This window comes from Pan paniscus, chromosome 1 (genome assembly GCF_029289425.2).
Source record: "Pan paniscus chromosome 1, NHGRI_mPanPan1-v2.0_pri, whole genome shotgun sequence".
In the NCBI taxonomy this organism is placed as follows: domain Eukaryota; kingdom Metazoa; phylum Chordata; class Mammalia; order Primates; family Hominidae; genus Pan; species Pan paniscus.
The window spans coordinates 18,185,900-18,306,892 of NC_073249.2; the positions used below are offsets into that span (position 1 = coordinate 18,185,900).

Genomic DNA, 120,993 nt, shown 5'->3' on the forward strand with positions numbered 1-120,993 from the left:
GCGTTCTCCGCAGATGCATGGTGGCAGTCTGCTTTGATGGCAGCAGTTTCTGCTTAGGTGACCTAGAGGTCCTCAGCAGTATCCTCCACACCTATTTATTGAGGTGCACCTGCTGGGGATTCATAATGAGAATATAACAAGAGGATCTCGGTGAAAGGCCTTAGTGGGTGTTTTGTGTGAGGTGGCTTGTAGCTAGCTACTTCCTTACAGATGGTAGAGTATTCCAATCCTCTTTGTGTTAGGGTTCTTGCTTCCAGTTTGGGATGTATTAAAACCACCATTTCACTGCTTCCCTTCCTCAATATGCTCTGCAGCTTTTCTTGCTGTTTAAACCTCTCGCCTCAGCTTTATTTATTTGTAAGCTGCATTACTAACTGCCCAGTGATTCGGTGAAAGCTTTTTACTGAAAAAGTTAACATTTCTAGTCATCCCAATCAACTGGCTTTTTTCAACCAAAATTTTATATCATTCTTTGTCTATCAGATACGAGAGGAAGGAAGATAATACGAAGACATGTTGAATAGTGAAAAAAAAAAAAGAACACAAAAACTGGGGCAAGCCAATGTGATGTATCACTCACTGTAAGATGGCAAATGTTTTCATTTTTAAGATTCCGAATGTAAACTAGTGTGCTAGAAAGCAAACCACCCGCCACTCAAACCAGTAATTACCTTAAGCCTTAATATATTTATTAAAATACTTTATGAGAACATTACACTTTGTAGGTTAAAAATGAGGATAAAATGCTAAACTATCTGTGTCGTGTGTTATTTTATTCTGAATTTGGAATCATCAACTTTCATGACTTGAATGCATTGAGTCCAGTCAAATAATGAAAGAAAATTAGTTTGTTTTTCTGCCACTAAATGCATTTGAAACAAGGTTGACTCTGTTGAGCTTAAGGAATCGTTTTAGCAAGAGTAGATCACCATTTACAGCTGGTTCTCAGTGCTCTTTTTTTTTCTTTGAGACGGAGTCTAGCTCTGTTGCCTAGGCTGGAGTGCAGTGGCACGATCTTGGCTCCCTGCAACCTCTGCCTCTCTGGGTTCAAGCAATTCTCCCACCTCAGCCTTCCGAGTAGCTGGGATTACAGGCGCCTGCCACCACGCCCAGCTGATTTTTGTATTTTTAATGGAGATGGGGTTTCACTGTGTTCTCCTAGCTGGTCTTGAACTCCTGACCTCGTGATCCACCCGCCTCGGCCTCCCAAAGTGCTGGGATTACAAGTGTGAGCCACCATGCCTGGCTGCTCTTCTGTCTTTGAATGCTGCAGTCTCCTTCATCTTTCTTTTGGTGTGATAATTGCTCACTAGAGCGTCCTTCAGGTTAGGGAGAGGAAGGCACCTCAACGTCATGCATCGCCAAGTGTTAACCTGTCAAGTACACCCTGGGTCAGGAACTGGGGTGAGATACAGAGAAGGAAGAATACGCCTGCTTATTTCCTCTGTTGAAAGGAGTTAAAATGAGAGGTGGCAATTAATTGCCTTCAGCACATAACTGGTCAGTGGGGACAAGAAAATTAAAAGCAGTTAAGACCAACAGAGTTAAGTCTGGATCACTTGCAGGAACCTGTTCCTTTGAGGCTGTTCCATGCTTACAGTGAGTTGAACCTTTAGATCAGCTGTTCTTGAACCTGGCCACTTTAAGAATCACCTGGGGAATGTTTAGAAAAATACTGATGCCTAGGGCTGGGCGCGGTGGCCCACGCCTGTAATTCCAGCACTTTGGGAGGTCAAGGCAGGCACATCACAAGGTCAAGGGATTGAGACCATCCTGGCCAACATTGTGAAACACCGTCTCTACTAAAAATACAAAAATTAGCCGGACATGGTGGTGCGTGCCTGTAGTTCCAGCTACTCGGGAGGCTGAGGCAGGAGAATCGCTTGAACCCAGGAGGCAGAAGTTGCAGTGAGCTGAGATTGTGCCACTGCACTCTAGCCTGGTGACAGAGCGAGACTCCATCTCAAAAAAAAAAAGAAAAAAAAGAAAAATACTGATGCCTGGGCTCAGAAAAATACTGATGCCTGGGCTCCAGCACCCTGCATGCCTAGTCTGTATTTAAGTAGGAGTGAGGCGTGGGCGCCTCTATGGATCGAGGAAGCCTCCCAGGTGATTCTAATGTGTAGAAATGTTGAGATACAGTCCTTCAGCTACATAGTGTTCAAAGCGTGGTGCGTAGATCAGACACGGAGAATCTCAAAGCACCCCAGCCTTGCTGAATCAGCCCCTGCCTCTTAAGATGCCTCTGATGATTCCTTTCACAAAGCTTGGGAAGCAGCTTTCTGTTGGCCCAGTGCCTAGCACTTGGAGACCACCTCTCCATAGAGGGCTACCAGGATCTCCTTCAGCACTGCGGAAGAGTGGGCCCCAGGGCATGATTAGGAGACCCCAGTCCTTTCAGAATGGGTCAACAATAGCAAGGGAGTGAAGCTCGAAGGACAAGTTCAGGCTTGGGGGAACTCATGGTTCAGAATGGCTCCCTTCCCTGGGTTGCTGCCTCTAGGCTGTTCTGGAACTGCAGTGATTCATTGTGCTTTTGAGTTTTGGGGCTTTCATCTCACTGTTGCTGGATAGTCTGTCAGAGTTAGAAGTGGAATGAGTCGAGGCAGGCCAGGGGCCTCTCCCTTGCTGCTGGGAAGGGCCAGCACATTCCTCATTCCTATGATGAAGATGCACGTGTATACAATAACCACCACATTTCTTGGTACTCCACTTAAAACATGTAAATAACCCGAAACTGTTACTCCAAGTATAATGTGAATACAGCTTGGCAAGGAATTTAATATTTACAAAACTATAAAATGTTTTGTAATATAATTTCTTTATAAAAGGTGTCCTTTATTGCCACCTGGTATAAATCATATTATTGCCACCTCAGAGTGGGACTTTCTCTGCTATTCTTGAGGTTATACTCAGTGCCCAACAGAGAGATGGTAAGGCAATCCCGCATTAACTGATGAAAGCTGAAAGAACCATGATTTATTCTGTAAGGCAAAGCACATAGTAGTCAAAGCAAAGAGTCGATAGCTTTCCACAGCATATGTGCAGTGAACCCAGAATTGTTAATAATTCAAGCCTTGCAATCCACAGATAAGGTGCAGTTCCACTGTGTCCCTAGTAGAATTCGTATTCAACTAATCGACTTGTCGCTTTCATTTGTCCCAACCTAGGCTGATATAATTTTTTCAACTAATATTTAATTTAGCACTTCTCCGGGTCACATTGGTCCAGGCACCAAGAATAACATGAAGAGCCTTGGGCAGATGTGACAGTTACACAAACAGCCCAACCCATATGGTTAAGTATTACCATAATAACATCTGAATCAGCTTTGAAGGATGGATAAGTTCTTTACGAGGAAGAGTGAGAAGGCTGACAGAGTGGCATAATCAAACTCCCACCCAGACTTTTATGTCTAGTGTTGTATTTCATTAAACATTTTCATTGCCTTTTTTTTTTTTTTTTTTTTTTTTAGACAGAGTCTCTGTTACCAGGCTGGAGTGCAGTGGCGTGATCTCGGCTCACTGCAGCCTCTGCCTCCTGGGTTCAAGTGGACATTTTCATTTCTATCATGAAAACACAGGTTAAATGATTTGCTGAAGGTCATGGCTAAATACAGGCAGAGCTGGAGTTCCTTCTCAGATGCAGTTTGTGCTCCGTCTGCGTTTAAGGCACAGGCAAGTGCTGCAATATAATCTAGAGAGATTGTCGAGTATAACCCTTTAATCTTATGTGACAGTGCTTTAACTATTTAATGATTTATTGTGTAATTTAAAAAAAAAATCAAATCTTGGTCTGACTTCCATGTGGACAGGCCTAGTTTTTTTCAGATCCTGTTGTTAGGAATATATGCCAAGTGTGTACATGATGGGAAGGCTCTACAGCATCTTAAGTCACTTCGCCGTAGGTGAGTTGGCCATTTCATGTCATCTTTCTGCCCAAAGAAAACTTCAAAAATCTAAACCTCCAAGCATGTACGGTCTTCTTGTCTTCATGATTGAGTATGTTTTCAGCTCAGAGAGATTTATTCTATTGGGAGGTAATAGAGGTTATGATAACCTCTGGAAGATAACATCTGGAAGTTGCACCTGATGAACAGCTGACCCCTGCTGGATGACGGTTTCATGAGAGTGAAAAAGCTATAGGAGTGTGGGCCTTCCCGCCACCTAGTATGGGCCTTGGAAACAGCTTCACCAAACAGCCTGGCTGATCCCTCTGTTCTAGCCAATTGTGATAGGAATGCATTACTTTTCCACCGTACCTCAGCCCTCCCAACTTCTCTGGCCACTGGTAAAGTAAGGACAAGTTCCTAAAGCCCAGCTTCCTACCTAGTTCTCCTGACTGATCCCCTGGAGAACTTACACAAACAAGCTCGGCATCTATAGAATGTTGAGCAAAGGTCGGGTGCGGTGGCTCGCACCTGTAATCCCAGCACTTTGGGAGGCCGAGGCGGGGGGATCACAAGGTCAGGAGTTCAAGACCAGCCTGGCCAATATGGTGAAACCCCGTCTCTACTAAAAATACAAAAATTAGCTGGGCGTGGTGGCAGACGCTTGCAGTCCCAGCTACTCAGGAGGCTGAGGCAGGAGAATCGCTTGAACCCAGGAGGTGGAAGTTGCAGTGAGCCGAGATAGCGCCACTGTACTCCAGCCTGGGCGACAGAGCGAGACTCCGTCTCAAAACAACAACAACAACAACAACAACAACAACAACAACAACAACAACAACAACATGTTGAGCAAGGCCAGCAAAGCAATCTTAGCAAAAATAAAAGCATGAAGCAATACTAAGGAAGATGTTATAGCCTAGGATGCAGATGCCCAAGTCAAGGAGAGGACAGTGGTAAATGCTAACTGGAAAATTTTGTGTCCTCAATTTCAGGGAGAAGCTCAATGGCCCCATCTTACTGTTTCCCATTCTATCTCCAAGATAGAGAAGCTCTAATAAGCTTAGTGAGGAATGGAGCCCCAGAAACCATTATATCAGGAAAGTAGATTTTGGTGGGAGGGGCACTTGCATTATAAATAGGCATGGTAAAAGGAACAGTCACCATACAGCCAGAGAGCTCTCCCCAGTTCCTCCAGGGCACAGCCTAAGAGATGGGAAATTAGGACTCAACAACTTTGATCAGTTTTGTTCTAGTTAAGGAAAAAGAGCACCTTATCTTTCATTTTATTTCTTTTCTTGCTCTTAGGATGATGAGATGTCAGAGTGGGGCTCAGGGAGAAAGGGTGAAAGAGGAGACCATTTAAGATGGTATCTAAGCCTGGGCAACGTGGTAAAACCCCTTCTCTACAAAATATACAAAAATTAGCCAGGGATGGTGGTGCATGCCTGTAGTCCCAACTACTCAGGAGGCTGCAGTGGGAGGATCTCTTGAGCCCCGGAAGGTGGAGGTGGCAGTGAGCCGACATTGTGCCACTGCACTCCAACGTGGGCGACAGAGCAAGATGCTGACTCAAAAAACAAATACATAAATTTTTTTTTTTTAAGACGGAATCTTGCTCTGCCACCCAGGCTGGAGTGCAGCAGCGTGATCTTGGCTCACTGCAACCTCCGCCTCCCGGGTTCACGCGATCCTCCTGCATCAGCCTCCTGAGTAGCTGGGATTACAGGCACGTGTCACCAGGACCGGCTAAGTTTTTTTGTATTTTTAGTAGAGATGGGGTTTCACCCTGTTGTCCAGTTTGGTCTTGAACTCCTGACCTGAAGTGATTCACCCGTCTTGGCCCCCCAAAGTGCTGGAATTACAGGCGTGAGCCACTGCGCCCAGCCTAAATAATTTTTTTTTTAAAAGATGGTATATGGAACATTGTGTTAAAGTGGAAAGAAAGCTCGTTTGAAATTCCTAAGTCCAGCACAATGGTAGGAAGGCCTCGGGGATCTGAGGTTGCAGGGCAAGCTAGCAACCCTGCCTGTTTGTTTGGTGTGTCCCTGTGCATACATGCTTCAGGAATCTAGATGGAGAGGTCTGGAGAATGAGGGTGGGTGCTCACTAACCAGGCTCAACTCACAGTTAACTGTGATTACAAGCATGTCATGACCAGCAACCTCTCAACTGGGTACTGGTCCTTTTTGGGACTGATCCCCAAAGTTCTTGCTCTGTTTGCCTTTTCTGGCAGAAACATGAGGAAAGGCAGGTTCAGCTCAATACCCCTCCAGTCATACACCATCATCAAGTGACTTCTCTTGACAAGCTTCTATCAGACACACCCTGAATGACTGTCTCATTGGTCAGAAACCTGTACAGGCTCAGCCACCCTTACCAACTCATTTTCATGTGCAGAAAGCTCAAATTGGAAGGAGCTCCAACATAAGACCTGGAAGTTGAACTTGTCTCCACTTGGTGCTGGAGAAAGAGTCCAAAATGCCCCATAGGGTAGGAGACATGTTCTAGACCAGAGCTATGTTTTATCATACATTTATTAAATTGATTGATATTATTTACGTACCCTTTGTTCCTAAAATTATTCCAAGATGCTTTATAAAATTCATATAACACCAAATGCAATTTTAAGAACTGTGGGTTTAGAATTAGGACAAAGGGAATACAAGGGCAGGACAGATAAGATGAAACCACGTATAAAATCAGCACAAGCAGCACTTGCTGTGAGAAGGACAAGTAGTCGTATTTGTTTGCAGAACGTAAATGAGTCAGGTACTGACCTTGAATGCAAATTAAGGACCATAGATAGATGGTAAATGCTCAGCTCTAGAGCAGGTGTTTGCTTGGTTTCTCTGTCAAAGGTGTCCAAGTAAGGTGACTTCTGGAAAACAGGGAAGCATTAGAGTGGCTTTCTTTGAATGTTGCAAGGGAATCTTTAGCATTGTATCAAATCCACCTCTTGACCAGTGTGGGGATCTCCATCGCAGACATCCGGCCATAGCTCTGAGGGCAAGTGGCTCACTGCATTTTGAGGTGCCTTTCAAAAAGCTTCCTGCAGTGCCCTGAAATCTGCCTTCTGTAACTTTGATGAAGCTGCAGATAAAGGGTTCTGCTCCCTTGCAGAGTCTTGCTCAAATTTGGGAGGGTGTGTGGATGGGTAGGTTGGCAGGGATACTACTGGCCAGATGATTTTGTAAGAGGCTGAAAAATGCCCCCCCCAAAGATCTCTGGGATTTGTAAGTGTGACCTTACTTGAAAAAAGGGTCTTTGCAGAGGTTATTAAGGATCTTGACTTAGGAAGATTATTCTGAATTATCCAGGTGGGTCCTAAATGCCATCACAAATGTCCTTATAAGAAAGAAGCAGAGGGAGGCTGGGTGTGGTGGCTCACACACCCAAAGTAATCTGAGCACTTTGAGAGGCCGAGTGGGGAGGATGCTTGAGCCCAGGAGTTCAAGACCAGCCTGGGCAACATGGTGAAACCCCATCTCTGTTAAAAAAAAAAAAGGATTAAGTGGACATGGTGGGTGCATGCTTGTAGTCCCAGCTACTCAGGAGGCTGAGGTGGGAGGATCACTTGAACCCGGGAGGTCGAAGCTGCCGCAGTAAGCCATGATCACACCACTGCACTCCAATCTGGGTGAGAGAGCAAGACCCTGTCTCAAGAGAAGGAGAGAGAGAAAGAGAAAGAGAAACAGAAAGAGAAAGAGGGATTTGACTCACACCGAGATGATGTGAAGATGGAAGAGAGATTAGAATGATGCGGCCACAGGCCAAGCAATGGCAGCAGCCACAGAAAGCTGGAAGAGGTAAGGAATGAATTCTCCCCTAGAGCCTCCAGTGGGGAGTATGGCCCCACCAACAACTTGATTTGGGCCCAGTGAAACTGATTTTTTACTTCTTGCCTCCATAATTGGTGAGAATGAATGTGCTGTTTTAAGCCACCCAGCATGAGGTCATTTGCTTCTGCAGCTGCAGGAATCTCATGCAGATTTCTGCGCACCTCTATGTTCTCTCCCCTCAGTCCTTCATCTGCCATGATGGCCATCCTCACTCAGTTTGCACCATAGTCACTCAATCTACATCATCATCTTTCAATCTGCACCATCCTCACTCAGTCTACACAATCATCACTCAGTCTATGCACTCATCACTCAGTCTACACAATCTTCACTCAGTCTATACACCATCGTCACTCAGTCTGCATCATCATCACTCAGTCTATGCAATCATCACTCAGTCTACACAATCATCACTCAGTCTATGCACTCATCACTCAGTCTACATCATCATCACTCAGTCTATGCAATCATCACTCAGTCTACACAATCATCACTCGGTCTATGCACTCATCACTCAGTCTACACAATCTTCACTCAGTCTGCATCATCATCACTCAGTCTACACATCATCACTCAGTCTACACAATCATCACTCAGTCTACACCATCATCACTCAATCTACATCATCATCTTTCAATCTGCGCTATCATCACTCAGCCTACACAATCTTCACTCAGTCTACACCATCATCACTCAGTCTACACAATCATCACTCAGTCTGCACTGTCATCACTCAGTCTACACAATCATCATCAGTCTGCATCATCATCACTCAGTCTACACCATCATCCCTCAGTCTGTACCATCATCACTCAGTCTGCACCATCATCACTCAATCTACATCATCATCTTTCAATCTGCACAAGCATCACTCAGTCTATGCACTCATCACTCAGTCTACACAATCTTCACTCAGTCTACATCATCATCACTCAGTCTACACATCATCACTCAGTCTACACAATCATCACTCAGTCTACACCATCATCACTCAATCTACATCATCGTCTTTCAATCTGCGCTATCATCACTCAGCCTACACAATCTTCACTCAGTCTACACCATCATCACTCAGTCTACACAATCATCACTCAGTCTGCACTGTCATCACTCAGTCTACACAATCATCATCAGTCTGCATCATCACTCAGTCTACACCATCATCCCTCAGTCTGTACCATCATCACTCAGTCTGCACCATCATCACTCAATCTACATCATCATCTTTCAATCTGCACAAGCATCACTCAGTCTATGCACTCATCACTCAGTCTACACAATCTTCACTCAGTCTACATCATCATCACTCAGTCTACACATCATCACTCAGTCTACACAATCATCACTCAGTCTACACCATCATCACTCAATCTACATCATCGTCTTTCAATCTGCGCTATCATCACTCAGCCTACACAATCTTCACTCAGTCTACACCATCATCACTCAGTCTACACAATCATCACTCAGTCTGCACTGTCATCACTCAGTCTACACAATCATCATCAGTCTGCATCATCATCACTCAGTCTACACCATCATCCCTCAGTCTGTACCATCATCACTCAGTCTGCACCATCGTCACTCAATCTACATCATCATCTTTCAATCTGCACAAGCATCACTCAGTCTATGCAATCATCACTCAGTCTACACCATCGTCACTCAGTCTATGCAATCATTCTTCAGTCTACACCATCATCACTCAGTCTGCACCATCATCACTCATTCTGTGCTATCATCACTCACTGTGCACCATCATCACTCAGTCTGCACTATCATCACTCAATCTCTGCTATCATCACTCTGTATGCCATCATCACTCATTCTGTGCTATAATCACTCAGTGTGCACCATCGTCACTCAATCTACATGATCATCACTCAATCTGCCCTATCATCACTCAATCTGTGCTATCATTATTCAATGTACAGCATCATCACTCAATGTACACCATCATCACTCAATCTGCACTATCATCACTCAATGTGTGCTATCATCACTGAATGTATGCCATCATCACTCAGTCTACATGATCATCACTCAGTCTGCATTATCATAACTCAGTCTGTGCTATCAGCACTCAATGTACACCATCATCACTCAGTCTACACAATCATCACTTAGTCTGCAATATCATCACTCAGTCTGTGCTATCATCACTGAATGTATGCCATCATCACTCATTCTACACAATCATCACTCAATGTGCACCATCGTCACTCAGCCTATGCCATCATCACTCAATCTGCACAATTATCACTCAGTCTACACCATCGTCACTCAGTGTACGCCAACATTACTCAATCTACAGACCCAGCACATTATTCAAACTCCTTCAATACTCTCAGAAAACTTCCTGATGGGTTCTTCTAGCTGACAAGCATCTTCTAGGGATACTGTGGGGATTAAACAAGCTGATACTTTTAAAGCCCTTAAAATGGTGCCTGGCACAAAGTAGATAGTATATATAAATATTTGTTAAATTGGATAAAGAAATAGAATCCTGTTTTGCCTACCAAGGTTCTTGCTTTTATAATGCTCTTCCTCTTTTGGATATTCAGGAGTGAGGGGATATTTTACATTTAGTCTTGGCTTAAAAAGACTAAATGTAAAAATTCCCCTTCAGAACGTTCCCAATTTTATAACTAAAGGTTGTGGTTAGAAGTGTTAGAGCCATGAAGTCTCACAGGTGTTCCACTAAGGAAAGAATACAGGAAAATGCTTGTTTCCTACCACAGCTTCTTCCCTTGGAGAAAAAAGGCTAAGATTTAAATCTGGTTCTGGTCATTTGAGTTCCTGTGTATTTAAAATTCTTTTGTTCTCTATTCCCTGTATTTGAAGAACAGTATATTATCCTCTTTCTCAATAAAGGAAGACAGACCGCCCCCCCGCAGGGATCCACCATTAGAATACAAATAGAGACCCTCCATTAGACTAGGAGTGGAGACCAAGGCAGACCCAATTTTGTCACTACTTGTGTGACCTTGAGAAAATCCCTTAACTGTTCTTTATTTTATTTTATTTTATTTTTAAGATAAAGTCTTACTCTGTTACCCAGGCTGGAGTGCAGTGGCATGATCATGGCTTATTGTAGCCTCAAACTCCCAGGCTCAGGCAACCCTCCCACTTCAGCCTCCCAAGTAGCTGGTACCGCAGGCGTAGGCCACCACTCCTGGCTAATTTTTTTTTTTTTTTTTTGAGATGGAGTCTTGCTGTGTCACCCAGGCTGGAGTGCAGTGGCACGATCTCAGCTCACAGCAACCTCCGTCTCTTGGGCTCAAGCAATTCTCCTGCTTCAGCCTCCTGAGTAGCTGGGATTACAGGAGCCCACCACCACGCCTGGCTAATTTTTGTATTTTTGGTAGAGACGGGTTTTCACCATGTTGGCCAGGCTGGTCTTGAACTCTTGACCTCAGGTGATCCCCCTGCCTCAGCCTCCCAAAGTGCTGGGATTACAGGTGTGAGCCACTGCGCCCCACCTCCGAGCTAATTTTTTAAATTTGTTTGTAGAGATAGGGTCTTGAACTCCTGTGCTAAAGTGATCCTCCTGCCTCAGCCTCCCAGAGTGCAGGAATTACAGGCGTGAGCCACTGTACCCGGCCCTTAACCATTCTAAGACTGTGATTTTAAAAATGTCTTTAACTTTTCTGGTTAATGCTTTTGGTCTCCTTGTAAACATCTAAAAATACCCTTTATTTGGCTCACCATGATGTTTTCTTCCCAATTCGGTTCAAATGGCTTCAAACACTCTGGTAGAAAATCTTTTAACAAAAGACCACTTGTCTATTTTCTATGTGACTTATTAGTCTATATTGTGCTCTCATAAATTGAGTACTTTTTCTACTGTGGCTCTTTGCTGTGTTGAAAACTCAGCAGTGAGCAGTGGGCTCTGTCAAAGCGTAACCATAGTGTGAAGAAAACTGATACATAATTGTGATTCCAAGACAGGTTTTCTAGGATGGCTGGAGTGCATGTGCTTTTCAATAAAGATAGGGCACCTAAAAGTGATTTAATTTTTATTACTTCCAGTGGATTTTCATATAAATACGTTTTGTTGTTGTTAGACTGCATCTCAATGTAGGGGGGTGGTCAGGAGGGGTGGTTTGGGAAATATAGACATCATTCTAAGGCACCAAGCATCCCCACCACCTTCTAACTTCCCAGTGTAACCAAGTGGGCAATTCTGCCTAATCTCAGGAATCATCTTTAAAACAAGCTTTAAAATGAAGTCAGGGCAAAGTTAACAACTGTAAAATTTAGATGGTAGACATGTGTTTTCATTGTACCATTCTTTCAACTTTTCCGTATCTTTGAAATTTTACATTAAAAATGTTGGAAAGATTTAGGGCCATGAGTTCACAGTGTAGAGATGAGATGAACTCTCCAGGCTTGGGTGTGGGGAAGACTGTGGGGAGGGAATAATGAGTTACTTTCTCTTGCAGTCTACCTAGTTGGCCATTTGAAAGCAGCCTTTCTGCCTTCTTCCTGGAGTCTTACTCTTTCTTTCCCCACTTCAAGGAGTGATGTAAGAAATAATATGCTGAATGGAGTCTAACATTAGTGATGAATCAGATGGGCTTCCTTTGCAACTAGTGGGTCTAGGCCAGTCCTCTACCACATTCCACAGCCCTTAGCTAAACACTGCTCACAGACATCTTGCTGTTATTAGGGAAAGGGGTTCTAATACTTTTTTAAAATTTTATAATTTAACTTCAGTAGTTTTTGGGAAAACACGTGGTTTCGGTTACATGGATAAGTTCTTTAGTGGTGATTCCCAAGATTTTGGCATGCTTGTCACCCGAGCAGTATACGCTGTACCCAGTGTGTAGTCTTTTATCCTTCACTTCCCTCCCACCCTTCCTCCCAGTCCCCAAAGTCCATTATATCATTCTTATGCCTTTGTGTCCTCATAGCTTAGCTCCCACTTCTAAGTGACAACATATGATATTTGCTTTTCCATTCCTGAGTTATTTCACTTAGAATAATGGTTTCCAACTCCATCCAGGTTGCTGCAAATGCCATTATTTCATTTCTCTATATGGCTGAGTAGTATTTCATTGTATATCACATTTTCTTGTAGATTATATATATATATATATAATTACATATATATACAATCACATTTTCTTTATCCACTCATTAGTTGATGGGAATTTAGGCTGGTTCCATATTTTTGCAATTGTGAATTGTGCCACTATAAGCATGCATATGCAAGTGTCTTTTTTATATAATGACTTCTTTTCCTCTGGGTAGATACCCAGTATTGGGATTGCTGGATCAAATGGTTGTTCTACTTTTAGTTATTTAAGAAATTTCCATACTGTTTTCCATAGTGGTTGTACTAGTTTACATTCCCACCAGCAGTGTAAAAGTGTTCTCTTTTCACCACATTCATGCCAACATCTATTATTTTTTGATTTTTAAATTATGGTCATTGTTGCAGGAGTAAGGTGGTATCTCATTGTGGTTTTAATTTGCATTTCCCTGATAGTGATGTTGAGCATTTTTTCATATGTTTGTTGGCCATTAGTATATCTTCTTTTGAGAATTGTCTATTCATGCCTTTTGCCCATTTTTGATGTTTTTTTTTTTCTGATTTGTTTGAGTTCCTTGTAGATTCTGGATCTTAGTCCTTCGTTGGGTGCAGGAACTTTTTAGTTTAATTAGGTCCCATCTATTTATTTTTGTTTTTGTTGCATTTGCTTTTAGGTTCTTGGTCATTAACTCTGACTAAGCCAATGTCTAGAAGAGTTTTTCCAATGTTATAGTCTAGAATTTTTATGGTTTCAGGTCTTAAAGTCTTTGATCCATCGTGAGTTAATTTTTTTTATAAGGTGAGAGATGAGGATCCAGTTTCATTCTTCTACATGTGTCTTGCCAATTATCCCAGCACATTTGTTGAATAGGGTGTCTTTCTCTACGTTATGTTTTTGTTTGCTTTGTCAAAGATCAATTGACTCTAAGTATTTGGCTTTATTTCTGGGTTTTCTATTCTGTTCCATTGGTCTACATGCCTGCTTTTATACCAGTACCATACTGTTTTGGTAACTATAGCCTTGAACTATAGTTTGAAGTCAGGTAATATGATACCTCCAGAATTGTTTTTTGCTTAGGCTTACTTTGGCTATGCAGGCTGTTTTTTGGTGCCATATGAGTTTTAGGATTGTTTTTTCTAGTTCTGTGAAGAATGATGATGGTATTTTGATGGCAATTGCGTTGAATTTGTAGATCACTTTTGGCAGTATGGTCATTTTCACAATATTGATTCCTCTCATCCATGAGCATGGAATGTGTTTCCATTTGTTTGTGTTGTTGATGATTTCTTTTAGGAGTGTTTTGTAGTTTTTCTTGTAGAGATCTTTCACCTCCTTGGTTAGGTGTATTCCTAAGTATTTTATTTTTTGCAGCTGTTGTAAAAGGGATTGAGTTCTTGATTTGATTCTCAGCTTAGTTGTTGTTCATGTATAGCAGTGCTACTGACTTGTGTACATTGATTTTGTAGCCTGAAACTTCACTGAATTCATTTATTGAATTTAGGAGCTTTTTGGATGAGTCTTTAGGGTTTTCTGGGTATATGATCATATCATTGATAGGCAGACAGTTTAACTTCCTCTTTACTGATTTGGATGCTCTTTTTTTCTCTTGTCTGATTGCTCTGGCTAGGACTTCCAGTACTATGTTGTATAAAAGTGGTGAAAATGGGCATCCTTGTCTTGTTTCAGTTCTCAGGGGGAACGCTTTCAACTTTTCTCTGTTCAGTATAATGTTGGCTGTGGGTTTGTTATGGATGGCTTTTATTACCCTGAGGTATGTCCCTTCTATGTCAGCTTTGCTGAGGGTTTTAATCATAAATGGATGCTGGATTTTGTCAAATGCTTTTTCTGGGTCTATTGAGATGATCATATGATTTTTGTTTTTAATTCTGATTATGTGATGTATTACATTTATTTATTGACTTGCATACGTTAAACCATCCCTGCATCCCTGAAACCCACTTGACCGTGGTGGATTTTCTTTCTGATATGCTGTTGGATTTGGTTAGCTAGTATTTTGTTGAGGATTTTTGCATCTATGTTCATTAAGGACATTGATCTGTAGTTTTCTTTTTTTTTGTGTTTGTCCTTTCCTGGTTTTGGTATTAGGGTGATACTGGTTTCATAGAATGATTTAGGGAGGATTCCTTCTTTCTCTATCTTTTGGAATCATTTCAGTAAGATTAGTACCAGTTCTTCTTTGAATGTCTGATAGAATTCAGCTGTGAATCCATCTGGCTCTGGACTTTTTTGGTTGGGATTTATTTCTGTTTCAATGTCGCTACTTTTAATTGATCTGTTCAGAGATTCTATTTCTTCCTGATTTAATCTAGAAGGGTTGTATATTTCTAGAAATTTATCCATCTCCTCAAGGTTTTCTAGTTTGTGCATGTAAAGGTGTTCATAGTAACCATGGACGTTCTTTTGTATTTCTGTATGATCAGTTGTAATATCTCCTGTTTTGTTTCTAATTGACCTTATTTGGATCTTCTCTCTTCTTGGTTAATCTCACTAATAATCTATTAATTTTGTTTATCTTTTCAAAGACCGGCTTTTGTGTTTCATTTATCTTTTGTATATTTTTGTTTAAATTTCATTTAGTTCTGCTCTGATATTTATTATTTCTTTTCTTCTGCTAAGTTTGGGTTTGTTTCTGTAGTTTTCTTCTGCTAAGTTTGTTCTTGTTTCTCTAGTTCCTTGAGGTGTGACCTTAGATTGTCTATTTGTGCTCTTTCAGACTTTTCGATGTAGACATTTAATGCTATGAACTTTCCTCTTAGCATTGCTTTTGCTATATCCCAGAGGTTTTAATAGTTTATGTCACTATTATTATTCAGATCAAATAACTTTTTAAATTTCCATCTTGATTTTGTTGTTGACCTCAAGATCATTAAGAGCAGGTTATTTAATTTCCATGTATTTGTGTAGTTGCGAGGGTTCCTTTTGGAGTTAATTTCCAGTTTTATTCCACTGTGATCTGAGAGGATATTAGATATAATTTTGATTTTCTTAAATGTATTGAGACTTGTTTTGTCACCTATCATGGTCTATCTTGGACAGTGTTCCATGTGCTGAGGAAAAGAATGTATATTCTGCAGTTGCTGGGTAGAATGTTCTGTAAATATCTGCTATGTCCATTTGTTCTAGGGGATAGTTTAAGTCCATTGTTTCTTTGTTGACTTTCTGTCTTGATGACCTGTTTAGTGCTGTCTGTCAGTGGAGTATTGAATTCCCCTACTATTATTGTGTTGCTATCTCATTTCTTAAGTCTAGTAGTAATTGTTTTATGAATTTGTGAGCTCCAATGTTAAGTGCATATATATTTAGGATTGTGATATTTTCCTGTTGGACTGATCCTTTTATTATTATACAATGCCCACTTTCTCTCTCTGTTTTTTTGTTGTTTTAAAGTCTCTTTTGTCTGATGTAAGAATAGCTACTCATGCTTGCTTTTGGTTTCCAGTTGCATGGAATGTATTTTTCCACCCCTTTGCCTTAAGTTTATGAGTCTTTATGTGTTAGGTGTGTCTCTTGAAGACAGCAGATACTTGGTTGGTGGATTTTTATCCATTCTGCCATTCTGTATCTTTTAAGTGTAGCATTTAGGCCATTTACATTCAATATTAGTATTAAGATGTGAGGCACTTTTCTATTCATTATGCTAGTTGTTGCCTAAATACGTTTTTCCCCCATTGTGTGTGTGTGTGTGTGTGTGTGTGTGTGTGTGTTTTGTAGGCCCTGTGAGATTTATGTTTTAAGAAGGTTCTATTTTGGTGTATTTCAAGGTTTTGTTTCAAGATTTAGGACTCCTTTTAGCATTTGTTGTAGTGCTGGTTTGGCACTGGTGAATTCTCTCAGCATTTGTTTGTCTGAAAAAGATTTTTTCTCGTCTTCCTTTATGAAGCTTAGTTTTTCTGGATACAAAATTCTTGGCTGACAATCATTTTGTTTCGGGGGCTAAAATATAGGACCCTAATCCCTTCTGGCTTTTAAGGTTTCTGCTGAGAAATCACTGTTAATCTGATAGGTTTTCCTTTATAGGTTACCTGATCCTTTTGTCTCACTGCTCTTAAGATTCTTCTTTCATCTTGACTTTAGATAACCTGATGACTGTGTGCCTAGGTGATGATCTTTTTTGCGATGCATTTTCCAGGTGTTCTTTGAGTTTCTTTTATTTGGATATCTAGATCTCTAGCAACACCAGGGAAGTTTTTCTCAATTATTTCCTCAAATAAGTTTTCCAAACTTTTAGATTTCTCTTCTTTCTCAAGAACACCAATTATTCTTAGGTTTGGCCATTTATCATAATCTCACATTTCTTGGAGGCTTGTTCATTTTTAAAAAAATCTTTTTTCTTTGTCTCTGTCAGATTGAGTTAATTTGAAAGCCCTGTCTTTGAGCTCTTTAGTTCTTTCTTCTACTTGTTCTATTGTTGAAACTTTCCAGGGCATTTTGTATTTCTCTAAGTGTCTTTCATTTCCAGAAATTGTGATTGTTTTTTCCTTATGACATTTATTTCTCTGGAGAATTTTTCATCCATATCTTGTATTGTTTTTTAGATTTCTTTAAGTTGGTTTTCAAGTTTCTCTGGTATATCCTTGAGTAGCTTAATAATCAACCGTCTGAATTCTTTTTCTGGCAATTCAGAGATTTCGTCTTGGTTTGGATCCATTGCTAGGGAGCTAGTGTGATCTTTTGGGAGTGTTATAGAACCCTGTTTTGTCATATTACCAGAATTACTTTTCTGGTTTCTTCTCATTTGGGTAGACTATTTCAGTGGAAAGATCTAGAACTCAAGGCCTGCTGTTCAGATTCTTTTGTGCCATGGGGTCATCCCTTGATGTGGGACACTCCCACTTTCCCTTGGGATGGAGCTTCCTGAGAGCTGGACTGCAGTGATTGTTATTGTTCTTCTGGGCCTATCCACTCAGCGGGTCCACCAGGCTCTAGGCTGATGCTGGAGAATGTCTGCAAGAGTCTCATGATGTGATTCATCTTCAGGTCTCCAAGCCATGGATACCAGCACCTGCTCTGGTGGAGGAGGCAGGGAGTGAAATAGACTGTGAGAGTCCTTGGTTGTAGATATGCTTAGTGTGCTGGCTTTCTTGAATGCTGGTTATGCCAGCAGTGAAGTTGTCACGTGGACAGACTCAGGACCTCTGGTTAGCCAGGATGTTGCAGACAGTGGAATTAGCTGTTTTCTCCTTCCTGGGAACAGGGTTATTCTGTAATGAGTTGCTATAATGGCCTGAGTTGGTTGGCCTCTAGCCAGGAGGTGGTGGTTTCAAGAGAACACCAGCTGTGGTAGTAGAAGGGGGCTATAAGCTTGTCTTAAGTTGGCCAGGATAAGTATTCAGGTTTCTTAGATGATGGGTGAGGCCATAAAGCTCCCAAGAATTTATGTCTTTTGTAATCAGTTATTAGGGTGGGTAGAGAAATACCATGGTGGCATTGGGCAGGGATAGGTGGGTCTAGGCTCAGACTCTCCTTGGGTAGGGCTTGCCACTGCCATTGTGCAGGATGAGGGGGTGGTTCTCAGGCCAATGGGGTTACGTTCCAGAAGGGATTATGGCTGCCTCTGCTGTGTCATCTAGTTCACCAGGGAAGTGGGAGATAGCTGGTAGTGAGAGGCCTCCCCAGCTCCCATGTAGTTGGTGAGGCTGGTCTCACTCCTGTGTGCCCCACTCAGCCCTTGCCCCAGGCTGTAAACTTCCCCACTAAGAAAGTAAGCACAAGTTTCAGGCCTTACCCCTCCACGTCTGCCCACATCATTGGTGGCAGCTCCTGCACTCATATCTGCAGCAGTTCCCATTCACCCACTGGATTCTGCTCAATAAAATTCATGCCTAGTAAAAATTATTACAAATTTCAGTTGGAAGCTTCTTTCACCCTGTTTAAGCCCTCCCTAATTCTGCTGTCTGCCTTCCCTGAGGGCTCCTGTGAGATGTAGTCAGGGATGGCTTTCCTGGGCTTGAGCTGGAGACTGGGAATGCCTATAAGGCTCTTCCCACTGTTGCTTCTACTTTTGTATTTTCTGTGCCTCCCTAAATGTTTCAGCTCTAGGTAGGGTTAAATCCTTCTTCTGTGATCTGGATTTTCAGATTCTCCAGTGGGGATGTGTGTTCAGAGGTAAGTTTTCCCCCTTTCACACATTGAGAACTCACAATTTTTTGCCTGTCTTGCAGAATTTGCAGTGGTGTGCTGCTTCTTTCAAAGGATTTGTAAATTCTTTTGCCTTGCCTGGCATGTTCCTGTGGTGGTCCTTAGAGCAAAAGTCCATGGTGAGTCTCCACACTATTCTGTCTGTCCAAGTGGGAGCTGCATGTTAGCCCTGTCTCCTATCCACCATCTTCCTCCAGATCTACTTGTTTTTTTTTAGTGACTAATAAACACCTTTGTGGTGATTAAAAAAAAATGAGATTTATTAATTTATAAATGGATGATGTGTTTATCTTCACTTGAGTTAACAGATTAGACAAAGATTTGCAAAATGGTCATTGATGTATTACATTTTTAGTTATTACTTTTTCTGACAATTTTTTTTTGTTTTTTTTTTGAGATGAGTCTTTTTCTGTCGCCCAGGCTGGAGTGCAGTGGCACGATCTTGGCTTACCATAACCTCTGCCTCCCAGGCTCAAGTGATCTTCCCACCTCAGCCTCCTGAGTAGCTTGGACTACAGCTGTGTGCCACCAAGCCTGGCTTTTTTTTTTTTTTTTTGTAGAGACAGGATTTTGCCATGTTTTCCAGGCTGGTCTCAAACTCCTGGGCTCAAGTGATCTGCCCACTTCAGCCTCCCCAAGTGCTGGGTTTATAGGTATGAGCCACCGTGGATGGCCTCTGACACTTGTTTTTAACTGACCTTTTCCTTTTGGTTGTGCCTTTGAATCCTGTTCTCTCTCTCTCCCCTTAACACTTACAGGCTCCATCTGGTGGTCAATGGTCCTCTCTGTCCTGTGGCTGTTTTGAGATGTTACTCCAATTAACTTTTTCTAATCTTTGGATTCTTCTGTTTAACTAGCTGTGCTGGTTTCACAGTCCTTGGGGACAAATTACAAAAGGCTCTTCATAACCCTTATTTACATGACTTCCTAGTGTCACTGTAAAGCCCCCACTGCCGAGCCTCGCCCAGGTGTCTATGTACTTTCAGGCCCTGCACACCCCCCGACACACTCTCCACCCTCTAATTCAGCATGTGTTCTTGTTCTCTCCAGCAGGGATACTGGAAAGTTCCTTTTCTTTCCCCTTCCTCTCCAAAGCCCTCCCAACTTCAAATGCTGCAATAGGTGTTGCTACTCTGTACTGCCCGAGCACCCTATCCCCACCTCTTCATTGCACTGCACTGTGATTCTCTACTCATACTTTCAAATCCAGCACTGCCCAGTAAGCTTCAAGGGGATCATGTCTTATTCACCCCTGTAACCACAGGGTCTGCCACAGAGATAGCAGGTGCTCAGTAAGTATCTGTGGCATGAATAATAGTGAAAGAACAAATGAATGAAACAGGGAGAGTGGAAAGGGGAGAGGTGTTATTTGTTTTTAATTACAGCTTTATTCAGATGTAATTTACCCTTGCAAAGTATATAACTCAGTGGTTTTCATTATCACTTATTTTTGGATCATCCAATTTTAAAGATAACCTTAATTATTGAATTGAAAATTTACAAAAACTTGGTTTATTCTGAAAGACTTTATTAAAAGCTTTTCTATTATAAGAACACAAAATATTTTAAGCCAGTAACAACATTTAAATTAAAAAGATATAAACATGTCAAAGGAATGAAACCTAGATGTTTTATTATGTGTGAATTATGAGCGCTTACCTGGCCTTGTGTATAACGTATAAACCTTCACCTGTTGCATGTCATTCAGTCACTGCAGCAACATTCCTTGTGTCCATGTGGGTGTTTCTATGTGTGACTGTGAATATCTGTATGTAAATGGCTTGTCTCTTGGGTGCATTTGTGGGGGTGGGTATCCACTGCTATTATCATTGCTTTCTTTTTCAGAAAGTGTTTCCAATCTTTGCTTCATTTTACTCAACAGAAATGAGGAGGTTGGTTTATATTTCATGTCTTTTCTCTTTCAGATACAGCTGGTCATGCCACAGATAGTAAAGAAGAATAAACCTGTGAAAAATAAAGGATGTATTTAGAATGGCACGTTCTGCTGAAAATCAAACTGACAGACACTAGGGCAGGCCCTGAGTTAAGGTGGATACAAAGGAACCCAAGGCATGCCTCTCCCAGCACCAGACTTCTGAACAGGCTGGGAGAGTGAGGCATAAACACATGAAATTTTAATACCAGACAGACATAGATAAGTATAAAACATGAGATAATAAAAAACAGGGTAATGGCTTTCAAGTGATTCAAGATATGTGACCTTATTTTCCTAACTATAAATTATAATTGATTGTCAGACAAGCAGATGCACTTATGAAAAGTAGAAACAAAAGATCTGACCCTGGGGCAATGTCAGAAGTTCTTGGGCACGTGACTGCTGTAGGTGTTAAGCTGAGCACTAGGAGGTCAACGGAAAAAGTAAGCACTGCAAACTGGAGTTTTTGGAAAGTCTTCACTTATTCCATGGAGAGGCAAAGCTGACCGTATCTGGTTAGGTGGAGACAAGGGCCCTGCAGGACCTAAGGAGAGCATAAGGCAAGTTTGGAGAAGAGAGGACCTGTGGTGGATGTGGAACTTAAGTAGGAACATGCCTGGGGAGAAGAATTAGGATGATGACATTACGGAGGGCCACACTAATGCTCAGAGAAAACTAAAGACATTCTTCAGAAAGACACAAGAAACTCCTATGTCAGCAATCAGAAATTATGGAAAAATTGAGAAGGCCCCCAGGAATGGTGCTCCATGAAGACTTATATGGCAGCAGTATGGGTTGCAGGCTGGTTTGGAGGTGTTAGAACCTTTAGGCAGGAGAGGGTGAGGTGTGGGTGAAAAGAGATGAGGAGCATTTCAAGAGAAATGTTATCAGAAAAGGACTCTGCTTCAACAGGAGAGTGCAGGTGACACCGAATTCCACATCAGACCCGTGGACACTTGAGGTAATGGCAGGACCGTCCTGGTAGGAGGCAGGGGACCTGGCAGAGGGGAGGTATGAGGCCTGGAAGGAAAGTACACAGTTATGTGCACAGTGAAGGGAAGGAAGAGGGCTGAGGACAGAATCCTGGCACAGGTAAAGAAGTCAGTGAAGAAAGATCTAATGGGAAGGGACTGGGTGGCCTGTTTCAGCAGGAGCCAAAAGCCAGAGGTTTCTGGAGCAGAGCTAAGGGAGGAGGAGGACTCAGAAAACAAGGAGGAATTGGCTTCCTTGTGTATTTTTTTGTTTTTGAGACAGGATCTTGTTCTGTCACCCAGGCTGGAGTGCAGTGGCACAATCACAGCTCACTGTAGCCTTAACTTTATGGGCTCAAGCAATCATCCTACCTCAGCTTCCTGAGTAGTTGGGAGTACAGGTGTATGCCACCATGCCCAGCTATTGTTTTTTTTTTTTTTTTCCTGTAAAGATGGGGTCTCACTATGTTGCCCAGGCTGGTCTTGATCTCCTGGGCTCAAGCCATCTTCCTGACTCGGCCTCCCAAAGTGCTGGGATTACAGAAATGAGCCACTGTGCCCTGCTCTCCTTGTGAATTTTAGGAGCATAGGTTCAAGAGACTCTGGGTGAAAGTATGTTTTACAAAGAGGAAAGGCAGTGAAGAAACAGGGGAAGCAGGCTTACATCAACTGTTCTGGAATGAAGAGCTGTGCATGTACATAGGCAGAGGGGAGAGAGCTGCTATACAGGAGAGAGGATCAATGAAGCAGCGATATGTCTGAAGACCCAAAAAGGAGGATTAGCTGGGCATGAAGAGAGATTGAGGCAACAGGAATGGAGGATGGCATGTTAGGAGAGGCAGAGAAGCTTTACAGCCGCTACTTGCAAGGAGGATGTAACAGCGAGGAGGGAGAGACCAAAGCGCAGCCTCAACTCTCCCTGACGGGGGTCTGTGTCCCTCTGCTCCAGTGTTTTCCTCACTCTCTGGCCCAGCCTTCCGGGATCCTGCCTAAGGTCCTGCTTCCTAACACAGAGGCTGCCATCCACAGTCTGGCTGTGACTGGAGGGAGGGGTACACCCACAGGTCAGAAACAGCCCCAGAGAGGAAGCTGAGCACAACATGAGATAGGAAGGAGAGAAGGAGGAAAGAATGAGGAAGACCGAAGAGGAACTGACGTGAAGAGGGAAGCTTAAGGAACTGGTGAAGGTCTCAATTCTCAGCAAAGTCAGAGCACACAAAGGGGACGACCAGAACAGAACAATCAAGGTATGGCCCTCTGATGGGAGGGTCACTGGAGGTGACTATGAAGGCACAGGAGCAGCATGACATCTTCTGAGGTTCTGTGCACTGGCAGAGGTGGCTGCTCAGGAAACACTGCGAGGCTCTCTAGGAGACAGGTGGCAAGACTCACCCAAACAGCCTTAGCAAAGCACGTATGATGGAAGGCAAAAGGCTTATGGATGTCAAGGTACTAACAGAGAAGAGCACAACACAGCCTATAGGTTCCAGGTGTGGTTAAAAAAGAGGCAAGGCAGGTCAGAAGTAGCGAAAGTGAGAGGTCAAGAGACTAAGAGGTGAGAAAGGCAGCAAAAACCTGGCATGGGGGAAGGGAGGGTGGAGAATGGTTGGGAAGGGTAGGAGACAGTTTTAGAGTCTGCAATCCTAGTAGAATGGGTGGGAGTGGAGGTATTAGAAAAATTGTGAGGATAGGACCCTAGAAGCAACAAAAACATGGATGTTGATGTCCCAGAGGGTGACAAAAGGAACTAAAGTGAAGACCCCTGGGGGCCATGTAGTAAAGTCCTTGAGGAAGATGAGGGTGACCTAGAGGCAGTTAGACGCTAGAGAATGGGTTATGTAAGGGCACCGACTTCTTTTACAATGACATCTGTCTTATTTGAGAAGGCTACATGTCTGAATGCATGACCACTACATGCTTTCAGTACCTCTTCAGAAGTCCTGAGATTTAAAGATGGCATAATCACTTCCAACATCCCATTCCATACTCTGGAAGAAGTAGACCATGATGCTTTCCAGCAGTAAGCCACTCAACACGGCCAAGAAGGAGAGCTTACGGTTGATGTTTAGGGTCACTGGAAAGGAGAAGGCAGCCAATAAGTTCAGAATTAATGAAACGATATTGACATGTAAATTTTGGGGTAGTATGAATTGTTTTGTAAAGCTGTTTTTGGAAAAATCAATGTTTGTTCTTATTAATCTATGCTGTTACCTTCTCCCACTTTTCCATCTACACGTTTTTAGAGAACCAAAGCCTCTACTTACAACAAAACACTGAGCCCCTTCTCCTCATATCAAGCGGCAGATTCCCGTGAATATCAAAGGAGAAAACAAAAAATTCTAAGGCTATAAGAGAATAATGACAACAACAACAAAATGATACTTTCAGTGTCACAGTTTGCAAGATGACAAGCATTCTGATAAAAAGTATCAGGTAATAAGTTCATTTAAAATAGGACTTCGGCCAGGCACAGCGGCTCATGCCTGTTCCCAGCACTTTGGGATGCCAAGGTGGACAGCCTGCTCGAGCCCAGGAGTTCAAGACCAGGCTGGCAACATGTCGAAACCCTGTCTCTACAAAAATTTAGCAGGGTGTGGTGGCATATACCTGTGGCCAGCTTTTCAGGAGGCTGAGTTGGGAGGATCACTTGACCTCAGGAAGTAGAGGCTGTAGTGAGCTCTGATCATATCACTGCACTCTAGCCTGGGTGACCAAGTGACACCCTATCTCAAAAAAATAAATAAAATAAAAATAAATAAAATAGCACTATGTACAATATATGGGAAAAATGAAGACACACAGGGCTGCTCTTCCTGGTATAGTAGAAATTGTCCTGGATTGAGAGGCAGATACTCAGCATTCTCTCCTGACTTGATAACTGCCCAGCCATGTAACTTCGGACAAGCCACTTAGCCCTCAGAGCCCCAGGAGCTCATTCATAAAATCAAATAATGGCAGTTCTACTAACCTCACAGGACAGAGATGATGCATATGAGACCATTTTGAAAACTATAAAGTACTATATAGTTAAATGTAACAAACACTGAGTACCTGCTATGTATAAGGTGCTATAGAAGTGTTAGGTATTATTACTATGCGATGAAGAATTCCAGTGTTCAACAGGTTATATAAAAACTGCACCCCAGAAACAAGGCTTTAAGCTTTTTATGGGTTGAAAACTGAGAAGGCAGAATAAACACATAAACATACCTCTAATTGCCTGAAAATTTGATGTAAGAACAAATACTTTAATGAGTTTGAGGCACACAGATGTGTAGTCATGTTCCCAAATGACAGCTGGAATCAGCAAGAGTTTTCCATAGCTAGATAATAATAATGCTTTCAGCAGCAAAATGAAGTTGGGCTTTTTTTTCGCCGTCATGGGCCGTTCTACCCACAGGAAGGTAAAAATGCCAATAAAATAGGCAGTTTGTTCTAAAGAAGAAATGGAAAATAAAAGTATGAATGTCCCCATCCAAAATATATCCCCTTAAAAACAAATAAACCACCATTCTAAAATACAGCTTATCAGCTGACTTCATAAGAAATACTTTCTCAAGATCACAATCTCTTTTTCTTCTTCTTTTTGTTTGTGTGTGTGTGTTTTTTTTTTAAATAAACCCCTGGCTTTTGTATTAGATCCTGCTGGTATAATTTCAGAAACATTATCCACTGAAGAAAAAGTAACTCCATTAGAATTGTAATCATCAACTTTCTGAAGTTCCTTGAAGGAAGTAAGATTCTGCTTAAACATCTTCAGTGTAAGAGATCTCCAAAGAATAAAACAGGAGAATGCAGGCTTTTCAGTCTGAAAGATGGGACCTATCCTAAGAATGGGATAACACAGGAAGACATTTTTCTCTGTGCATTCTTCCACTATTTAAGTGCCTATTATCCACATGATTTTTTAATATTGTTAACTGAGACTTCCTTTACTCATTTTAACAACATTTTAAAATGCAATTCCTTACACTTCCAAAAAGTATTCATAGGACAGAGTCGAGATTAACAGCAGCAATAGTTCCACTGTGTCCTACGGTCAGAACACAGCACAATCTGTTCAGCTTCTATTAACTAGGAATTTAACATCTCTTTTAACTGTGCTGTAATTTTTATTAGGATTGTTAGTCATCTGATTACCCAGCTGTATCCATTCTGAGTGGCCAGTCCCTTATTTTATTTTTTCCCATATAAGCTATGTTATTAGCAGTTTAGGTTTCTGCAGAATCAGGTTTCTCTGGACACATGTATTATATTACAGCAGAAACAACTATCCTCTTTTTTAAACTTAATAAAGCCAAACTAAAGAGGTTCCAAATGTAGGTAATTAGGATCAATAAAAATAATTTAGGGGCTGGGCACGGTGGCTCATGCCTGTAATCCCAGCACTTTGGGAGGCCGAGGCAGGCGGATCACAAGGTCAGGAGATCTAGATCATCCTGGCTAACACGGTGAAACCCCGTCTCTACTAAAAATACAAAAAACAATTAGCTGGGCGTGGTGGCAGGCGCCTGTAGTCCCAGCTACTCGGGAGGCTGACGCAGGAGAATGGCGTGAACCCGGGAGGCGGAGCTTGCAGTGAGCCGAGATTGTGCCACTGCACTCATCCGGGCGACAGAGCGAGACTCCGTCTCAAAAAAAAAAAAAAAAAAAAAAAAAAAATTAGGATGGTTAACCTCCATGAAATATGATGTATTCTTCAAGGGAGACATGCTATCTCCCTTCAAAATAACTAAAAGGCTTGTCAGCTACAAGAATGTACTCAGGTAGATTGTAAAGCTTGGATTTTGGATAAAAATAACAATAATTCCTTGAATGAATAAATAGTGAATGAATAGCAAATAACAAGAACCATCTAACAATGGTGGGTTGACTCCTGTCACTGGAGACACTCAAAGCTACAGCATCTCTCAGGAGTCTAGACAGAAAGATTTCTTGCACCACACAGGCTAGACTAGATAACCTCCACATCTTTTAAATTTAGGATTTACGAGATTTATGGAACTACACCAGCCCTCAGGCTCTCATCAATCAGGTCAGTTCAGAAGGAGCTGCTACCTACCTATAGAATACTCCAGTGTGGTAAACACTGAAGGGGGTTGGGAGACTTTCCTCAGTTTCAGCACTGATAGTGACCCACTGTGAGACTTCGGGAAAATGTATGCATCTATGTTTCTGCAGCTATAGATGGGGGAACCCCTAACCTACCTACCTCAGACGATGATTGTGAAAATTAAATAATTCCTGTAAAAGCAGTTTTTAAATTATAAAACGCTTTATTTATGTAAGATATTCTTTTAGTTTTTTGAGACAGAGTCTGTCTTTGTCATCCAGGCAAAAGTGCAGTGGCATGAACATGACTCACTGCAGCTTTGACCTCCTGGGCTCAAGCGATCCTCCTGTCTCTGCCCCTCAAGTAGCTAGGACTACAGGCACATGCCACCATGCCCAGCTAATTTTTGTAGTTTTTGTAGAGACAGAATATTGCCATGTTGCCCAGGCTGGTTTCCAACTTCTGAGCTCAAGTAATCCACCTGTCTTGGCCTCCCAAAGTGCTGGGATTACAGGTGTGAGGTACCACGCCCAGCCAAGATATTCTTTTGGACTATACAGTCTAATTAGGGATTAGACTAAGACACATAAAAAAGTTAAGTAATAGTAGAAAGAAACTTCTGATTAAGCATCAAAATATCTACTACAGAGTAGTTGCTATAGGAATTCCAACCCATTTAAAAACAAGCCTGGTTTTTAATAGTATATACAAAATATGGACATATAACAGTTTATCTTTAGAAATTTTAAGAAGGGCCAGGAACAGTGGCTGATGCCTGCAGTCTGAGCACTTTGGGAGGCCCATATGGGAGGACTGTTTGAGCCCAGGAGTTCAAGACCAACCTGGACAACAGAGTAAGATACTGCCTTTACATAAATTTTTTTTTTTTAAATTAGCCAGGCACAGTAGTATGTACCTGTAGTCCCAGCTACTCAGGAGACGGAGGCAGGGGGATCCCTTGAGCCCAGGAGCTCCAGGCTGCAGTGAGCTATGACTGTGCCACTGCACCCTAGCCTCGGTGACAGAGCAAGACCTTCACTCTTAAAAAAATAAAAATTGAAAAAAATTTTTAAGAGGCTTTGCTTTAAGGTTTAAAATCATATTAGGTTCTAGTTCTTGGGCTAGATGATGTGCTCAAGGATGTTTTCAGTAGTATTATGTTTCATAAGATAAAAAGGTTAACATATTCTTTTGTATATTTCAAATATTTTAAATTGTTGCAAAGTCCAAATTGTATACAAAATTATTGATAGACTGGACATCATGGCGGTTAAGCTGTCATAAGCCTTAGTAATTACATAATAATGGAGGCGGAGATTTTTCTATGTATTTTCCATGGATATATCTCTAGTACCTAAAGTAGTAACTGGCACCTAATAAGTATTTAAAAATATTTCTTAAGGGAATGAATAATAATGAATAGTGAATGAATAATCACCGAGTGTAACTGATGGTGACTTGCTCAAGTTAAGAGTGCGTGGATGAATGTATGCAATCATTCATTCAATCAGCTGAGCAAATATTTATTAAGCACCTGGGCCAGGCACCTAAGTGCTTGAGCTACAACCGTGACTAACACAAAGAGCCCTGACCTCATTCAGTTGATATGTTAGTGGGGAAAGGCACTAACAAAAGATAATAACTTCTGCGATATGTTAAATAGTAAGTACCACAAGAAAAACAAAGTAGAGCCGGAACAGGAGATCAGGAGTGTCAGAGGTACACTTCATTTAGAAAGTGTCATTTTAGCCAACTCTTGAGGGGTATGCAGGAGTCAGACATCTGGGCATCAGGGGGACAGGCATTCCAGGCACAGGAAGAGCCACTTCAAAGGCCTTAAGGTGGAAGCTCATCCAGTGTTTCTGAAGCAAGTTAACTAGATGGGGAGGGTCAGAGTAGACATGGGAGATGACAGCTGTGGATAAAATGAGAGAAGCAGTGGGAGGGGCAGATTCCAGTACAAGGCCCGCTGTAAAGACTTCAGCTTGCACTCTGAGTGAAACGGGGAGCTACTGTGTTCTAGCACAACAGTGACATGATCTGATTTGGTTGAAAAGGACTACTCTGTGTTGCGTGCAAATACACAGTTGGAGAACTGGGCTAGCAAACAAGGAGGCTACTGTAGTCACGCAGGTGAAGGATGAGAGTGGCCTGCAACAGGGTGGCAGCCGTGGAGGGAATGGAGGGTAGCAGTAGTATAATAGTAGAAGTGTGGCTGGGCGCAGTGGCTCATGCCTGTAATCCCAGCACTTTGGGAGGCAGAGGCGGGCGGATCACGAGGTCAGAAGTTCGAGACCAGCCTGACCAACATGGTGAAGCCGTCTCTACTAAAAATACAAAAATTAGCTAGGCATGGTGGCGCGTGCCTGTAATCCCAGCTACTCGGGAGGCTAAGGCAGGAGAATTGCTTGAACCCAGGAGGCAGAGGTTGCAGTGAGTCAAGACCGCACCACTGCACTCCAGCCTGGGCGACAGAGTGAGACTCCGTCTCAAAAAAAAAAAAAAAAAAAAAAAAAAAGTAGAAGTACTTTGAAGGTGGAGCCAATGGGATTTCCTGATGACCTGACTATGGGGTATCAAAGAAAGAGGCATCAGGGATGACTGCAAGGTTTTCTGGTGAATGCAACCAAAAGAATGGAGTTACAACTGAGAAGGAGAAGGCTGTGGTAGAGGCAGAGAGATGAGGAGCTTAATTATGGGTATGGTGATTTATTAGACATCCAAGTGGTGATGTTGAGAAGGCAGAGGGATGCAGAGTCTGGAGGTCTGGAGAAAGGTCTAGATGGACATTTGAGAGTTCTCAGCAGACAGGTTACATGACCAAGAGAGCGAAAGCAGACAGAGAAAAAAAGAGGACAAAAGAAGACACACAGCCCAGAAATGTGATATTGGAGTGGACTGGAGACTTAGTATTACTAAAGTAAGATTTCATTATAATCAAAGAGTTGAGAAGCAGAGAAGCGTGGAACTAGCAATAAAATAGTCACAGAAATTAGCTCAACACAATTCTGACACTAGGAAAACAATAACTTATGAAGTGAAATTCTGAAAAGCACTTCCTGAACTTAAGGAATTTTGAGGAGTAGCCAAATTCCCTGCATGCACTCAGATAAGTAACAAAAAATACCAAACTCGGCCGGGCGCGGTGGCTCACACCTGTAATCCCAGCACTTTGGGAGGCCGAGGCGGGCGGATCACGAGGTCAGGAGATCGAGACCATCCTGGCTAACACGGTGAAACCCTGTCTCTACTAAAAATACAAAAAATTAGCCGGGCGTGGTAGCGGGCGCCTGTAGTCCCAGCTTCTCGGGAGGCTGAGGCAGGAGAATGGCGTGAACCCGGGAGGCGGAGCTTGCAGTGAGCCGAGATCGCGCCACTGCACTCCAGCCTGGGCGACAGAGCGAGACTCCGTCTCAAAAAAAAAAAAAAAAAAACCAAACTCTATTAAATACACTGCATTAGTATAATGCAATTAGTACAATACACTGGGTAATATCTGGCAATTATCTCTATTAATAAAGATAGGACTTAGCTAACTTTCAGATTGGATAATCAAAACTTAAACATTAAGAATTTTATTGGCCAGGCACAGTGGCTCACAGCTGTAATCCCAGCACTTTGGGAGGCTGAGGTGGGAGGACTGCTTGAGCCCAGGAGTTCAAGACCAGCCTGGGCAACACGGAAAGACCCATCTCAACAAAAAAATACAAAAATTAGCTGGAGGTGGTGCATGGTGTGGTGGTGCATACCTGTGGTTCCAGCTACCTGGGGGGGCCGAGGCAGGAGGATTGCTTGAGCCCAGGAGTTCAGGGCTGCAGTGAGCTGTGACTGTGCCACTGCACTCCAGCCTAGGCAACAGAGTGAGACCCTGTCTTAAAAAATATATACTAATAAAAATAAAAGAATTTTATCAACAATATTGTGCTTCAAAATATTTTATGAAACTTTCTAATCTGATAAGCATAACTATTTCCATATCATATATGTGGTAACAAATTTTTAAAAAGCAGGTGATTCAAACACACTCACCTCGTAGGTTAGTAGTGGTAGAGCTGAAAATTTCATCTTAAGTCCCACATTAACTAGCTCTTCTTACCAACAATTAAGACTACATGTCTTAGTTTTAACCAGATTAGTTAAGTAAGAATAGTTAACTAAGAATGGAAAGCATGGCATCTCCTTACCTAAAGCAGCAATCGCAAACATTCTATAGAAATCCCATTCCTTAGCATATCTGATTAAGTCGTCAGGGGCAGTATTCTGGTTGGAATCTTGAAGCTGCCACCACCTCAGGTATGCTTCACAAAGCAAACAAAATATGCAGAGTTTTCCATGGATCTGATAGTCAAAGACATTGCCATTCAATTAGGTAAGGAAACCCAGTTGCACTAGTATCAACAGGTACAGAGTATTTGTGGCATCCCACCTAGTCACTTTTCAAATTCAGGACTGCCCAATTAAGTGGCTAATTGTAGTCATTTTGTAATCAGTGAGTTTTAATCAGCAATGTCCATCAGAAGCACATGGGGAGATTTTTTTCAAAATTTAAATGTCTGAGCCCCGGTCCTGATTCAGAATCTTCATAGTACAACATAGACATCCATATTTTGAAACAGTTCTGGGGGGATTCTAATGTGCGCCCCTAGTTAAGAATCACTGCTTTAAATAGTAGTTCACCTTTCATTATACATTTTTGATTTCTGTCCTTTATACAGAATCAAGCAAAAAACTTAAGTGATTCATGTATATGTGGGAACAGCAGTAAGAGAACAGATTTAATCTGAAGATTCCATGATATTGAATAGAAACTATTAGTTTGAACATCAGTTTTTTAAAAATATCTCCAGCTGGATGAGTATGACTCGATATGTTAAAAGAGAACAATTAAAACCTAATTCTTAAGAGTCTGAAATTTTGGCTAAAATAAAAAATACTAGGCAACAAAAATTGGCTTTTTTCTATGTATTCCTCCTTCAGGTTGAACTTTCTCCATCAATATAAAGTGAGGAAGAGCTGGGCACAGTAGCTCATGCCTGTAATCCCAATACTTTGGGAGGCTGAGGTGGGAGGATCACTTGAGGTCAGGAGTTCCAGACTAGCCTGGTCAACATGGTGAACCTCATCTCTACTAGAAATACAAAAATTAGCTGTGCGTGGTGATGCGTGCCTGTAATCCCAGCTACTTGGGAGGCTGAGGCAGTAGAATCACTTGAACCCAGGAGGTGGAGGCTGCAGTGAGCCGAGATCACACCACTGCACTTCAGCCTGGGTGACAGAGCAAGACTCCGTCTCAAAAATAAATAAATAAATAAAATAACAGGACCGCCAGTTAAATTTGAGTTTCACACACACCATGAATCCATTTTTATTGTATAAGTATGTTCCATGAAATATTTGGGACATTCTTATACTAAAAAATTAATTCATGGTATATATGAAACTCAAATTTAATTGACTGTCCTGTATGTTATCTGTCAACTCTACCCAAACTATTAAAGAGTTCACAATTCAATAAACTAAAAGTTTATTTTGAAAAATTCAACTTTATAAATCAGGACTTTGATTAAACTGAATGTTATTTACCTTATACATTCCTTTAATAGCAAAGTATAAAATGCAATAAATTATGTTTTTAAAAAACATTTTTCTTTTAATGTTTGCTTAACTCATTTAGGTATAATTCTCTCCCTACCTGGATATGTCTAATTGTATTCTGTTAAAAACCAGTGATGATTGTTTCAACTTACTAGCAGGTAATTCAGATCATGGCTTGTCAGTTTCCTGCCAGTGACCATATTCTTAAACACTCACTAAGCATTGTGCACCTTTCAAAATCAACATCTATTATTTCTAGAAACTTCCAGATATGTTGCAATAAAAGACCCACTCTCACATTAGAATTTCTTTTCCTCTTTTATAATATTCTTTACTTCTGTTTAAAATTCTTATTATTCTTTTAAAATGCAACAGCATCAAATAAAATTAAAAAATGAAATTATCACAACTTACATTTATTTGAGTATTGAAAAGAATATGTCTGTAGGCCTGAGCTTTGCACAATATAGCATTAATCAAGATGATAACAGGATCATACTCGATATATTTGTCTACAGGTTTCTGGCAGGATTTCTGAAATAATGCAAGATAATATTAGAACAAGCAAATGTTTACTTTCTGAAATCCTCAAGGATTTCAAAACAGCAGAGTCTATTTTGGACACAGATAGCAATATGGCCATATTAGCAATTATTTATATAAACTTCCATTCAGATACAAAATGTTCATCTATATAAGAAAGGGTTTCAGAAAGGACTAAATATAATCTTCTAGGCTAGGAATATTAATATTTTAACCTCATATTCAAGAAGCTAAAAATATATCTAATTTAAAGACTGAGTTTAGGCAGGAAAGTATTCCAGAAGATTTTACTTTCAATCTACAGAGACTCTATGTCCAATTCTACTTTCAATTTGTAGCAATTATTACAAAATAAATACATTTATAATGCACTTTCATTGATAAATTGTTGCCTCTTGGCTAGATGCCCCTGACTTTATGGTTCTTGGCACATGATTTGGAGAAAAGTACTCAGCAGTTACCTTGTCCCCAGAACTACTGAGAGCTGCAAGTAGGTAAAGAATGGGGCATGATCCCAATGATCCTGAGGTGGCCGGTAACAGGGGAAGCCTGGGTTTTTCTCCAGTAACATCAAGGATATGGAAAGAAAATGGTCTTTCTCTGCTAGAGTAGAGACAGACTCTACTGTCTGTAGAGTCTGGAGAGTGCTGGGCTGTGCAAGGAACTAGGCTGTGCAGCCTAGCTCTAGGTTCCAAAATCAAGGCTCCCTTGGCTCTTAGCAGTTCACATTAAATGGCTTTATTTCCCCCTGAAGGGTCACCAATTTTGAGTTCAGATTCTCTAGACACATGTGATTACAATGTTACCAAATTCCAACATCATTAGAACATAAAAAACGCAGGTGTACACAAACAAGCTCATTAGAAATGTGACCTCTAAAGCAGTACTATTCACAAAGTTGCATCAATGCTACTATTCACTTTATAAAACTACGGCAGTCCTCCCGTAGCCACAGTTTTGCTTTCTGCAGTTTGTAACCCGAGGTCAACAGCATTCTGAAAATATTAAATGGAAAAATCCAGAAATAAGCATAAGTTTTAAATTGCATGCTGTCCTGCTCCACTGTCCGGGATGTGAATCATCCCTTTGTCTAGCGTGTCCACGTTGCAGATGCTCCCCGCCTGTTAGTCATCTAGTCGCTGTCCAGGTTAACAGGATTGAGGATTGCAGTACTGCAGTGCTTGTGGTTCAAGTCACCCTTCTTCGATTTAATAATAGCCCCAAAGCATGAGAGTAGTGATGCTGGCAATTTTACAGCCAAAGAGAAGCTGTAAAATGCTTTAAGTGAAAAGGTGAAAGTTCTCAACTAATAAGGAAAAAACCAATCTTATGCTGAGGTTAAGATCTACAGTAAGAATGAATCTTCTACCTGTGCAACTGTAAAGAAAAGAAATTGTGCTAGTTTTGCTGTGGCATTTCAAACTGCAAAAATTAAGGCCACAGTATGTGAGAAGTGCTAAGATGGAAAAGGCAGGGCCAGGTGCCATGGTTCACATCTGTAATACCAGCACTTTGGGAGTCCGAGGTGAGAGGATCGCTTGAAGCCAGAAGTTCGAGCCCATCCTGGGCAACAAAGCAAGACCCTGTCTCAGTCTCTCTCTTAAAAAAAAAAAAAAAAAAAGATAGGAAAAGTATTACATTTGTGGGTGGAAGGCACGAACAGAAACGTGTTCCAACAGATGGTAATTGGGTTCCATACTATCTGTAGTTTCAGGCACTCACTGTGGGTCCTGGAACATATATCCCAAAGAGAATGGGGACTACTGGAATGGCTACAATTCAAACGCGTAACATTTGGAAACTTTGAGAAGATAAAATAGAAGAGTTGCGAGTGTAAAAACATTCTAGGCTGGCCTTTTAATTACATTAAAGTGCTGGAAGAAAAATGAAGTGCACTGAAGAATATTGACCCTGCAATTCAAATGTAATAAAACATTGGATGTGTTCCCAATTTAAATAGCTTCTCCACTTCATTTGTGTCATTACAAGAATAGGTATGTTTTCCAGTTACCGAGTGATCCAATGAAGGGAGACGTGCTGTTACCTCAAACTTAAATGTGCTTAATCAGGGCCAGGCGTGGTGGCTCATGCCTGTAATCCCAGCACTTTTGGGAGTCCGAGGCAGGTGGATCACGAGGTCAGGAAATCGAGACCATCCTGGCTAACATGGTGAAACCCCACCTCTACTAAAAAAAAAATACAAAAAGATTAGGAGGGCGTGGTGGCAGGTGCCTGTAGTCCCAGCAACTACAGGATGAGGCAGGAGAATGGGGCGTGAACCCAGGAGGCGGAGCTTACAGTGAGCTGAGTTCACGCCACTGCACTCCAGCCTGGGCAACAGAGCAAGATTCCGTCTCAAAAAAAAAAAAAAAAAAATTCTGCTTAATCAAACTGAGGCATAAGGAGTTAATATTTTTGCAGTTCTTTACCTGAGCAGGGAGTAAGCCAGAATCTAAACAGAAGCCCCAGAATCAGAAATTCCATGTCCATGACAAACAGCTGTTTGATAGGTCTCCCTTGGCTACTCACATGGAACACATCTCCTTCCTTTCTACATGCAAGACTGGGACACCAGAGAGGCTGCTTCATGTTAAAATGGAAACCCTAAGAAGTCAGGGGTCCTCTCTCTGTCCTTTAAATATTCTCTAAAACCCGTTTTTGGACAGCATCACAAGTCTAAGGCTGGGGATCTGGACAATACTTGGAAGGAAGTAGGCAGAAACCAGCACCAGGAGACACAGCAGCTGTTATTCCTTTTGCATTCATTTGTTTGACAAATGTCTTTGGAGTGGCTATTACATGTATAACAATCGCTCTCTTTTCTTGGCCATTTGATGGACCAGGAACTTCCAAGGTGCTAGATATTCACCTTCAGCCACAGTTTCTATCCTCAAGGATCTAACAGTTTAGAAACAGAAGACAAACATGCCTCTATGATACGGTCTCATGACCACAGTCATCAGACTATGTAACATCCAACGGCTACAATGGGATAAGCACAGGGTGATATGAAATCAGAGGAGGCAGCTTCTGGTAGTATGTGATATGCTGTGCGCTTTGCCCATTTCCCTTCTTAGCATTCGGCATGTTTTATAAATGCTGAGAAGTCATTAAAGTTTGCTGGTTCCCTCTCAGTCAGTTTGAAACGCCTAACCTTGTTTTTACTCTAACTCGTTACTTTGAATTTTGTCCTGCTTGTCTCTTTAATCACCTAGCTTTGCTTCTCATGTAAGTAAGACTCTCTCTAGCTGGGAAGGCCGGACAAACTCCAATTGACCTCTTAATTTACAAGACACTAAGGGCTCCTTACGCAACCCCCTTCCGTAAGGAGTTGGCCTGGGTAAACAGATACTCAGCATTTCAAAAGAGCCCAATTAACTGATAAGGTACTAACACCAACAATGTATGAAGTTCCCAGGATTTTTCTCAAAGAGATAACAACATAAAACCTTGAATTCGTGTCCGGCATAGACCCTATATCTAATTATAATGAAGGATTTAGAACCTTGCACCTGGTACCGTTGCTCTTCTTGTAACCATTTGTCTTTTAAGTTGTTTATCTCTCTGTAACCATTTTGCTTCTTTTGATTCTTGCATGTTTTTACTTCTGTAGAATTACTGCATTTGAGTCCCCCTCCCCTTCCTAAACCTAGGTATAAAAGTTAATCAAGCCCCTTCCTCGGGGCGGAGAGAATTTTGAGCATTAGCTGTCTCTTTGGCCGCCGGCTTAATAAAGGACTCTTAATTCGTCTCAAAGTGTGGCGTTCTCTCTAACACCCCTGGGCACAACAAGTTTACACCTCACTTTCCTTGTTCTCCCTCTATTATTTGCTTTTCCCTTAAGTGCTGCTTGCAACTTCCTTTCCCTCTGCCTTCACCTTGAATGTGAAGAGGAAAACTACACACACACACACGCACACACACACACACACGAAACAAATGTAGACATCCCAAAGCAGACCACTGGGAGTTGTATTTATTCAATTTAGTATATATGTTTCTTTTCTTTTCTTTCCTTTTTGAGACAAGGTCTCACTCTGTCGCCTAGGCCCGGAGTGCAGTGGCGGGATCTTGTCCCACTACAGCCTCTGCCTCCCGGGCTCAAGTGATCCTCCCACCTCAACTTCCTGAGTAGTTGGGGCTACAGGCGTGTGCCACCATGCCCAGCTGATTTTTGTAGTTTAGTATAGATGGGTGGGGGGCAGGGGGTGGTCTCACCATGTTGCCCAGGCTGGTCTTGAACTACTGACCTCAAGTGATCTGTGATTTAGCCTCCCACAGTGCTGGGATTATAGGTGTGAATCATCACACCTGCCCAGATTTAGCAACTATGTTTCTTATTTTGGCAAAATTGTTTCATTTACTACTTTACAGGCAAGTATCCTGAAAAGAGAAAAATCTTCCTCTAAAGAATCCCTACAACGCAAGGACCAAGCATACTCTGGGAATTCAGGCTGCTTCCACCACCTGTCTAAACATGGATATGACTTCCTCTGTCCTGCTGTGTTCTCCAATGCCTAATGAATCAGATCTCTTTTAGAATATAAATCGGCCAAACCAATTTTTTTCATAAATATTCCTGCTGTTTCCTTCCTGTCATCTCTAGGAGCATTCCCTTCCCTTCTTTAAGTCTTTAAGCTCCTCAAGGGTAGGGCTGTGTCTCATTCATCTTTGCATCTAGGATCCCAAGGGTGGGAGCCCAATGCTGTAGTGCTGAAGGAAATGGAAACTTAGGAGACTCTTACAGGAGTTTTGTTTTGTTAACATAATAATGAATTTGTTAAATATCTGTGCACTTAAAATAAGCCAAGCCCTATAGCAAATAAAAAGTACTTTTTTTTTTTTTTTTTTTTGAGACGGAGTCTCACTCTGTCATCCAGGCTGGAGTGCAGTGGCGCAATCTCAGCTTCACTGCAACCTCTGCCTCCCGGGTTCAAGCGACTCTCCTGCCTCAGCCTCCCGAGTAGCTGGGATTACAAGAGTGCGCCACCACGCCCGGCTAATTTTTGTATTTTTAGAGAGATGGGGTTTCACCGTGTTGGTCAGGCTGGTCTTGAACTCCTGACCTCGTGATCCGCCTGCCTTGGCCTCCCAAAGTACTGGGATTACAGGCATGAGCCACCGTGCTTGGCCGAAAGTACTGTATCTTTAAGCATACTTATAATAATTATAATTGTAAAGAACCGAAGCAGCAGGATTGGTTAAAAGCAAGGGACACATGATATATTAGAGGAAAGTCAGAGAAACACAGAAAGGCAAGCTGGGAGGAATGGCAGCGAAGAAACAAGCAGAGCAAAAGGAAAGGAGATTGGGATGAAAAATACACGTGGGCGATCAGGCTGAGGATCTTGCTGACTCCCAGTTTGGCAGGGAAGAGACCAAAGTATATATGAGTAACCACTTAGAAACTCTGGAGATTATGTCACAACACATGGTCTAATGTTTAAAAACTTCTTACTTTTTGTATCTCAGAGGTTGGAGGGCCTTTAAAATAATTCATTGCTTCATGGTTTAATTTTTTAGTCTGGCATCAACAAAATGATTTTCCCTGAGTCGTGCTATTATGGCCTAAAGTTTAGTATGCATTAGCATGATAGCGACAAGGCCATTACACACTCTGTCTTATTATGGAATGACTGTGGACAATAACGAATCCATAAAGTACTGTGCCACCATTCAATATTCCAAATATAACTCCAAAGTCCATCTCTTGGGAGAAAGAGTATGATGTTAGGGAACAAAGGGGAGGGGGGAAGTGAATGTTGACCTAAACAGCTATCTAATAATTATTTTGCCTTTCCATAAACAAAATAAACACCTGCTGTTTAGCAAAGGGATTTTGTTAGCTTAATGCCAACAAAAAGAGATTTTTTGTATTATTAAAGACTACTAACTAAAATGCATATACAAATACCAGCTTTTCTTCAGACCATATTCAGTTATGTGGTTATCATCTTCCAAACTGACCATTTAATTGGACCAGTCCAAAAGTTACTAAGTTTAGACCACATATAAGATCTTGTTCTCTTCCTCCTACCTGGATGGCCAAGCATATGCTAATCTAAAAACCTGGAAGTGATACATTTATTCAACAGACATTTACTGAGTGGCTACTAAATGTCAGTTGCTGTTCTGGGTGATACAGCTACATTAATGAATAAAACAGACAGAATGTCTGTCCTTGTGTAGCTTACTTTCCAGTAGGAGAAGACACACAACATTAAGTCAATTATATACAAGATTACAAGAAGATAGGTGCTATAGAGAAAGATAAAGCTGGGAAGCATAGCATACTTTTCAATAGGGTAGTCAGAGTAGACTCTCTGAGATGTTTGAAGGAGGTAAGGGAATTAGTCACGCAGATACCTGATAGAAGAGTGCTCCAGGCATTGTGCAAAGGCCTTGAGGAAGGAACCTGCCTGGTTTGAGAAACACCAGGAGGCCAGCGGGACTGCCGGTAAAATAAAGAAGGGAAAGAGTAGCAGGAGACTCCACAGGGCTTTATAAGCCAGTTCAGGGATTCAGGCCTTAACTCTGAGATGGAAAATCATCAGAAAGTTTTGGTCAAAGAGATGATATGATCTAAATTACATTTTTAAAGGATCAGTCCCTGGCTACTGTGTGGAGAGAAGACTGAAGAGGTGCAAGGATGATGTAGGGAGACCAGATAGGAGTTACAACAATAGTTCAGGTAGACATCATGGTGGCTTGGATGAGGACTGTAGCAGCAGTAGTGAGAAGTAGTGGATTCTGAACATAATTTGAAGACAGAACAGGATTTGCTGAATAACTGAATATGGGATGTGAGAGGAAGAGTAGCAATAGGGATGACACCAAGGTTTCTTGGTCTTAGGAGTTAAAATGGTAAAGTTACCATTAACTGTGATGGGTATATTTGAGCTGTCTATTGAAATCCAAGTGGAGAAGTCAAGTAGGTAGTTGGACATTTAAGTCTGGAGTTCAGGGAAGAGGTTCAGGGTAGAAATATAAATTTGGAAATTGTCAAAATTTTGACGGTATTTAAAGCCATGAGACAGAATGAGCTCTTCAAGGGAAAGCATGCAGACAGAAAGAGGCACGATGACTATGCGTTGGAATACACCATGATTAAGAGGTAAGGGAGGTGAAGCAAAAGCAGAAAGGAGATTGAGGGGTAATAGCCAGTGAAGTAAGAAGACAATAAGAAGAGCACTGAATCCTGGGAAGCGCACACAGCATTTCAAGGAGGAGGAAGTAATGAGGTAAAATGCTGCTGATCATTAACTGAGAATTGACTACTGGATTTAGCAAAGTGGAAGTGGTGATCTTAACAAGAACAGTTTCTAATGAAATGCGGGTGGGAACGTGACTAAAGCAGGTTCAAGAGAAACTAGGAAAGGAAATAGACAGTACAAACATATCTTAGAAGGTCTGCTTTCTAATTAAGAAGAAAGAGCAGAAGCTAAAGGGGGAAGTGGCAGCAAGTGTATTTTGTTGGTGGTGTTGGTTTTTTTTTTTTTGATGGAATAAGTAACAGTATGCATGCTGGTGGGAATGATTCAGCAGAAGGCAGAAGAAGACAGTACAGTAAAGAAATAACAAATGCTAGTATTGGGTTTATGTTGTTGCAAACCTGGTGGAAGTTCTCTTCTGTTTTCGCAGTGGCTCATGCCTGTAACCCCAACACTTTGGGAGGCCGAGGTGGGTGGATCATTTGAGGTCAGGAGTTCGAGACCAGCCTGGTCAACATGGTGAAACCTGGTCTCTACTAAAAATACAAAAATTAGCCTGGCGTGGTGGTGTGGGCCTGTAATCCCAGCTACTCGGGAGGCTGAGGCAGGAGAATTGCTTGAACTTGGGAGGCAGAGGTTTTAGTGATCTAAGAGTGCCCCACTGCACTCCAGCCTGGGTGACAGAGGGAAACTCTATCTCAAAAAGAAAGAAAGAAAGAAAAAAAAAAACACCGAAATAAGATTGCCAGAAATCATGAAAGGCCTATATGAGGTTAATCGTCACAAATTTGTTTTTCCCCAGCAACGTACTGCTGCATGGGTACAGGGACAAGACCAGGCAATATGTTGGATTTAACAAGGGTTGACATTTTGACAAAAGAGGGAAAGTACTTGAGAGAGGAACAGGAAATTGAGGGTGTATGCACCAGAACGTTATGTGGTTGACAGATTATACAGGTATACACTCAGTTTGTCAATTCTCTTGTATATTACTACAGACCATAATTTACTAAAGAGATTAGAAAATCACAAGATCTGAAATGGGACAAAAATGTACTGTCTATTCTGTGACAGGTTCTTTGCTAATTAATACCCCCAAAGAACCTCCAACTTTGTAGACTCTTTAAACATAAGATTATTCTCTCTGCCGTAAAATAAAGAAGGGAAAGAGTAGCAGGAGACTCCATAGAGCCTTATAAGCCAGTTCAGGGATTCGGGCCTTAACTCTGAGATGGAAAATCATCAGAAAGTTCAAGGGTATTCTACGAACACCTTGAAATGAGAATTTTTACTTCCTCACTTTTGGGTTTTGTACCACCAACGTCTAGCATAATGCTTTGTACACCGTAGACATCCAATAACGACAATTGATGAAACCTTTAAAAAGCATCGTAGGTGAATTCAACATGGGTTGTGGAGGGTAAGGATGGTACCATCTCTCTGTAAAAGGGAGAAGAGCTAGAAGGAAGTAGCTTTGGCATGAACCAAAATGTCAACCTAATTGATCTTTAAATTTCTCTGCAAAATGCCCACATCTACCTCTGTCTGTCGGTCCGGTCCGTTCGCCGGCTTAGGTCATATCACCCAAATATGCCCCAGTATGAGAAAAGCGCTGTCGGGTAGCTGAGTTCTCTATCAGTACAGATATTCATGCAAAGATCCCGGGCGGGAATGTCAACTACCGAACTAAAGACTGTATCAGAGGACCCTGCTCCTCGCGGTCCCCAAATCCCACCGCGCCATCTTCTTCTCAAGGGCACCCCACATCTGACAACTCACACAGATGGTTATCTTCAGCACACCGTGGTTATAGTCTCGGTACAACTCTTTGGCCTCCTGGTTGCATTCGATGCACCTGTACTGGCAGGAGGCCGAGGCAGCAGTAGGAGTCGCTGCCACCCCACCCACGTTCCCCTTCCCCTGCTGCAGGCCGCTCCGCCCGCCGTTGCCCATTTCCACTCAACTGCAGTCCAGAACTTCCGATTCTGTGGAGGGTAAGACGTCAGACGCCAGACCGGAAGACTTGCGCCGCGCGGGGCTTTTGGGATTCGTAGTCCCGGCACCGGCAAGGCCGCCCCGGGCTGGCCGAGCTGGGACTACCATTCCCAGCACACAATGCTTCTCCCCTTGTCCCACCCCCTTGCCACGGTCCACCTGCCCGCCGTAGGTTAGAGGCGGGGAGGCCTGAGAGCCGGGCAAGGGCTGTCGCACATGCGCCTTGAGGGAAGATGGCACCTGCCGGCTGCTGCTGCTGCTGCTGCTGCTTCTGGGGCGGCGCTGTGGCCGCCGCGGGCGCCGCCCGGCGTGTCCTGGTGCTGCTGCTGCTGGGGGTCCTGTCCGCCGGGCTGCGGCCAGGCGCCCTGGCCACCGAGCACTACTCGCCGCTCTCCCTGCTCAAGCAGGAGCTGCAGCACCGGCAGCAGCAGGAGGCCCCGGCGGGAGGCGGCGGCTGCAGCCCGCAGTCCGGGGACTGGGGGGACCAGTACTCTGCCGAATGCGGCGGTGAGTGGGCGGCGGCGGGCGTCCGAGTCGGCCGGGGCGGCGGGGCAGCGGGGCTGGGGTCCCGGGCCGGGGTACGGGTCGCCCGGGCCTCATGCCTCCGGCTGCAGCGCGCGATCCGCGGGAGCCGGCTCAGCCAGGGGTCCTGTCGGGCAGCTTCCCGCCGCTGCCACCCACGCCGCCGCGCGCCCTCCTGCAGCCGCCTTTGGGCAGGGCGGCGAGTCGAGAAATGAGCTGACAGCATGCTCCTGGGGCCAGGGCGGCCTCTTCTGAGTTTGAAGCAACTGTTGGAAGGGTGGCGGAGGAGATGGCAGGTGGCCCGGGGCAGCCCTGTTCCCGCCGCCGGCCTCCCGAGGATGCCGAAGGGGCGAGGGAGGGGCGGGCGGACGAGCAACCAGCCCGGCGGCTTGCGGAGCCCGCCCCCGGAGGGAGACGCCTGGCACATCTTAGGCCTGGAAATCAGGCTTCCTGACCTCCCGGGTTAATGTCTCGTATACAACAGTTCCTAAAAATTCGATCCCTGGAATGGAAAAAAAGAGCAAGCCCATCTTATCTGCTCGTTGACATCTTGCTTCCAGTTGTTTAAGATTAACCTGCGATCTGTCAGGTGTCTCCCAGAGGGAAAAAAGGCCCCTGCAGGCCTTGAGCCTGTGTGTCAGTGCCGTGTGTATATTGGAGCTACGCCAGCTCATTCATTAAGAATGGGCGCTATTGGCTTCAGTTTAATAAATCATAGCAGATGCCTCTGGGACAAAATACATGTGTACATTTTTTTGTGTTGAAGTTCTGTCGTGGGTCTTTTTACCCATCAATCTCTTCCCTTTCTCTTTCCCCCTTCTCTATGTGAGTTCCCTTATGGCTTGCTTTGGGAAGGGCCTGAGTCTACCAAACCCACTAGGAGATGGTTGCTTTTAAGACTTGGCAGTGGTTTTCTTCGGCGTTGTGTACCTGGGAAAACAATACCTTTTTTTTTTAGTTGAGATGAGACGTCAAGATTAGCACAATCTGATTTCCTTTTAGCACAGTCTGACTTCCTTGAGGAAGTGTCACTCACTGAGAGGTTTGTGACTTTTTTATTTTGCGGTAGGCCTTAGCTGGTAACGGCGTAAGTAACACGGCCAGCCTTGCACGGTGGAGAAAGAATGGCGTTTACTTACCTCTGTCACTTTCTGTATCTCTGAGCAAGTGAATTACCTGTCTTTGTAAAATGCCTCCTCTGTAAGTGGAAAACACTGTTCACCTAATTGTGGGGTTGTATTTTCCTCACGAGGGTGCTGTGAGGGAAATGAGAAGTAGCCGACATATATTGAGTGCTTGCTGTATGCCAGGTGCTGTTATAAGTGCTTTAGGTCTATGAGCCTGGTATATTAGTCTATGAGCCTGGTATATTAGCCTATCAGAAAAACAATAACCACCTCATTAGATGGTGGCTCATTTTCTGAGATGAACAAGCTGAAACATAGTGAAATTGTCATCTTCTTGAGATCCCACAGCTGCCAAAGGAGGAACCCATGTAGTCGGGCTCCAGACAAAACCTTTGTCTTAACCATTAAGTGGTTGTAGGTAGGCAAACCACATCTGAAGTATTTAGTTGCATATGGTGCATGTTGGGTAAATTTCCCTTTCTCCTTTGCTCATGTGGTGCTCACTGGCTAAAGGAGCCCCAGCGTTTAGACAGTAGAAGGTATGTATCGATTAATATTATGATATATATTGGTATCATTGATGTTGGTGGCTTATTTGATTCTTTGGCATCAGGCTAACCACCAGTGTTTAAGAACCCTGTTCAAGCCAGCTCTGACTTGTATTACGATATTTCCCTGGAGGATGAACACTGTATCATGAAGCTGTAAACATAATTTATTTAGATGTTTCTACCTTGTTTTTCTCTCTCCCATGTAGTACTTATTTTTTCTAGCTTGGAATTTAAAATTTACTGTTGCAAATGAATGACCTGAGTCTTTCAGATCACCTCTCCTGGCTGTGTGAGTAGCTACCAACAGGTGCTAAAGTGGGGCAGCTGCCGCTGTGGTCACCCAAGAAGTCATTTCCAGAATCAACTACTTGGAGCTCCAGCTGTTTCCCTCAGCTTTCCTGGCTGCAGTATGCAACAAAAGCCAACTCTGTTGTTGTAGGGGCTACTGAAATACTTCTCATTTCTCCCTCTTCGCCCTGGACAACTATGTAGAAGCTGGACCCTATGAAACCTGCTTCATTTCTTCTCTGTCCTAGGATGTGGGGATGAATTCGGGATTTACAACTAACCGTGCCATAGCCTGAGGGGCAGCTGATGCTCTGTATCCGGAGACCCATTTGAGCAACATTAGGGTCTAGACAAATGTCAGGATCCAGAACTAGTCAGTTCTTCAGAATCATACAGACTTGGCTTTACTAAGCATTGATCATGCCATCATCTCTTGCTTGCCTGTCCAGCCACAAACCTGTTCATATCAATCCAGCACATATACTGAGGACAAACACAGCAGCACAACCACTTTTCAGAATCTTTCCCACAGCTTTCAGGTTCAAATGGCTGAGCTGATGCCTGCTTGGGTCTAAATTTAAATCTGCATACCTTCTTACAAGCAGTATATGTATTCCCTTGAGACAGAACCGCCAGTGATTGTACATACAAGGACAGTGGCTGTGGGAGCCCACCAATCCAAAGACAACACACTAGCAATGGCTGGCCCAGCTATGCACACCACCGTCTCATGGAATCCATGTCCCAGGGAACAGCCTAATGCTCAGTGGGCTGAGCCCCACCCAGATCTACTGCAGAAGTGACAGGCATGGATGCCCCTCTGGTGCCATATGTCTCAGCCTGAGCTTTGCATGTTTCCTGATCCCCACTTAATATTTTCTACTCCGCATTTTTACATTTTACCTTTTTGATATTTTATTTATTTTTACCTTTTTACTTGAAAAGCATATAACCACAAACTTGTCTTCTCTCTTTGTTTACTTGTAGAGAAAAAATATTATTTTAAAAAAATGAACACTGTATTGTACATATTTTAAAAATAAAAGTAAATTTCCTGTTGCCAAAGCCCTATCTTTAATTTGTAACTGTCGGAGGAAATGATGAACAGAAGTATTTTTCCAATTCTTTCCTCACTTTTTTAGTTATATTATCATAAACACTCTGCAATCTTTTTTAATCCTTTTGATACTGAAATAGGTGCTGTTGTTTTTTCTATTTTTTGAGAGACAGGGTCTTGCTCTGTTGCCCAGGAGGTAGTTCATTGGTGCTGTCATAGCTCACTGCAGCCTTAAATTCCTGGTTTGAAGCCATCGTCCTGCCTCAGCTTCCCAAGTAGCTAGGACCACAGACGTGTGCCACCATGCCCAGCTATTTTTTTTTTTTTTCTGTAGAGACAAGGTCTGGCTATGTTGCCCAGGCTGGTCAAACTCCTGGACTCAAGCAGTACTTCCACCTCAGCCTCCCAAAGTGTTGGGATTACAGACGTGAGCCACCGTGCCTGGCCAATGCTGTTTTTAATCCCCATTTTACAAACTGAGGCAGAGAAGTTAAGGTTACACAGTAAAGAGTAGAGCCAGGATTTGAACCTGACCTGACCATTTGTGTGTTATCTTCAGTAATTGTTGCATATTAGTATAATTTCTTACTAATATTAATGATGAAGTCCTATACCTTCAAGTTTTGTTGAAAGTTATATTCTTAAATCACTATTAGAATTTTGTCTTTGACTACAAATACAAGGATACTTCACTGAACCTAGTGTTTTGAACTGCAGGACTAGAATGGGTCTGTTCTTTCATTGAAAAACTATTTGTATACCTGCTAGATGCTACTTAGTATTTTGGACCCTGGTGATGCAGCACAGCTGACTGAGTTCCTAGTGTGGATCCTGTGTCTTGGTGAGGGAAGAAATAAGTACAGTTACATACCATTTAACAACAGGATATGTTTTGAGAAATGTGTCGTTAGGCGATTTCATCATGGTGCAAACATCAAAGAGTGTACTTAGACCTAGATGGAATAGCCCATTACACACCTTGGTTGTATGGTATAGCCTATTGCTTCTAGGCTACAGACCTGTAGCATGTTACTGTACACAATACTGTAGGCAGTTGTAACATAGTGACAAGTGTTTGTGTATCTAAATACAGAAAATGTACAGTGAAAATATGTTATTACCGTCTGATGGGACCATTCTCACACATACGTGGTCCATCATTGGCCGAATCATTATGTGGCGCATGACTCTCTATAGTAGGGCCCAGTAATACATGCCTTGAAAATAAAGCAGTGTGAGAGGATAAAGAGCAGTGTGTAGGTGCTACTTTAAGAGGTGGCCCGGGATGGCTTCTGGTAAGGAGACATTTGAGCTGAGACTTAGATAGAGTGAGATTTGGAGAGATCTTAGAAATATCTTAATTTAACACTCTGTAGATCTGCTACATTAAGGTCTTGTGAAATTTGTAACTTGTTCATTGATTTAAAAATTCAGGTTCTCTGCTCTTCTTTTTTTTTTTTTTTTTTTTGAGATGGAGTATCGCCCTGTCACCCAGGCTGGAGTGCAATGGCGTGATCTCGGCTCACTGCAACCTCCGCCTCCCAGGTTCAAGCGATTCTCCTGCCTCAGCCTCCCAAGTAGCTGGAATTACAGTCGCCTGCCACCAAGCCTGACTAATTTTTTGTATTTTTAGTAGAGACGGGGTTTCACCATGTTGGCCAGGCTGGTCTCGAACTCCTGACCTCGTGATCTGCCCACCTCAGCGTCCCAAAGTGCTGGAATTACAGGCGTGAGCCACCACGCCCGGCCCCTCTGCTCTTCTTACCAAAGCTAAACTGCATCTCTTTCAAATAATGTATTAAATTATATCTTTATACTCTTTACAGACAGTATAAGGTGTATTTTATGGTTCAAGCATATGCATTTCTAGAAGTTGTTTTAAAAATACTTTTGTTTTCTCCTCTTGCCTTGAAAATGTAGTAGTAACAAGAACAGTGAGTTTGTGTGAATCTTTTTTTCCAATGCCTTCAGCCTTTTTTCACTGCTCTTGAGTGATGCAGCCCTGTACTTGATGTCTTAATTTTCATTAGTTTGTTGAAATCAATGAACCCAGAATTGCATTTATTCTATTTTCCCACAGTTCTTTATGGGAAAAGGCATTTAGAATCTGTTTGTCCAATTTGGGAATTGTGAACTGCCAGAAAAATAAGGAAGTAGCTATGAACCTAGCTCTGTGTTTTTGACAAAATTGGTAACACTGAGATTGTCCATGTATATGGTAGCTTTCTTAATTAAGGAATTGGCCATTTAAATACATGAAGTCAGTCTTTTTGCTCACAGCACATAGATCACTGCTATGCCTAGAGGTGGTAGATAATCAATAGAAGGAAACTTATAATATGAGAGCTATTTCTTTTTTTGCTCTATGAGGAAGTTAAGAACCACATTTTGTGCTCAGTCATAGCAATTGTGGTAACCATTACTGTGAGTGTATCTGGTCAATCCTTTCATCTCCTGGCCCTGATTTTCTGTGTTTGTCATCATACATAGTTTCATGGCAGACCTCTTCATATCTTGTTTTTCAAGGCATTCCTGAGTAAATTTGCCAGTGCAAAGTCGCTGTGCTCAGAGACTGAGGCACAGAGTGATGAAGAGATTGTGATCTTGCCACATCCTGGCCCCTGTGGCATTGCCAGAGGGTGTTTCCCTTTTGCTCACTGAACAGCATCTTTCAGCAAATCCTCTGGTTTAGAAGTAGCATTTTATAGCATAAGCCCTATGACGATGGCAGCCTATGATTCGCTTTTTCACATATATCTGTTGTCATTAAGAATTACATCTACCTTTTAAAAGATCTACACACTGCTAAACCTGTTCAACTTCAGGTGATAAGGGTTAATTATTATTTTTTAATCTCTGGGTGGAGGCAAAAGTGGTGTGACTTGGGTTTTAGAACCTACCTGGAGCATGACTGTAGGAAAGTCAAGGCTCTTCGATGTGCACCACTCAATGTACAGACAGTTTAGCTTCACTGCACTCAATATATACTTGACTGACTTTTAAACCTTCTCCCTTTCACAATGAGTTGTTTTAAAGAGGTCATTTTGTTTGGGCTCATCTTATCTTGCAGATAGAATAAATACACGATTTATCAAAGCGGCAGAATTTTAATACTTTGGGTGAATGCTTTCCAGCATATTCCTTTTCTTATGTTTTGGTTTTACTTTTTTATCAAAATACAACATATATACAGGAAAGTGCATATGTCCTAAGTGTAGATAGCTCAATACATTTTCATAAGCTGAACAACTGATGTAATCAGAAAGAACCGAAATCAATAGCTGTCTGTTTTTAAGATTGCGGATAGTCTCATTCCATGCTAACCCTAGTTTCATTTGGGAAATGTTTTGTCTGATTTAGAGTCCAGCACCATGCAGTGGACTTACACTGCACATGTGCTGGCATTCTTTCCATAGACTCTCACTTAGGAATCAGTTGGTGCATCTCAGGACCACCTCTACACAAGAAGACTAGTTGTCTTCTCTTGCAACTCTTCCCTGCTGGTGTTTGCAATGTTCTCAGTGACTCTGTGTTCCCTTGTCACTAATCTTTTCATGTCAGTGCCTAGCTCTGTTTCAGCATTCCCTGTGGAGTTGATGTTGTCTGCCAGTATGTGTGGGCTTATGAGAAAGCTTTTAGCTCTTAAAGGTATGTGTCACTTTGAGCATCTTCAATCTAGTTTATAACCTTATGCTAAGTAACTGGCCTTTGTGGGGAAGGCCTGTTTTGTTGGTTAAGGCATCCTTCTTCTGTTCTGTTCCATGTAATTTGCTACTGTGCCTGTTTTTCCATCCTGTGCAGTGCATTCCTTTTCTTTTGATTCTTTACATGTGTTTATATTTGTATGTGGGTTAAGATACCTTTGATCCGATTACACTCAAGCTTTGTTAAAAAACAAAAAACAAAAAACTTCTGTCTCTTTAAGATGGCTTTTGTGGATCCTTAGTTCCTATGGATTAATTATATGTTTACTTTATAATTTAATAATCAGCAGGCAGTCTCTATTTTCAATTTGCTTTACGATAACACATCTCAGGTACCGATGAATATTTCATTTCATTAAATGAAGCATATAAATTCTTCAGAGCATTTTTCCTGTTATTACACTCTAAAAGGAATTTACCACTTGGGACCATATTTCGGGGCCATTGAGCAATGCAGTATATGATGTCAACTGTGGTTGTCTTTTTTTTTTTTTTTTTTGAGATGGAGTCTTGCTCTGTTGCCCAGGCTGGAGTGCAGTGGTGCAATCTCGGCTCACTGCAAGCTCTGCCTCCTGGGTCCATGCCATTCTCCTGCCTCAGCCTCCCGAGTAGCTGGGACTACAGGCGCCCGCCACCACGCCCGGCTAATTTTTTTGTATTTTTAATAGAGACAGGGTTCCACCATGTTAGCCAGGATGGTCTCGATCTCCTGACCTCGTGATCCGCCTGCCTTGGCCTCCCAAAGTGCTGGCATTATAGGCGTGAGCCACCGCGCCTGGCCACCTGTGGTTGTCTTATAAGTGCAGAAATTGATAAAAGCAAAAGGCACTACAAGTTGATACCACATAGCCACCTGGCCTTCAGGTAGTTCTTTCAGCCACAAGAATTCTGTCTTCTCTTCGCAGGTTTACCCTATACCTGGGGTTAGGATTGTCAATAAATATCTGGCACTCTACTTTTAAGTTGTAGCTCATCCAAGGGAAAAGCCCAGTCATCCTTATTTTCAAGTAGCTCAGTGTGCTGTCTGTTATAACTAGGTGGTCGAGTGATAAGTGCTACCCAGCAGCTGTTGATTTCCTTATAAATTGGCCATGGGTTTGCCACTTATAAGCTTTCAGTCAATTTTCTCACACACATGGATGTGTGAGAAATACATGCTACTGCCAATGCCACCTTCTCTCCTTCCTTGGAGGTGACGACTGTCATCTTATTTGACTAAGAAGCAGTGAGAAAACAACTTCCTTGCTCCCCACCACCCCAGCTACTGGCCTGCCCGCAGATGGACTGGTAGATTTTGCCTTCTGTCCTGTTGTGGTGGATGAGTGGCCGGTGCCTCTGCCTAGTTCAGCTCTCTGTTCACTGGCTCTCATTTCCTCTTGTCTTCCGTCAGCATACAGATGGTCTTAATAAAACTACCATCCTGAAAATACAAGCAACTAAGATGACCACACACCCCTCCAGCCACTGCCCCATCCCTCTGCCTCCTTTTACAGCAGAATTCCTCAAAGGAGATGTTCATATGGACTGCCTCCACCACTCCACTCTCTCTTGGACCTTCTATGGTTAGCTTTTGTCCTCGTCAATGTGCTGAAACTGCTCTTCTTAAGGTCAGTTGTGTGTGAGGTTTAGGAGGAGAGGAAAGAAGTTTCAAGACACTGCTATACCTAAACTGTTCATTCATTACTAGGACCCAGCATTGGCAGAAGGAGTTGTGACAAATGTACCATGTTCTTCATTGCTGTGGCAAGACCCGGCTGTGCTATGTCTTTGTTTTGTGACCTTAAACATGTTCATTAACATTGAGTTTATTTCCCTATGTGTACAGTGGGCACAGTGTGCCTTGTATCTACCTTGGAGGATGGAGAATCAAAAGAAATGAGGTTTATGAAGGTATTTGGAAGCTGGGAAGTACTGTGAAGGCCAAGATAAGCTTAAAGAAAGTAGATAGAAAAATTTCACAAAAAAACACTGCGATTTTAGCCTATAAGCCTATACTAACATTTAACAATCCTTTTCTGTGCACAGGGCTTTATACCCTTTATTCTTTACAGTAGCCCTGTGAAGGTATCTGGGGGTGGTTATTTCTATTTTACAGATGAAGGAGCTGAGGCTAAGACGTACTAAAGGACTTGCTCTAAGTTAAACAGTCAGGGAAGCATCTAATCTGGGTTAGTCTGACTCCATAGCCCTGCCCTGAGCCACTGTTACATTGCCTTCAAACTAATTAATTAAGTTTGAAGTCAGAGAAATACTAGAATTAAATATAAGACCTAGTTCTTTGAAAATACTGCTTAAGATTAGACAGTTATCTAGCAAGCCTAATCAAGAAAAATGAGCAGAAACAAGTATTTGGCTTGAGGAATAAGCAAGTATAATAAATATGAAAATCATTATAATAACTGTGTCCAGCTTTATGGCCCAGATGTAGAACCTTTCAAAGAAATGGATAGTTCTTTTAACAAAAGATAAATTGCTAAGTTGATTCTCCCACTATCTCTTAAATACTCATCTTCACCAGGTCAACTCTTCTCTTATTAAACGTAAGCTTCTTAAGCTTTCTTTTTCTTTTCTTTTCTTTTCTTTTCTTTTCTTTTTTTGAGATGGAGTGTCGCTTTGTCACCCAGGCTGGAGTGCAGTGGCGCAATCTCGGCTCACTGCAAGCTTCGCCTCCCGGGTTCACGCCATTCTCCTGCCTCAGCCTCTCGGATAGCTGGGACTACAGGCGCCTTCCACTGCACCCGGCTAGGTTTTTGTATTTTTAGTAGAGACGGGGTTTCACCGTGGTCTCGATCTCCTGACCTCGTGATCCGCCCACCTCAGCCTCCCAAAGTGCTGGGATTACAGGCGTGAGCCACCGCACCCAGCCCCCTAAGCTTTCTTAGAGATTGTACTTACAGTCTCAGCTTATCATCCACCATAAGTTAATGATTATCAAATCATCACATCCATATCTGTAGTATTTACCTTTCTCTGGACTTTCTTAACTACATGCTAGAGAGCTTCCAGCGTAATCACTTGACTCAAACCCAAAGTTAGCTCTTGACTTCCCTCTAAAACCTCTCTTCCTCTTAAACTCCTTGTTTCCGTTGATGGCACCACTTCTTCCCTCATTGCACAAACTGGAAACCTGTGTCTTTTCCCTCTTTCTGTGCCTAATTCTTCCTCAAGGCCCTCTCCTTCTTACTTGCTGTATCCTTTAGACCGTCACCCTCTGTTTCAACCCGATGGCTGCTGCCTCCATTCAGACTTTGCTCATTTTAACTGGCCATGGCCTCCCACCTGCCCCCTGCTCTACTTGCCCCTTCTCTCCTTAGACACCTGTTAGTGATGTCGCCTCCTGCTTAAACCCATCCTGCCTTCTTAGTTTAATGCTAAGAAGAAAGGGAATAAATGAACTAGATACTGAACTTGAGCTGCGAGAAGAGGTAATAAGGGAAATTAGAAGGCCTAATACAGCAAAGCTGGTATAAATGAATTAGAAACAAAGCAGCAGTGGAATTGAGAAATAGACCCGGGTTGTTTTTTTAAAAAAAGAATGATTAAGAAGTTCTGGAGGTCTGTTTCACATCAGTGTGCATATACCTAATACTACTGAACCATACAAACTAAAAATGGCTAAGGCGATTGCTTTTATGTGATGTGTTTTTTTTTTTAACCACAATAAAACAAAAAGCCCCCCCCCCCACCACCATAGGAAAACAAATTCTTAAGTGATAAAAAAAAGAAGAATAAAATAGATAAGCCTGATGAGGCGACTACAGAAAGAGGGAGCAGGTGCCAGTGTCAGTTGTGAATGAGAGGCATGCGCAGAGCTCCAGAGGCCATGAGAACTTAAGAGGCAACTGTGCAGAAATCTCTGCTAAGACATTAAACTCTGAAGCAGTGAAGAAATGTCCAGAGATGATGTAGAAGAACAAGATAGAATTCTGTGATGCGTTTTCACACAGTTTCTATAGTAATCAGCACTAACTTTACTTGTACGACGTAAGCAAGGAAGAAAACTAATGCTTTTCCTATCCAAGGAAATTTATACTATTTATGTACAGCTGGTTGGGCTGTAATTATTTATTATATTAAGTAGTTATCCTTTAATATAATCATTTATGATAGTAAAGTAATTAAAGCCATAGTGAGTTAAATATTTTAAGATCGAAGAACAAATTTAACCTCCTGTTCCACACAACTATAGTTATAACTCTAGCAACTATTTTTCTATTGCAACCTTAGAAGATACATACATAGTTATAAAAATTTTAAGTAAAATATTAGCAAGCAATTAAAAGAATGATCTACCTCAATCAGAGTTTGTTTTAGAAGTACGCAGATGGTTCAACTTGAAAAAATTAAATTAATTTGTTAATAGGCCAAAGGAGAAAAATCATAGAAACATCTTAAATAAATTTCAAAAGTGCTTGATAAAGGTCAGCAAGCTCTCCTGATTTAAAGTTTCTGGTAAAAAAAAATAGAATAGGAAAATACTTCTTTTATATGGTGAAGTACATCAGTCTCAACTCATAGCTGACACAGAGCAGCTTTCCACTGGATGTTGATAAATGTTAGGTGAAAAAGTTTTATCATCAAAAGTTGATGAAATCTCAGTTATTAAATGAAGTATTAATGTCAGGAATAAGCAGGGGTGCCTGTTAATCAGTGGCGTTATTGAGCACTTTTTGGAAGTTTCATCTAGTATAATAAGATGCTAAATGAATATAAATATTTTAAAAGACCTTGATAAAATTACGTGCAGATAATACAGTTACCAGCTGACTAAATGGAGACATTAATAGGGCTGTAAAGAGTTCAGTAATGTGGGCAGATAAAATATTCAGCACTAGGCAGTTAGACAAAGGATTTACCATGTGCTGGTATTTCTGCCTGACTGCTCTCCCGGTGCCATAGCCTCCCATGGTGAAATCCATAATTTCCCTCAGGTCCCCATTCACTTATTCATGGCTAAGAGCACAGACTCCAGAACCAGACTGCCTAGGTTCAGATCCTCCCTCCACTGCTTTGCTAGAGGGTAGCGTCAGGATGATTACTGCAGGTTCCTCGGGCTCATTTTCCTCATCTTTGAAATGGGGATTCTAAGGTTGCCTGTACACGGTAACTATGTGTTAGCTGATGTTATTCACGTCCTCGGGAAACTGACCAGGCCATATCTTCTGACTGTGCTGTCATGTGTAGCTCTCACACTGTTGTTGGTTTATGTTTCTTTGTGTACTTTGATTGCTATCAGTTTTCCCACAGGGAACTATAATGTCTTTGTAGAAGAAGGGTCATTTCTGGTTTTGCTCAGTAGAGGCTAACGCAGTGATGGGAACATAGTAGATGCTCAACAAATATGTATTGAATCAATGGTTATCAACCCAATTTAAAAAATCACATGTAAATCCTATATAAAATTTATGAAGTTTCACATAGTTTAATAAAATATTTAAATAAAGAGATCAAATTTTATAAAGAAGTATTTCTTCTCCTATTAATCTACAATTTTAATGCCATCCTAACACAAATCATAGAGAGATTTTTTTTGTTTTGGAACTTAAAAAACTGACTGAAGTTTATCTGAAGAAAGAATGTTTATACAAATAGCCAAGAAAATTTTGGAATAAAATTGATAATGGCTTTGCTTTATATTAAAATGTATGTATTGTGAATCAAAATATCACCCTCTACCCCTATGTACAATTATTCTGTATCAATTTAAAATAATAAAAACCAAAAAACATTTATTTATTGTGAAGCTACAATAATTGAAACAATGTGATACTGAAATCAAAACAAACAGATCATTATAAGGGATTAGGAAGTGTGGAAACAAAAGTTTCTTATAGAAAACTAAAAATTTATTTTAAAAATATTAAATGAAAAGTGATATATAATCCTACCAAGTTTAAGTAATTAGGAGAAAATTTAAGTCAGGTGCAGTGATTCATGCCTGTAATCCCAGTACTTAGGGAGGTTGAGGCGAGAGGATTGCTTGAGCCCAGGTGTTCGAGACCATTCTGGGCAACACAGTGGGACCCTGTCTCCACAAAAAATAAAAATGAAAAATTAGCCAGGTGTGGTGGTGCATGCCTGTGTTCCCAGCTACTAGGGATGCTGAGGTCAATGCTGCAGTTAGCCGAGATCGTGCCACTGCACTCTAGTCTGGGTGTCAGAGTGAGCTATTGTAAACACTGCTGCAGCAAATATTGGATTGCAGATATCTCTTCCATATACTGATTTCCTGTCTTTTGGGTATGTACCCAGCAGTGGGATTGCTGGATCATATGGTAGTTCAATTTTTAGTTTTTTGAGGAACCTCTGAACTGTTCTCTATCGTGGTTCTGCTAATTTACATTCCCACTGCAGTGTACAAGTGTTCCCCTTTCTCCATATCCTCACCAGCATTTGTTATTATCTGTCTTTTGCATATACACCATTTTAACTGGGGTGAGATGATATCTCATTGTAGTTTTGATTTGCACTTTTTGATGATCAATGATGTTGACCACCTTTTCATATGCCTGTTGGCCTTTTGTATGTCTTAAGAAATGTCTATTCAAATCTTTCCCCATTTTTTGGTTGGATTATTAGATTTTTTCCAATACAGTTGTTTGTGCTCCTTATATATTCTGGTTACTAATCGCTTGTCAGAGGGGTAGTTTGCAAATATTTTATCTGATTCTGTGGGTTGTCTCTTCACTTTGTTGCTTGTATCTTTTGCTGTGGGGAAGCTTTTCAACTTGACATGATCCCATTTGTCCTTGTTTGCTTTGGTTGCCTGTGTTTGTGGGTGTTACTCAAGAGATCTTTGCCCAGATGAATATCATGGAGAGCTTCCCCAATGTTTTCTTGTAGTAGTTTCATAGTTTGAGTTCTTGGATTTAAGTCTTTAATCCATTTAGATTTCATTTTGTATATGGTGAGGGATAGGAGTCTAGTTTCATTCTTTTGCATATGGATATTCAGTTTTCCCAGCACCATTTATTGAAAAGACTGCCTTCCCCAGTGTGTATTCTTGGCACCTTTGTCAAAAATGAGTTCACTGTAGGCGTGTAGATTTGTTTCTGGGTTCTCTATTTTGTTCCATTAGTCTGTGTGTCTGTTTTTATGCCAGTACCATGCTGTTTTGGTTACTATAGCTGGATTTAAATAAAAAGATTTCCTTTAAAAGCAAGTATAGAAACAGATCCTAATGTCTATAATGTATTATAAAGGTGGCATTCAAATTGATAATTTAACAAGTGGTGCTGGGACAACTGGCTAACCATTTGGAAAATAGATAATTAGGAATTTTTTTCAATATCTTTTGCAAGGATAGGTTTAGATGACTTAAAAATGAGCAAAGGATATAAGTGATTTACAAAAGTGGAGATACAAATGGCCAATAAACCAAAAGTTTAACTTTATTAGTGGTATGTTCAGATTGGGAAAGATTAAAAAGAATGTCAGTACTCTGGAGGGAAATGGACCTTCTCAAACTTCTAGTAGGAATGAAATTGTTATTATATGCTAGGAAGGAAATTGGGGCAATATATATGAAAAATATTAAACTTGTGCACACCCTTTGACTTGGCAATTTTATTTGTTGGAATCTATTGTAAGTGGGTACATTTTCAAAAATATAGGTCAAGAATACTTACTGAAATACTGTTCGTATTAAGAAAAAAGTAGGGACATCCTAAGTATCCAGTGATAAAAGTATGGTTAAGTGCAGCCTTTTAAAATTATGTAGGTGTATATTTATTGAAACTGAAATGGATTCCACAAAGGAGAGGGATTGTTAGAATAAGGCCAGGTATACACATTGCTTAGCACAGTGCCTGGCATATAGTAAGTTCTCAAATCTTAGCTTAGAAAAGGCAGGAGAAGCAGGTTATAAATGTGTATGTTTCCAAAATATCTTTCATTGAGTCATTATTCTTCAACCATCTGCCAGGAACCATTACTATCTTCATTTTTGTGGGACTAAAGCCTTTCATTGGGGTTCAGATCAGACTTTCTGCAGTCTGACTCCTCACCTTCCAAACTCATACTTTTTCTTTTCCAACACAAACTCCCTGCTCTAGCCAGGGAGTAGGAGTCTCCTCGCTGCCCTTTGCATTTCCTTGCCTTTGTACCTTTGCGTGTACCACTCATCATCCTATCTGGAATACCCCTTCCCTTTCTCCACCCCAGTCTAAATCCATCCATTCTTTTTTCATTTATTTATTTATTTATTTATTTATTTATTTTGAGACAGGGTCTTACTCTGTCATCCAGACTGGAGTGCAGTGGTATGATCATGGTTCACTGCAGCTTCCACCTCCTGGACTCAGGTGATCTTCCCACCTTAGCCTCTGGGTAGCTGGGACTACAGGCATGTACTACCACACCCAGCTAATTTTTTCTTTTGTAGAGATGGTGTTTTGCCACGATGCCCAGGTGGGTCTCAAACTCTCAAACTCTTGGGCTCAAGGGATTGGCCTGCCTCAGCCTCCCAAAGTCCTGGGATTGCAGGCGAGTCACTGCACCCAGCCTCCATCCATTCTTTTAAACCCTGCTTATGCCTTGTGAAATTTAACATTGCAGCTTCAGTAATTGTTCACCACCCCAGGGCTTCTTCGCCATATCATGTCTTGTTTCTTATTGTTAAGATATACAACACGTGAGAATTTAGCTAAATTATATGTTCTTTGAGGACACAGACTGATTTTGATATTATAATTTATTCTCTCCCTCAGATGGTTCCTTGAACATAATTTAATGCTCTTTAATGACTGCTGAATTAGAACATATCTTTTTTTGCAATAATCTATCAAGGTGAGATGTTTTAATATAAAATTAACCATTTTAGAGCAAACAGTTCAGTGGCATTCACCATGTGCAACCACCCCAAGTTGTTTTCAACACTCCAAAATAAAACCCCTTACTCATTAAGCAGTTTCTCCCTAGTCCCTCCTTCCCCTATCCCCGGCAATCACCAATCTGCATTTTGTCTCTATGGATTCACCTATTCTGGACATTTCATATAGATGGAGTCATATGATAAGTGACCCTTTGTGTCTGGCTTCTTCCATTTAGCATAATGTTTTGGAAGTTCTTCCACGTTGCAGTGTGTATCAGTAGTTCATTTTTTTATGGTCGAATAGTATTCTACTCTGTATACACCAAAATTTGTTTATTCATTCATCTGTTGATGGACACTTGGACCATTTCTCCCTTTTGGCTACTGTGATTAGGGCTACTATGAACATGTATATACAATACTTGTTTGAGTCCCTTTTCAATTTTGGGGGTATATACCTAGGAGAAGAATTGCTGCATCATATGGAAATTCTGATTCGCTTTTTAAGGAACTATTTTCCATAACTGGTGTACCATTTTACATTCCCACCAGCAATGCACAAGGGTTCCAATTTTTCTACATTCTTGCTACTGCTTGCTATTTTCTGCTTTTTGGTTATAGCCATCCTAGTGTGTGTGTGTGAAGAGGTACCTTATTGTGGTTTGATTTACATTTCCCTAAGTAGTAATTAGTAATGATGTTGAGCAACTTTTCATGTGCTCAATGCCTATACAGGTCCTTTGCCTGTTTTTAAAATTGTGTTGTCTTAGTTGGGTTGTAAGAGCTATTTATATATTTTGCATACTGGACTCATAGTGTGTATCATTTTTTTTTTTTTGAGTCAGAGTTTTGCTCTTGTTGCCCAGGCTGGAGTGCAATGGCGCAGTCTCGGCTCACTGCAACCTCTGCCTCCCGGGTTCAAGCGATTCTCCTGCCTCAGCCTCCCAAGTAGCTGGGATTACAGGCACCTGCCACCACGCCTGGCTAATTTTTGTATTTTAGTAGACACAGGGTTTTGCCATGTTGGCCAGGCTGGTCTCGAACTCATGACCTTAGGTGATCCGCCCGCCTTGACCTCCCAAAGTGCTGGGATTACAGGTGTGAGCCACCACGCCTGGCCTAGGGTGTATCTTTTAACATTTAAGTCTCACTGGTTTGGCTTATTCTCCTTTTGTGATTTTTTTTAATCTATGGTAAATGCTGCCCCATAGATTGTTCAACTGAAGGATCTCAACAACAATATTAGTTCCACATGTGTCCTGAGACAAGCATTGTACTAGTACTCTTTCTACCCTGTTGCCTTTAGATAAGTTACAACCTATTTAAACCTCATTTAACCATCCAGGAAGCTCACTGGCTTTGCTCATTTGAGAATGGTGGTGAGGACCATCACTAATGGTTGTGCAAGATACTTGCAAACTGTAAAACATTACCCAATTATAAAGGTAGGATACAGGTTGCTACTTCTATTTTTTGTTTTCTAGAGGCAGGGTCTCACTGTTTGAGACCCAGCCTGGTTGGTTTGCTGTTGCCCAGGCTGGTCTTGAACTCCTTGCCTCAAGCGAGCCTCCTGAGTTGCTGGGATTACAGGTGTGAGGCACTGTGCCCAGCTGGTTGCCACTTTTAGTGTTATTCACACCTGTTCTTATTTTGGTTCTGTGGAGTCTAAAAATTCTAATTCATAGTTAAGCACCTAAGAGCATAAATTAAGGTGTAGAGAATAACAAACAATGCTTGCCTTTCAGAGTCATCCTTTTTGAACTTCCATGACTCAGACTGCGAACCCAAGGGATCATCACCCTGTGACTCCTTGCTTTCCCTCAACACTGAGAAGATTCTGGTATGCATCTTCTCTCTGTGTTCTGTTTTTGTAACCTGAAGCCCAGTGATACTAGTTCCAAAAAGTGGAAGTTGCCTCTGTCAACTAGAAGCTGGGCCTCGTTGAGTCTACATGCATAGGATAAAGATAGGTCATCTGGTATTTTGCCACATTGAATTATGACTTATGAATTGGATGGTTGATTATTCTGGACATAGAACTTTTAATTTGCAAGTGTCAAGAAATAAAGGGACATTATAGTTAAACCTTATTTCTAGCAGCCTTGTGTATTTGGAGGTATAGTAGACTCTTATTTTTCCAACCTTTGCATATGTGGGTATCTTTTGTATCTATGTTTTCTATCAGTACCAACTAAACTATACCGTGGACCTCTCCATTTCAGGGGTGAATACTTGACAGTAGCTAATGTTTGCGTCTGCCTATCCATGTTAGTGCATCTCCTCCTCCAGCCTGGCTGCCTCAAGAGGGATGGGTCTTCTTTTTGTTCACACTTAACTCTATGAAGCTGATTGTTCTTTCCTTGTCCTAGTTTAATGTATTTTTTCTCCAGGCCTTTTCCTTCAACATCTGCATAGATACTCTTTGCATCTTCGGTTTAAAATGTCCTTTTAAGATACTCTTTTTTTTTTCTTCAAACAAAGCCTTGCCTTTTCATGTGAGAACTACTGAAGATGGATTGAAACTGCAAACTAGAGAATGATCGTCTGCTTTTACCTAACTCGCTGCATAGTAATCAACTTGATATATGGAAAACTCTCGAATTAGACTTGCCCAAAATCAGAAGGGGCTGTCTTGTAAAGCAGTGAGTTGGTCATCTCTGAAAGTGTTTAAGTAGAAGTTGGATAATCCCATCTTGTATAGGCAGTTAGATTCTTAGAGTTATGAAAGTCTTCTTACTGAGAGTAGTTAAAATATGTTCTACTAGTTGCATTTCCAGTTTAAGCTAGTGCTAGCTAGTGACCTATGGGAGAAAGCTCGTTAGTCTTGGCCTTTCCTCTTCCCAAGGTTGAAATATGGGACTTAGACTATTCATTTATTGATCCATTCTCCAGATATTTATTTGGCACCTATTACATGCCAGGCATTGCACTAGGTGATTATTAGGAATACAGCAATAAGCCAGATAGTGTTGGTCTCTGCATTATGTACCAGGCATTGTACTAGGTGAGTATTAGGAATACAGCAGCAAGCCAGATAGCGTTGGTCTCTGCACCATGACTTTTATAGTCATCAACCAAATCATTATGCAAATAAACATAAAAGTGTGATTGTACACATCATATGAAGGAATAGCAAAGGGTCAACATAAACTCCCTTTATTTAGGGGTATCAGGCAATACAGCTTTCAGGAACTGAAGTATAAGCAGGGATGAGAAAGTTGGATTGAAATTAGTCTACTAGTGATGTTGAGCTGTGTGTTCAAACTTACTTGAGCATAGCTTCTCAACTCTGTCCAGAGGAGATACTATAGATGCAGTATTAGAAATAGGAAAGGGTCTTTTTCATCAAGAATTTGATTTGTTGTTTGGCTGGGCGCAGTGGCTCACGCCTGTAATCCCAGCACTTTGGGAGGCCAAGGCGGGTGGATCACCTGAGGTCAGGAGTTCAAGACCAGCCTGACCAACATGGAGAAACCCCGTCTCTACTAAAAAATACAAAATTAGCAGGGGTAGTGGCGCGTGCCTGTAATCCCAGCTACTTGGGAGGCTGAGGCAGGAGAATCGCTTGAACCCAGGCGGCGGAGGTTGTGGTGAGCCAAGATCGTGCCATTGCACTCAAGCCTGGGCAAAAAGAGAGAAACTTTGTCTCAAAAAAAAAAAAAAAGAATTTGATTTGTTTGTACTGTACTTCTCCTGCCCACTTTCTAGTGAATACAAACAACTTAAAATCAGATATATTCTTCAGTGTACTCTTGAGGTTGCTTAGTAAATGATTTCTTCTTTTTGTAGAATTTCATTTCTGTCCTCGTCCCTATATCTTTTTGCAGAAAGGCTTGGCAAATGGTAGACTCTCCTCAAATATGAAATAAAGCAATATTTACAGACTCTTTTTCTTGCCTCTAAGCAATTTACTTGCTTTTTTTCCCAGCTTCACTGAGGTGTAATTGACAAATAAAAATTATATATTTACAATGTACAATGTGATTTTATATACATATGTGTTGTGAAATGGTTGCCACAATCAAGCCATCTAAGCAATTATTTATTTATTTTTGAGACAGAGTCTCACTGTTTTGCCCAGGCTGGGGGTACAGTGGCACAATCAGGGCTCCCTGCAGCCTCGACCTCCCGGGCTCAAGCCATCCTCCTGCCTCAGCCCCGACCAAGTAGCTGGGGCTATCAGTGTACATCACCATGTCCAGCTAATTTTTTTGAACTTTAGTAGAGATGAAGTCTCACTGTGTTGCCTAGGCTGATCTCGAAATTCCGGAGCTCAAGTGATCTTCCTCCCTTGGTCTCCCAAAGTGCTGGAATTAAAGGCGTGAGCCACCATGCCCCGTCTATCTAAGCAATTTATTAAGGAGAAAAATCTTTTGCGTCTGTGAACTTGTCTGTAAACATTTGACAAAGAGGAAGGGCGCATGTTCTGGTCACACCCAGCTGTATATCATCAGTAACACCCTTATGCATTGTTAAATCTGCCACATCTTGAAGCTTTACCAGGTTCCAGGTGTGGAAGCTCCCAGCTGCATAGCAAAACTAGAAGGAGCTGATAAGAGTTTCCCTCTCATCATCAAGGTTCTACTGAAAGCCATAAAGTGTAAAACATTCCCACAATAGTGGCATTTTCTTGCTTCCACTTAAATCAAATGTAGCCTTAATTTTAATTTTTTAAAATACAGATTTTAATACAAGTTTTCTTTCATTTGTGATAGCTAAAATATATGGTTTTTTTTTTTTTTTTTTTTCCCCCCAGAGCCAGGCCAAGTCTATTGCAGAACAGAAGAGATTCCCGTTTGCCACTGATAATGACAGCACAAATGAAGAGTTAGGTAAGACTTGAATCTGGTAATATTCCTGTAATATTTGCCTCAAAGTTTTGGTTAGATGCATAGCAGGAAGACAGGATGGTAAGGAGTAGAGAGACTGGCTTTGCCAATTTGAGCTGTTTGATCTTGCATGGAGCATTCAGCCCTTGTGACATTCCATTTATTATATGTCAAGAGAAAAAAAAAAGGTTTGGATGGAATAATCTTTTCCAGCTCTCCATTTCTATGGAAATTAATAATTATGGTAATGAGCTCTTATGAGCTGTTTCGATTCAGTAAAAGGTTATTTGTGTGCTGTCATCAGATGTGAGCAATGAAGAAGTGAAAGCAGACTACCTACTTTTCTGTATAGTGAAATAGCTATGTTTAAGTTATTTTAACTTAAAGTTATTTTACTCATGAGGCTAGTGAGTTATTTTTGGACCTAAGAATGTGGGTGTAGAAAAATTGAATTCATTCGTATCTGCACGAGTCACATAGTTTGGTGTGTTCATTGCATGTTTTAAAACAGGCTGGTTTTGTCAGTGTCAGATATGCACTGGGTGTGTTTCCCTCACTGTCTAGTGAGTTTACATTTGAAGAAGTGGAGACAAAATTGAATACAGGGCTGAGCAGTGCAACTGGGCAAACTATTGAAGCACATGTTTTCGCATGGGGCCCAGTCACCAAAGCACCTGCAGGAATTCTTCTCTATCTAATTTATGCATAATTATTTTATCCTTACCATGGTCATACACATTTGATATTAAGACTAAGTGCTCCTTATATTGGCTTCTTTCCTGTTAGTGCAGGGTCTTGCTCTGTGGCCCAGGCTGGAGTGCAGTGGCACAATCATAGCTCACTACAGCCTTAAACTAGGCTCGAATGATCTTCCCTAGGACTCCTGAGTAGGTAGGATTACAGGTGCACACCACCGTGCCTGGCTAATTTTTTAAAATTTTTTTGTAGAGACCAGTACTCACCATGTTGCCCAGGCTGGTATCAAACTCTTGGGCTCTAGGAATCCTCCTGCCTTGGCCTCCCAGGGTGCTATTTTGAAAATGCTAATTACTTTATGGTGATATTCTTTGAGGAGGCTTTGAGGACTGCCCTTTAAGGCATCAGATCTGGTCTTTTCTGAAGTCCTTGGATTCTACTTAGAGTAGTATTTATTTATTGAATAATGATTTCAGAGCCTGATATGTGCCAGGTCTGTTTTGTTCTCCAAGAATAATCCTAGTAGACCCTGGGGTAGTGTAGGCCCTGAGCTGGCCTATGATCTTTTGTATCCAGTATTTTTTCTTGAAAAAATGACATCTGTGAACATATACATTGCTCGGAGATGTGGGGTTGCTGGTGAGTAGAGATTTCTGAGAGAAGTCCAGTTATACCAGCTTTTCCTTTATGTCTTTAGACTCCTACAAAAAAATTTAGATCCTAATATTTGTATTTGCACAAGATTTGCGTTATGATTATTCTTTTATGAATGGATACTTCTGCGTTTTTTTTCACAAAATGTTGAGCTTTAGGTGGAGGGATTTGAAAACTGCATTTGATTTTAAGTGGAATTCAATCACTTAGATGTGGACAGCCATCTAAATATGTTCCTAAAGTACAAAATTTATCTCTAAAAATCATATTTGTTTTTATGGCTCATTGATTGATTTGTTCATTCAACAGATATTTACTGATTATGGGATAATAAATAGGAAATAAAAATTTAGATTTGAAAGGAAACTTTAAGAAAATTTTCTACAGGCTTATTAAGCAAGACCCAGACAGTTATGAGAAGTGACTGAGGTCCCCATGATCACACGGCTGGTGAGTGGCAGAGCCAGAATCCGAGCTCACATCTTGGCTTTCTGATCAAATCGTCATCTTCCTGCATTCAAAAAAGTACAAGTTTATGTTTTTATCCGTGTTCATCTGACCATTAAGGAATTTCAGCCCCTTGGCCATCCCTCCAGTGCACAGTGGTTTGGGAACTGACTTGAATTTTCTCAGCGTACCGGGCTGCCTGGGAGGTTAGGCTCTGGAGCCAGGCAGCTTGCTGCCTTCCTCTCACTCACTGCTTATGGTCCTTGGACAGCTAGTTTAACCACTTTCTACTTTATTTCCTTGTCTGCAAAATGGGGTTAATAATTGTACCTACCTCATTGCAGTGGAGGAGCAAATGAGTTAATACTGGTAAAGGATATTACTGTGCCTGGCACATATTAAGAATGCAATGCCTGTAGCCACTGTGATTCTTGCTGCTGTTTTTACTACTAATATTACTGCCTCCACCACCCCCACCAAAACTAAAGGTATCCTCTCGTTACCTGGAGGTTAGCTAACTGAACGGTATCTATTGTCAGCATTCTGAGCATGAATTTGGGCTTAATTTATCTTTCCAAAGAAAGTAGGGCAAAAGGGCTCTCTTTTTATTTTGAAGAATGCCCCCAGAAGTGCTTATATTATTATGGTGTTCAATTTGAACTTTATTTTATTGATTTATGAATGTATTTTAAACTCTTCCTGCATTTCGTTTCTGTTTCTGCTTTAATTTTTTACTCCTTTTTTTTTTTTTTTTGAGATGGAGTCTCTCTCTGTCGCCCAGGCTGGAGTGCAGTGGCGCCATCTCGGCTCACTGCAAGCTCCGCCTCCTGGGTTCATGCCATTCTCTTGCCTCAGCCTCCTGAGTAGCTGGGACTACAGGCACCCGCCACCACGCCCAGCTAATTTTTTTTTTTTTTTTTTTGTATATTTAGTAGAGACGGGGTTTCACCGTGTTAGCCAGGATGGTCTCGATCTCCTGACCTTGTGATCTGCCTGCCTCAGCCTCCCAAAGTGCTGGGATTACAGGTGTAAGCCACCACGCCCGGCCTATTTTTACTGCTTTTAACTGTCAGAAAATATAAGCTCTTAATGACAGTAAAAGTTTTCGTTGCCTATCTTCTTGAACACCTGTTAGGTCCTAAAGGATATTGCAGTAAAGCTTTACAGAAAAGCTTTTTTGCAAATAAATGTTATCAAAATAGTGATGTTGAGTGAGGAATAAAATGTTTTTCAGGGATTTTGGCGGGGCTAAGGGTCAAGCAGTCAGGGCAAATTTTATAGATGGTAATGTAATCTAGCATTGGTTTTTGGATGGGTGGGAGAATTTAGTCAGAATATTGCTGTGTTTTCAGAGATTGTCCTGGCTCTAATTTCAAAATACCACTTTCCTAAACAATGTGATACAAAGTGGTTCATCTTTAGTGTATATTTTGAGTAGTGTTTTGACTATATTTTGAATGGAAGAAGTAGGAAAAAGACTGTCATTGCGTTATACTGGTTTGTATTATCCACAGTTAAGCATTATGTTAATACATTTGAGTCCCTGTTTTTGTTCTTATTAGGTAATTGGCAGTAAATTCGGCACTCTCAGGAATTGAGATTTGTGATGCTATTTGGGTATTTCTCATAACATTCACAGTAAAAATCACATTGCCATGTTATGTGGACATTATTTAGGCTTATTACTAGCTTTTGTGATAGCTAGGAGACATCACAAAGGTTATTTGGGATTTGAAAATGAATGATGGCCTTAGAAAAAGATCAGTATCTCTTGTAGGCAGATATTTTATAGATGACTTTAACAATTTAAATCTAGATGGAACTGGAAGGCTGATTAGCAAGTGTGGAGTGGTGAAAGTAGAAGAATTCAATGACACCTTATTAACTTCTAGGTTTTCTTTAACTGCTTCCAGTGCTTGGAGCTACCTTTGGAGATTTACCAAAGCATTTAGTTATTGATTCTAGTTAGAACTACTTTATTCTTTCCTTTAATATTTTTGTATTTTGTTTCATAGCTATTGCTTATGTCTTGATTGGCAGTGGTCTGTATGATGAAGCAATACGGCATTTTTCAACAATGCTTCAGGTAAATTTTCTTCTTATTTATGTAATTTTGAGTTTATGGTCATGACAAAAATATGGACTAATGAACAGCTGAAGTGCTGTAATACGACATGTTTTTAAATTATACAAGAAAGTGAAAGAAATTGGTATGGACTGAGCACTTTCTTGCTGCCAGGCCTTGTGACATGCTTTCATTTAATCTTTTAAATGAAAGATTTTAAAGAAAACTTCATTTTAAATGAGAAAAGGGAATCTAATCAGGTCAAGCAATTTACTCATAGTCTCCCGACCATCAAATTGCAGAGATGGGATTCAAATGCAAGCTTTAAAAAAACATTAGCTTCAGTTCACTTTCCTCTCTACCACAATATCTCCCATGAGATACAGACACTGGAAATTCTTGAAATTCCAACTTAATTTCACACAGGAGTTGATCTTCATGATTAACTTAATTTCTACTCATAGGTATGTTTCTCACCTTAAAGTATAATTATGAGACTCCTCAGTGAAGTATTGGGTCTTTACTGATTGGTGGCTGCACTAAAGTCTAGTTAAGATAAAGCATTTAAGCACTACATGTATAAGAGTTGCAAAGAAGGCTGGTAGCTGCCCAGCATCATTGGCCTTTTATCTTGTATCATTATTCAACTGTATGCACTGTTGGTGCCTAACCATTTATTGATTGTTGATGTGTCTTTCCAGTGAAGAAGACATGGATTTTAGAGCTAGAGATGCCTTAATTCTAATCCACTTTGCTTCTTGCTACCAAGTTATTTAAACTCCTGAGTTATGGAGATAATAATAACTACCTCCAAAAAAATTCTTTTTTGGTTTAAATGAAATGTCCTATTAAAGTACTTAGTACCCAGTGCCTGGCACATAGTAAGTGCTTAGTAAATTTTGGCTAGTCAAAGTACCATTCTGGTATATTCATCTGTGTTAACCGTAGCAAGTGCCAACAAATACCTTCCAGTCTAGCAGGCAGACTTAATTTAAATGATTCATTTTGAAATTTTAGCTCTGCTTTTGTTTTCTCTTTAAAAATAAGTTTAATTATACTGATAATATCTTCATTCTCAAACAATTGATGAGATATTTTTAGTTATTACTTTGAGGTCTTTGGATCCAAGGAGTGGTATGTTTGGGTGGTCATGTGGAACACTATTCTTCAGTAGAATTTAAAGTACAAAGGGTAGATTATAAATAGTTTAAAAAATCACCTTTCTGTTAAGTATTGGCAATGTTATAAAAGGTAAGCAAACACTTTTACACAGTTAACACCTGACCCTGGTTTGAAAGGGAGGTTTTGATACGTTTATAGGAGCAAATATCAGTTAATTTAAGGCAACCAGGCTGGAGTGTAGAATCCAGCAGAAAATAGGAATTTGCAGATGTATTATTTTATTCAACTTTTTGAAAATGTTATTACCATTGTGGTTGAAGACAATATAATACTCTTAAAGAAAATATTTTAAATAATAAAAAATTTCCGAATTCTGCCACTTTAACATTGTTTAAATTTTTTATTTATGCCTTTTCAAAGTATGCATTTGTTTTATAATCTGAATATATGTACTGTTTTGTATTACTTTTTCACTTAATTCTATGCTGTAAATGTTTATCAGTATTTTTCTACAATCTTATTTTTAATGGCTCTATAATATGCCTTTGTTTTGTCCATTTATAGTTGTAAGACATTTCTCTTGCAATTGTGTTCAGAAAGTATATTATCATTTTTCTTTTTGTGCAAAGAAGATAATGCATTGAAATGTGATATCGTATTTTCATCAATCTCTGATACAATGGGTTGCTTTCAGCTGGGAAATCTCTCTTTGAGAATGTGTGGATTATAAGGTTGGACTGCTTTGCTCGCAGTTCAGACTATTGATGGGGCAGGGATGAAGGCAGTGGAAAGTTCAGATGCAGAAGAATGAACTGGGTGGTCATTTATAACATATTTTTATTAGAAGCAAGAATGCCCTTGGCTTTCCTGCTGGTGCTTTCCTCAGTGATTTCTCTCTCCTTACCCTTTATCTCAGTGCTTCCCAGCTCTTTCCACATCATGGCAGATGTGGAAATAATATCTGCATGGCACATGGGTAAACAAGAATAATTTGGAGGCATCCAGATAAAGCTTTGTGAAAATCTGTCACATTTTCTTTGTATTATATGACTGATAAGGAATAGAAAATTCGAAGATTCTATACTCCAGCTAGAGAGCAAGAACCTGTCTCTGAAAAAAAGAAAGAAAATACGAAGATTCGATGTTAAATGCTAAAATTGTTTTCAAAAGCTCTAATAAGAAACTTGATCCTACTTTTCTGGACAAAACTTTTCTATATTAGAGTTTATGTTTGAAATTGATGCACGCAGTCTCTGTTTGAGTTTTCTGTTGATTTCATCAAATTCTCGATAGCCAGTGTCATCGAGACACTGTAAAAGTAGGTGATAGCAAATGTCCAAAGAATAGTTATTGCTTCTTCTCCAATTGACTGGAAATCCTTTTTTCATCACAAATCATAATTTGCATAAATTATTCTCTTTAAATTATGTATCACACACATGATTATTCTCTAAATCTAATTACTCTTTTCTTTTTTGTTTTTTTCTTTTGTTGCAAGTGTAGTGATAAAATTTCTTGCAGTATGAAATACATTTTTATCTCAATAATACTTTTTCATATCCAGTATTTCAGAATAGTGATGAAGCTTTTCTTCAAGCCTACACAGATGTTGCTCTACTACTTTTCATTCTTCACGTTGCACCTGAGCTAAATATCACTTGAGAACCATTTTTCTCTGTATATGCTAATAAGTTTTTACCTGTTCCTTGCAGGACCTTCTAGATATGCAAAAACACAGTATTTTTAAGCCAGTAAATGTCCTTTGACAAATCTACAAAGTGGTAGCTATTCATGTACAGACTTTTTGGTTTTCTTGAGTTCATTAACTCTTGGCAATCTTTTTTTTTTTTTTAGACAACTCATGAGCTCCAGTATGAAGCAGCAGAGCATGGAATATGATTCTGTTTATAGAAGCAGGCAACAAATGGGGACTCAGGGGCTTGGATTTTATTAGAATCACTGTTTTGATAAGCTCATTTAATATGATTTTCAAATCTACATATAAAGGGTATTTTAACTCCAGAATGACTTTTTGATATAAAGCTCTTATACCCTTCCTGTTGTCTTGGTTTCACCATCAGGTTACAAACCTGGGAAATATTTCCATAATCCTCGGTGTTTCAAAGTGTTTATTGGAATGTTTATTCCCTGTGGTTTGATTTTCCTTTACAGAAGTATCAAGGTTTCTAACTGAGCACAATGACAGGGTTTAATAGATGTCGGTCTGCATTGGAAACTCTTGATTTTTAAAGCTTATAAGTTAGTGTTGCTTCTATGCCAATGCCCTGAAGTCATTTCCATGTGTGTCAATGCATCAGTAATAGTGTTCTTGAGTTGAAAAGTAGAACTTTTTCCTGATTTCTGTGCTGCTTTGGTCCTCATGCAGGGATGGGTTTAACATAAATGCTTCAACAATTTTATGAGATAATTTGGCCTTTGCTATTTATTATGTGACCTTGAGCTCATCTGATTTTGATCTGATTCCAGTGGAACTGAACTTGTAAAAGAATATTACTTCCTATTTTACATTAGCATACAAAATTGGAAACATTCCTCTGCATAGAATTTTAAATAACATCCTTTATGCAAATATGTGTGTTTGTCACTTAGGTGAAATCTAATCCTCATTACATTGCTTATCTACTGACTGTTTCGACTTGCTTGTTTTTAGATCCAGTGACTTTCCAGTTTTAATAAAAAAGCCAGCCTTGTAGTGGTAAATACAGTAAATACTGTAAAATTTAAAGTCACTATATAAGTAATGAAATGAGGATAATATATTAGATTCTTTTTTTTTTGAGAATTGAGACATCTAAGTAGACACAACACCATTTAGGCAACTGTTATACCATGATTTTGCAGTTGCATAAAGTAAAATTGGAAGATTGAAGTATTCATTTTCATTTCAGTCTTTTTAAGAGTATAGAAACTTTTTAAAGAAACTTTTAAAAAAGTTTCTGAAAACTTTATAAAGTATAAATATTATAAAAATATTTTGAAAAATTGCTCTTCAGAGCCTAATTTGTTTTTAGGAATAAACGTTGGTTTTTATTTGGAAAAACCCAATAATTTACTATGGCATTCCATAAAGAAAAGTTTTTGGCTTTTAGCTAATGATAGATAAAATAATAAATAAAGTTGTATCAACTTTTAAAAGTAATAAAATCTGTTATTTAAATTTAGGAAGGCTTAATACTAGACTGTAGATATAACAGCCACAATAATTATATGTCCTTCTTGACTGTTAGGAAAAAATTCTAAAAAGAAAGAATAAATTGGGCCGGGCGTGGTGGCTCAGGCCTATAATCCCAGCACTTTGGGAGGCCAAGGCGGGCGGATCACGAGGTCAGGAGATTGAGACTATCCTGGCTAACATGGTGAAACCCCATCGCTACTAAAAATACAAAAACAAAATTAGCTGGGCATGGTGGCTGGCGCCTGTAGTCCCAGCTACTCAGGAGGCTGAGGCGGGAGAATGGCGTGAACCCTGGAGATGGAACTTGCAGTGAGCCAAGATCGCGCCACTGCAGTCCAGCCTGGGCGACAGCGAGACTTCGTCTCAAAAATAAAAAATAAAAAAAAAAAGGAAAGAAGAAATTGAATAGAGAAAACCTAAATACTTTACAGATAAGCACAGTAATCAATTCAGTGCTGTAGTAATGATGAGACCATGGGGTGACTAGAGGGGAGGCCCGTGCGAGGGCCTCTGTGTGGGGCACACATCCAATCCTGCAGTCAAGATGATGATGGCTACCTTTAGGAAGTTGTCAGTGTTCGGATATTTCAGCTGTTGCAAATTTTTGAATGGCTGTTTTTTTTTTTAATTTAAAATTTTTATCACTATAAAAATGTTCCAGCTGCAAGAGCTGGAGGGCCACCATACGTCATTCACTGTGGCACATCTGTCATAGAGCTTTGCCTTCCTGTTACCCTGGATCGGGCTCTTGTTTTCCATTGACTGCACCCCACTATTATTAGCCATGTTGTCCTGCTTGCTTCCCCTTTGGGAAGAACAGGCTTAGCAGAGCTGACTTTGATCTGATAGGCAAATCCTTGTTTTCTGTGTTGGTTTTTGCTTGCTATTCCTAGTATGTGGCAAGAATAGCATGGCTTTGCATGGTATTCCTAGCACATGGAACCTGAGATAGCTAACAGTAGGCCCTGAGTAAATAATTGTGGAATGAATGGCTGACATCCATACAGTGAACAGTGGGAATAAAGGAGAAGGAGCATATTTATTTTCCAGGGGCGTCTGGAAGGAATCCAAAGGTGGTGTTTGAACTGAGACTTAAGGGATCAAAGGAATTTCTTGGGGACCGAGGCAATGGGTGAGTGTTTCAGACAGAGGGGATAGCATTTGCAAATGCACTGCATTTGGGAAAGCATCTTGTATGTAGGGAATTATTAAATGATTCTGATTTCTAGGGTATGAAGTGAAGCTGGGTGTGGTGGCTCATGCCTGTAACCCCAGCACTTTGGGAGGTTGAAGCAGGAGGATTGCTTGAACCCAGGAGCTTGAGACCAGCCTGGGCAACAAAGTGAGACCCCCATCTCAACAAAAAAATTTTAAAATTAGCCTGGTGTGATCGTGCACTCCTATAGCCTCAGGTACTTGAAAGGCTGAGGTGGGAGTTTGAGCCCAGGAGTTTGAGGCTGTAGTGAGCTAGGCTTGCACCACTGTACTCTAGCATGGGTGACAGAGTGAGACCCTGTCTTTATGAAAAGAAAAAAAAAAAGAGGAAGGAGATGAGGCTGAACAGTAAGCAGGAAAATGATTAATATTTTCTGCAGAGCCATTTAGATGTTACCTTTTTTTTTTTTTGTATTGTGAGTTGCTACCCTTTAGTGGGTCCTGAAATTAATTGGCAAGTCAAGATTAGCACTTTTTTTTTTTTAAGTGAAATATGCTGGACTAGAAAATATCAGATTCCATTGTGTATAGGAAGTCCTAGGTGTAACCTACTGAAACTGTTTTCTGATACATGTGTGTATATATTGTGCACATGTGTATGTGTGTACTGGATTGTAATGTAAAATGTATTTCAGTGATTTGGAGTTTAAAAAGTTTGAATGTCACTGTATTAGGTGTTGGGGAGTCACTGAATAATTTCAATTAGGGAAATGATATGATGAGACTTTAGTGTTAGAAAGATAACTCTTGGTGTATATCTGGAGAATAGATAGGAAGAAATGGGAACAGGTAAGGTGATCACAGTATCCTAGGTGAGAGAGGAAGGCTTAGAATAGGGCAGTGGCTGATGGAGTGGATGGGAGGATGCTGATCTGTTCAGGAGGTGAGATGGCCAGGATTTGGTGAGGGGTGTGTGACCTGGAGAGCAGGAGGATGCCAGAGCACCAGCCCCGGCCACGGGTGTGCGGGGATGCCAGTTGTATTTGTAGAATAACTGCTTATTTACATCTTTTTCTGATTCACCTCTTGGTCATCTGGAGTAAACTTTTTTCTGTTAGGAGAAAAGCAGCTTGGATAATATATTTTGAACCATAACAAATCTGAGCATAGGTTTGGTTCTTCCTGGAGATGTATGTTATCCTAAAGCAAGCTTGTCCAACCCATGGGCCAGATGCAGCCCAGGATGGCTTTGAATGTGGCTCAACACAGCTTTGTAAAGTTTCTTAAAACATTATGAGATTTTTTTTTTTTTAGCTCATTAGTTATCATTAGTGTTAAGGTATTTTATGTGTGGCCTAAGACAATTCTTCTCCCAATGTGGCCCAGGGAAGCCAAAAGATTGGACACCCCTGCTCTAGAGAATGAGCTCACTGGGCTTACCGCCTCCCACCCCAGCCTGGCCAGGGTTCAGTTCGACTGTTGACTGTTCTGTCTTCTGGCTTTTTTGCTACAGAAAAGCATGACGCCAGTCTTACTTTTAATTCCTCATTAGGTTCCCTTTTTTCCTGCTCCCCTTTCCCCCCTGACACCTGTATCCTTTCTCCATCTAAACCACTTACTCTGCCTTCCTTTAAGCCAGGAAGAATACTTAAATGTTTAAAGTGCTTATCTCTGGAGGGGCAGGCTTATAGGGCTCCTTTACTTTCTGCTTGGTGCTTTTCTTCATTTTCTAAAATTTTTACAGGGAAACATGTATTACTTAAAACATACTTTTTTCTGATTATAAATGAGCATGTCTGTTTTAAACAATTAACAGGAATATAACAATATATTAAGTACAGTGGGAATATATCTAGTAATCTCACTCCCCAGAGGAAATTCCTGGTAGCATTTTGGAGTTTCTTTCTGTGCACCTAATGGCTCACACAATCACGTATAAGTATGATTTATGAAATATGACTACCATCTTTCTGTAGGTCTATAACATGTACTGTTCCCCGCCCCTCTTAGAAAATAGCATGAGCAACCTCTATACCAGTTACATATAATTCATAAATCCAGAACTTTGTAGGGGCCAGGGAGGTAACATGAGTAAAGAAAGTTGGTGCAGTGTGGCTGTGATGGGTAGGCCCTGTGGTGAACTGATGGACTTGTACCTCTCATCTATAGAGACAGCCAGTGCTTAGCTCTAGTCTCTTATTTATTGCTGTGTGAGAATGCCAAAATGTGGGCCCATGTTTGTTGGATCTTTTGATGTTCTAAGAGAAGCTAGAAACCTAAAATTGTTTAGTTGAATTTTTGCAATTTTTCATACACCATGTAGTCCAATCTGCTGTCTGGGTTGTGGCCAGCGATATGCCAGTTTACCACTGGATATAGATGCATCTCATTCTATTTGAGTAGCCTTTAGGAAAATTTAAATGCGTGTTATCTTCTCCTTTATTTTTTCCCATTTACTCATCATTGAAGTGAATGTGTTCATTTTCTATAATACTGGCAGATACCCTAGCTGAGATTTGAAACTGAACAATAGATTAATCTATCAAGTTTTTGCAGAGTTTCTTTCTGGAGAATCCAGTGCCATTCTATTAAATCCCTTAGCAGTGCAAGACTTCCACCCAGGACCTTATAGCCAGAGGCAGCTGTTTATTCTTCTTTCTTAACTGTATAGCGAACCATTCAGAGAAGTAAAAATTGTAGAGGCTAAATGTAGATGAGAGGCATTTCATTCACTCACCAACTAACCTGTGTGTAAGGACTCAATGGCCGGGGTCAACAGATGTTTTGTCCTTGGTCCTGATAGGTGTTTCCTCCACCCCATCTGGATTGCAGAATAACAGGAGAAAGCATGGGAGCAGGCTGCAAAAAGAGTCTGGTTTTTTATTTCAACCCATTAGTATGAAGGGTTGAATTAATCTCCAACAGATTTCAGTGCAGCCTCATTTCTAGTTCGTCATTGTGTTGGCACTGAGTGGTTCTTTCCTTTTCAGGTAATTTCATGGATATATGAAAGGAAACACATTAGTTACAGGCATTACCTAATCCTTTGCTCACATCTCTTTACCCCTCTGAGCCTCCTTCTTCTCTGTAAGACATGATTGCTGATGCTGCCAGAGTTGTTGAGAGGATTGCATTTTAAATAAGATGACCCTGTGAAAGAAACCAGCATGTTTCTGCGTAATGTTGGTTCCCTTCTCTCTCTATTATTTTTTTCAACATGAAACTTTTATCACATTTCATACAAATGAGCTTTAAGAACATAGACTTTTCAGGTTGGAGACTGCGTATTGACTTACGAGTGGTCGTAGCATAAAGAAGCAGAGCTGTCACTTGCGGCATTAACGTGCTTTAAGCAGAAACTGATTTTTTGTTTTGTTTTGTTTATGGTTTTTGACGTGTTTTTGTTTTGGTCTGACTAGGAGGAGCCTGATCTGGTTAGTGCAATTTATGGCCGAGGGATAGCCTATGGAAAGAAGGGACTACATGTGAGTATGTAATAGTTACGATTGCCATAGCGCCTACATGACCTGACACAGACCAGGGTTTTGCTAGAACTGCTACTGTTCATTGACCCTTGATGGGATGTGGAGTGGTATCTATCATTCCAGTTCACAGATGAGAAAATGGCAGCTAGTAAGTGGTGGACTGGGGATTTCCACCCAGATCTTCTGAAGTCAACTTTGATGAACTGGATAGACTAAGAAAAGCATGAGACCCTGCTTGCTTTCCTAAGAGATATTCAATGGTCCAAGTGGAGACTGGGCATCAATAATGCAGTAGGACTTAGAGTTTGAGTTCCTTTCACAATTATTAAAGGTTGATGAAAGAACAAAAGGTTTTTTTAGGCATGTAAAATTTATTTTTATTTGTTATATTTTATACTTTTTGCACATGGGTGTAATATCTTTGTAGCTGTAATCAAATTATTCCCCTTATTTCTCTGAGGAAGGCTGGAGAAGGACTATAATAATCATATTTTACACAAACAAAGGTACTATGGTATAAAAATGAAGACTCCTGAAATTATATAGTAAATCACGAAATGGTGTAAGTTCAGCTTTCCAAATTTTTAGTCTAGGACATTATATGCAAACTTTTTCTATTGTCTTATTGTATACTACAAATATTTGTGTGAAATTGTGCTTTGAGAGAAATACCACTTTTGCAACTTTTACATTAAAATATTAAAAATGTTTAACATTTTTATTTTATTATAATTTATAAAATATTACAATTAATATTATACTAACCTTGTGCTGGCCTATTGGAGAAACTTTGTGTATTTGTATACTTTGAGACATAGAGGACTGAGAATGAATTTAGAATTGGGAATGATGGAAGTGCTTAGGAAGGAAATGATATTTTACTCAGAGCATCAATAAATGACCAGGTTGAAGTTGCAGTAGTAAAGTTCAGAGCTGCCTCTTCCTAATTCTCATCTTTTAAAATTATATATCTTGAGATTAAATTTGCATGTATATTTAACAAAAAGTTGCACATGCATTTTTAATGTAAAAATAACGTGCAAATGTTAAAGAGAACGTACCTAAACTTCTTAAGGTATAGATTTATAGGCTTATGTTTTTGATAGACACTGTCTTGACCCATTTCTGTTCCCCTGTTGCCACAGGTCAGCCTCATTTCATGTGCTGGTATCCACATACTCATCCATTGAGATTCGTTGATTCCATGTTTAAGTAGATTAAGTTTAGATAATATCCTGCCATCTGTGGAATTTGTGATAGGTAGCCGGGTCTAACATGTTATTGTTGAGTAAGTAGGTAGACTTGAGTGAGTTAAATAATTATAATATCATGACTGATTTGACATGGCACATCTCTTACATAGAAGTGAAGTTCATATTTATTTTTAAACAATTGGTTACATCATTACTAAATTATTAGTTTTCTCAGAAAATTTTTTCAGCCTGGTTTTGAGTAACAGTATGTCTCATACTAAGCTAATGCCTTTTCAAGGACATTAAGAATGCTGAGCTTGCTCTGTTCGAACTGAGCCGAGTAATTACCTTGGAACCAGATCGTCCAGAGGTATTTGAGCAGCGAGCAGAAGTGAGTGTGGCTTTCTTTTTCCCTCTGTCATTATTGGATTAGTTGAATCTCAATTTTTTTCCTATTACTTTATTATTTGTAAATTTTAATGCTCCCTTAAAACTCTTATGTTTTTCTATGTCGGTACTTAATGCCTTTAAGCATGGTTGAAATTAATAGAAAACTATGGACTGAGTGATATTCCTGAACTAACATAGAAGAGTAATATTTAGTATGAAAATATGTGGTTGAAAATATTTAGTATGAAAATATGACGTGTACTACTTCTATAGATATTCATTGAAAAATATAACACATAATATTTGTGTTATATTTTGAAAAATATAACACAGAAAAATACAACACACAAAAGAAACACAGTTTCATCCATGTCCCTACAAAGGACATGAACTCATCATTTTTTATGGCTGCATAGTATTCCATGGTAATACGTGCCACATTTTCTTAATCCAGTCTATTTTTGTTGGACATTTGGGTTGGTTCCAAGTCTTTATGTAACAAACCTGCACATTGTGCACATGTACCCTAAAACTTAAAGTATAATAATAATAAAATTTAAAAAAAAACACAAAAAATATAACACAAAAATATAACACAAAAGAAAAACACATAATATTCATTGAAAAATATAACACATAATATTTACTGTATATGTGACATACTTTAGCAAGACTTGATATGACTGTTAGGTCAAACTGGAATTCACAGCCCTTGGAAGCGTTCATTCTGCTGATGTGTATGTGTGTAAGCACTTAAATGTAATTCTTATGATATAGACCTAGGTGCATGGATACATATAGATCAAGTGAGGATGATGACAGCCACATCTTAAAGGAACTTGACATAGAGACAGATAATATGTGGTGAAGATGCCATGTAATACTGGCTCAAGTAGACAGAGGAGGCGCTTCTTTGGGAAGAGAAGAAGGGGAATGTTGGGAGTGTTTGCTGAGGCCGTCGGAGGAAGTGAGGCTAGAGCTGATCCAGTCCCATGGTGTGATGGGGACAAGATGGAGGAGAGTGTTCAGCGCAGAGAAGAGAGTCTGTACAAAGGCATTCTGTTTTATGTTTTTAAGTGAAATGTGTTTATTTTACTTTCTTAAAATAATAAGCTATCTAGGCTTCATATGTGTTAATGTATTTAGTCTGAATAAAACAACTTTTAATCATCTGATATGATCTCATAGTTGAACTAAAGAAAAAATTACTTTTTATTTTCTCTTTTGGAAGAGAAAACTAGTAAAGGAAGTGCTAAAGGTATAGGAATTTAAAAACTGTATTTATGGTATTTTTGTTCTTAAGATTATTGTGTCTTACAGTTCAGTCTCTTAAAGTGAATTTTTGTTTTGTTGGGGATTTGGCTTTTTGAATAAAATCTTTCTCAATGAATGATTTAATTTCTTACCTCTTCTCTATTTTGAATTGTAACCCTAAGGGTTAAGTGACTATAGTTTATCACTGCATGAGACTTGCTGGTATTTAGTTGGTGTTTAGTGGCTAATTTGGTGACAAATTTGGTAATCATCTGCTTCTGGTAGGGGGGACTGATGTTTTTTCCCCTATATTACTCTGGTTTATGTTAAAATCTGGTAAATCATGAATTAAGTATATTTAGGTAAGAATTATTTAACAGGTCTTTACAATTTGCATATCTAATAAAAAACTACTGTTTATCAAAAATGGCATTGGTAATTAGAAAAATAATTTTTAATTGTCTTAAAAATGTATAATATTCTGTTTTTCTGGCATTGTTTGGGCAATAATGTTACTACATACTGAATTTTCCAGCTAAATTATAACATACCATTTATATATGTCAGAGGTCATTTTATGAGTAATCTTTCACTTTCATGCTTTCTGAAATATTCTATATTTGATGAACATAAATTAACTTTTTAAAGTTACTCATTATTATCATATTGATTGTTGTGCTGGGGTATGATAATTCAGTTATGTACCTAGGGGTTGATAAACTAGGGAGGGATGATTTTCCTTCCCAAATACAACCCTAGCCCACTGTGCTTTTTGAATTCTCAGACATATATTCAATTTCTTTCCTCTTTCTGAGCTATCATGCTTACTACTGGTGATAGGCCTGCCTGAATCCTCTTTCTTGCTGGTTTTAAACTTCTGTAGAGTAGGAAATTATAAAATTCGGTAGAAATATCCTGTCTAATAAGGATAGAATAGGCTGGACATGGTGGCTTATGCCTGTAATCCCAAAATTTTGGGAGGCCAACACAGGAGGATTGCTCAAGGCCAGGAGTTCAAGACCAACCTGGTCAATGTAGTGAGACCCCTACCTCTGCAAAAAATTTTAAAAAATAAATTAGCAGGGCATGATGGCACAACCCTGTAGCCTAAACTACTCAAGAGGCTGAGGTAGGAGGATTGCATGAGCCCAGGAGTCCGAGGTTACAGTGAGCTATGATTGTGCCACTACATTCCAGCTTGGGTGACAGAGTGAGACCCTGTCTCTAAAACAACAACAAAATAAACCCTAATTTAAGGATGTTCATTCAGGATAAAGTGCTTGGGCTTAATTGCATGAACATTGATACCCATTTTGGATTTTCTTATGTCTTTTTGGTTTACTTTTGCATTCTGAACTGTCTTCTATATTTTCATGTTGCCTGAATACAACTGGTTGCTGGCTCAAAAGAGCTTTTCCAAACAGGCTTGCAGATATTTTTCCTCCTACTCTGCAGATCATGACTCATGAGTTAAAAGTTGTTACACAAAAGGGCTTAAAGAGCATCTGGAATCTTAGAAGTTGTCATTCAGCTCTTCTTACCATAGAGGACAGAGCTAAAGACCATGGAAGACTCTAATCTGTGTCCGATAATTTGTCTATTTTAATGGTTCAAAGTTATCTTTCAGGTTAATTTTGACATCTTTGTGTATAGATGCCAAATTTTGATTTAAAAGATAAAATCAAGAAAAAAAATCACATTGCAAGAAAGGCAACATCTGATACAACCCAGAATGTGAAATAGTGACAAGGCAGTTGCTGCAGTCATAGTTCATCAGCCTCCTGCTTGACTGGACAAAGATTAGTGGCACCTCAGCTGGTTGACTTTGAACCCCACCGCGTAATATAGGGGGTCAAGGATTGCAGCCTGCTGAGAGTAATTTTTGAGTGGAGTATGGTGAGGTGGAATTGAAGAGTCAAAAACATTGGGATTTTAGGGTTGGTCATTGGTATTCTTCCTGATTACATGTTTGGGATTTCTAGATTCTGTCCCCTCTGGGACGAATTAATGAAGCAGTGAATGACCTCACTAAAGCTATCCAACTGCAGCCCTCAGCACGGCTGTACAGACATCGGGGAACCCTGTACTTCATATCAGAGGTGACTGGTTTTTGTCTTGAAGTATTTTTATGATGATGAAGATTTCATTTTTCCCTTGACCTCAGAAAGTGACTCTTTGATAGATTTGGGCTTTGACTGTTTAGTAATATGTCTGTGTCATAAGAGTTATAAAAGCATTTTCTGTAGCTGAAATTAAACCCAGTGGAGAACATTAAGTACTAAAAACATTTTCTTGTTTGAGCTGTCAGCAATAACTAATTCTGGACTGGCATTTAAAAAAAGAGAGAGAAAGATAAATTTAGTTTGTGGATTGTATGTCAATCTTTCTCGCAAATGTCCTCATAGGGAAGCAGGTGTGCATGTTGTCAATGTGATTATTAAACTTAGCGGTACAATTTGAATTTCTTTGGGTTTCACAGCCCAAGAAACACACCCTGAACTAGCATGGCTTTCCAGACTGTAGCTTCTCTATGTAAGTGACCCAAGCCTGACAAGGTTGTCTTTTATCATCAGAGTGGCATTTATGATTGCCACAATTATTTCTGTGGCTTATAGTACTTTAAATAACAATTTTCTGTGCCAAAGAAAATATATTAAAAGAGTCTCAGCATAACACATTTTAATGTTAATCTGTGGCATAATTATTCTGGAAATATCCAGTATGATAAAATGCTAGTACCAGAAATTTCTCTAACAGATTATTACCATAATACTATTTGAGATAAATTTTTTTGTAGTTGAGACAGAGTGCTTAAATTAAACCTTTGTTTTTCTCACAATCGCTTTTCTTAAAAAACTCCCAACTGTTTGAATGAGTAGTATAAGCACTTAACCAATATATAGTGTCATGAAATGTTTCCTTTAAAGCCAAAAAGGGCAGAGGATGAATTGAGATTTTTTTTCTCTACCAGCCAAAAATTAGGAAATGTTCACATATCTAATGAATACTATTTTATTTTTCCCCCCACTCTCCTTTTTGTAGGACTATGCAACAGCCCATGAAGACTTTCAGCAGTCCTTAGAACTGAACAAAAACCAGCCTATAGCTATGCTATACAAAGGTTTAACTTTCTTTCACAGAGGACTTCTGAAGGTGAAAGTGTTGTGCATATGTGTACCATATGATGACTCTGCTTCTCTTTTGTGGGTGGGAGGAATTTCGTTTGATTGATGGCTGGTATTTATTATTTATTGAGCTCCTACTCTTTGATGGGTTCTTGGAGGGAGATACAGAAAGGGAAAGGATCAAAGGTTAATAAGTGGAAGAAATGATACTTTATAGAGGATACAGTTTGCAAAGCTTTTTCCATATATAATTTATCATATGGTAAACATACTCAAGAATGTAATATAAACAAAGTGCTTTGAAAACGTAGATAAGAAAGATTCATTGGAACTGCAGAGTTAGAGAAAGTTCCAAAGAACAGGTGGACTTTGTCCTGGAGCTGGAAGACTGAGTAGGATTAGGGGGTGGAGGTGGGAGAAGAAAAGCCCTTCAGGCAGAGAGGAGAGCGTGGGTGATGACTTGGGGAGATGGAACTATGGGCAGTTCACAGAGTGGGAAGTAGTTGGGTATGGTTTAAGGGAGATGAAGCTGGAAGGTCGGTGGAGGGCAGGTCCTTATCCTGGAGTACTGTGCTAAGCATTTTGACTTAATTTTGCAGACCAGAGGATCTATAAATTCTAGGTTGCCAAAATGCGTAGATTCCAGCACTGAGACCAAATCTGTAATTTAGGAAGTAGATTCTGACAGTGTGGTGGCTGAGGAGATGAGGGACAGAAGGACTGACTAGGTGACATTGGTTGGGTCTAGGTTAGTGGGCATGAAACTTGACCCAGCTCCTTGAGAGACCACAGGAACAGGTTGGGAGACCCTTCTTTGATTGACTGTATTAGTATTGCTTGAGGACTGCCTGACTGCTGGGCAGAGGAGGTAGAGGGAAACAGGAAAGCTATCTGAACTGACTGAAAGTATGGGCAGAAACGTGGCCTCCAGCCTGGCCCTTCCTCCTGCCTGGGCACTCGATTCCATGTTCCGAGTCTGTGCGGGGAACCCACTGTGAGAAGGCTTGTGACAGGAGCCGGGGGCCTGGAACCTGACGGGGAGCTGCCTCTCTCACCTGGGCCTCCTTAGTGCCGCTCAAGGCCTGGCACACAGTAGGTGCTCTCACACAGGACACATCCAAGCTACCTGATGGAAGACAGACGGGCCTGAGAACGAAACAGAGGCAGCCTGCACAGCCCAAAAGCAATTCATTCTGACAGGAGCCCCAGAAGGTGGTACTTAACAAGAACTTTGAAGGCTGTGAAGAAATTTAGTAATGTGTGGCAGGGATATGTATTCTGCAGAAAGAACAGACATTTTATTATTGAAAGAGGTTTGAGGATCTGACATACATATATTTGGGTTGTGGGGAGAGTGTTTACCTGTGAAAAGGCTGCACATTGCAAATCCTCAGTGTTAAGGGCAGTGCCTGTCACAAAGTAGGTGCTCAATACGTATTAGTGCAATAATGAATTTCAAGGACAGAGCATTGAAGTTGATGTTGAATGGTCTTGGTTTGAGCTCTCGCTCCAAGCTCCATGGGCAATCAGTTTCTCCTTCCATGTCTATAAAGTGGAAACAATTCTACTTTCTGCCTCTTGGAGTGATCATGAGGATTCAATAAAATACTCTATGTGAAAAGTACTTTGTAAGCTTTAAACAGGAATCAAATATTAATTATTATAGATTATTTTATATGTGAAAATTTAAAGTTTTACAGATTCTAAAAGAAAACTCCCATCCCACTAAAAACCAAACCAAAAGGAATTTTGCAGATTCTATTTCATAAACCTCACATTCCTTTTGGAAGTATGTGGAGGATACTCCTAATAAAGACCTCTCTCTCCCCTCAGGATTCAGACTGGCAGCCGCAGGCTTTGAGAACAATTTCTTAAAACATGCTTTCAGCAGCTGCCAGATAGACTTGTCCAGTTTATTTTGTATCTGCCCTCTGTTCCTCTCATCTTCTCTGACAGTCACCTTAAATTTTAAAAACTCAGAACCTCGGTACTCTACTCAAATTACATCCCTTGGATATCTCATGGAGGAGAAAAAGATTACAAATACAAAAAATACCAACCTATTCGTATTAAGAGGTTGAAAATATTTTTAAAAGTAAACAAATGCAAACGGTTTCACTTTTAACGTTGTTACTGTAAAGCCAGGTTTAGGAACATGGATGGGGCTCTTTGGGGTATTTGAAAATGAGAATTTTTCAGAAAAGAGAAACTAACTACAAATTGCACAAGAACTGAAATTCAGTTTGATTTGCTTTAGATCTGCATGATAAGAACCTAGAAACAGTGCTTTCATTTTGAGCATTAAAAGCCCCTCAGCAAACTAGTCCTACCAAGTTATTTGGTACTCTGTCCTTTTCACCATGCTCATAAGCACAGCATCAGCAAGTATAATAGATGGGAACTCTTGCTTTGCGTTTTTATAGATCCACTGTCTGAGGAGGTTAGAGTGGTTACTTACTGACTCCTTCATCCCAACGGCATCCCCATGAGGTATAGAAGGAGTGGAGGGTGTCCCTGTTACACAGATTGGAAAACTGAGTCGGTAGTGAAACGGCTGAATTAATAAATGAACTTTGTCTAGGTTTTTCTATTTCTCTTGTTAACCGCAGAGACAAGTATTAAATGGACCAATGAGTTTGAGCTATCTTTATATCCTAAAGGTGGTCTCTCTTGGCCAACAGCAATTTAGAAATTAATTGAGTGGGTGATTGCTTATTTACTATATGATGTAATACGTTAGAAGTATATTAGGCAATATTACATTACAAGTTTTACAACTATCTAATCCAGGGGTTATATCAGGCATTTTGGATCTTCCCAGGGAAACAACAAAAACTTTTCTATTGAATTCCATTGTTTTATCTATGTTGTAAGGATATTTCACAAACCATGTGTCCCAAGCACCATCAGTCTTCACTTTGAGAGTTTTCTGAGAGTGTTCTCTTAGTTACAAGGAACAGCCCTAGGGTGGTGGTTGCCTGTCAACTAGTAAGAAAGATGGGGACTGAAAATGGTGGGATGGCATTTGCCAAGCAAATTAATTCAGAGCCAGTTCATATGCTTAGAGATTGATTCATTCAAACGTAGTTTCTTTGTTCCCAACGCCTTAAAATCTTGATTCTACTATGTCCCCTCTTTGGCAGAATGAGGTAGAGAGCTGTGCAGTGATTAGACAGGAACCCCGAAACCAAAGACTCTTAAAAGCTGAAGAGAAATCAGACTTTGAAGAACTGTGGCGTCCAAGCATGCTGTAAGTGGAGTGGGCAGCCCCCTGGGCGTCTCCACCTAGCTGTCCACAAGCACTCCAGACTTAACACGCCCCGATGGGCTCGTTATTCCCTCCTGCCCCACCCCATCCCCACCTGCAGCTGCCCTTTCTCCTGTACTTCCTTACTTGGTTAATGTTCTTGCCACCCACCCAAGCTCTTCAGCTTAAAAGCTTCCTACCCTTTCTTCTCCCTCATCTCCCATACCCAGGCAGCCACCAAACTCTGTTGTAGTTTGCCTTTCAAAATGTCTCCTGAGGTTGACCCTTCTTTTCTCTCCTCAGAGACACTTTCTTAGTTTGAGCTTTCATTATCTCTTGCTCCGACTACTGCAGCAACTCCCTAATTGGCTCCCTGTCTCCATTCCCTTCTGTCTCTAGTCTGTCTTTGTTGCTGCTAGTAGTAATCATCTCTAAAAAGTACATTTCCTGAGGTCATGCACCTGTGTGAAGCCCCCTAGTCCTCACTGCCTACACTGCTTGGCCCAGGAGGCCCTTCCTTTCCTGGCCCAGCTTCCCACGTTAGCCTGGTCTCCCATCTTTTCCCTCTCCACTGCACCCACCCATGCACCCTGCACTCCTGCACCATTTCTGAGTGATCTGTGCCACTATACAGTACTATTTCCCCTCTCCAAAATGCCCTCTTTCTTTACCAAATTTCTTTTCATTCTCCAAGGCCCAACTCAATTGTCACTTCCTCCCTGAAGCCTGTTCTCTTACCCCAGGCTCAGTTAGTGATTTCTTTCTCCTCATTCTCAGAGACTTACTTATATCTCTATTGCAGCTCTTAATTTGTATTCCGATAACCTGGTGACACAACTGGCTTTCTAACTAGACTCCATTCTTAGAGGACAGAGATAATGACTGGCTCATCCTTGCCTTCCCTGCACCTCACACTGTCTCTGGCACATAGTAGGCGCTCAATATATGTTTACTGAATTAAGAATATAGTGGTAAAGTCTTAAAAGATCAAGGTTACACCATGGCAAGAAGCCTAACTAAAAGTGATCTTTAACATTTCTTAAATGTTAAAGTTTATCCATTCTCATCTCTCTACCCAACCGTAGATATTCAGCAGGAGTCCTTAATTAGTAGATTGTCATCCCATCGTTGCCTTTGAAGAGTTTGCACACCAGCCTGTCTTGTCCTGCTGTCTCCCTTCCAGAGAAAATCAAGGTGCAGGGAATGAATGCCTTTTTGAAAAGAATTAGAATTGTACTGCTTTTGCAAAACAATTTTGTGTGCCTTACCAAATCATTAAATATTTATCGAGTGCCTACCATGTACAAGGTATGTGACATCTTCAGTAGTTTTCTTCTATGAATTATCTAATCAGGTGTAAAATTATCTAAAGTCATGTCTTTTGCATTAAAGCTATTAGAGATCATGATGCTTTATAGCAGGTAACTTTAGTAAGATATGTCTTTTCCTTAGGAAAAGTGTTAGTAAGCTCTATAGTCGTAATTTTTTTTTATTGCAGCGTATAAGTCACAGTGAAAAGTACATTTAATGTTGGTTTAAGCCTAGGTTGTTTCTACTTAAATAGAATGGTACACTTGATTAATAGTTTTCATAGATGGAGAGGGAGTTAGGCAGTAGCCAAGTACACCATGCATTTCCAAGGATAGCTTCCCAAAGGATAGTGCCTGCTTAGCAGTTCTCACTTTCTTAGCCACAGACTTGGTGTTAGGCCGATGGAAGCTAACCCCAAACACCTCCAACTTAAGGTTTTTCTTTTGTTTTGTTTTACTTTTTCTTTTTCCTCGTAGATCATGGGAATCCTTCAGATGGTGAATCTAGGAGCCTTTTTGCTTGTTTTAGGAACAGTTTCACATTGGGCTTTCTTTTTTGTCTCTCGGTTCAATTTTAAATGTTGCCAGTTATGATCATTTTAAATTATTTCACACAGCTGTTAGGCTTGCTTTTGGTCCTAGGGCCTTTCTTAATTAAGGATATGATATTAATAATATGAAGGTGAAATGATTAGTATTCAAAGTTTTAATGAAGTAGCTAGTAATGAAGTAGATAAAATGGAAAGCTGATTTCCCATTGTAAAGGGGAGAAATTTAAGGCTCGTATTTTTCATAGTAATGCATTTGTTTACTGAAATTAAATCCTTCTGACTTATAGTTTATTGCATTTTCTGCCTCTCTTTTTTAAAAGTCCTCCTAAAAGAAAATCTGTCAGAGACTAGGATATATATTTAAATCCTTTTATGATTTAAGTGAATCTCAATTTTAACAATTATGCAAATGAAATAATTTTCTCTACACTTTTTATAGGAAGCTATTGAATCCTTCAAAGAAGCTTTGAAGCAGAAAGTTGACTTTATTGATGCATATAAAAGTCTAGGGCAGGCATATAGGTGAGTAAAATAATAACAGTTGGGGTAGGAGGGAGGCTGAAGAGTGGGGAAACAAGATAGCTTCACATAATATTTAAAAGAAATAGTATTTCTTAACCAAAGGAGATGGGTATTTTGAATTGTGCAAGTATGTATAGACTTGTTGATATTTTCTCTGAAATGCAGAAAAATAAATTGTACCAGAGGATGTCATGATGCACAGTATTCTCTCTTAACATCAGCGTGTGTATTGGTCTAGAAAACGTTCATCCTTCAAGGGTTGTTTTGAATAGTGGCATTGTAAGCTATTGGGGTGTAGACGCTGCTGCTACTTTCTTAGACAGTAACTAAGGTAAATTTCCTATGATCTCTTTGAAGAGTCGTAGAATGAAGGGATGGAAAAGTTGTGATTATAAGGTACATCTGCTGAGAATGAGAAGTTGTAACTAGAACTTGGCTTCCTGACGCCATGCATTGCCCTGATGAATAGAGCCATTGTGACTTTTGGCTTAAAAAAAAAAAAAAGTAAGCTGGGAGCGGTGGCTCACCCCTGTAATCCCAGCACTTTGGGAGGCTGAGGCAGGCAGATCACTTGAGGTCAGGGGTTAGAGACCAGCCTGGCCAACATGGTGAAACCCTGTGTCTACTAAAAATACAAAAGTTAGCCAGGCATGGTGGTGGGTTCCTGTAATCCCAACTACTTGGGAGGCTGAGGCTGGAGAATCGCTTGAACCCGGGAGTCAGAGGTTGCGGTGAGCCAAGATTGCACCACTGCACTCCAGCTTGGGCGACAGAGTGAGACTCTATCTCAAAACAGGAAAAAAAAAAAGTATATTGTGTTATGAAAAGGAGGTAGGATGGCATGAGTGAAGGAGCTCATGACTTAGTTCTGCCTTGGTCGTTCTGCAGGTATGAGTGCTTAACTTCCCTGAGCTTCTGGCTTCTCACTTGTAAAGGTGCTACAAAAGCTAGAAAAGAAAGACAGCGACAGAAAGTCCCTTTATTAGGTACCTTATTCAGGAAGGATTACATTCAAGAGCTTATTTATCTGATAGTTTGAGGAGCTCTTATACTAACTTGGAAGAAGTGTGTTTGGATTTGTTTGGTGTTTAAGGGATGATATTTGTGCTTCCTGTCTCACAGAATTATTGAATATAAATTGAAAACAGATTTGAAAGCACCTTGTAAAGTGCTGTATGAATGTAAGCAGGAATTATATTTTTAAAAAATGTTCACTATTTATAGAGAATTGGGTCCCGCTTTTCAGGAGGTCAAGTGGGAGCATCGCCTGAGCCCAGGAGGCTGATTTCAGCCTGAGCAATGCAGTGAGACCCGGTTTCTAAACCTATTTAAAAAGCAAATAAAAAGCAGATTGATCCATAACAACCATTTCCATCCTGGAATGGTTACAATTCTAAAATACACTTCTTTTTTCAGAATTCTAAATTATATAATGATTTACTAGATTTTAAGCAAAGCAACTTTGGTGACCAAAAAAAAAAAATGCATTTTTAAGGCTATGAATTTGATTGAGAATGATGAACTGTTTATGATTATAATTGGTATATTTTTTTCCAAATGGGAAAAGTGTGTTTCTATCCATATATTAAAATTTACACAGTTTTTAGGGTTTGGGACTCATTGTGAATAATCAAGGAGAGGGGTTTGAATAAGCGTCTGCCTTTGGAAATCAGCAGATGAATTTTCCCCACAGAATTTCAAGAGCTCTGTGGTTATCCTATGAGCTGGTGAGATTTAGAAGTAAGTGAAATGTAATGTGTCAGAGGCTATAAAAAAGCAACAAAGGGAACACTCCCATCAAGGTATCTTGTTTACATATTGGTCCATAATTCTGAGGATAGCTTATTCTGTATGTTTCCCGTAATATCTATACTGTATTCATAACTATTATTAAATACCTAGAGAACTGGGCAATTTTGAAGCAGCCACTGAGAGCTTTCAAAAGGCACTGTTGCTCAACCAAAATCATGTGCAAACCCTCCAGCTCCGGGGAATGATGCTCTACCACCACGGCAGCTTACAGGAAGCCCTTAAGAACTTTAAGGTGAGCATCCATAAATAAGAACACTGTAATTGGAATTACTGGATTATTCTTCAGTGAAGTTTAGTGAAATGAATAGAGAAGGGGGACTGAGAATAGTGTTTCTACTCCAACAAAAAGAAAGAGAAGAAATCATTGCTCTTGTCCTGTAGACTAGTTTACAGGTCTGGTTTAACCTGGAGGGAAAACTAATTCCAGAGTAAAGAATAAAGCATTTCAAAGTTTTCCTAAACTGTGTTGATACTAATGCAGCATTTTGTCCTCAGCGGTGTCTGCAGCTAGAGCCATATAATGAAGTGTGCCAGTATATGAAAGGGCTCAGCCATGTTGCCATGGGACAGTTTTATGAAGGGATAAAAGCACAAACAAAAGTTATGCTGAATGATCCTCTCCCAGGCCAGAAGGCTAGCCCTGAGTATCTTAAAGTAAAGTATCTCCGAGGTAAGTCAGAAAATCACAGAATTGTTGGATTTTCATGCTCAAAGCTGTAGAAATCATATTGCTTGACTCTTTTATGTTTCGTATGAAACAGTGGAGTCTGAAAGAGGCCAGGTGACTCGTCCACAGCCACACCTTGTCAGTGCTAGTGTCGAGACTAGATGTTTCTATCTTCAAAAGATCAGTCAAATGCATTTTCTACCACTTTTAACATTTTTACTTTCTAAAGTTAAAACATTTTTTACTTAAGTCGAAAAGCCATATTTTGAACTAAATGTGACAAGCATCTGGAATATTTGTGTCTCATCACATCTCATCCAAGAATACAGGAAGGGCATGAAACTGACATTCTGTGAGGTTCTTACTGTTTTTTTGTTTTGTTTTGAGATGGAGTCTTGCTCTGTCACCAGGCTGGAGTACAGTGGTGCAATCTCAGCTCACTGCAACCTCCGCCTCCTGGGTTCATCCCATTCTCCTGCCTCAGCCTCCCGAGTAGCTGGGACTACAAGGGCGCGCCATCATGCCCAGCTGATTTTTGTATTCTTAGTAGAGACAGGGTTTCACCATGTTGGCCAGGATGGTCTCAATCTCTTGACCTCGTGATCCACCTGCCTCGGCCTCCCAAAGTGCTGGGATTACAGGCGTGAGCCACCACGCCCAGCTGGTTCTTACTGTTAAATGTGAACTTGGTATCTTTGACTTGTCATTCCTTCATATCAAAATTCTCATATATTTTGGAGAAATATGAGGTGAGGAAGAAAGCAAATCTTGCAGTTACCCTTTTATTAGTTGTAGTTTTACTCACCTTTTATCTCCTGTCTCTGAAGACAGTTTTTTTATTAAAGCCTACATTCTTTTTTGTTATTGTGAGCCCTTTATACCATGACTGTCCAAAATTAAAAAAAGGGGAAAGCTGTGTGTGTAATTTTAAATTTGTGGTAGCCACATTAAAAAAGTGAAAATCAAAGAAGTGGAATTAATTTTAATAATGTATAATTTTAAATTCAGTATACCCAAAATATCCATTCAATATATAACATAATTAATATGAAGCTGCTATTCATTAGATACTTTACATTATTTGTTGTACTAAGTCTTTGAAATCTGATGTATAGTTTATGCTATAGTACATCTCAATTTGGATGTTAAATTTTCATTGGAAATACTTGATCTGAATTTAGAATTTATAATATTTATAGTTAAGAAAGTAGGTTCATATGTGTAAGTTGTTCCAAATGCACTGAAGTTTTCTGATGATTGAATCAAGTATCAGTTTGTAAGTTTAAATTAATTCAAATTAAATAAAGTTTAAAATTCAGTTTCAATCACCCTAGCCTCATTAAGTATCCAATAGCCAGGTGGCTAGGGGCTACCTATTAGAGAACATCTTTCTTCTACCTGAATTACAATTCCCTTTTTTCTGGTTCAGTGGAGCTTGCGCTTGTGAATTATAGGCAGAAGGGGCAGGTATTCTGTACTTTGGGTTTTTTCCTACACTGCTTTCATAGAGATAAGCAGCAGTCCATTAGTCGGTTGGTGAAATTATATACCCAATTAATCTGTATACCAGTTGACAGAGTACCAGGCTCTATCTGAGACTGAACTTGGATTCTTAAGCTCTGGAATTGAAAACAATGAGATTTTTAGTGGTTTTCCTGGAAAGGTGATTAAAATTTAGCCAAACTAGGCCGGGCGCGGTGGCTCATGCCTGTAATCCCAGCACTTTGGGAGGCTGAGGCAGGCGGATCACGAGGTCAGGAGATCGAGACCATCCTGGCTAACATGGTGAAACCCTGTCTCTACTAAAAATACAAAAAATTAGCTGGGCATGGTGGCGGGTGCCTGTAGTCCCAGCTACTCGGGAGGCCGAGGCAGGAGAACGGCTTGAACACAGCAGGCAGAGCTTGCAGTGAGCCAAGATTGCACCACTGCACTCCAGCCTGGGCTGGAGCAAGACTCCGTCTCAAAAAAAAAAAAAAAAAAAAAAAATGTAGCCAAAGTAGACCCAGACTGACTGACTTATATTTGACCTTGTTATCTCAAGTCAGTGGCAGGTTACCTCTATCATATACTAATAGTGACTTACTAAAATTTAGAAACTCTTTAGCATTCTTATAATTGAAGAACAGCTTGTTACAAAGTATTTGTATGGCAGCTAGCCCTAAGAAAGTTTCTTTAGCAGTATTTGGATGTGTCAGATCTCATTTCCTTTCTGCAGAGTATTCTCGATATCTTCATGCACACCTTGATACCCCCCTTACGGAATATAACATTGATGTGGATCTGCCTGGAAGCTTTAAGGACCACTGGGCTAAAAATTTGCCTTTCCTCATAGAAGACTACGAAGAGCAGCCAGGGTTGCAACCCCACATAAAGTAAGTGCTTTAAATGAAGATGATTTTTTTTTTCCTTTCTCAAAACTGAGCTATAAGCTGGGCATGGTGGCACGCTACTCCCTGCTACTTGGGAGGGTGAGGTAGGAGAATTGCCTGGGGCCAGGAGTTCAATCAAGCATGCTATCCTTTTGCCTGTGAATATCCATCCGTCGCACTACAGCAACACAGCAAAGACCCCATCTCTAAAAACAAAACAAAACAAAAAACACCTATAGCAAACATCATTTTAACTTATGAAATGGTAGATACATTAACATTACCACTGGGAGTCAAAGCAAAAAGCCCAGAATCAGTGCTTCTCTGTAATACTGAACTACAAGTCCTAGACAGTGCACAGAGAGAAGAAAAAGAAATCAGTGATATGGATTAGAAAGGAAAATAGAAAGCTGTCATTGTTTGCAGATCACATAGTTTTCTACAAAGGAAACCTAGAAGATCTACAAATTATAGGAAATGATGAGAGTTTAGCAAGCTCATTGTTTATAATCGATATACAATAATCAGTTATATTTCTATATATAAGCAACAAAAATATCATTTATAGTAGTAACAAATACTTAGAAATAAATCTTACAAGATCTGTATAAAATCTGTATGGAGATCACAAAACTTAATTGAAAGTTACTAAGATAAAACAAATAAATGGTGAGAAATACTCTGTTCATGGATTGGAAGTTCAGTAACATTAGTAGGCCATTTATCTGCAAATTAATTATATATTTAATAAAATGCCATTCAAAATCCCAAGTTTTTTTGAGGCACTTGTTAAGCAAATTCTGTAAATTGTATTGAAGAACAAAGGACCAAGAGTAATCAAGATACTCCCAAAGAAGAGGATGCTCAGGCTTGAAGGGGAAGCTTCTCATCTTACCAGGTAGCAAAACTTAATATAATAATGAACAGAATGGTATTGGTGCAGGGATAGACAAGTGGACTAAGGAAGAGAATAGATAACTTAGATAAATGGGAAAGGTGTGTTAGAGATCAGAGTGGGACTGGTTAAGATGTGGGAGTGGGCCAATTAAGTTATTTTATGGATAAAATAAAATTGATATTTGTGATGGCATAGTAATCTAATTCCAAATGGATGAAAATCTGAAGTATGAATGGCAAAATATTTTAAACTTTAGGAGGAAATATAAATGAAGATGTTTATGACTTTGGGGTAGACAAGGATTTCATAAGAAGCACAAAGCATAGATCTGAAACAAAAAGATTGATAAATTGGACTACCTTGAACCTAAGAACTTCAGTTCAACAAATGACACCATAAGGAAAGAAAAATAAGCCCAAATTGGATAAAGGTACTTGGAAATTTAATAACTGACCAAGAATTACTGTCCAAATTTATGAAGTATCACTACAAATTAAAAAATAAGAGACAACCAATAGAAAAGTGTGCAAAAGACATGAACGAGTAATTTTACCACAGGGAAAACATGAATGACAAACATGAAGAGATACTTTAGTTCATAAATTAAGGCCTCATGAGATTTTTTTCAGCCACTAGATGAGCAAATGTTATGAAGTCTGATAATAGTAATATTGGTCAGAAGGGAGATTATGGAGAACTTTTATACTCCTGGTTAGAGTATAAGTTGCTACAACCACTTTGGAAAGCAGTTTTTCATTATCTAGTAAAGCTGAATATTCTCATACTTGATATAAGATTCTGTTCCTGTGTCTATTCAGAGAACTTTGTACTTGTGCACATGTCTACCAGGAGAGATTTATACAGGTCTGCCAGCAGAATTTGTTCACAGCTAACACTGGAAATCAACCCAAATGTCCATCAACAGAAGAATGGATAAATGTGATACAGTCACACAATGGGATATTATACAGCAGTATAAACAAATGACCAAGGCAACAATGTGGATTAATTTTAAAATGTAATGTTGAATAAAAGCAGCAAGTCAGTAAGCTGTGCTCTCACATATTTTTTTCTCCCAAAGCTCATAAGCCAAACTGTAGAGTATATTGTATATATATATGTATGTAACAAACCTAGTTTTTAAAAAGGTACATGAGTCAGGAGCACACATTTCAAGAGACAGGAGGATGGGATAGGAAAGCAGCATACAAGTAGATACAACTGCATGAATTGCTCTAGTTCTTAAACTGGGTAATTTGACTTCGTGTTTTCTATGTGTCTCAACTATTAAATGAGCAAAAATAATAAAAAGAAAATTGATTGCTCATGGAGATTATGCATGTTCTCTAACTACTCCTTTTTTGAGAAATATTTCTATGCACAAAAGAGTTAACATAGTAGCAGGTCTATGACTGCTGTCCTTAGAAAGGACTGCTTGCAAGAGTGACCCTGGGTTGGTATCTGGGAACTTGGATTTCGAGGGGATTCCTACCACTCCCAAAACTAATAGGAGAGGTTCCCTGTGCCTAAACTGTGCGTTCAAACAGTGTGATTTCTATTCAACACTTGCTTTCCTTCTGGGTATCTGGAATTTGGGAACTTGCCAGGCATAAGGTGTCTATAACCCTGGCCACTGAGTCTTTAATGAGCTTTCCTGGTTGGCAGCATTTTACACGTGTTCGCAACTAATCGCTGGGAGAATTTAATGTGTCATATATGACTTCCTTGGGAGAGGACCCTTGGAAGCTTGTGACTGGTTTCCTCCAGACTTCTCCCAATGTGCCTCTTCCCTCTGCTGGTTTTGTTTTGTAAAGGACACAAAATAAAAAATGATACTCACTATTGTGAGTATCATTATGTGCTAAGTCCACTGAGCCCTTTCAGCCAATTTCTGAGCCTGAGTAAGGATGGTCTTGGAGATCCCCAGAACAACCTGTAATTTAGAGTTTCAGTCTTTGTTATAAAAGCATCAAGCAGGTTGGCAGCTAAACAGTAGTATTTCAATGTATCATTCCAAGTATACTTGTTCTAATACAACTTGGGCAGGGTTGAGGAGTGGACAAAGGGCAGAGGTTTGGTTGCTTGTTGAAAAAGGCAGTCCATTCAGGAATGTATTCTGGAGAAGTTTACAAAGCAAATAATGGAAAGAGGTGTCTTCTGAATTGCATACTAGTTATCATAGTTTTCACTGTTACTAACCAGCATGTGATGGCAATTATGCACATGCCATCATAGAGATTCCCTTTTAAGCTGAGGTATGGTTGGGTGCAAAGGACTGAAGTAAGGATTATGTGGTCGTAGACTGCTTCATTAGTTTTCCCGTGGAGGAAGTGACTGCTTCTCAGGTGGAATTGGATTACCAAATGTCTGTTGTAAAAGTCCTTATCATGTACATGATGTTTCTTCCAGAGATGTGTTACATCAGAATTTTGAGAGTTATAAGCCTGAAGTACAGGAGCTGATTTGTGTGGCTGATCGTTTGGGATCCCTGATGCAATATGAAACACCTGGTTTCCTGCCAAACAAGAGAATACACAGAGGTATTCTGGAAACTACCTGAAAATGAAAATATTCCTGGCATAAGAGGAAGGGTGGTTAAGCCATGTTGTGCATTTTAATAAATTAGTATTTATTGTGCTTATTCAAATTCTCCATGTGATCAGAATAGAAATGTGTAGAATCATTCAAACTGAATTCTGAAAGAAGACTGCTTCCATCCTTGGCTTTTTTGCTATTGCTGTAGTATAAACTAGAATATAGGTCTTAAGTCCTTACTCAAAATCAGACAGCTGATCCAGGGAGCTATTTCCTTACTATAGGAGTGAGGAAGAATGCAAACCTCCACTTGTTTCAGTAGGAGGCAGAGTTGGGAGCAGACAACTTGAGTTGTCTTCAGTTAACTGATGGGTTTTAATTTTAGTAGGACCATCATGACTGAAACGTGCCTTGGGTCTTGTTATATCACCAATACTTCTGACCCTTTATGTGTTAACTCTTGAGTTATCACTGAGACTCTGTAAAGTAGGTGGAACTCAGTCCCTCTAAAGTGTACTAACTCTTCTCGATATTCCTTTCTCGTAGCTATGGGTTTGGCCGCATTGGAGGTCATGCAAGCCGTGCAGCGTACATGGACCAACTCGAAAGTTCGAATGAATGGGAAGACACGGTTAATGCAGTGGAGAGACATGTTTGACATTGCAGTTAAATGGAGAAGGTAACTAACATCTCAGTGAAAATAAACTATAAGTCTTATCATTGTCAAATAACGTCAGTCTGTTTTAGCTAACAGGCTATGAACCCTGTTTTGCTTGCTAACACCAGGCCTTCCAAGTTAGGTTTTCCTCTCTAAAGTTTGTTAGAAATTGCTGGCATCTTTATTATTTGACATACACTTAACTAATATTTTCAAAATAGGCATTGATTGGCTGGGCGCAGTGGCTCACGCCTGTAATCCCAGCACTTTGGGAGGCCGAGGCGGGCGGATCACGAAGTCAGGAGATCGAGACCATTCTGGCTAACACGGTGAAACCCCGTCTCTGCTAAAAATACAAAAAATTAGCTGGGCGTGGTGGTGGGCGCCTGTAGTCGCAGCTACTCCGGAGGCTGAGGCAGGAGAATGGCGTGAACCCAGGAGGCGGAGCTTGCAGTCAGCCAAGATCGCGCCACTGCACTCCAGCCTGGGCGACACAGCGAGACTCCATCTCAAAAAACAAAAAAAAGAATTGATTGTTGTCACATTTTCAATCACCTATTTACATGAAGCATTTTAGAAACAGTCTCTTTGAAAGAACAGATCCATTACCTGTGGTACCTCTGAATGAACTTCGCTGGACCAGTCCCTTTATAGATAATGGTGTGCCTGGCAACTAGCTAGTTTAGAGTAACCTTTGATATTCATTTGCGTGACAAAAACTGTCCTCTGCTCCTAAACCTTTACCTTTACCTGGCTTTTCGCCTGGTCCAGCTGGAACATCTGTTTGGAATTTGTAGGTATGGACATCACGTTTTTAGATATAATGGACTAGCTGTTGCTTTATCCCCACCTTTGCAAACACTTCTACATGTTTTATTTGGAATGCTTCTGAACACTTCTGGTTTTATAAAGGTCTCTGTTTTATAGGATTGCTGACCCAGACCAGCCCGTGCTGTGGTTAGATCAAATGCCAGCACGAAGTCTTAGCAGAGGTTTTAACAACCACATTAATTTAATCAGGTACGAACCTTTTGTGCACCTTTCTTCTTTTCCTAGGAGTTTATTCTCAAGACACAGGCCATGGAGACCAGGAGTGACCCATTGCTCCTTTCCTGGTGACTTTTTGACCAGGGAACATACTGATTGACTCTGCACCTGCGGAGTCCTGCCTGCATTCCTTTCCTCTAGCCCAGCTGCAGAAAGAAACATAGCACATGCCATACTCCTTCCCCAGGCCCTTCTGTCTGGTGTAGAGCACAACCGAAGGGTAGATTGCAGATGTTTTCCTAGGGCGTCAGTCTTTAAGGAGTCTTAAAACATAGAAAATTATTAGATGGAGAACATTACAGTAACCATAATATTCTGTTGATAGTACATGGCTCAAATAAATTATTTGACAAGTCTCTCGTGGTGGAGTCTCTCATGGTGGGCGGCTCCCCATTCCACCCCAACACACAAAGGGCTTAGATAAATAACACTATCTGGTAACTAAGCTGCCATCTGGGGAGGGCAAGTCAGGTTGGCTGGAAAACTTCTGTTTTGTCCAGAGGCTCTGCTAGTTGGGGACATGGGTGAAATGCTCACTTCTTTACTCTTTCTTTATGTGCCTAGCTGCCTTCTAAATAAATGGTGAACAAATATTAAAGAATATCAGTTTCTTGGGGACCTATATTATCAGCCCATCTTTTAGTGAATTTAATTTTAGATAAAATGTATAGATATGTTAGTTGTGTCACCTCTAAAATGCTTCTAGTTCCAGGAAGCTGAATTAAGAAAATACTTTTCTATACACCTTTGACATTTAAGTTTGGGTTTTAATGGAAATATAATTTGTATGTATATTTATTTTTTTAATTTCTAGAAAACAAATTTCTTTTCACCTTGTGACTTGTATATTCCTATTTCTCATGGAATAATTTGTGGCATAGATAGGTAGACTCAAGCAACTAACTTTAATCGAAGGCTACTGTGGATCAGCCAGTGTGCTGTGCTGTGCTGTGTGTTGGGGATACAGAAGGGAGATACAGCCCCACCTGCTGAAAGCTCACAGCAGACAGACCAGCAGACAACTACTATGCAGTGTGTTAAGAGTGAGCTGATCACATGCACAGGATGCCATGGGAACCTGGAGAAGGGGTGCCTGATACAGCCTTCTGGTGCTACAGGGCTATTTGGAAAAATGGAAAACAGAGAGAGGTGGGGTGATTAACGTGGACCCATGGATGAGTTAGGTATGGTCAGGAAACTGTGACTAACTCATTACGCCTGGTGGTGAGTTTGCAATTAAGGGAGTATCAGGAATTAAGGCTAGAAAGATAGGCAGAAGTCAGAACATAAATCATTTTATAGTCCAAGCTAAGGAATTTTTTCCCCTGAAGACAATGGTGAGCCATTCAGGGATTATAAGCAGAGAAGTAACAGGAACAGATTTGCACATTGGGAGAAGATGGCAAAATAGATTGGAGAGGAGGCAGGAACCTCGGAGGTAAGGGAGGAGGTTGGAAAATTGTGTAGTTGTTCAGGTGGACAAGTGCAAAGGCCTCAAAAGCTGTGTGGTAGTGAGTTGGAGAGGAAGAGCTAGACTCTTAGAAGATAGAATCAGGAGCACTGGCGGTGGGCTGCAGTGGGAAGGGCATGGAGCTAGAGGAAGGCCACCTTCCCTCAGGTACGTGGTTGTCCCATTAGGCCAGAGAGCACCAGAACGAAAAGTAGGTGGACATGTTTAGTGGGGAGGCTGGGAGAAGTGTGGGTTGCAGGAGGGAATTCTTACTTGACAGTAACCTTTGAGGTTTGGGATGCCTGGTGGGAACCCAGGGAGCGATGTCCTGGGAGCAGTCGGCTGTGTCATGTGACTCAGCATGTTGGCTGAACATGGAGTTCTGGGAGTGAGTTTAAAAGGAAAAGATCAGAAGGGATAGAAATGTGAGGAAAAGAGTATTCAGAGTGGGTAGAGGAAAGGAGACTGCTAGTGAGCTAGAGAGCAAGACAGGGTATTGGATAATGCTGTTGGGAGAACTGAGGGAGGGGAGACGGCACACTGCCCACAAGTGATGGGATCCGTCAGAGGACGCTGATATGAAAGTCTGGACCTCACTTCAGTGCTGGGGGATTTGTCTTCCCATTGTGGCTGATCTGGCACTGAGTTTGATGCCAGAATAGGCCCTGTGAGCTGGCAGGCAGTCTTGCTAAGACGGTGCTTTGCTTCACCACTCATTGACTATGAACAAGCGAATTTCCCAGACTTTTTTTTTCTACATTATTCTCATAGTTTCTTATTTTTTTAAATTAACTTTGAAATTAGATGTTGGCTTGAGCATATTCTTCTATAAAAATATTCTTAATTTTATTATTTTTGACTTATAGGGGTCAGGTGATCAACATGAGATACCTAGAATATTTTGAGAAAATACTTCATTTTATTAAAGACAGAATTCTTGTTTATCATGGGTAAGCCTTTAATTTTCTCCTTCTTAGTAATGAGTTGATTTCATGTGTTTTATATTTGTTATATTTTTGAAACTTGAGAACTAAGCCTGTTGACAGGCTAAACAAGGTCTATCAAATTTTTACACAGTGTTTAGAATCGTAAAGGCTTTCATAATCACTTTCTTTTTAATACAAAATCCACAGACCTCAACTGAAGTGTTTTTAACTTTATGTGCACTATTGCGACTTTTCTAGTCTCTTTCTTCTGTAAAGCAGGCTGTTTCTTTGGATTTATCTTTTAGGGATTTCAGCTTTAATACTTATTCTCCTTCACTTGAAAGGCAGGATGGGATAGACAAAACAATGAGCAGAACACTAGGAGAAAAAAAATCTGAATGCTTAAATATCACCAAGTAAATATAAAATCGGTGGAAAAACCTAGCAGAATACTTTCATTTGAGCAGCTTTAGAAAGGAAAAAAACAAAACAAAACATCCACATCTAATTTTAGAGCTGGAATAGGAAAATCAGAGTTTAAGAACCAAACTCATAACCATACATGTTCACACAAACACTGGCTTTTGATCCATTCTGCTTTTTCCTGTTTTGCCTTCTAGATGTTTCCTTAATTCTCATCTGCTGCTGTTTCCTTAATTTTCATCTGCAGTCCAAAACTCATTAGAATTGAACTATCCCGTTATTTGGAAGGTTTATTTGTGGCCTACCATTTTGAATGTTTAGCTACTCAAAATTGAGGTCAATTTATTTAAATTAAAGATAATTGCATGATTAATTATTACAATTCTGCATTAATCTCAGTTGCCATCTCTCTGTCTCTCTTTAAGAGCTAATAATCCTAAAGGATTGCTGGAAGTTCGGGAAGCCCTGGAAAAGGTACACAAAGTAGAAGACCTTCTTCCGATTATGAAGGTAACTTTAGCATCAGAATGGCAGTCCATAGTTTTAGAGGAAAAGAAAACCAATAGCACTTTTTAAAAAAGAACTCAGAATTATTAAATGCTATTTGAAATCACTCGTATGAACACATTCTGAATAATAACCAAAATAAAAGAACCTACAGGCATCAGACTCAAACAGAAAAAACAACTTGTGAGGAAGCAGTTAATATAGAAAAAAGAAAACTTAAAAATACATATAATTGAATTCTGCTTCTGGCCACAGCTGAGTAACTGGTACTCAGCTGCCCTTCTACATGATTGCAGTTATAAAACTGGACAAAATATAAGTCAGTTATTTTCAGGCACTGGCTAATTACAATAATGTGAATCCCACTGTCACCCCAGCTTTCTACTGTGGTATTTATTAGACCACTGCACGGTAATGTGGAGCCCAAGCAGAGTACAGTGGTCTTGCTAAGCTAAGGAGGTAGAGAGTGGAGTTTGGGTCTGCCAAAGTGGCTGGAATTTGCAGAGCAGAGTATAGGAGAGAAGGAGGCCATGTAGGCTGGGGAGTGCTCAGGGGTTAATGTGAGCACTCCTTTTCATCCTTGACTAAGACCTTGGTCATGAACATGCAATGAAAGACCATGAGAGGCTCAGCAGAGAGTGGCTACTGTGGGAACGAAAGCTGAGCAGAGGTATCAGAGGTGTATGTGCTGAGAGACATTGGAGTTTCGGCTTTGCCAATGTGGATGGATCCTGTGAACACCTTGGGCGTTTAGTTAAGACCCCAGAAAGGACACAGTTTAAAAGTAAGACCATACTTTACAGTAAGGCCCACAACCTAGGACTAAGAACAATTTCTAAATAGACTGCCCTAACAAAGAATAAAACTAAGTCTAAAGGATTAAGTGGATCTGCTAGTGATTTGACTACCTGTCAAAACTCATTACCCTTTAAAGAAAGGCAAAATAACCTATACTCTTTAATTACTAGAGAAGTAAATGCCATCGTTTGAATGTGTTCCCCTCAAAATGAATGTGTTGGAAATGGAATCCTCAGTGCACATATGTTGGGAGGTGGAGCCTAACAGGAAGTGTTTAATGGCAGAGCCCTCATGAATGGATTCATGCCGTTATAAAAAGGGCTTTGGGGAGTGGCCTCTCTTGCCCTTCCAGCTTCCGTCATGTGAGGCAGCAGTCAGAAGGCTCACATCAGACGCTGGCACCTTGATCTCAGACTTCCCAGCCTCCAGAATAAATTTCTGTTCTTTTTTTTTTTGAGACAGGGTCTTGCTCTCTTGCCTACACTGGGTGACAGAGTGAGACCCCATCTCCTAAAAACAAACAAACAAACAAACAAAAAGCTAGATACAAAAGTATGATAGTATGATCCAGGTATACCAGGCAAATGCTAATGAGAAGAAAAGTATGTGTGGCAATATCAATAATGGAAACATTTGAATTCAATGGGAAGGACACTAAAAGGGACAGAAATTATTTGATTAAAGTATAATCCATTAAGAATTATAACTGTGTGAACCTTTCCTCCATCTAGGAGTAAAACTGCCCCAAAACATGCCAACAGCAGTTAGAATTGCTTTTCCAATTAGTGGTTTAAACACTAATGTGGAACTTCAGTAAATGTTTGCCTTGCAGCTATAGTAGATGAGATTGATTCATGTAAAATTTAGGAAATTTGTATGAATAAGCAAAGTGTATCTATTTCTAAGGAATAACAAGGAAGTAGCATGTCATGAACAGAGCTGAGCATCTGACCCAGGCCCCACATCTGCCTGGGTGGGTGTGGATGAGCCTATTTTACAGTTATTCCAGGTTTTTGTCTGCTGAAGACCAAATATTGTGGCCAGACCTACCTCGGGGAGTTTATTGTGAGGGTCTGATGCACTAACACAGTGCCCCTCAACCTTCTCAAACCCACTGCGTTGACTCAGTAAACATGTTCAGATGCCCCCTTTACTGACTCCTTTATTGCACTAGGATGAACTTCACAGAGAATATGTCTCACCTCCTAAAAAATGTCCACGCAAAGTCATCTCAGTATCTCAGTCCACACAGTGTCCACACAGTGTATCTCAGTATGCAGAAATTTGGGCAGGCCTTCTCTAGAAGCCGGAAAGCAGTAGCCAGTGCTTCACACCTGCATGTAAAATCATGGTGAATGTGACAGTTATAAGTGTAGCCCCATATCTGTGTGTTATTTGGTGAGCTACACTGTCATTGGCGATGTGGTTTTCTGAAATGGTAAACCAAGCTTAGTAAAGCTCCAAGCTGTATATAGTAGACTCCTTACTCAATGTGTATGCTATTTGCATTCCTGGCAAATTCAGTATGTATGAAAACTATATAATAAATAGTTAGCGTTTAAGTGCAAAACAGAGTCTGGTTCCAGGCCCACATATTGATTACATGATAAACATGTTCTTCATCTACATGAAAATCCAGTGGGACATTAGAAAATCATACATTATGTGTGACAATCCCCTGTACTGTGGGACATATAGTAATCTTGGCTCCCAACTGTCCAATCCCTGTAATAATCAGTCTCCCATAAATTTCCCCAGCGCCCCCCAGGGGGCAGAATGGCTTCACCACAGGCCCTGAGATGTACCATATAGAAAGGAAACTGGTATGTGAGGGCTCTTCAGCTGCCTTCCTGTGGGTATTCTAGTTAGGCATTTAGATGTCCTGTGGTATTAGGCAGAATACAACGTCAGTTTAGGGAGATTTTAATATTTTATATGTCTTTGTCTAAGAAGAAAAATAGAGTGGGCTACAAGACTGTAGTCACTTAGCATGCAGCCTGAGACGCGGCATCGCCAGCCTCAGTGTGCCTCTCGGTGTGAAATTACCAACTGTTGTCTGAAAGATGTAAGATGTTTGTTCTCTGCGGTGGGATGACATTCCATTTCAGCATTATACATCTAGCTTTTACCCAGGATTACGGATATATTGGTACTTTGCAAGGCACACACAGCGGAATATACAACAAGATATTTGAGTGTTTAAAGTGCTTAGTGGAATGTACCAGGTCAACTTCCACTGAAAGGCACAATGGTACTGTTGATGAAAAACCAAGTTAACGTGTATGTCAGCGCCCCCTAGAGGCGGTTTGTTAGCAAGTAACGCGGACTGGAATTCACCAAGACTTTGGGCCCACATTCCCACTCTGCAGCTTCCCTACTGGCTGGGACTCAGCCAGACTTTGCCTCACCTAGTTCGTTTCTCATCTGTAAGATTGAGACCATACCTAGTGCTATCAGTATGTTGTGAGGATTAGATGAGAATTGGCACATAGTGTGTTAACGCATTTCTTCTCCTGAAAGTCGTTTTTTTTGGGCGTGAAAGATGCTTGCCTGTTCAGTGCCTGCTGTGGGCCTTATGGCCTGTGCCACTCATCCTCTGGCTTCTGGGCTGCTGGTGACACCTGGTGCATCTTTCTGTTTCTAGACAAGCTCTCCCCTCATGAAGCAGCAGCCTCTTTTACTTTACTGTTGCTTCTCTTAACTTCCAGTCCATCAATTAAAAAAAAAATTGGCAATATTAAGTTAACTAAATTTGGGGGTCATTTCCTGAAACCTATTTATTGCCATTGCAGGTTTGTCCCAAATGTTTTAAACAGAAAGCTAACATCTGAAACTGTGTTCATACATTTATCACCCCGAAAGCCATTCTTAACTCCGAGTAATTCTTTTAACCGACTTATCTGTGGCTCACAGAGTTGGGTGGGTGTGGGTGTGGGTGTGGGTGTGAATGAAGTTCTCCAGTTAGTGGATATAATCCTGGGTACTCTTCAGAAAAATCAGTCTCTGCTTTGAGCACTAGTATGAGCATAAGTTGCATTTTTGAGTTACGGGATGTTAGGTACAACTATTCTGCCGTGATTCAAGGTTGCTGCCTACTAAGATGGGCATGAGAAAACATTCAAAGGGAGCTCTTAGAAGTGAGCCAGTGCCCCTTGTTGATGAAGAGAACCTGTGAGCTTTTGGTGCTGAGGTTCTCTGCTGGCCTCTGGTAGGAGCTGTGGGGAGCGTAACCTGGGCTCTGTTGGGGCCTGAAGACAGGCAGAGATGTCCTTGGCCACCAGGACACCATCTCTTGTATCAGATGACCTCCTTGGCCCTTTTTAAAAACATGTAAGGTAGAGCCAGCACTACAGAGTTGCAGTTGGGGTTTACAGTGAATGAAACACTAGTAACGTGAGTTTTCTTTTTCCCTGAAAGCAGTTTAATACTAAAACGAAGGATGGGTTCACCGTGAACACAAAAGTTCCCAGCCTTAAAGACCAAGGGAAGGAATATGATGGATTCACAATCACGATTACAGGAGACAAGTATGTGCGCTTCTTAATGTGGGTGTAAACTAGAGACGAGGCAGGAAGGGTGCCTGTGCTTATTGTCACTATAGAGTTTTGTGGTGTTGAGCTTTTGCTCCATCCTGAAATGAAAAGTTATCAAGGTCCAGTGAGCAGTTATAACCAGTTATTTAAAAAAATGTGACATCTAAAGTATTACACCAGCAGATACATTTTCTGACTGTCTAAATCTAAGGACTTTCTCGATACTATGTATGATGTAGTTTGTGGAAGACATTCTCCTGGGTTCTTGAAGTTCCTTGGGGGGGCGAGGGAGGCTTTTACTAATAAAATGAAAAAAGATGAGCAGTTGGCGGATTGAAGTCCATTGTAGATTTAAATATATATATATAAAAGCCAATCTATATATATATATAGAGAGAGAGAGAGAGAGAGAGAGAGAGAAAACAGCTTTAATAATTAATGAGTAGTATAATCTTATTGTAGAAAATTTAGAATATACAGATAAGCAAAATTAACAAAATAAAAATCAAGTTATTTTCTTTAAAAACTGAGGTTAGACTGTTCTACTATTTACCCTTACCATTACATTATCACAATCATTTCCCCAGTCATATTCTTAAAAGTATTTTTAGTAACTGCATAATATTCCATTGTATAGATGTAGAATTTCTCTGACTGATCTTTTTGTTATTGACCACTTAGGGTATTTCTCATTGTTTTGCTTTATAAATAGCACTGCAGTAAACATTTTTATTAACTCTAGTTTTATTTACATCTGAAATCCAAGCTTTGTCTGTCAGCCTCCATATTCCTTGAATTGTGGGTGGAATTGCCTTGAGCTGTGCACACACACACACACGCATACACACACACCCCATATTCAGGTGTATAGCCTTGGGAAGTGCCATGCCCTCCCCCTGGTTTCCACCTGCTCAGCAGTGAGACTGTGACTCACATTCTCCAGCCCCTCTGCCTCTTGGGCTCTGGCTTTCTCACATACTTTTCCTCTAAACTACAAGGAGCCACCTCTTCAAGTTCCATGTCAAAACTTAAACAGGCCTTCATGAGTAAACACCAGTTCAGCAACTTCCAGATTTCAGGGCTTTTCTATATCTTTGAAGTCTTGATCTCTACCTCAAGCTTCTTATCAAAGTACGTTCCCAATAAAGATCATTCTCCCCTGATTGCAGGTTGTGCTATTTAACATACAAAGTGTTCTCCTACCTTTTCACACATCCATGACGTGGATCCTCAGATCAGATTCCTAAGCAGAAATGAAATTACTATATAAGTACAGTTGATCTTTGAATAACTCAGGGGTTAGGTGGATTGACCTTCCCACCCCAGCAGGCAAAAATTTGCATATAACCTTTGACTACCCCAAAACTTAATAGCCTACTGTTGACCAGAAGCCTTACCAAAAACATAAACAGCTGATTAACACATATTTTATATGTTATATATATTATATTTTGTATTCTTACAGTAAAGTAGGCTAGGGAAAAGAAAATGTTATTAAGAAAGTCGGCCGGGCGCAGTGGCTCACGCCTGTAATCCTAGCACTTTGGGAGCCCAAGGTGGGCGGATCACGAGGTCAGGAGTTCGAGACCAGCCTGACCAATATGATGAAATCCCATCTCTACTAAAAATACAAAAATTAGCCAGGCCTGGTGGTGCGCACCTGTAATTCCAGCTACTCTGGAGGCTGAGGCAGGAGAATCGCTTGAACCCATGATGGAGAGGTTGCAGTGAGCCGAGATCGTGCCACTGCACTCCAGCCTGGTGACAGAGTGAACTCCATCTCAAAAAGAGAAAAAAAAAGAAAATAATAAGGAAAATATACTTAACTATGTATTAAGTGGAGGTGGATCCTCATAAAGGTCTTTATCCTTATTATCTTCACGTTGAGTAGGCTGAGGAGGAGGATACGGAGGGGTTGGTCTTGCTGTCTCAGGGGTGGCAGAGGTAGAAGAAAATCCTCGTATAAGTGGATCCATGCAGTTCGAACCCATGTTGTTCAAGGGTCAACTCTACATGAAATTTCTCCCCTTGAAACGTGACATCTTTCCTCAATTTCCTGCTTCACCTCACTTGTTGCCTCCCTTGCTCTGGGCCTCCTGACCCCTCGAGTCGACTCTGCCTGGCATCCCATCTTCTGTCTCCTGCTTCACCAGCACTTCACCAATGTTGCTAGAGCTCCACCTCAGTGGACGTTCCCCTAGCTCCACAAATCTCTCCCCTCTCCATACCCAGCCATTGCCTGTGGCTACCCAAACCAGCTTCCCTGCCAGGCATTCACAGCCTCTCACAAAGTGGCCTCAGACATTTCCTGCTTGACCTGGACCATCTCCCTGTTGGAACCTGGCCTGCTAGTCCGACTGGAATGCTTGTTCCCCAGTTCACCCCTGCTTTCCGATGTCTGGGTCTCTCACTCCCATCCCGACCCATGTTCAGGCCACTTCTCCCATGAGACCTTTCCTGCTTTTCTCTATGTTGTCCAAATTAGATTCCTTTTTTGAACCTCTGATGAGCTACATTATGACCTGAGTCATGGTTTCATAATAATTTGTGGCCCTTGGCCAGAAGTGGTGGCTCATACCAGCATATTGGGAGGCCAAGATGGGAAGATTGAGGCCAGGAGTTTGAGACCAGGCTGGGCAACATGGTGAGACCCTGCCTCTGCAATGGATTTTTAAAAATAACTACAGGTGCATACCAGTAGTCCCAGCTACTCAAGAGGCTGAGGCGGGAAGATCACTTGAGCCCAAAAGTTTGAGGCTGCAGTGAGCTATGATCATGCCAATGCTCTCCAGCCTGGGTGGTAGAGCAAGATCCCATCTCTTATAATAATAATTTGTGGCCCAGTTTCTTCCTTCCTTCCTCAATCAAGGCAGCAGCTGAGCTTTTCTTTGTAGGCTCTGAGGACTAAATGCAACACTTTGCTAGTGGCGTTATACAAAAAATGCCTGTTGTATCAAACTTATATCCTCCATAGAACCTCAGTGGAGCTTCAGCTCCACTTTTTTTTTGTTTTGATAAAAAACAGAACCATGGTGTAGTCCCTGAACTTTCTTCCTACACACAGTTCTTGCTTCTGACCTTTAATCCTAATGGGGTGGCTTAGAAAATATTTACTGGTTATTTAAATGCATTCTTTACTATGTGTCATTGTTTTCCCATATATTAGCTTAAGTTTGTGTAATAAGTACATGTAGTTAGACTTAACTGTGAGCAAATGAGTTACTGGTCACTTAAAGGTGAGGCAACTATCACATTTTATGAAGAAAGAATGCATTCTCATGAAACCTACCTTGCTTGTCTATAGTTAGAAATGTAAGGTACATTCTTGTATATGTTTAGTGCTACGTCAGTATGCTATTTGCTTTTTTAAAAAAACTTTCTGTGTTTGGCTGTTTGAACTTATAATACATGCCTTTCACACTTATTTTTGTATTTTCAGAGTTGGCAATATATTATTTTCTGTGGAAACTCAAACCACGGAAGAAAGGACACAATTATATCATGCTGAAATAGATGCACTTTATAAAGATTTGACAGCAAAAGGAAAAGTATTGATTCTTTCATCAGAATTTGGGGTAGGTTTCTCTTTGTTTCCATTTTTCTGCTCTTCCTATGATTCTTTTGTAAATTTTTTGAACCTCTGCCCTTTCACTGAGATTGTACATCTTATGCTTGAAATTGGGTTGAATTGACCTAAAAATATTTCTTATTTCTTATAGGCAAAAATTCTTGTATTTAGTAACTACAGTAATGGGGAGGATAATAAATTAATAATTTAGTACTGTACTACAACATTATCATAAGTTTGGGCTTTGACAAGATATAAAAAAGCTGGTCCATAATGAAAATGACCTGGGCTTCACCTTTTTCTTCCATTTTCTTCCCTTCGTTGCGGTTGTTGCTTATAACCGTATATTTACAAGGAGCTTTTGAATGTAAACTGGATGATGCATTCTGATGAGTTAATGGCAAGGAAAGTATAATGAAGTTGTGTATACTTTGCACTTGGTGGCCCTTTCCTGGTCTGTGGCCTTCTTCTTTGGTTGTCTGCTTGGACTCGAGGTGGAGTCGTTACAGGCAGCAGGGTATGGTGGACATTCTCTCCCCACCACGCCCCTTCTCTGTGTTCTGCAGTGGACAGGTGCCCCATACCCTTGAAAAGTCACCTTATTTCTCCAACATTTAATCACTGCATCCATATAATTAAACATCTAAGTTTATACACATAATTGAGCATCATCCAAATCTCAATGCGGAGTAGGGGAAGGGGCTTACCCAGATCTTTTGGGGTAAGGTACATGTTGTTTGAGAGAACACATTTGGTGTTAATAAATGCCTTTTAAAATTTTAGTCACAATATATATTTTGACATTTCAAATAACGTTAAAGGAGACTGAGATTTTTATGTTTATCCAAGAGTTGCAGTTTAAGAAACAGCTGGGAAAACATTGCTCTAAATTGAACTAAATTGGAAAAAAATGATACAAAAGGGTATAGAATATTCAAGAATTTGAAAAGTAGATTCTTATGGGGGAGGAAGAAAACAATCCTTTTCTTGATGTAAATTATTCTTGTGTGTTCTGTCACCTAATGAAAAATTAGTTTGTAATCTTTGTAGTATTTAAGTTTATGAGTCTGTATCTTTTTTTCTAGGAGGCTGATGCTGTCTGCAACTTAATCTTATCCTTAGTTTATTACTTTTATAATTTAATGCCACTCTCTCGAGGATCCAGGTAAGTAATATCCTGTCATTAAAATTATTTTAAATTGAGAAATGTGTTCTTTTTTGCTTACCCTTCCTGTTATGGATATAGGTACAGAGTACACAAAGAAATGGTAAGGAGCTCCCTATTTTTTTCCAAAATCTGCACAAAAAAATATTTCCTTAGTCTATCACATCAGCAAAAGAATTATAGAAGACAGTTCTAATATAGTGTGCTTACGTTTAATAGGATAGGGATTCATCCATTCAACACAAGTTCATGGGAAGTTTACTGTGTACCATGTGCCGTGCTCAGTGTGTTTTAATTTTTTGTATCTGCCAGCCTCTTACTGAACCTCTTCCTCCTCCTCTTCCTTTTTCATTTTGGGCTGTCAGGTGACCCATAATCCTCATGTTTTATACTTTTGGGCCAACAGTCAGTCTGTACTATTTTTATTATTTTGGATAAATTCTTGCTACTTGTATATCAGGAGTTTTTTAGGTATCATTAAAACAAGAGCTATGACTGTAGAGTTTTCATTTCATTCTCCTTTTCCCAGTACTGTGTGCAGTAAATTATGTAAATGGCCTTTTGCCATTACTGGCACATAGTTGAACTTAAGATGTTTTGGCTAAAAATAATACACTTGAATGTCTTTATCTTTGATTAATGGCTTAGAAAGTAAAACTCCCCTAAGTGTGGTAGTAAATTTGGTTATAGAATTTAAGACTCATTGAAACAAAATAGAAACATAAATGTTGTCTTATCAGCATAATATTGCTAGTTGTGTCCACTGAATAAGGGATGTGAGGCCTGTGCACATCACCGCTTGTGGGCCCCACTGTACTCAACAGCCAGCATCCGTCCTTTGTCCTCACAGCAGCTCTGCTGGCTCACGTGTGACATTGAAGGACGTGCAGCTCTGATTGTCCTCAACTCTGCCTCATCCCTACATCTCTTCAATCCTAAATAGTCTGTTGATTCTGCCTCCCACACTTCTGTTTCTCTCTTCCCTGTACCCGCCACAGCTAGCTTTGCTCCTGCTCCTCTCTGTGCCCTGCGGCTCTCCAGCACCTTCTGAAAACCGTGGGTTTAAGCCGAGCTTGGCAGCATACACAGTGCGCAGTGCCAGCCCTGCCCTGCCCTGGTTTGCCTTGGCTGCAGCACCGCTCTCTTCCGTGGCTCTTTCGCTTCCCCTTTGCTTTCCACGTGGGCTCTCTGCCACATCTCCCTGCCTTCTCTGCCCCTTTCATCTTCAGCCCTGGGACCCTGGAGGTTGCAGAGCACATGTCTTTAGCCTCTGAAGTCTTCCCTGCTGGAGAACCCCATGAATCACCTTGACTCACTTTTCTTGGTGTCCACCCATGGCACTTGTTAGCTTTCTCAGGTGCTCGTGCCATCCTTTCCACCTGCTAGGATGCATTATCTCATGGGTGAGAGCTGTCTTTATTTTGAGCCGATTTGTTTTGGGAAAAGCACAACACTGTGGTTACAATAGTGGGTCCCACGGCCTTTTGCCAGCCCCTTCCACCCAAAACCAGTCAGCTCCCTCTCTTCCCTCACCAAGAGCAGAAGCACAACGTCTTACAAATGCCTCCTACCCCAGACCTGCACACTCGCAGCTCTACACTCGTTCTGGAGTGACAGGGCAGCAGACCTTGCCCCACGAGCCTCCGAGCCAGCAGGCAAAGGTACCCCACAATCCCCTGGCCTCTAACAGCCACCTTGGAGCCCTGGCAGTTCACACACATGCCCAAATCTCCAAACCATCTGTCCGTTAGTACATTGTGAGAATGTATTCTGCATTTCTTCTTTGAAGGCCAGCATTTCTAATGCTTAAAAAGTAAGACTAACATATGTATTTGTATTTATGAACTTTATTGTATACATGCATTGCTGGAGTGCAGTGGAGCGATCTCGGCTCACTGCAACCTCTGCCTCCCGGGTTCAAGCAATTCTTCTGCCTCAGTCTCCCAAGTAGCTGGGACTACAGGCACATGCCACCGCTCCTGGATAATTTTTTGTATTTTTGTTACAGATGGGGTTTTGCCATGTTGGTCAGGCTGGTCTCGAACTCCTGACCTCAAGTGATCCACCCACCTCGGCCTCCCAAAGTGCTGGGATTACAGGTGTGAGCCACCATGCCTGGCCTAATTTTTGTGTTTTTAGTAGAGACAGGGTTTCGCCATGTTGCTGTCAAACTCCTGACCTCAAGCGATCCGCCCACCTTGGCCTCCCAAAGTGCTGGGATTACAGGTGTGAGCCACCTCACCTGGCCAGTAAATATATTCTAATAGTAAATTAGTAACTATTCTTAAACAAATAGGCATATTTTCATGTTAAATGAAACATTCGGTGTTTTATTTGAAAGAATTTTTGAATAAATTTTATCTTTCATGATGGGAAGTCCATGGTGAAATTTAACATGGTAACTGTAGACCGTCCAGGATGGATTGACCTTTGTTCTTTATTTAAATAGTGTAATTGCTTACTCGGTCATCGTGGGAGCACTGATGGCAAGTGGAAAAGAAGTAGCAGGAAAAATTCCCAAAGGGAAGGTATGTTGGAGCGGGAAGGGAGAAATGCTTGGTTATGTATTAAGTCCCAATTTATGGATTTTTATTTTAAGGTACACGAGTTACATAGATCTCCAGCCGAGCCTGTGTCCTCCATGTTTAGTAACATTCCTAAATGTCTTTCTTTTTCAGTTAGTCGACTTTGAAGCTATGACAGCCCCTGGTTCAGAGGCCTTTAGCAAAGTCGCCAAAAGCTGGATGAACTTGAAAAGGTAACTACTTGAGGGGGGTCCACACAAGGGTATCATAACTGGAGGAGGAAAAGGAGTTTCCTGTTACTTTGGAGCGCTATGAAAACTGGAACTGTTATACTCATTTTTATAAGTTAATATGTAATACAGTGAATTTAATTCACTTTTTCAAGGTTAAAATGTTTTGCTGTTGTATAAGATAACCTTTTAAGGGTGAATGTATGGATAAAAATGGACTATGAAGGCCAGGCACAGTAGCTCATACCTGTAATCCAGCACTTTGGGAGGCTGAGGTGGAAGGATCATTTGAGGCCAGGAGTTCGAGACCAGCCTGGGCAACATAGTGAAACTGCTCCCCTCTACAAAAAAATTTAAAATTAGCTGGGCATGGTGGTGTGTGCCTGTAGTCCCAAGTACTTGGGAGGCTGAAGCGAGAGGATCTCTTGAGCCTAGGAGTTTGAGGCTGCAGTGAGCTATGGTTGCACCACTGCACTCCAGCTTGGGCGACAGAGTGAGACCCTGACTCTTAAAGAACCATGAATAAAAAATTTAAAAAGTAGTTGGTGAAAGAAAATTACCAAAGTCTTATTTATATGATCAGGTATTCACTTCTCTTGGCCTGTTTACTCTTAGGCTTAGTATTCAGGAGTGTTTGAACTTGTAGACAGAGCCCATTTTACATTACTCTGAGTGGTAGCACTTAGCCTACTTGGTTGCATTTTATTGCAGCCAGGAATTTTACAGCAGCCAGGAATTATCCCTGACGGTCACTGTGTGCGAGGAGTCTAGCAGACCGTGATCGTTCCTGGCTCTTGTTTCCAGAAGCACTGGAGAGGACTGTGTGAATTTGAAGTGTGTGAAATTAAACTCATGGATGCCTCAGTAGTTAATGAAGAATAAGTAAGCCTCACTGTTCAACTTTAGTTATTTTTGCCCCTTCTCCTGGTTTTTTACATCCCAACCACCCCCAGTTTTGCCTTTCACGTCTATTTGTCGTAGCAACCACTCTATTGCTGGGTAATTTATATTCTGTTTAAAACAGAAATATTTGTGCCTGTAGTCTACCATTGCTCAATTTGTAATTTAGCTTTGCAATGAAAGCTTCTAACAGTTACACCTTGTCCTGGTACATTGTTGTTTCAGGCTTATTAGTTTGCACATGTTTTAGTAATACAACCACCAGGCCGAAGGTCTTGCTTCTATTCTTACATAATTGTACAGTGTGAATCTTTTGACAATTCTTTAAGGAAAGAATAACAATGCTACCTTACATCCTGCAGTTAACGCTTTACAGTGTACCTTGAAGTACCTTATCTCATTCAGAGCTCACGGTAACTTTGCGAGTTAAGAACACTGTCCCTGTGACAGATCAGGGAAGTGCAGCCTAGAGAAGTAAAGAAAGCTAATAAGGAGTGAAGCTGGACCTGAAACCTGTGTCTTTTGATTCCAAGCCCAGCATGCACCACAGCTGGACATGTAAATCAGAGTTTAATTTTCTTTTTCAAAGCTCTGGCTTAACTTCCAAGCGACTTGTAACGTGTTGGCTGATGCCGCAGGCCGTTGTTGTGAGAGGAGCCATTCTGTTCACAGCTCCTCCCTGCCTTTCTAACATTGTTTGATATTACAACATGAATATAATAAATATAATGATAGGAATAAATATAAGCTCTGCCCTTTTTTTGCAAATTTTGTTAATTTTCATGCCGCTACTTTGTGTTTTTCTTTTTCAGTATTTCACCTTCTTATAAGACTCTTCCATCAGTATCAGAAACGTTTCCAACGTTAAGATCGATGATTGAGGTGCTAAACACAGACTCTTCTCCACGTTGTCTTAAGAAACTCTAGTTCTGCTGCTGTATTTATACAAGTAAAGGGCCGGACCTCTTGCTTCTTAAGTTATTTTTTAAAACATGGAATTATAAAGAAATTAGGTCCTCTATTACTTTTGATACCAATTTTTATAGGAATTGAATACTTGAAATCATTTTCTTTACTTTTCTGAACCATAATGAAAATCATGAAAGAGGCTTTCAGGGGGAAAAAGCTACTTGACTTGGAGGGAAAACGTATGTATTAGCCGGCAGCCTGTTGGTTCCCACTTATAAAGTCATATAACTCCTTCCTTACAGTAAAAAAAATTTTCCTCAACAACTAAAATATAATACTGAAGATGAACAAAAACAAAACCAAATAGGAGTGTTTGTATTCCTTTAGAGATCTGGATATTTTTCAAAGACTTGCTTTTTACGCACATTGTGATAGAGCATCTTTTGTTGACTCACGTAACCTCCATGTGTGGGTCCTTTGTTTTATTAGAACCATGGAAGAAGGTTCCTGGGCCATCAGTATGTGTTGCAGAGCTCACAGCCAGGAACACTTATTTTGAACAATGCAGACAGTATTTGCCAGTGTCCCAAATGCTGAATTATTGAACCATGTTTTTTTTTCCTTTGTTGAAAAAAATAAACCAGGGTGATTTCTATAAATCACCAGTTTTTGGCATTGGATTATGTATGTGTTTATTTTGTGAACCAGTTTCGCTTTCAGGTATAAGAACATTCAGAAAGTCTCTCTTGTTTTTTTTTCCCAGACAGGGTAAATGACAGTGAGTAAAATGGGTTAATTAAAACTGTTGCTGTTTCCAAATGGCACCATCCATTAGCAAGCCTGCTCTTCTCTCCCTTCTACAGGATGCACGCCCATCTCTTTGCTTGGCCACTTCTCCCTGTCCATTGTAATTTCTCTTGGACCACTTCCGGAGTCTCCTGACTCATCTTCCTGCTGCTGCTCGGTTTAAACCCCACAGCCTCCTTTTGTCCTAAAATGAAACGCAGTCTCCTGCTGTAGCCTAGCTGACGCGGCTGTGTTTCTCTGATTGAATCTCTTACTCCCCACACTGTCCTTTGTTTGCACCATCAACTCCCCTAGCCTTTTCCTTCCTTGAGAACCTTACAGTTAGCTTGACACTGTCCGATAGAAATTCTGTGATGACATTCCAGAATGTTCTGTGTGCTGCCAGTATGGTAGTCAGTAACCTCATGTGGCTACTGAGCACCTGAAACAGGACTAGTATGCCTGAGGAGCTGAGTTTCACATTTAGTTTTAATTAATTTAAATTCAAATAGCTGCATGTAGCTAGTGGTTATTATATTGGCCCATGCAGCCTACAGAGTTCCTAGTGAGACTTTAAAGGTTTTTCCACAGAAATAATCCAGAATGGTGGTCTCCCAGTGTAACTTAATATCATTTTGAATTTGTGGTTATAGACTTGCCTGAGTAGCTAAGCTCTTACTATGATCTGTTTTTATTCGCAAGAGTTCCCATACCAGATATATGGAGTTTTCCCCCGATAGCAACCAATTATGCAGCTTTCCATATATCAGCTGGAGTGGGGAGGGATCCTGCAATTCACATCTGACACTAACTTCCTGGAGTTAACACAGACCCCAGAGGTTAAGGGCTCAGTCTCACAAGACTGCCCCCTTTTCAGACGCCAGTTGCAAGTCAGAGCCTCCTGTACTTCTGACTGATTGGCTATAACTCGGGGGTTCCCATCACACCCTCCCTCCTTATGTTTGATAATTTGCAAGAATGGCTCACACGATTCAGGGACACCCTTTACTTACTATTACTGATTTGTTATATTGGATACACATGAACAGCCAAATGGAAGAGGTGCACAGGGCAAGGTATGGGGGGCAGCATGGAGCTTCCGTGCCCTCTCCAGGCCCACCACCGTCCCCCCACCTCGAAGTGTTCACCAACCAAAAACCCCCAAACCTTTTCACTTAGGGTTTTTATGGGGGTTCCATTGCATAGGCATGGTTGATTAAATCATTGCCAATTAGGTCAATTCTCAGCCCCTCTTCTCTCTCTGGAGGCTGGGGGTTAGGACTGAAAGTTCCTCTAATCACATGGTTAGTTTCTCTGGCCCCCAACCCCCATCCTCCAAGAGTCATCTCATCAGCATAAATTCAGGTATGGTTGGACGGTGCTTATTAATAACAAAAAACACTTCTCATCCCGATCACTCAGAAAATACCAAGAGTTTTACGAGCTCTGTGCCAGGAACTGGAGGGCAGAGATCAGATATAGCTTTCTTATTACCTCGGTATCACAGTTCTATCGATAAAATTGCTCCTGTGGATCAAGATGTTCAGACTTTTAAAAAACTAACTTTAAAAAATCTAGAGCAAAATTTGCTAGTACATTAAGAACTTTAGTGTGGAATTTCTTTGGTATAGAAACTGTATGAGGGACAGGAAACTGACCTCCAACTCTGTGATCATTACTCTCTGATAATTTGGAAATATGGAATAAAATTGATATGCCTCAGACAGAGAGACAAGCAAAATCACCTAAAGAAACCCACTGTGTCCCAGACCAGCAAAATCTGAGTGTTCATGAATACATCTTAAGATGTCTGTAATGGAGCCCATCATTCCTTCACCCAAAGTCTGTTTCTCCCCACACTTCTCTGTGTCAGAAATGGTTCCCTCTTCACTCAGCAGCTTCAGCCAGACACCCAGGCAGCCTCCACAGTCTACACTGCCCTCCTGCAGTTTTCAAATCATCACCATCCAGTCCGATCCTGTTTACCTCTAAGAAGATCCCAGAACTATTCATGTCTTACCATCTCCATTGTTACCCCCAAGCCCAAGCTACTTAAAGCTAAACTAATCAATATTAAACTAAATCGAACGCTTGTTTCTGTCTCCCTAGCTGCCTTTCAAGTGCTCAGTAGCCACATGTGGCTAGCAGCTATCACATTGGACAGAGCAGACATGGGACAGCCCCATCATCACAGAACATCCCACTGAGCAGCACTGCTATCCTGAAAGCAAACACACTGCTATCCCCCCAACCCAACACACTGCGCATCCCTGTGGTCTTAAGCAAGGGTCCAGGAGGTTTTAGGGTCAAAACCACAGTGTTTGGTGGCAGCACGGGGGCACAAATTAGAGAAAGAAAGAAAAAACACTTCTAGACTGGCTTGAAACGTTTCCTTCTGTTTTCTGATCCAAGGGGTCTGTGGTTAGGCCTGGGATCTCCATCTTCACCTAAACCTCACGTGCTTCACACAGAAGTAGTCTGGGAACCACACCTGAGAAACACCAAACTAGAATATCATGAAAATCTACCTCACTGCACCAGGGATTTTTTTTTCCTCCCTAACTGCCATCATGAAAACAAGTATGTTCTTGAATATTAGAGCTGTGATTAGATTTACAGTAGTCCTTTTTGCTTCAAACTATGTTCCCATAAATATAGAATCCCTTTAGTTTTATATGTTGTAAACATACCAGTTAAACCAGTCTACAGAAAGTTGGATATACAAAATGAGATCACACTACACTGTGCTTAATTTTTAAAATTTACTTTTTTCAATTAACACATAATGAATTATATGTCAATAAATATATTTGTAACATTTTAAGTTGGATATACACATATATATGTAATTAAGTCTTGAACACAGGCAGCTTAGTTGAACACAACTCAGTTCACAAGCTCCAATAAAGAGTTTTAACTTGTGCCCATTCAAGGTGACTCAGACATGTGCAGTTTTGAATTGCCTTGTTTAAGTTCCCAGCCTCCTTGCCTTCGCCCTTCGCGGGACAGTCTGATTTTCTGAACCAGGCGTCTTGGCCACCCTCGGGCCTTTGCCCAGATCCTCCGCACTGAGGTTTAGCTCATGCTCCCTGTGCTAGGGCAGCAAGCCTCAGTCGGTACGGCGTCTATTGATTGACCTCTGCCCGCTCGGGTCCGCTGGCCAACAGCGCATGCGCTGCCTCTTCGGCCTCTTCAGTCTGGTCCGCAGACTTCTCTACCTCCAGAGCCCTGGGCTACCGGTACTGAGCGTGCAGAACTCCTGCCATTGTGGAGGCTCCCTGCGGGCCCCCTGCTCTATTCTATGCCACACTGGGCTTGGGCTTCCCTATAAGGCTTGCTGCCACCTCTCGAGGGATGAGGGGTTGCAACCGGATGCTTCTGTCTCCAGGGTTTGGGGCCCTTCGGGAGCTAATGTGTTTTAAGCACTTACTACGGCTGGCATTTTTCTTTCCTTTTTTTTTTTTTTTTTTTTAATCCTGAGACAGAGTCTCTCTTTGTTGCCCAGACTGGAGTGCGATGGCGCAATCTCGGCTCACTGCAACCTCCGCCTCCTGGGTTCCAGCGATTCTCCTGCCTCAGCCTCCTGAGTTTCTGGGACTTCAGGCGCAGGCCACCACGCCCAGCTAATTTTTGTATTTTTAGTAGAGAGGGGGGTTTCACCATGTTGGCCAGGATGGTCTCGATCTCCTGACCTCGTGATCCGCCCACCTCGGCCTCCCAAAGTGCTGGGATTACAGGCGTGAGCCACGGCGCCTGGCCAATTTTTTCTAAGTGTTGTACATTGTTTCACTCATTTAATCCTTTGAAGAGGCCTGTGAGATAAGTGCTAGTATTATCCCCACTTAGGTGACAAACGGGCTCAGGTGGGAGAAGTGACTTGCCTGTCATAGCTCTTGAATGTTGCCTAGTGTGTTTGCCACGCGTAGTAAGTCCTCAGTGGAGAGTGGTGGTGGGGCCAGCGGGGATTTGACTGCCGCATTCTTAGCCTTAAACAAATAAGCCCTTCTGTCAAGGAGCTTGATTACTTTTGGCTGTCTACCAGGTAGAAATGCCACCATATTACTCAAGGGGCTTCCAGCAGTCATCCATCGGGGGCCAGGCGGATTGGCTTGTTGTGTAACACAACTCTAGAGATCATGTCAAAATGATCAGATTTGTCAAGGCTTATGTATAAGCCCAACAAAAACTGGAAATTGTCACTTACTAGGATCAGAATTTAAAATAATACATCTCTGTCCAAAAATAGATTCTGAATCAATGAATCTTTCCATTAGTAGGCTTCTAATGCAAAGAACTAGAACAATGTTTACATGCAAATTAACTCCTCGAATTACCAGTTTGGTATAGAAGTAACTTGTAAAGTGAATGTAGCACTTTCTGTTTCAGGTAAGTACATAAATGTTAACCATCCAGTTTCACAGCTGGATTAAAAAAAATACAACATGTAAGAAAAACATGAGTGGGAGAACCAACTAACTCTGATACATGTATACTTGTTTTATACACATGCCTTTCAATGCTCATAGCACTTGAGAGCTAAGGAGTCCTCAGATCATCTAGTCAAGCTCCTGTAATTTGCCGTTGAGGAAGCTGGGACAAAAAGAGGTGAGTAGCTGCCCAGAGGTCACTCAGGTAGTGCCACGGAGCTGGCGGTCAACGTAGGTAAACACCATCATTGAGCGGAATGCACAAAAAAACTTCAGACAGCTCCCCTGCCGGGCCTTCGGGCCTTCGCTTGTTCAGCCTAAATAGCTCCTTCTGTGGCTCCTCCCACCGCCTCTTCATACTCCTTAAAATGAAATAAATGTTCATAACTAAACATAATAGTCCACATGTGGTCTGTCCCATAAAATATTTTAATTGAAGTACAACATACATACAAAAAATGCACATGTGTGTGCACATTGGTGAATCTTCACAAACCTAACATAACCAGCTTTGAGATCAAGAAACAGAACATTACCAGCACCCCAGAATGTATATGAACATATGTGTATACATATAAATAAATATACATCACAGATTTCATATAAACACAGCAGACTACAGTAGCTCTCGAAGGCAGCTTCATCACACTATTGACCCAAGTCAACTAAAAATCTCTAACTTCAGTCTTCCCTAGCAGCTGTTTAATAAAGCTTTACCATTTAATCTTTTTGCCTCCACCAAGTGTCATTTAATTAATATTGGTCCATTCTTATAGCTGTTTTCTTTTGTATTATAAAATCTGATTTTCATCCATTATATTATCACCCCATTTATTTTGTGTCAGCCCATAAGTGATTTCTGTTAAGATTAATCCAATAAGAAAAATCACCTTATCTCAGGCTTACTCCAGCCTTTACACCTCCAATTTTTTTCCAGAAACACTCCTATCATTATAACAATTGATATTATATTTCTGTTTGTGATTTTAAAAATTATCATCTATGAACACTTATATTTTAAGAGCCTTAGAAGTAAAATCTTGACTTTGTAATCCTTTTATTACAAGAACATTTTCATTAAAATAATCTTCATTCTTCTGTTCCTATGCAACTTGACCCTTCTCCTTTCCCTTTCTGTATCTGTTAGGTTTCTTCTTGCTCTCCCTTCAGGGCAGCGTTAACCAATACTCTGATTTTGGTAATGTGTGTGGGTAGGAGCACAGCTCTGGCCCTCTGAGTGAGATGCTAGCTTGACCATTGAGCAGCCTGGTTCTGTGCTCCACAACCTTGGGAGACCAAGAATACTGAAATTACATGCTGGCACA

The 120,993-nt window shown here is 40.7% G+C and overlaps 3 protein-coding genes across 12 annotated transcripts in view; 2 read left to right on the forward strand and 1 right to left on the reverse strand.

The window, feature by feature from the left end:
- FAM89A (family with sequence similarity 89 member A) overlaps positions 1-756 on the forward strand; it is a 21,311-nt gene extending 20,555 nt beyond the window's left edge. The window contains exon 2 of the mRNA XM_008978182.4: positions 1-756. This exon is cut by the window's left edge and continues 412 nt beyond it. The gene's annotated coding sequence lies outside the window, so the exon portion shown is untranslated.
- Positions 757-20,437: 19,681 nt separating this feature from the next.
- On the reverse strand, positions 20,438-42,242 carry ARV1 (ARV1 homolog, fatty acid homeostasis modulator). The gene is made up of 6 exons (XM_003824470.5): positions 42,015-42,242; positions 32,896-33,015; positions 31,071-31,224; positions 25,044-25,268; positions 23,761-23,907; positions 20,438-20,891 (listed from the first exon to the last, which is right to left on the reverse strand). Exons 1-5 carry the CDS (start codon positions 42,186-42,188, stop codon positions 23,765-23,767), a joined length of 816 nt encoding a protein of 271 aa, XP_003824518.1. The 5' UTR covers positions 42,189-42,242; the 3' UTR covers positions 20,438-20,891; positions 23,761-23,764.
- A 28-nt stretch (positions 42,243-42,270) lies between these two features.
- Positions 42,271-115,135, forward strand: TTC13 (tetratricopeptide repeat domain 13). 10 transcript variants are annotated; one of them, XM_034948820.3, is made up of 23 exons: positions 42,284-42,737; positions 60,037-60,131; positions 63,048-63,123; positions 66,933-67,003; positions 75,875-75,940; positions 77,432-77,524; positions 80,760-80,876; positions 81,820-81,930; positions 87,450-87,532; positions 89,435-89,576; positions 89,840-90,014; positions 92,230-92,386; positions 95,691-95,821; positions 96,363-96,495; positions 97,402-97,494; positions 99,838-99,921; positions 100,746-100,830; positions 105,043-105,152; positions 108,598-108,733; positions 109,812-109,891; positions 112,341-112,419; positions 112,570-112,649; positions 114,359-115,135. In XM_034948820.3, the coding sequence occupies exons 1-23, from the start codon at positions 42,464-42,466 to the stop codon at positions 114,471-114,473; spliced, it is 2,586 nt and encodes an 861-aa protein (XP_034804711.3). In that variant the 5' UTR covers positions 42,284-42,463; the 3' UTR covers positions 114,474-115,135. The 10 variants fall into 10 exon arrangements, with proteins under 10 accessions (XP_034804725.3, XP_034804711.3, XP_034804716.3 ...); XM_034948825.3 differs by having other exon boundaries at positions 105,046-105,152; XM_034948834.3 differs by lacking the exon at positions 60,037-60,131 and having other exon boundaries at positions 42,271-42,737.
- The last annotated feature ends 5,858 nt before the right edge of the window (positions 115,136-120,993 follow it).

Coding starts and splice junctions, on each gene's coding strand:
- ARV1 (XM_003824470.5), bottom strand. CDS start 42,188: ATGGGCAACGGCGGGCGGAGCGGCCTGCAGCAGGGGAAGGGGAACGTG. Junction 33,016..42,014: donor TGCTGAAGATAACCATCTGT/GTGAGTTGTCAG, acceptor GCATTATTTCAG/AAATCCTGCCAGAAACCTGT. Junction 25,269..31,070: donor GTTTGCGATTGCTGCTTTAG/GTAAGGAGATGC, acceptor TTTCTTCTTTAG/AACAAACTGCCTATTTTATT.
- TTC13 (XM_034948820.3), top strand. CDS start 42,464: ATGGCACCTGCCGGCTGCTGCTGCTGCTGCTGCTGCTTCTGGGGCGGC. Junction 87,533..89,434: donor AGTCTAGGGCAGGCATATAG/GTGAGTAAAATA, acceptor TTAAATACCTAG/AGAACTGGGCAATTTTGAAG. Junction 109,892..112,340: donor CCACTCTCTCGAGGATCCAG/GTAAGTAATATC, acceptor TTATTTAAATAG/TGTAATTGCTTACTCGGTCA.